Below are 119,373 nucleotides of genomic sequence, written 5' to 3' on the forward strand. Positions count from 1 at the left end.
TGCTTTCAGCCTTTCTTGTTAATCTCCAGATTTCTAAAGAACCGCTTCTTGATTTCCTAGTTTTAGATGTCATCTTTGACTTCTATGATGGAAGATGAGATTTATCTTTCTTAAGCTCAACATTCAGAAAACTAAGATCATGGCATCCGGTCCCATCACTTTGTGGCAAATAGATGGGGAAACAGTGGAAACAGTGGCTGGCTTTACTTTTCTGGGCTCCAAAATCACTGCAGATGGTGACTGCAGCCATGAAATTAAAGACGCTTACTCCTTGGAAGGAAAGTTATAACCAACCTAGACAGTATATTAAAAAGCAGAGACATTACTTTGCCAACAAAGGTCCGTCTAGTCAAGGCTATGGTTTTTCCATAGTAGTCATGTATGGATGTGAGAGTTGGACTATAAAGAAAGCTGAGTGCCGAAGAATTGATGCTTTTGAACTGTGGTGTTGGAGAAGACTCTTGAGAGTCCCTTGGACTGCAAGGAGATCCAGCCAGTCCATCCTAAAGGAGATCAGTCCTGAGTGTTCATTGGAAGGACTGACGTTGAAGCTGAAACTCCAATACTTTGTCCACCTGATGCGAAGAGCTGACTCATTTGAAAAGACTCTGATGCTGGGAAAGATTGAGAGCAGGAGGAGAAGGGGACGACAGAGGATGAGATGGTTGGATGGCATCACCGACTCAATGGACATGGGTTTGGGTGGACTCCGGAAGTTGGTGATGGACAGGGAGGCCTGGCGTGCTGCAGTTCATGGGGTCACAAAGAGTTGGACACAACTGAGCGACTGAATTGAACTGAACTGAATCTACCCCAAGCTCTCCCCTCTCAAACATACACACGTTCTCCTCCTTGCCAGCATGTTTGTCTCTCTGTTGTTATTCAGTCAGTAACTCGTGTCCCACTCTTTGCTGCCCCACAGACTGCAGCACACCACACTTCCCTGTCCTCCACTGTCTCCTGGAGTTTGCTCAAGCTCATGTCCACTGAGTCGGTGATGCCATCCAACCATCTCATCCTCTGTCATCCCCTTCTCTTCCTGCCCTCAATCTTTCCCAGCATTGGGATCTTTTCCAGTGAGTCAGCTTTTTGCATCAGGTGGCCAAAGTATTGGAGTCTCAGCTTCAGCATCAGTCCTTCCAATGAATATTCAAGGTTAATTTCCTTTAGGATGGACTGGTTTGATCTCCTTACTGTCCACAAGACTGTCAAGAGTCTTCTCCAGCACCACAGTTTGCAAGCATCAGTTCTTTGGCGCTCAGCCTTCTTTATGGTCCAACTCTCACATCCGTACATGATTACAGAAAAAAAAAAAACCATAGCTTTGACTATACTAACCTTTGTCAGGGAAGTAATGTCTCTGCTTTTTAATGCACTGTCTCGGTTTGCCATAGTTTTCCTTCTAAGGAGCAGGCGTCCTGGTTTCATGGCTGCACTCACCGTCCACAGTGGTTTGGGAGCCCTAGAAAATAAAATCTGCTACTGTTTCCACTTTTCCCCATCTATTTGCCATGAATTGATGGGACCAGATGCCATGATCTTAGTTTTTTGAATGTTGAGTTTTAAGTCAACTTTTTCACTTTCTTCTTTCACCCTCAAGAGGCTTTTTAGTTCCTTTTCACTTTCTGGGCCATAACGGTGGTATCATCTGCATATCTGAGGTTATTGATATTTCTCTTGGCAATCTTGATTCAGGCTTGTGCTTCATCCAGCCTGGCATTTCGCATGATCTACTCTGCATATAAGTTAAATAAGCAGGGTGACAATACACAGCCTTGACATACTCCTTTCCCAATTTTGAACCAGCCCATTGTTCCATTCCTGGTTCTAACTGTTCTTGACCTGCATACATGTTTCTCAAGAGGCAGGTCAGGTGGTCTGGTAGTCCCATCTCTTTAAGAATTTTCCGCAGTTTGTTGTCATCCACACAATCTAAGACTTTAGCAAAGTCAATGAAGCAGAAGGAGATGTTTTTCTGGAATCCTCTTGCTTTTTCTATGATCCAATAGATGATTTGTCTCTCCATTTTTTGTTAAATCAACATTCTGGATATTTACTTGCCTCTTTGCCTGTACTATTTCTGCCATCTCTACACAGATGGAATGCCTTATTTGCCATCATGATTTTCCACTGTACATTTCTTCTGACCAAGACACTCATTTCATAGCGAAAGAGTGGCAGTGGGCTTGGGCCCCTCACCATGTACTCCATCATCTGGAAACTGGGAACCTAACTGGTAAGTGGAAGGACCTTCAAAAGACTCGGGTAAGGCTGCTTGAGAGAGAATATCCTGAAAGGTTGAGGTTCTGCCTTAACAGGAGGCAGAATGTGCTTCCGCTCCGCCATCAATGTAAGGTGTTTCCCTACCCCTGTCCCCAGTAACTGGGCCAGGAAACACTGAGCGGAAGTTGCTTTTCCCACCACTGCACCTAATAACCACCTGCAGAATTTCTGCTTCTTGTCCCCATGACTTTGAACTCTGCTATTTGGAAATCTTTGTTCCCAAGGGAGAAACTAAGGAGGAAGAAGCCCACTTCCTTAGGGATCAGAGACTCAGCTATGAGAGAGGCCGTCAGCAGCCAGCCAGCACCCTCGGCCCAGAAGTCTCAGTGACAGCCGTGCAGAGCCCCCTGCTTTGAGCTCCGGAGATGCCAGCCCTGGCTGTGCAGCAACCCGTCCGAAGAGATCTGAATCCCAGCCCTGGGCTCACCTCCTCCAGAAAGATCCCTTCCCCTCCCCCTCTACCCCGAGGCGGGTAGATGTTTCCCCAGGGACCATCTCTGTGTTTCCTCAGAATTTCTGCTCTGTCCTCCAGGACCTGTTTAACCAATTCTCTCTGTATTTCTCATTCCGACATAAAGAAGCGTGGTTTCTGTTTCATGGCTGGGTCCCAACTGATACAGCCACGAGTAAGTCAACACGGTAAACCCCACTTTTAATGCTCGGGGGTTAAAAAGGAGACAAATTATGCTCCAAGTCTTATAAAAGTGTTTCTTTTCTTTGCCAAATACATAAGTACTTTGTGATGAACCTTACGAAATGTGAGTCGAATCTAGATGAAGAAAATTACAAAATGTAGTTTTGTAGTGAGCAACAGAAAATAGGGCCTGAACCAATGAAAGCCCATATTATCATAGGAAGAAAGTATCAATATTATCGAGGTAGCAGTAATAACCCATAGTAAGTAAGTGTTAGTTGCTGAGTCGTGCCCGACTCTTTGCGACCCCATGGGCTGCAGCCCACCAGGCTCCTCTATCCATGGGATTTTCCAGGCAAGGATACTGGAGTGGGTGGCCATTGCCTTCTCCAGGGGATCTTCCTAACCCAGAGATGAAACCTGGGTCTCCTGCACTGCAGGCAGATTCTTTACCAACTGAGCTAAGAGGGAAGCCCCATATAAATCTACAATTTTAATGAAATTCCAGTCAACATCCTATTGGGCCATTTTTTTTTTTTAAAGCACAACAAAGTAAGTCTAAAGTTTACCTGGAAGAATAAACCATCAGCGCTCAATAAAATATGCTGAAAAGGGGAAGCCTGACTGCCCGTTATTAAAATGTTTTACAAAAACTCAGCCAATAAAATAGCGTGGTTTGGTTCTATATCCAGTAATGGTGAAATGGCTTTCATTGAATTAAACACTCCTTCAGGTAATAATTAAATACTCTGAACAAAGTATTTTAAAAATTATTTCATTAAAGAGTAAAAAATAATGAAGTCAGAGTTGTATATCCAGGAAAAAATATATCCTTTAAACACAGGAAATAGAGAGTTCAAATAAATAAAAACTGGGAGAACTCATTTCAACAGAGTTGCTTGCTCTACTAGAAATACCAAAAGAAGTTCTTCAGGCTAAAGGGATATTATACTTAAAGGAAATACGTTTACAGGAAGGAATGGATTCCTCAAATGGTAAACATGTAAGTATTTATTGAAGAAAAAAACATATTTTATTCTCTTTATTTAAAAGGCATAAAACCACCATTAACAAGTGGATTTTAAAAATCAAATACTTTAAAAATAAAAACAATGAAAATTGCAAGATATATACACTGAAAACTATAAATCATTGTTGAGATAAATAAGATATAAAAATGGATAGACACTCCATATTCATTGATTGGAAGACTCAATACCATTTCTCTCTTAACACCAGTATCTCTTCTAACTGAGATTGAGGACCATTTCAACCAAAATCCCAGAAAGATGTTGAAAATCTGATTCTAAAATACACAGGGGAATGCAGAGAAACCAGAATAGCCAACATGGTCTCAAAGAAGAACAAAATTGGAGGATCCACGGCACCCCACTCCAGTACTCTTGCCTGGAAAATCCCATGGACGAAGGAGCCTGGTAGGCTGCAGTCCATGGGGTCGATGAGGGTTGGACACGACTGAGCGACTTCACTTTCACTTTCATGCATTGGAGAAGGAAATGGCACCCCACTCCAGTGTTCTTGCCTGGAGAATCCCAGGGATGGGGGAGTCTGGTAGGCTGCAGTCCATGGGGTTGCCAAGAGTCGGACACGACTGAGCGACTTCACTTTCACTTTTCACTTTCATGCATTGGAGAAGGAAATGGCAACCCACTCCAGTGTTCTTGCCTGGAGAATCCCAGGGATGGAGGAGCCTGGTTGTCTGCCGTCTCTGAGGTCGCACAGAGTTGGACACGACTGAAGTGACTTAGCAGCAGCAGCAGCAGCATACAACTAGATATTACAACTTAAATACAAAGCTACAATGATTAAGAAGTCTGTATGATTTGGCACAGGATAAACAAATAGAAGAACAAAGCAGGATAGAGTCAGCACCAGAGCCACATTTATATGGTCAATTGATTTTTGACAATGGGCCACTACATTTCAGGGGATAAAGTCTGCCTTTAAAATAAATGTTTTAATGTTCCTAAACCATTTGGCTATCCATATGGGTAAAAATGAACCTTGATACTTACCTCATATTGTACAAAATTAATTTGAAACGGATCATGGATCTAAGTGTGCAAGACAAAACAACAAGGCTTTTAGATGAAAACATGGAAGAATATCTTTATGATCTTGGGATGGCAAATTCTTAACAAGAATGTAACACATGACCCATAAAATAGACTTCACCGAAACTGAGAACTCTGTTCATTAAAAGACACCAGGAGAGTGAAAAAGCAAGTTGCCACATATTGGAAGAAGATATTCACAACAGAAATTTATCTGAAAAGTAAATAAAACAAAACCCCCCAAAATCAGTTAAACACTGGACACAAAACTTAAGCATTTTACAAGACAGGCTCTCCAAATGGCCAGGAAACACACGAGAAGGTGCTCAACATCATTATTCATCAGGAAAAAACCAATATAAAGCCACAAGGAGACACGACTACACATCTGAAATGGGTAAAAATAAAGCTTGACAATACTAAATGCTGCCAGTTATGTGGAACATTTGGGACTCTCTCATATATTGGTTTGGGGAAAGTAAATTGATATGATTAATTTAGAGAACTCTGAAAATTTTGCACAAAGTTAAACATATACTTACCCTATCATCACGCAATTTGAATCCTAGGTAACTATGCAAGAGATATTAGTTCACGTCCATCAAAAATAAAGGCACAAAAACGTTTATAGCAGCTTTGTTCAAAATAGCCAAGAATTGGACAGAACTTAAATGTCCATCAACAGTGAAATGGATCACTGGTATATTCATACACGTGAACGTTGCCCACCAATCAAACGGGCAAACGTCTGTGTTTTCAACAACATGGGCGAATCTCCGATGTAATGATAATCACAGGGAGTAGACATCAGAATCCACCTACTACAAAGTTCTAGTTGCTTGCAGTTCAAACTGGCAAAACTTACTTGTGATAGAAGCTGAGCAGCGGTTGTCTCTGGGGCAGTGAATGCACCAAGGGGCCTTTGGGGCTAGACGTGTCCTATTTCTTGGCTCGCGTGTTGGTTATATGGAGGGTACAATTTGTGAGCAAAAATAGGATTTATACAATTTTCTGTATGTGTGTTATACATCAGTGAAAAATTAAAAGACAGAATGCTACTAAGGAAAGTTAATTATAATGGGAGGGGGGAAATGAGCATGCTCATACTTTGTTGGTATAATTAAAAATCAGTGCAAAGTTTTGGAGGGAAATTTAAGGAAAATCTTAATATTACGTATACTATTAATATGTAGTCATGAATTCTTCTCTGAGAAAATTATCCCTAAACCAGATAAATATGCAAAGATGTCATCAAAACCATTACACCATTATTTACCATGTTGAAAACGAATTATTAACACCTAAATATTTCACAATATATTGAACACAATGCAGCTATTAAAAGTCCTGTTATAGACAAAAAATTACTGACTTGTGAAAATGTTCATGGTATATTGCTCAATGAGAAGAGCATGCTCAGAATAATACAGACAACGTGATGCTATTTGCAACAGTCAGAACGCTTTTCAGCTGCTAAACACCCACCTAAAATAAAAACACCTAAATAAAAAACACCTACCTAAAACTTGTTCCAACAATAAGGGCAATTTATTACCTCATGTTACAGGAGTCCAAAAACAAGGGTTGGCTAATTAAGCTGTTTAATAATGTTTCCAGGACCTGAGTTTCTTCCTGGGTGTTGGTTTTTATTCTCACTCTAGTCCCTTCTTGCTTGGCAAATGGTTACGGTAGCTTCCAGAATTTCCCCCTCACGGAGCCAAGTCTAGGTGGAAAGAGGACCATGACCTCCTGTGGATCTCTTAGAACAAGAGAAACACTTCCTGAAAGTCGTCCCTGCTGTATCTCTCTGGCCAAACTGTATCACACGTCCATGCCTAAACCAATCATGGGAGAGGGACAGGAGAATGGGTTCTCATTACTCAAAGAAAATTCTAAACGTTATTTTTAAAATAATACTTTAAAAATGAAAATGACCTTGAGAATCATTTAACTACTTCCCTAGAACTTTGTAGATTGGAAAGATATGTTTCTAAAAATTAGAATGATGGTTTAAGAAGCTACAGTCATTTCCTATTTTTATTTCCATTTTGTTCCATGATCTTCTCACAATCTGCCCCTGGGCTATTCAAAATCTGGTTTCAAAGTGATGCTTTAATGGGAAGAGCTTCTAAGTACATTGAGGTCAATCTCTTACAGGAAACCCAGAAACAGAACAACTTACCAAGCTTGTTCAACTTACCAAGGTCATCCAGTCAACTATGGAGAAGCTCCTAAACACAGCAGTGAATGCTTTGGAAATCCCCTGATGGATACACAGCTCCAGTTCCTGAAGTGATCCAGGAGGCAGCAAAGGCTGAGCAGGACAGAGACACCAAAGGCTCAGCCATCTTACTGGGGAGAAAGGAGTAATAGCCTGTCTAGGAATGGGCCACCCAATCCCCCAAACCACCCCCAATTAAAGGTAAATTTCTCTCTGTAGTGTTATCTCTCTGCTGTACCTTTGACCTAGCCTTCTTCACTGGCTCCAGTCCCATGGGCTGGAAACATGCCCAGATTTCTCCCATCCTTAAACCAAAAACAAAACCTTTAAGCCTGCCCTTTCTCTCCACTGCATTTTATCTAAATAGCTCAGAAGATTAATCTACATGTCTTTTTTTTTTTTTCTAATGTCTCACATTCAATTTTTTCAACTCATTCTTATCTGCTGTCTTCCCTGGCATACCACTGAAATTTCTCTCGCCAAGGACAGTGACCTCCTATCATGAAATCTGAGGATCTCCTTGAGTTCTTATCTTCCTACAGGTCTTTGTTGCATTTAACTCTATTGGTTACTTTCTCTTTCTGAATGCTCTACTCTTTTGGTTCGCAGGATATCTTATTCTATGTGGTCCTCATAACTTTCTGTCCACAGCTTTTTTTTTTTTTTTTCCGGGAAAGGAGATGGATAAAGATACATTCCTGGGGACATTGTTGGAACACCTGGATCCTGCCGTGCTTGAAGCCCACACTAGATTTTTTTTTTTTTTCAGTTACACTAGCCAACGTGTTTTTGTTTCCCTCATACTAGTTTTAGTTGGGTTTTTGAGGCTGACCAATGGAGCTGAACACAGCAGTGAAATCTCCACCTTCAATAACTCCTTTCCTTCGGCTCCTGGTATTGGCAGCACTAACTATAGTACTAACTACACACACATTCTCAAAGCGCACATAGCTGAGGCCAGAAGTATAATTAATGAGGAGCCATCTAAGAACTGGCAACTTCACAGGTGCTCCACACAAACTGGTCTCAGCACACACCCCAATTCTAAGGTCTCATTTGGTGCAGGTAGCATGGTAATTCAAATGGTCTTTGCCTCCTGAACACTCCCACAACCACCAAAACTAAGATGGGAACCCTATATCTGCAATACTTTGCAAAAGTTCAATACATTATTGGCTTTGATATTTCTCAAATCATCTTTGACTTCCTAGAGTAAAATATGTCAAGTTAAGTAATTCCTTTGATATATTATTGCATTCTTCCCTGGTGGCTCAGACAGTAAAGCATCTGCCTACAATGTAGGAGACCCAGATTCAATCCCTGGGTCGGGAAGATCTTCTGAAAAAGGAAATGGCAACCCACTCCAGTATTCTTGCCTGGAAAATCCCATGGATGGAGGAGCCTGGTAGGCTACAGTCCATGGAATTGCAAAGTGTTGGATGCGACTGAGCGACTTCACTTTCACTATTGTTGCATTCAAATTGCTCACATTGAACGGACTTGTGTTTGCCAATGGGTCATGGGTGGCCGAGGGAAGGACTAGGAGTCTGGGGTTAGCAGATGCAAACTATTATATATAGGATGGATAAACAACAAGGTCCTGCTGGATAGCATAGGGGACTATGGGCTATATCAACATTCTGTGATGAAGCATTTGGAAAAGAATATGAAAAAGAATATGTATCTATCTGAATCACTTTTCTGTACCACAGAAATTAACACAACATTGTAGATCAACTATATTTCAATGACATTTTTACAAATTGCTAGTGTTATTGACTTTGGTATGAGTGGGTTTTCTTAGTTTTGGAATCAAGTTTATGTTAATAACTTTGTTTCCATTTGCTTCCTTTTTGTAACAGCTGGAGATTATTTATCAATGCAATATGCTCATGAATCTTAAAGAACATAGGAGTAGATTGTTTAAAGTTTTCTTCTGTTTCCTGTATTAACTCTACTTTAGCATGGGCCATTTGGTCTGACTATTCAGTTTAGACTATTGATTCTCTTCACACATCAAAGGAGTTTTCACTATCCGTTCCCGTTTAAAACAAAGCACTGGATTGATCACCATCAGTAGCTGATGTGAGCTTCCTCAACAATCGTGTAGGCAAGTCATCGTCTGATCTCTATATGTGGCCAGAGGTATAAGGAGACATAGATGAGCTGTGCCCCAACTGTATGGCACAAAGGCTGGCAGAGTTTCCCTCCAGGGAGCCTGAGCTAGGAAGCACACTGGCACCATGAAGGGAAACACAACAGCTATTAATGTAATTATGGCTATATAATTACATAAGAGGATGATGTAGAAAAAAATAGGTACTAATTCTGACATATCCAAAAAAAAGGCATTGATACAATTCAATGCTCATTCCTCATATAAACTCCTACTAAAATAGGAATAGGAGGACATTTCCAAAGGATAAGAAAGAGATTATCAGAAACCTGTAGGCTTCCCAGATGGTGCTAGTAGTAAAGAACCCGCCTGCCAATACAGGAGACACAGGAGACTTGGGTTCGATCCCTGGGTTGGAAAGATCCCCTGGAGGAGGAAATGGCAACCCACTCCAGTATTCTTGCCTGGAGGATCCCACGGACAGAGGAAAAGCCTGGAGGGCTACAGTCTATAGGGTTGCAAAGAGTCTGACACCACTGAAGCGACTTAGCACACAGCACTCAGAGAGAACATAAAAGCAGGTGAAAATCTGGCATCAGTAACAAAACACTGTCTCCATCCTAATCATCATTGTTTGACGCTAATGTGATAATATAAAAAAACTGACTAAAATTCACAAGTATTTAAAAGGATGAATCAAAATCATTATTTGCATGAGATTTTGTTTATCAAAAAAATGTAAGAACATCAACTCAAAACTGTTATAAATAATATGTGATAGCTAGTCAGAATATGCATTTATACAAGTCAGTGGCTTTCCAATATAACAGCAAGGACAAATTAGAAAGTAAAAGCAAATGTGATTTTACCCACAAGAGCAGCAAATGCTATAAAATATCTGGGAATAAGCCCAGCAAGCAGTATGTTAGGCTCATAAGAAGCAAACTATAAAACCTGCCTGAAAATTGTAAAAGAAGACTTGAATACAAAGGAGAAATGGGCCACATCCCTGAAGGAAAACTCGATATTGTAGAAATGTCAATTCTCCTCCAATTATTCTACCAACTGAATGGCATTTCATCAAAATCCTGATGGCTTCCTCCCCCAAACCCATCATCCGGCTCTAAACTTGGGAAAGGCATCAGATAAACTATGATAGAGAGGCATTCTACGGAATGCCTGACCAATACTCTTCAAAATCGAGGCCATCAAAAAGAAGGAAAGCCTGAGCAACCGTCAGAGTCAAGAGCAGCCCAAGGAGATGCAGTCTCCTGGGTGGGATCCTGGCACAGAAGAATGACTGTTCCAGAAGAATGAGGCAAAAAGTAATGACATCTCAATAAACGATGAACTTCAGTTAATAATAGACTTCCCTGGTGGCTCAGACAGTAAAGCGTCTGTCTACAATGCGGGAGACTCGGGTTCTATCCCTGGGTTGGGAAGATCCTTTGAAGAAGGAAATGGCAATCCACGCCAGTACTATTGCCTGGAAAATCCCATGGATAGAGGAGCCTGGTAGACTACAGTCCATGGGGTCGCAAAGAGTCGGACACGACTGAGCGACTTCACATTCACATTCAGTTAATAATAATGTATGAACATCAGTTCAGGAATTGCAACCAGTGTGCCACACGGATGAAAGATGCCAACAGGAGAAAAGGACTGAGGAATACATGGAAACGCTCTCTGATTTTTTTTGTAAATCTAAAACTATTTTAAAAAAAAATGTTCTAAAAATAAAAAATCCCAATGAGATATTTTTGAGGGGGTGGGGGGTGGAAAAAAGGAGAAACTTTCAACTTTGAAGTTTACTTGAAATGATACCTGGATGACGAAAGACAAATTTTCTATTTACGATTAATGGGTGCCTACCAATTAAGGTGAAGTGCAGAGTTTCCACCTCCTCTCGTCTTGAAGATCAGCCCAAACCAAAAGTAGAGGAAAAAAAAAAAAAAAAGGCAACACTAAATCCACCTTGCGTGAGAAGAGGATGCATCGGAAACCTAAGATCTCTAGGTGAGCAGATGGGAGGCAGCTGGAGGAAGAGACACAGAACCAGAGGAGCAAGAACCAAGTCTGAGTGTCTGGTGGAGGCCACGGGAAAGGAGGAAGCCAATTTGTTTGCCACCACTGAACAGCTCGGGAATAGAAAGGACCTAAGAAAGTTGTGGTGAAGCCTGTGGCTGAAAATAAAGGGATATTTTTTCAAAACCTTGTACAAGATGCAGTGAGACCCCAAGATTACCGGTCCCAAGCACACCCATGGCAGCCAAGGGGCTATCCTTCTCCTGTTCCTGAAGACCACTAGAGATTCCTTTTCTAAAGAAATGGACACAGAAAGTCTAACTTGGTTTCAGCAGGCACTGAGGAAGGTGGAAAGGCGCTGAATTGAAAGCAGATGAGTAAGGAGACATCAGAGACCTCCAGCTTCCTCCTCGTTCAGGTCCCAAACTAGAGGTCCCTCTGCTCTGGCATCACTTTGAAGTCAGCCCAGGACTGGCTGCTGTTGCTGCTAAGTCGCTTCAGTCGTGTCCGACTCTGTGCGACCCCATAGATGGCAGCCCACCAGGCTCCCCCGCCCCTGGGATTCTTCAGGCAAGAACACTGGAGTGGGTTGCCATTTCCTTCTCCAATGCATGAAAGTGAAAAGTGAAAGTGAAGTCGCTCAGTCGTGTCCGACTCTTTGCGTCCCCATGGACTGCAGCCTACCAGGCTCCTCCATCCACAGGATTTTCCAGGCAAGAGAACCGGAGTGGGGTGCCATTGCCTGGACTTGCCCCCAACTCCCACCCATGTCCCCTGCACACACGTCCCCTGGTAGCAGGGTGGAGGAACATTCTTTATAAATGCAGTGAAGACTTGTACCACCAGGGGCATCAGCCAACTTCAGCTTCCAGTAAGCCCTGTGCACAAATCCCACCCTCCCGACACCTCCCAGAGGACACTCGGAGCTTCACTCTCAAATACGAAAGACAGCCAAGGATTGCTGGACATCTGAAGACAATCCTACTGTGAAAGAGAATACAATAAATAGGAGAGAAAGAAGTTGAAGAAAGCAGCTAATTCACAGAATAGGAGGGGGAAGAGGATATTTCTAAAGAAAAAACATTGCCTCCATTAAAAAGAAAAGAAGCTATAAGAAACAAAGAACAGATCTTGTTTCTTGATGGAAATTCAGCCTATGAAAGCTGAATACATACATATATATACACATATGTATATATACTGGCCTCTCCCCACACAGCGTGCAGGATCTTAGTTCCCAGATCAGGATCTAACCCACGCCCCCTGCAGTGGAAGCTGGGAGTCTTAACCACTGGGCTGCCAGGGAAGTCCCCAGGCTGAAATTTTTTAAGAAAAAGGTTAAGTATTGAAAGACAAGGTCATGGAAATCTCCCAGAAAGTACAGACAAACAAACAAAAAAACCCTGTGGTATATCAATGGGGTGAAATGCTACTCAATACTGAAAATGGACAAACTGCTGGCTCAAGCAACAACATAAATGAATCTCAAAACATCCTGAAGAAAGAGTTGTAAAAACAAATAAATAATGTGGTAAAAACCAAGAATATGTGACAGAGACTCCAGGCAGCGCATAAAACCTACAGTATTCAGTATCTGACTCTTTTCAGAAAGATTTCTGATCCACCATGTAAGAAAAAAAGTGTAGGAAAAAACAAAAGGCTCTGATAGATAATCTAAAAGGTTTGAGGGTGTTGAAAATTGCAATGAAAGGCATTCTACAACATTAGAATAAAATCTTAAATGTTAAAAAACTAAGCAAATGCAAAAAAAATGGGTCTATTATGAACTCTAGGAAAAACAAAAAGCTGTAAAATCAAGGCAGTTTAATACCAGTGTGTTGTTGGCTTAGCAATTCGCAACACTGACACGCTCATTACAATGAAGACCCTGCTCAGGGACACAGATCACCATGAAGATGTTACCAGACTGAGCCCAGGGTGGGGTTGGGTGGGGCATCATCGAATCGGGAGTGTGAATGAGTGGGAGACTCGTCTTCCATGTCAGAAAATCGACAGATGATGTTTGAAATTACTTACTCAACAGCTAGCAATAAAAACATATGATTTAGAACGTGAAGGCAAATATCATCTAGGAGTTAAAATCTCTGCCTCTGGGAATTAGATCAAGTTAGTTAAAGTGGAGGCTGTGTCCTGTCTAATACTAGAATATAGTATAAAGCTATAGTAATGTGAACAGTTTGGTACTGTGCAAATAATCAATGATATATAATAGAGAAGAAATAGGCTTGTTATGATACGGAAATTTAACATGGGATACAGATGGCACTGTAAAACAATGAGAAATAGATGAATGACCCAATAATTGGTGTTAGGACAACTACTTATTCACTAAAGAAAAAAAGTTCGATCTCCATCTTAACACTCTGCACCAAAATAAATTCCAGATGGGCCAAATTTTTTTTTAATGTTAAAATTAGGAAAAAATCTAAGAGAATATTTTTACAATTTTCTGAAGGAGGAAGTCTTCCTGACAGCAGAAAACAAAACCCTTTAAATTTTCATATAGCAAAAAACATCATAAATACATTTACAAATGTTCCTGAACTGAGAAAACAGTGATAGAATTTCAAAGACTTTTGTTATCCTTAATATGTAAACTACACTTATGAATCAATAAAAAAGACACCAGATCCCAACCTTAGACAAAGAATGTGATCAAGCAATTCACAAATGAGACACCACGATTGATAAATACATGAAAATATGCTCATCTTGCTATCAATACCATGTGATTTAAAGAAACAATGAGACAGATCTCTCTCACATCAAATTACTGAAGATTAAGCAGATGGATGATGTTCAGTGTAAGGGTTTAGAGAAACAAGCAGGCTCTCACAAAGCCAATGAGAACTGACATTGGTACCACTTTTCTGGAGGGCAATGTGGCAAAATTTTTCAGGATGTGAAGCTGGGCACATGCTTTGTCCACTTCTGGAAATTATTTCAAAGGAATAATGAGAGAAGCACATAAGATATACGTCTAAGGCTGTCTGGAGGCTGAGCGCCGAAGAATTGTTGCTTTCCAATTATGGTGCTGGAGAAGACTCCTGAGAGTCCGCTGAACAGCAAGGAGATCAAACCAATCAATCCTTAAGGATATCAACCCTGAATATCCATTGGAAGGACTGATGCTGAAATTGAAGCTCCAATACTTTGGCCACGTGATGCGAAGAAGATCTTCTCACTGGAAAAGACCCTGATCCTGGGAAAGATTGGGGGCAGGAGAAGGGAGCAACAGAGGATGAGATGGATGGATGGCATCACTGATTCAATGGGCATGAGTTTGAGCAAGCTCCAGGAGATAGTGAAGGACACGGAAGCCTGGTATGCTGCAGTTTATGGGGTGGCAAAGAGTCAGACAGGAATTAGCTACTGAATAACAACAAAGACCTGTTCCACCAGTTTCCCTGGAGCACAGACTTGCCTCACTCTCCATCCTGGATTCCCTTCAGGGCATGCTGAAGGTCAAGAGCTGCGGCAGCACTGGGATCAATCTCTGCAGAGGCAGATGGCAAATGCCCTTGTTGTTCAGTCCCTCAAGAGTCTTCGCCAGCACCGCAATTTGAAGGCATCAATTTTTCAGGGCTCAGCTTTCTTTATGGTCCAGTTCTCTAATCTGTACATGACTACTGGAAAAACAGTAGCTTTGACTATACGGACCTCTGTTGGCAAAGTGACATCTCTTCCTTTCCTTCCGAGGAGCAAGCATCTTTTAATTTTGTGGCTGCAAAATCTGGAGCCCAAGAAAACACAATCTGTCGCTGCTTCCACTTTCCCCCTCCTATTTGCCATGAAGTGATGGGACTGATCTTAGTGTTTTGAATGCTGAGTTTTCAGCCAGCTTTTTCACTCTCCTCTTTCACCATCAAGAGACTCTTTAGTTCCTCTTCACTTTCTGCCATTAGAGTGGCATCATCTGAATATCTGAGGTTGCTGATATTTCTCCTGGAAATCTTGATTCCAGGTTGTGATTTATCCAGCCCAGTGTTTCACATGATGTACTCTGCATATAAGTTAAATAAACAGGGTGACAATATGCAGCCTTGACGTACTCCTTTCCCAATTTTGAACCAGTCAGTTCTTCCAGGTAAGGTTCTAACTGTTGCTTCTTGACCAGCATACAGGTTTCTTAGGAGACAGGTAAGGTGGTCTGGTATTCCCAGCTCTTTAAGAATTTTAAATGCCCTTGACAAGCAGCAATTTGTAGTTGACGGTAGAATACTGTAGAAGGAATAGTAGGCACTCTGAGGTTAGGTTATAAAAGACGATGACTTTCTTCTGCCTCTCTCTGTCTGATCATTCACTCCAAGGAAGACCAGCTGCCGTATCAGGAGCAGTGATACTGAGATGCCCAAATCAAGAATCTAAGCTCTCTTTTCAACAACCACAGGAATAGGGTGATCAACTTGCCCTGGTTTACCTGGAGCCAACCAGCTTTTAAAGCTGAAAATCCCATATCCTGGGAATCCTCATTCCCGGGCAAACTTGCATCATGGGTTATCCTACATGTGAGGGAGTTTGGAAGTGGACTCACCAGCCACCAGGCAAGCCTTCAGCCCAGCTGACAACCTGGCAGACTGCAACCTCACGAGCGATTCTGAGCCAGAACCACCTAGTTAAGCTGCTCCCAGGATTCCTGGTTCTCAGAGACCGTGAGGTAGGGAAGATCCCCTGGAGAAGGGAATGGCTCTCCACTCCAGTATTCTTGCCTGTAGAATTCCATGGACAGAGCTACAGCCCGTGGGGTTGCAAAGAGTGGGACATGAATTAACAACTGAACAACAACAACAACACTGATTTAAGCAACAGGGAACCTATTGAAAGGGGTTCAGGTAGCTCATGACCCTCTGAAAAGTTGAAGAACCAAGCGCAGGGTGCGCAGAGACAGTCACAGCCAAGACCATGCCACAGAGCCAGTGCGGACGCTGCCCAATACTGCCGACAGGTACCACCAGCCCCTGCAGCTCTTCCGTATCCAGCTACAGGCACTCCTGCCCTCCAGAACTGACTCTAGTGCCCCCCGACTCACCAGAAAGGAGTCCATGGTCCATGTCTCTGCATGTCACTAGAGTCCCGTCCAAAGGTGGGGGATCGGCTGAGGCTCCATCATGTGTCTGTACCTTACCTTTGAGCTAGTATAACAAAATACCACTGGCAACTTAGAAACCACAGAAAATTATGTCTCACAGTTCTGGAGGCTGGAAGTCCAGGATCAGATTGGGTCTAGTGAGAACCCACTTCCTGCTTCTTGAATGGCTGTCTTCTGTTTGTGTTCTGTGGTGGGAAGGTCAGGGGAGCTCTCTGGAATCTCTTTCCTAAGGGCGCGAATCTCATTTATAAGGACCCCACCATCATGAGCTATGCACCTCCTGAAAGGGAATTTTTGATGTTTTCAGATTCTCTAGTGGACATGGGGGCAGGTACACCCTGGGTCTCTCCAGGGCTCAGAAGGGTGGGAATTTCCCCAGTCACTGGAAGGGAAGTCAGGCACTAGGCAGCCAGATAAAAGACAGGTCCACATCAACCTCATAAGCAGGAGGGAGGACTTAAATAACATGGTTATGAACATACCTACCTACTCATCTGGCACTTGGGCAATGTTAGTAGCCACACGGCAGCCAAGGTGATGGTGTGAAAACATAAGTGAGGTCCTGCGTTTCCCCAGCTGTACAGCATCGCTGGCGGCTGCTGCTACTGCTAAGTCGCTTCAGTCGTGTCCGACTCTGTGCGACCCCATAGACGGCAGCCCACCAGGCTTCCCTGTCCCTGGGATTCTCCAGGCAAGAACACTGGAGTGGGTTGCCATTTCCTTCTCCAATGCATGAAAGTGAAGTCGCTCAGTCGCTCAGTCGTGTCCGACCCTCAGCGACCCCATGGACTGCAGCCTTCCAGGCTCCTTCATCCATGGAATTTTCCAGGCAAGAGTACTGGAGTGGGGTGCCATCACCTTCTCCGATCGCTGGCTGCTACTGATGTTCAAATAATCCAAACCATGGAAAAGCACGGCCTAGATCCAATCCCTTCTCCTGCTCGTCTCCTTCCGTCTCCCCTTCTACACTGTGCTCTGCACACTAGCCTTGGGCCACCCCATACAACAAGCTTGGCTAGCTTCTGCTTCAGGGCCTTTGCCCAGGCTGTGTCCTCTGCTGAGGTGACTCAACTACTCAACCGTGCATGGGGCTGACTCCTTCCCATTGATCAAGACTCCCACGAGATGCCACATCTCTGAGACCTTCCCTGTCCAAGGTTCTAAAGCTGCTCTTTCACCTTCAGCCTGCATCCGAATCATCTTACCTTGCCGCGCATGCAGTAGACAGCCCATTGAGGGCAGTGGCTTCTGTAGAAAAGAGGAGTCTATTTCCTGCCAAAACTCAGCAGGAGGTACGAATGAGGGATATCTTGGCTGGCGGGGTCGGTAGGGTGGGGGGCAGGGGTAGGGGATAGAGGTTTGTGCTTCCTGGGCAGTTGACAGGAGAGAGGCAAGCTGTTTGTCAGCAGAACCAAAAAATAGCCATGATGATCTGACCCAGGGCATTTGATCTTAGTCATCATCAGCAGCTGAGTGAGGAATCCCTTGGTTATAAGCCAGTCCCTCCTCCCTTCCAAGAGAGGAATCCCTCAGCTGTTGGGCGAGTGGACAAGACAGACCAGAAGAGAACCATGCCTGGCTTAACACAAGGCCCATGGCATCCAGCTCCCTTCAGCAACTCTTCCAAATGTGGGTTTATTTTAAATATTTATTTCTTGCCATTAAAGAGGGGGGCGGAATCTTTAATAAAAGGCAGAGAAAACAAAGCTGAGTTAGTAGGATTAGAAGTGGGAAAGGAGGAATGAGGAGGGAGCAACTGCCAAAGTTGTTGGGAATGGGGGTGGAATCTGGCCCTGAGCTTCCTGGCAACCTGTGTAAAAAGGGAAACCTGATCAGTTATGCAGCTCTTCTTGTTAGCAAGGGAGATGCTTGCCAGTTCCTCGAGGGAAATGCAGTTGATCTTTGGTCTGTTTTTTACAGGCACTAAATCCTGAATGAAATTTCTCCCTCAAGGCTTTCAGAAGGGTCATTGATTGGTGCAATTAACACTCGTCCTTGCTTCACAGCAAATGTGGAAGTGAATCTCCAGTGATCCAGGGGCATTTAAGTTGCAGCTCGTTCGTTGCATCAGTGTTTCACTTGGGTATCAGTAGTAGATGAGAAAGGTCTCAGATCGGCTTTTCTTTCCGAAGAGTTGAGCTTCATTCATTTAGAACATGTCAGTGTCCTCACAGGGACCTGGAAGTGACTGGGATTGCTGGTAAATTTTTTGTAGGGGGCAATCATGAAGAGCCTGACCTCCCATTGCAAAGTTCTGGTCAGCTCCTATTGTGTGAAATGCACAAGGGAGAAACCAGGGAAATATTTTACCAACTGTTAGGCTAAAAAGTTGTCTTATGGAGAAGGATGACAAACCAGAAATGTCCAAGGGTGGAGAGCACGGAGCAATGGAGTCAGATCTGGGTGTGAATCTGATCGTACTTCTAATTAGCTGTGTGGCCTCGGGAAAGTTTCTTAACCTCTCTGAGCATGGCGTCCCTGTCTGCAAAAACAGCAATGATGCCGATTGGCTCAGATTACTGACAGAGTCAAATGGTAAGGTCCCTGAAAGTGCGTGTCATGTGCCCTATTCATGTCAACCCTCTTTGTACCGCCCGACCCCCAACTAGTTCTCAGGGGATCTGAGTGGAGTTCTTCTTCATCCTTACTTCCGTGTTTCAGGCCCAACTCAGCCCGCAGAGGGAAGAAGCACTTGTCTACAGTGATTACCTTCTGGCCCTGGGGTAATCACTTTAAGTAATTATCACTTTCTGCCCACTGACCCCGGGCATTTGTGCCAGCCCTTGCCTGCCTTGGGCTCCCAGAAACACTCCCAGTCTTGTTTCAGATTCCTTCCCAAGCCGTGGTGTTGATCATGTGGCTATAGGGCAGCTTCTTGAGGGAACAAGGTAGGACCCCTGGTGCAAATTCTCTGTGTCGCACAGAAAGAAGCTGGAGCTCAGACAGAAGAGTCACGCGCCCCAGGTTCCATGGCAGGGCGTGGCAGGCTGGACCTCAGACCTGGCTCTCTGAACCATGCAGACTCTCTGTGCCCACCAAGCATGATGACTGACGACTCCTGGCCTGCAATGCCCAAGGACCCAGCCTCACTCCAGAGTTGGAGCCTGGAGGCCGACTGTTCCTGGCAAAGAGAAGCCAGGCTGAGCCAGATGGATGGGGAGATTTAAATAGAAAACCATCACCACATGGAAAAATTTCCTCTTTGCCTCACTCCTCAGCTCATTCTCTCAAAGACCATTTTGCTTTTTGCAGGCTGTGACCACCTTCTCTCTTTAAGCTCTTGGCTTTCTGGCCTCATCTGGGCTCCTCTGCCCCACCCACTCTTGAGTCATCATAGCTGGCCGCGTGTTACACACCCTGTCGCTTTGAGACCTGCAGGTCTCTGCCCGCGCTGTTCGCCTTCCTGGAGCGCCATCCTACCGCTGGTGGAAATTCCAACCCCCCTGTCAGGGCCCACCTCTGACACCCTTTCCTTGGTGAATCCTTCTCAAAAGGAATACATGGCTTCCTCCTTGGTGTCCTTTCCTCTCCCTGCCCAAGCACCCGGCCTCCAGTATAAAGTTGTGCATTAATTATTGAATTAATCTGAGTTAACTACCAATTCCTCCATCTCCTGGCCAGACCACGACCTCCTAAAAGGACCAGGTCTAACTAATCTTGGTACTCCCCAGTACCCAACACTCCGCCTGGCACTGAGCAGAAAGACACTCAGGAAACTTTCTACAGGTATATTGAAAGTCATATAATTCTGATGCTAATTATGGTTACTTGAGCATCTACTGTGAGCAGTCTGGTGCTAGGCTCTTTAAACAGTTTCATGGCTCCTCACATGGAGCTGGCAATGTGGGTTGTTATTCCTGTGTCCCACTTTGCAGATACGAAACTGAGGCTCAGAGAAGGGAAGTCCTTTACTCAAGATCACACAGGAAGTAGATGAGGGATTTCAAAAAGGTGTGTTTGTGATGCCAGAGTCAAGGGAAACAAAAGACGAGGTACATACAGAGCTTCTCCCCTCAACCCCCAACTTCCAGACTCCAAGAGCTAGGAGCATGTCCTGGGGTCTGACCATGGATGCCATCTGGGACTCAGGCTCTGACAGGGAACTCCATCCCCGAGAGGACATCTCCCCGGGGCGGTACCCACTGGAGACCGCCTGTACCAAGACTTTTAGGGCTTCCACGGATGTCTGACGGTCGGGAAGCCCCTCCCTAAGCAGCGCCCCGCCCCGGCGCGATCTTGAGGGCAAATTCCTACGACAACTTTCTACTAGAGGTTACACCTCGGTTTTAGAGCCAGAGCAGCACAGCCTCCCCTGACAGGAGAGATCTCGCACTTGGGCCCCTTGCCTTGCAGACAACGCCAGAAGAACGCGGTTATTTTGGGAGTAGTTGTCTTGGTTACGCCATCCCGCGGTGTTCTCTACTCCATCCTAACCCGTCAAGTTTCTAAGCGTGGAGTAAAGCCTTTCAAGCTTTTAAACACCGTCTTTATGAAAATTCCGCCCGATCTTTTCCTTGCTCCCTTGTTGCTCTGCGATGTTGAATCCCATTTCACGGATGAAGAAATTGAGGACCCAAGCAAGCGTTTTCGGTTTAAACATCTTTCCCAAGACAGCCTGGGACCAGCAAGTCCGGTTCTCAGGATCTCAATCCCGGTAACAAATTCCGATTTGAACACGTGCGGCTCGCGTCGTTAAAACCACAGCCCCACGTAAATAGTTAAACGTTTCAAATGAAACCCCCCAGCCCTCTTCCCCCAGCTTTTAGCGGCATGCACCTGGCTTTACAACTTCAGTTTGTAATTCCGAATGGCTGGGCATTCAAAGGGTTAAACCGGATTAGGAGGGGGCCAGTTGCGGGCATTGGAGCCAAGAAAGGGTTAAAAATATCAACACATTTACTCCCCCGTTTGGTTCACAAGGGGCAGCAACAGAATTGGGGGAGCCAGGGAGCCCCCTCAAGGAATGGCTTTTTTAAAATTCTAGAACTTTTAATTCCGACCAAAAACAAAAAAAGTGTCCCAGTTCCAAAGTTCTTTTAACCTTTTCTTTTTTTCATTATTATTTTTTTTCTCGATTTCTCCGCGGGCTGGTTTATAAAAGTCGCCCTGTCCTTTTGGGTTCGAGGAACCAGGTTCCCCCCACCCCCGCTCCCCTCCAGGCAGGGCGCGGGGCGGGGGCGCCGAGGGGACCCCGGGAGTTTTCTCCCGGGGCCGGGTTGGGACGCGCGGCTGCTGAGTCCCGGCTCCGGGCCCCTGAATTGGGGGGTCCGCGTCTGCCCCAAACGCCGCTTTCTTCCGTTTTCCATGTCATTTCCTGTACTAATAAGATGGTGGTCAAAGCAGGGGAGGAGAGCAGCAGCGAGTCGCCGCCGCCGCCGCCGCGCCGAGGCTGGCGCTGAAACTTTGCCGGGGCCCAGCGCGCCCGCAGCGCGGCCGCTCCCGCCGCGGGGGCCGCCAGCCGGGGCCGCGCCGCCTCCGCCGAGCCGCCCGCCCGGGCCCGCCCGCGCCGCCCGGGCCCCGCGGCTGCCGCGGCGCTCCCGGGAAGGTGAGTCAGCCCCGGTAGCCACTGTGGCCATTGAAAATGGCTTCGGAAAGCGCTCGGCAATTTGCCAGCGCGCGCCCGGGCGCGCGCGGGGGGCGGCCGGGGCAGGGGCTGCGAGCGGCCGCGGGGGCGGCGGGCGGCCGGGGGTGCAGCGCCCGCGGCGCGGGGGGGTCCGGGCGGCGCAGGAGCGGGGTGGTGGCGGTGGGGGTGCGGCTCGCCCCGGCCCGAGGTGGGTTAACCCTTCGGCAGGTAGCTGCCGCCGCCGCCGCCGCCGCCGCTGCGGGACTCGGGGGCCGCCCCTCCGCCTCCTTCCTCCCCGCCCGCGCCCCGCTCGCTCGCTCGCTCGCCTGCCTTGTTACAATGTAGCCTTTGCTCTGCGCCGGCGTGCCGCCCGCTGACGGACGTGGCCGCCGACCAATGGCAGCGGCCGCCCGGGCCCCGGGCATTCGGCCTGAGAACGCGGAGACGCGGGCGGGGCGGGGCGCCGCAGGCTGGACGGCTCGGCGCGGCCGCTGCCGCTGCTGCTGGCCTAGTTCTCGGGGGGCGGCGGGGGTGGGTGGCGCTCTGGGCTCGGCCACGGGGGTTGCGGCGGACGTGGGAGGTACGAGTCCTGCCGGGGTGCGGTGGGGGGCCCTCTTTCCAACGCAGTGCACGATTTCCCGGTAAACGTGGTCGCGCCGGGGGCCATTTCTTTTAACACGTTTCGCATCCCAGGTGCGGTGTAGACTCTTCGGGAAATCTCTCCGGAGTGTAGCCTCCATTCCCACCCCCCACCCCCGCCTTCCCCAAGGTAGTCTGCTCTGCAGGCACTCGGCGGCCGATGACCTTTCTCCGGTCAAGGCCAGCACGCCCCAGGCAAGTGGCTGCAAGGAGAATACAGAATGTCTTGAGCGCTGGTCGGTGCTGGTGGAAAAGTTGCTCGTGTCTTGTACGGGGTGGTGTTGGGCGATAGGGGTTTAGACCACCCCCGGGATGGGCTGGGACTTAAGGGAGAAAAATGTTAAGCCTCTCTTCTTTCTCAGATGCTTGTTTCATGTGGAGTAAGGCTGTTGTATATAATTTGGAGTGGCTGAAAGGAAACACACCCAGCTCTTTGTCCGCGGGGACAGGGGGAAGAATGAGACAGGGCTCTTGATGCCAGTAAACCTATAAACTGGGGGTTCTGTCTGTGCTTAGCCAAAGAATTTTCCATGAAGCATGATGCCTGTGGCAGCCAAGCTGTCCTTCGCCCTCATTTCCCCTTGAGAGGAAGGAAGGGGTTGGGGCTCTGAGGTCCATGGGGCAGATGTAACTCTCCTTCCCTGGGGAGTGGGGCCTGATTTTTGCTCACTGACTTTCTCAGAGGTGGGTGAGCAGAGTTCTGTGTAGGCATGTGGCTGTAAACCTTCCTCTCTGGAATAGAGCCCAGGCCAGTTGCTTGAGTTTAATGAAAAAGGGCTTCTCCATTGGAGTCCTCTTTCCTCATACTGACCTGGGACTTTGGACTTGGCATGATTACCTTTGACCTCTCTGGATCTTGCTCCTCCATCCCTAAAGTAGGGCCAACAAAGCCTGTCTGGGCAGGCAGTTGTGAGATGGAATGAGACAGCACAGAGACAGTGCCTAGCCCATAGCCCACAGTGAGTTAAGAAGTATTTTTCTTACTGGGATTATTGCAGAACACTCTCCAGGGAATATCAGAATTGCCCAACAAGCTCCACCCAGGTCCATTCAGTCCCAGATTTGCTGGGGCCTCCAGGGGCAACTGAGGCAGAATCTATGCTGCCTACCCTAATGACGTGCTCAGAGGTGAGGGGCTCCCCTCACTGGTCCCAGGAGTCCTTCATCAGCCCTCACAGCTATCACTTACATACTACTCTGACCTGAGTTACAGTTCTGTCCTCTTGACCCTTTGCATTGATGTGTTTCAAAAATTTGTTGTCTTTGGTGTCAAGTAAGACTTCCGAATGTTTCCTCACCTGGACTTAAATGGGAGAGGGGTTTCCCCTGGTTCTAAGTTCTTGGCAAGTGTGAAGGAAGCGAAGACCACTGGACAAGTAGGCAGGAGTCATTCCTGTTCATTCAGCTGCCTCCTCGGCTTGTTCTGGGCTATCTCATAGCTATGACCCACACACAGAGTCCGAGGCTGTTCCATCATTTTCTTCCCTAAACCACCTCCAGGGCTCTCATCTTGTCCAAGGCTACCACCATCTTGCTTGTCCCTAAGGCAGAAACCTTGGTGTCTCCATTCCCACACTGCAATCCACTGTATCTCCAGATCTGGGGAACTTCAGCCTATTAAATTGAGTCTATCCACATCCTCTCTGTCTTCTCTTCCCGAGCGTCTTGGTCAAGCACAACTGTCTATTCCCAAGACAAGAGCACGAGCCTCCTAACTCCACCTGTGACCTCCCCTCCATGTCAGTCTTAGGGTGGCAGAGTGATCTGTTCCCAAGAAGATCACAGCAGACTCCCCATTTCCCCATAAAGCATTGAAAAGTCTTCACAGTACTTGTGGGATAAAGAACCAAGTTGTTCCCATGGTTTAGAAGCCTCTGAGTGATGTGGGCCCTATCCTTTCCTTGGCCTCGTCTTCCCTCTTCCCTGCATCTCTCTGATCTCTCCTGCACATGTCGGTCCCTCCTTCTGGAATACTGAAACAGTTGTGATCTAATGAATGAGTTAAGGTTGGGGGACAGCAAGATGGAGTGAGTGTCTGGTGGTGCTTAATGCTACACCGTAAATATTTCCTCCAGGGAGGCACATGTAGGACTGACTGTAGCTCCCCTTGTGCTGGCTAGGGCTGTGTGACTGGCCGGTGAGCTGTGAACTACAGTGGCCCATGCCACTTCTGGTCTGGAGCATCTGGTTGCTGGTGTGAGACCCTCCTGAGTGCTCTTTTCCTGTGGTGTGGCAACTGGCAGGAGGTAGGGTTGGTGGCTGCTTCTGCTGGCCTGGCTCCCTGTGTTGCTCCCTGAGTGGAACCCCCTTGGTGCCTCATGATGGACGTGCAGCATGAGTGATGGTTAAGCTTTTGTTGTTTCAAACTACTTAGATTTGGGGGTTGCTACTGCAGCATAACCTAGCCTGTCCTGACTGATACGGAGACTTGGGGAGCATTCTAGGCAGAGATAAGTGCACACACACAGGCTTGGAAAAGCTCATCCTCAGTGGCCGGGGTGATCTTTTTGACAAATAAATCTGAGTCCGTCAACCCCTGCCCGAACAGCCTTCTGGAGTCCTTCAGTTGCCCTTCAGACACCGTGGGGACACCGTCTTGAATCCCTCCATTGATCATGTTCAGCCTAACGTAGTCCTTTACTCATGTGTCCTCTGCCCTGGCGATGCGTTCCGTTTCACCTGTGTAGGTCTCCTCATCCTTCGTGTTTCAGCTTCAGCATTACCTGTTCAGGGAAGCCCTCCCTGGCTAGGTCAAGCCCTCCATGGCAATCTCTCACGGCCCATGTGCCTTTCCTTTATAGCGCTCATCTTAGTGGTGTTTTTACATTTATTGGTGTATTTACAGATTGCAGGCTTCCCTGGTGGCTCAGGGGTAAAGAACCCACCTGACAATGCAGGAGACTCGGATTCAGCCCCAGGGTCAGGAAGATCCCCTGGAGAAGGAAATGCAACCCACTCCAGTGTTCTTGCCTAGGAAATCCCATGGACAGAGGAGCTTGGCGGGCTACAGTCCATGGGGTCACAAAACACACAATTTAGCGACTGAACAACGACAACACTGAGTGCAGCCTTACTCTTTCATCAGACCATAAGCTCTGCGCGGGTAGGGCCTGGTTTCGTGTGCACACACTGCTGTGTCTCCATTGTCTGTGCACAAGAGTTGCTCAGTAAATATCTTCTGATGAATCTCTGAGCGTTGGCTGCAGGCCCATGGTGTGCTGGGAGCTAAGGACAGGATTCATTATAAATGTTGCTTCCCTGGGGTGTGGGCAGGTAGGTCCAGCAGGAAGGAGGTGTCAGGTGTGGTAGGCAAAGTGATTGGCCCTTAGAGTATGGATACCAAGCTTCCCATATTTACAGATGTTCATACCCCCAGAAGGACTGTGTTTCTGGGATGTATGAGAGAAAGTTCCAGGAGGGCCAAGAGGGTGAGATTCAGTGGATCGTTGAGGTCTCTGATCTGGAGAGTATATGATTTAGTGAAGGAAATGTACAATAAGAGATCCAGGGCTGATGAAAATGAAGGTCATGGTGGTGAAGGCATCTAATGTTTACTGAATGCTCACTGTGTCCTAGATATGGTCCTAAGCATGTCACATACCATATGCAGAAAAGAGAGATAGGTATTATTATTTCCATTTCACAGATAGGTAAACTGAGGCCCCAGGAGGTGATGGAAAGGATCCAGGGCTACCCAATGATGTAGCCAGGATTGGAACCCTGGATCTGATGCCATCTCCCTAGGATGCCCTCTTAGAGTGAGGGAGAGAACTCCAGACCCATCAAGGAGAAGCTGCTTTGGAAAAGTCACATGGGGCTATAAGGCTTCCCGGAGGTAACCCACCTAACATCGCGTTTGAGCAAAAAGGTTCTTGGCTCAGAGGTACTTGGTAGCCTTGGTGCCAGAGCTCGTCTAGAACCATCTGGTGCCTCCTCCATCCCTGTTCGGGCCTAGGAGTCCTTAGAGGCCCCAGAACCCTGTATTCTTAGAGTGGGCCTGGGAGGGACTTCCCTACAGCTGGTCCTGGGCCGCACCGGAAAAATAAGCTGTGCAGAAAGAAAAAAAAAACAATGAAGAAAAAAGAAAAATGTGCTGTTATTTTTAAAAAGCCTGTTTCATATTGCAGATTTATATCTGCGTTGAAAAGGCCAGCATTCACGGAGGCGTTCATTCGTGGTGGCATGCTCAGGGCAAAGGCTCTGTAAGGGGGGAGGCCCGGGGCATCCGTCAGTTCTTCCTTCGTTCATCAGGTGGTCGGTGCACACAACCGCACTGTGCTGTGCTTAGGAGTGCAATGCGAAAGCCAGTCCTTATCCCTCCAGAACTCACTGATCCGTCTGGGGAGGTGGGCAGTTAACCAAGCAGTTTCAGGTTGCAGCAGAAGGGGACAAGAGAGTGGGCCATGGACTCTCAGTCAAGGAAAGCTTCCCTGAGGAGGAGGCCTTTCAGCTGGGTTTTGAAGGATGAATAGGAGTTGGAGAGAAAGGAAGGCATTCCAGCATGGAGTGTGACTTGTATAAAGGCCTGTGCACACAGAAGGGCTTGGGGAGGCTCTGGTAGTTCGTTTGGCTGAAGGGTGCAGGAAAGGGAGGAGGTGAAGGGAGATGAAACTGGAAAGAAAGAATAGTGATGATAATAGTAAGGTGACTACCACACCAGCTCTGATCCCGCCTCAGGTCCTTTGCACTGCCTGTTCCCACCGCTGTGACACTCTTACCCATTGGTAGAGTGGGTACTCTCCATGGTAGGCTCCCTCACCTCCATTGGGATTTGCTCAAATGTCACCTCTCGTGGGCACTTTCTTGTTTAAAATCGCAACCCCTGTCCCCTTATCCCGCTGTTTCCCTGCCTTTTTTTTTTTTTTCTTTTTCTCCACAGTGCACAGCATGTATAAACATGCCTTGTGCTTTACTTACTTATGTTGGTTTTGTCTGCCTCCCTTAATTATACTATAAGTTCCCAGAGAGGGGGGAGTTTTGTCAGTTTTGTTCAGGGCTGCATGAGCAGCGCATGGCACATAGTAAGGCCTTGTATTTGTGGAATGAATGAATGAATTGAACACTTACTATTAATGTAGGCAAAGTCCTTCATAACGTGTTTTCTATTTCATCTTCCCAGCAGACCCTGAGATTGGGGCTATTATTTCCCTTTAGGAGCCCGAGGCTCAGAGAGGTGGACTAACTTGCCCAATGTTTCCCATTTGGTTGGCAGCACCGTTGGGATTTGAACCCAGGTCTCCTGGCTCCTGAGCCATCCCACCTAACACGGAGACTCTATCCCAGCCAGACTGTAAAAAGGTTATGACCGCTCTGCAGAGGAGTTTATACTCTGTCTGTGGGGCCTCTGGGAGCCACAGAAGGTTTTATGAGGATCGAGCTGACATGGAGAGCAGGCTCAGGTCCCAGTCGTCAGCAGCAGCAACAGCTTGGGTGTGAGGCTGGAGGCAGGGAGGCCAGTTGGGAGGCTGTTACAGCGTCATGGTAGGAGAGGGTGAGGATGAGGGCATGGTGGAGGCCATTCCAAAAGGGAGGGTGGGGGCGGGGGGGAGAGGACTTGCCCTTCCGCACTGAGACCCAGTGCAGTTAGGTTGGAGCACAGTTCTGGGGGCTGAAGGCTTCCTGGAGTGTGTCTGACTTCACTTCTGAGTAGCCATGGCACCCCCAGATAAGATGCGTCAAAGTCCCTTAGACTGGCCTCTTGGCAGCAGGGTGGGATGGAGAGGGAGTGTGTGGGCGGGGCGCCCTGGAGGGGGCGTGGCCTCAGGTCCAGCCCTGCCCCCGCTCTCGGCAGCTGGGAAACACCGGTAAGAGGCTGCCCCTTTTGCGTCTGCCTGTCTCCTCATCTGGACCGTCGGGGTGATAATGGTGCTGGCCTCACAGAGCTCCCCAGGAAGCAGCACCGAGCACCGGTGCGGCACAGGGCCAGCTCTGGGGGGCCAGCTCCATGGATGTGAGAGCGGGACCACAGGGGCGGCATCTCCCAGGGCACTGACATAATCTTGTGCCACTTGCCAGGGACAGCACTGCCAGGAGACGGGAGGATGCATGCTCACAGGGGTCTCTACTTAAAGGTGACCTGACCATACCTTCAGACACACTGCCCCAACGGGCTTGTGTTCAAAGCCAAATACGCTTGGGCTTCAGTCTCCCTTGCTGTAAACAGAGATGGTAATGTCGGTCCTGTATTATCTGCTGTGGAGAAAAACTCCTTCCTCTGTGTTTTTTCAGGACCACATTTTAAGAGGACCATGTATTGAGCATCAGGGCACTTGACATCGGCCCCAGGTTCAGAGAGGGTATGTGACTAGCTTCAGATCACACAGCCGTCATCTGATCTTTCCAATCGCCTGAAGAAACCCACCTTAACAAAGGAGGCTTCTTTGTGTTATGTGACAGTTCCCTGCAGGGCCCCTGGGTGCTTTCAACCCAGGATTTGATTATAAGCTCTTGGCTTCCCTGGTGGCTCAGATGGTGAAGAATCTGCCTGTAATGTGGGAGACCTGGGTTTGAATTCTGAGTTGGGAAGATCCCCTGGAGAAGGGAAAGGCTACCCACTCCAGTATTCTGGCCTGGAGAATCCCATGGACGGAGGAGCCTGGTAGGCTACAGTCCACTGGGTCGCAAAGAGTCGGACACGACTGAGCGACTTCACCTTCACCTTCACCTGGGGTCACAAGGAGTTGGACTCAACTGAGCGACTTTCAGTTTCACAATCTCCCTGCAGGGCCCCTGGGTGCTTTCAACCCAGAGTTTGATTATAAGCCCTTGGTTTCGGGACCCTCTCCCCACCCAGGAACCTCACGAATCAGATCTTACTGGTGTATCTGAACCAACTAAGAGCGTTCAGTGAAACGACTCTGGGTGAGGGGAGCAGAGGTGAAGAACAGAGGGCCGCTCACTGTCTTGCTCCCCAGTACCAGCCCCAGATCAGGGTGGATGCTGAGGGATGGGAGCCCTGTTTGCAAAGTGAGGCACCCCTGGGCCTCTGGAGCCTTCGGCGCCTTCTAGGGCTTTCCCTGCCACCCCTCTCCCGCGTCCCTCAACCTGACCCATAAGGGCAACTCAGACCTCTCCCCAACTTCACACTTCTCCCACATCCTTTATCGTTAGCCTCTGAGGTGAGCAGAACCACTCTCATAACGCCCAGTTTATAGTCGAGAAAACAGGCTCAGAGACAGGAAGTGGCTTGCTGGAGGTCCTGCAACTTAGGGAGCGACCAAGCTAACATTCTAACTCCAAATCTAGCATCTCTTCCTCTGCACCCCAGGCCTCCATGTCCTGGAATCAGAGCACAAGGGGAGCCTCAGAGCGTTTGGCCCAGTCCTTCCCAAAGGGCAGGCTGTCCCGCCCCTGCTTACATATCTGTGGTGGCTGGAGCTCGTCCTATTCTGGGGGGACTGACGCAGCAGACCCCAGGCGATGTGCATGAAGGAACGGGGGTGGTCAGTGATGTGCTGACCAGTAGACTGCTTCTTCCAGGCAGGGTTGGGGGCGAGAGGGATCAGCAAGCAGGCTATCAGCTTGTCTTGGGCTGGGCTGCTGTGGACGTCACTGAGCAAGTATATATGGAACCACCCCCACGATGTCAGCTTCCCCAGAGCAGCTTCTCTCACTATCTCGTACTTTCCCCAAGGAAAAGTGCTGAGGGCCAGGGAGGGATCCTGCTGCCCGATGCCCAGGGGATGGACATGGTTGGCTTGGGAGGCTCCGGGACAGCTGCGGGGCGTGGGGAATGGCCCACCCGACCCACAGCCTCAGCAGGAAGTGAGCCTCTCGTAGGGGCAGCCGACTGGGACCTGGCCGGGCTGGACTCGGCATTGTCGTGGCCCAAGGTACAGGGCGGGCGGGCTCTGGGTGGGTGAGGGAGGAGTTAAAGGCTGGGACCCCACTCAGCCACACAACCCAGCACTTCACTGCTCCAACCCCAGCAAATGGGACTTTTCCTGGGGTGGGTCAAGGCCCTTCCTCAGACCAGCTGTGTCCCAGAGGAAAAGTGAGAGGAGGCTGATATCTGGGGAGGAGGTGAAGAGATTCAGAGGCTGAAGGTGTCATGAGTCAGAAGCCCCTTAGCCCGGGTGGGGGTGGGCAGGGCGATGGGATCTACAGAGGGGACCAGCCAACTCAGCAGCTGAGCAGAATTTACCCCCAGGAGGAGATGCGGCAAAGGGAGGATGAGCAGAAAGGGAAGATCCAGGTCAGAATTTTGGACAGGGCGATCCCAGGTCTTTTATAAACATTGTGCGGGTATGCGTGCAAAGCCACTTCAGTCATGTTCGGACTCTTTGCAACCCCACAGACTGTAGCCCGCCAGGCTCCTCTGTCCATGGGATTTCCCAGGCAAGAATACTGGAATAAGTTGCCATGCCTTTGTCCAGGGAATCTTCCCAACCCAGGGATCGAACCCACATCTCCTGCGGCTCCTGCATTGTAGGGAGATTCTTTACCACTGAGCCACTGGGGAGGCCCTTTATAAACATCAGTAACAGCCAAACCTGAATGAAGCTTATCAGTGTATATGGGCCCTACCTGAAGCAGGGTGCTGCCCAAATCATCTTATTAGCCTCAGTTTACAGAGCAAATATTGGGGCCCAGAGACGTGAGGTGACTTACCCAAAGTCACACAGCTATTAAAGGCTGAACCGGGATTTGCACCCAGGTTAGGTCTGATTCCAGAGGCCGAGCTCTTCATCGCTGTGAGGGGCTGCCTCACTGTTACCGCAGTGGGAACTGTCGTCAGGAGCCTGTGCTGGGAGGGACAGTGGACTGGAGGGCTTGCAGATTCCAGAAGTGTGCCCTGTGATGCCAGGCAGTAAGAGAAAGAACAACATGGACCAGTAGTGACATCAGGCCAGTTACCCTCTCTGTGCTTCTACAGGCTCACCTGAGAATGGGGGTGCCTGGCACAGGTCCTGCCCCTGTTCCTGGGTGGCTGGGACCTTCCCATGCAGCATTTGGGTCGGCACTTGTCTAGGGAGCACCCCTTTGGGCTCTGGAAGTCCAAACATAAACATAATTTGGATGGGCCCTGCACTGGAAACACCAGGGGCAGAGTCCCCCAGGGCCAGGGAGAGGGTGGTCCACAGACTACTGCCCATCCGTGAGTTTCCTGTGACTGGTCCGTAGCACGGTAGGTGCAGACCTTAGAGTAAGTGTTGAGAAACTCATCTGCAGCTTGACACTGCCGCATCATTTCTTATTGTAATTTACAAAAGCATCAGTTGGCAACAGATTGGAAAACTTAAAAAAAAAAGCCTCTTTACCATAAATAGCTTGAGCAGCTCTGGCCCAGATCCTAACTGTGATTGAAGGTAGGAAGTGCCCTGCTGCTCAGAGACAAGGTGGGAAAAGGAGCAAGTAATTCTGCCTTGGTGGCGGGGGAGGGAGAGCGGCGTTAGGCTTCCCAGAAGTGCTGTTGAGCTGGACCTTGAAGGAGGAGTAGGTGTTTGCCAGGTGGGGGAAGAGGGAAGGACGTTGTTGGTGCTGGGAACAGTATGTGCAAAGGCAGGCGGTGTGAGGTTCTGAGGGTTCCGGGCATGGCAGGTGATCAGGGTGTTTGGAGAAGAAGTGGTGGATGGGCCCTGGAGAAGCAGGTCAGGGCCAGCCCAGGAAAGCCTTGACTGCTCGGATAAGGAGTTGAGACCTCAAGACTGGCCCAGGGTCAGAGGTCGTGAGGCGGAGGATAAGATCATGGCTACATGGACACTTTAAGGCCCGAAGGTGCCATCCGTGCGGAAGTTCCCTTTGGTCTTCAGCCTTGAGGGAGGCTGCCTTGTGGTCCCCAGAGGGGTGAGTAGCTGGTAAGCAGACTCCAGAGTTTGGCTGGTACCTAGTTGCTCCGGGAATCAGTCCTGGCTGGATAGGCAGGCCATTCTCCGGTGTGAGGGGCGGGCCTTCCCAGGCCGTCCTGGTCAGTGGGTGGGCATCTGGTGTGGTTGAATGACTGTGGCGGAACCCTTTTGTGCCCCCCGCCCCTGCCCTAAGCTGCCAGTGCTGCGAGCTCACGGGGTGTGTTGGCTGCCTGTAGGAGTCCAGGGCCATGATTGGGAGGGGGAAGGCCTGAGGCCCGGGGCTGAGTTTTGGGGCTTGGCCAGGCCCCAGGAGCCTGGTACGTGAGGAGCCTGGGGTTCGCTTAAGAGGTGAGCCGTGGACGAAAGCCTGAAGCTGCTTCCTGCATGAACCCTTTCTGATGGGCCAGAGCTGAGCTGAGGCCTGCTTTTGAGGCCTGAGGGCTAGACGCTTGATGGAGGTGGCAAGGCAGGGTTGCTGTCCCCACGAGGCCAGCTCCCAGGAGCAGACGGCGCGGTGGCGAGGTGGCAGAGTTCCTGCTGTGGCCCAGCCTCCTGTTCCGAGAGGAGGTAACTGCCCTGTCCCGGGGCCCCTGGGAACAGACCACGGTGCTCCTGGGCCTGCATGTGGCCACAGATCCTCCCCATCAGGGAGCTGCGGGGAGGACCTCCCCCATCTGCCCCACCTACACTCTCCTCCTCGGGGCCCTGTGCAGGGTGGCCCAGGCTCTGGCTCCCTCCCTGCAGCTCCCTGTTGGTGTCGGGGCCCCACGCAGCAGGCCTGTCTGGCTGCCATTCAGCAGGGAGTCCAGCAGGCGTTTGCAGGAGTCACTGGGGTGCTTTGGTTTTGACCATGGCCTTGGTGGTGCTGGAAGGGATTTCTCTGGTGGCTCAGATGGCAAAAGTATCTGCCTGCAGTGCAGGAGACCTGGGTTCGATCCCTGGGCCTGGAAGATCCCCTGGAGAAGGAAATGGCAACCCACCCCAGTACTCTTGCCTGGGAAATCCCATGGATGGAGGAACCTGGTGGGCTACAGTCCATGGGGTCACAAAGAGTCAGAAATGACTGAGCAACTTCACTTTCACTCTGGTGGTGCTTGGAGGCTTGCCTCTCCCGAGGCAGGAGAGGGCGACTGTGCGGCAGCTGGACTCCCTGCCTCCTGCCCTCCAGGCTTCATCCTGCTGCCCCAACCTCTCCCAGAGCTGGCGCTTCTCTCTGTGAGCAGTGGGTAGCACCGTCTTGCTTCTTGGCCGCCCCTCTCCTCATAGGCGTACCTCCGAGCCTGTTCTTCATGGGCTGTGTGGCCTTCGTTCCCAGGTGCGGTCCTTCAAGGCCGGCCCTCTGCTCCGGCCTCCTCTGGCAGGGACTGAGCCTTGCTGTTTCTCCCTCTGGCCTCCCTGTAGCTCTGTCACCTGCCCCAGCTCCAGTTCCCTGGGCTGGTGAGGCCAGGACTTGCTGGCCCGTCTCCCAGGGTTCCCTTCCTCAGTTTCAGGTGGAAACCAGGACTCCCCCCGGCACTTCTCGGTGGCTCCCTGCTTGCCGCCCCCCCCCGAGCACCCTGGCTCTCGGTCAAGGACCCTGGCCCAGAAAGGCTCCCTTGCCCTTTTGGATGGACTCGCGCCTGTCTTGCAGCAAGTGTGGCTGCTTTGGGGCCTCAGGTGTGGCTGCCTCCTTTTCTCGTCCATGGTATGGATGAGGCCTTGTGTTTTGTGGGGAGTCTGTATGGTTCACAAAGGAGCTACGTTGATGATGTCTCATTTCATCTTCACGATAGGCTTGGAGGTGGATACTGTGAGCCCATTTTGTGGATGAGAGGGTTGAGGCTCCACAGGGTTCAGTGATTTTGTCATGGTCTTGTAGGAAGTCAGGGGCAGAGCTGGAACTTGGACCTGTACCTCGCGGCTCTTTTCCTTTTTCAAAACTATGTGTTTATTTACTTGGCTGTGCCAGGTCTTGGCTGGGCATGTGGGATCTTTAGCTGTGGCATGTGGGATCTAGTTCCCTGACCAGGGATCAAACCCCGGGCCCCCTGCATTCGAAGCGTGGAGTCTTAGCCTCTGGACCACCAGGGGAGTGGATCCTGGCTCTTTTCTTGGCCCGGTAGCTGTCCTGCAGGTGAGAGCGGCATTGATCTTGGCTTGTTAGTGTCAGGAGCTAGGTGCCTGACCAGGACTAGGGGTCTGCAGGCTGGGGCTCAGGCTGTTGGATTGGGTAGAGCTCTTCATGTGGCCTGGGCCGTTGTCTGGGCTCAGTTTACAGTCAGGTGCGTTCAGCCTGTAAGTCACTTTCTCCTTCCTTCCTGAATTCCTGCCCCCCAGGACCCGATCCTGGGAGTCTAAGCCTGATGCCAGACATGCTGGCTGGGGACTGAGGGTTGTTGGGACAGAGGGGCCAGGACTGGGCATTACTGGGGCAAGGGGAACGGTGGGGGGGCGCTGGGTGGCAGGAGGTGGACTCGGAAGCTGGCCTGTGGGCCTCTGACACACTGGTGTCACTGTGAGGGTCCACAACTCCTGGCCTCTCCCTCCTCCAGGGTCTGAGATTCTGTGCTGCTTTAAAAACATTCACAGCGCGGGGACAGTAAGGGCTTTTCTCCTACTCCTCTGATGCGTCTGTGAGGTTCAGAAGGGCTGGACCCCTCCGTCCTTGTGGTAAATCCTTCCACCCCAATGCATGGGCTTGCACGTGTCCAGGGACCAGTAGCTCACTGTTCCCAAGACATCTCCTTGTATTTTTATTACGTTGTTTTATTAAATTTCAATTATATAAAGAATATACAGATAAATTTTTACTATAAAAAATCAAGTATTATTTTAAAGGTGAAACATGATTTTCCTTGATAACCATAGCATTCCAACCTCCTCCGCAGGGCTTATCATGACTGTTATTACTTAGGTATATATCCTTCTAGGTCTTGGTCTGTACGTTGCACAGAGCCTATGGGACTATGTGCCATTATAGCGTGTGTACATACATGTACATACATATATACATATGTACATTTCAACAAGTGGTTTCACCTGCAAATTGCTTTTCTCACTTAACTTTGGATCTAGTCATAGTTTTATGTAGTGAGCTTACCATAATTTTTTTCTTTTATCTTTTTTTAAAAAACTGATACACAATAGTGTATCATTGTAAATCATTGTAAATCAATGAGCAGTAAATTGTTGGAAAAGACCCTGATGCTGGGAAAGATTGAAGGCAGGAGGAGAAGGGGATGACAAAGGATGAGATATTTGGGTGGCATCACCGACCCGATGGACTTGAGTTTGAATAAGCTCCGGGAGTCGGTGATGGACAGGGAGGCCTGGCGTGCTACAGTCCACGGGGTCGCAAAGAGTGGGACACGACTGAGCGACTGAACTGAACTGAACACAGTCGTGTATCAGTGGAGAGGATTATCATTTATCTAGCCATTCTCTTACTGCTGTACATTTAGCTTAATTCTAATTTTATTCTTGTGCTACTGCTGGGTTATGGGAGCCAGTTGCATTTTTTAAAAATTGCTGTGCAATATTTAAAGTCTGTCCACTGAGGCTTTGCCCAGAACCAAATGTCTCCCTGGGGATCTCGAGCTATTCCTGCGTCTCTTCTTTAGCCAGAGAGAAAATCTGCTCCGTAGCCCTCTGCTGGTCCCCAGAGAGCGGGAAACAACAGCCACAGCCCCTGGAGTCTCTTCTCTTTCACACTTGGGTTTTTCTAGCCTTACTCAAAAGGTGTGTTTTCCAGTGTCTCCTCCTGTCTCTGGTGGCTGTTGTGATAAGTAAACTTTGGAATCCAAATGCCTTGGTTCAGATCCTGGTGTTTCTGGGAAATTGACTTAACCCCTTTGTGCCTAGTTTCATCCTTTGTGAAACAGAGATCACAGCGGCGTGTGTAGCACTTCCATGAGGCCCGAGTAAACTAACATGTATAACGTGCACAATGCTGGTAACAGTCCCAAGAATGCTATTATCCTGGGGTCTCTTGTCTGCGTTAGCTCCAGACCCACCTCTGAGGGCAGAGGGCCCGTGTTCCCCGTGGGCCGCCTGGCATGGCTCCAGCCTTTGCAACAGCTTCAGCCCACTGTCCACTGATTTCCCAGAGGAGGCTGCTGCCTGGGAAGGCGGCGGACGATCAGATTTCTGCCTGGCTCGGCCCTGTCGGTTCTGGATCGAGGCCTACGGGGAGGGAAGGAGGTCAGCCTGACCCTGTGCTTGGTGATGGTGGCCAGGAACCTGGTAATGTAACCCCATACCTCAGGCAGATTTGCTGACTCTCAATGGGGCCTGTTGTGGCCAGGGATTTGATCTCCCTTGGCCTGCAGGGTGAGCAGGAGAAGAAAGCCGCCTGGGGCCAAGCTCTCCCCTGAGAGCCCTGGGGCCCCTCTGGACCACACTGGCTGGTCCAGGCCTGGGTTTACCTTTCAGCTCTTGGGGTAAATCTCTGCAGCTCATCATCTAGTTAGTGCTGGAAAGGATGGCCCCTTTGCTCTTTTTCTCATACTTCCATCCCTCTTCCCCTCCTTTTAGGTTCGAAACCACCTTTATGCCACCATCTAACCAGCTCTGCACAGCCGTCCTCTGAAGTAGGCAGCCTGGTCAAGGCCACTTCACAGATGTGCAGACAGAGGCCCAGAGATGTCAAGTGATTTTCTCAAGGCTGCACAGTTAGGCGCTGGCAGGGTTAAGGGAATATACCCAGGCCAACTGGCTCCTTGTTCAGTTCTTTTTCATGAGGCCACCCAGTGTGATAGTTTTGGCAGAAGGTGCCCAGTGGGGCAGCCCTGCCTGTCCTCTTGCCCTCTGGTCCGTGGCGTGTGTGGTCAGTGAGCACAGAGGGTTGGAATTATTTCCTGAGAGGCGAGAAGCACCAACACTGGCCCAGGGCCCGGCCCTTTCCCAGCACCAGCCGCAAGCGCTCTCAGCAGCCAGAGATGGCAGGACAGAGAGTGGCTGCTTCAGCTGAGGCCATGTGCCCCTGCAGGGGAAGCAGTTTTCTCTCTGGGCCTGTCCTGTGGTGTGGGCAGGGGTCTGCAGCCACCCTGGCGACCCTGGGTGCTTCTCCAGGGAGGTGGGAGAGGAGCCATCATGGGACTCGTTTTAAGACTGGAGGAAGCGAGGCTCGGAAAGGCCCAGAGGGCTGGTCTGAGCTGACGGCTGGCAGAGGGGGAACTGGAACCCACTCCCTGCTCCTCCCCGTAGACCTTCGGCAGCTGTGCTGCCGGCTACACCAAGGACACTGAGCAGCCCAGCTCTGAGTTAAGAGTGTGGATGCTGGTGTCAGAAGAGGAACATGGGCTGGGTCCTGGCCCAACAGGAACTGTTCATATTTACTGAGCACTTACTATGTGGCAGCTGCTATGCTGTCTTGACTCATAATATCTCACTCAATCCTCGGAATAACCTCAGGAGGTAGACACCATTATTATCTCCATTTAGTGGGGAACCAGCACAGAGAGCTGGCTTCCCGTGGTCGTATGCAGGGGCGGGGGGGGGGGGGGGGGGAAGGGGGTGGGAGGTGAAGCTGAGACTGCAGTCCCAGCAGAGGGGCTCAGAGTTGCCCAGTGCACCACGACAAGCCTCTCACAGCCAGGAGAGCGACACCCGCCTGTCTTATCCTGGTAGCTGAGCCATGGCGGGCTTCAGTATGCATTTGTTGGGAATAATTGTGTGAATGGATGTGAGCCTTTGGACAAGTGACTCGGCCTCTCTGAGTGGCAGGAAAGTAAGGGGCAGCCACCTTTTCTCCAGTGTGGATGGGAAGAGTAGCGCGTGGAGGTGTTTCAAAGTGCTGAGGTCAGGGCCGGCCCACAGCGGCTGCGGTCCCTCTGGGCAGACGATGCCTCCAAGTGGCTCTGAACCGACCTGGGAGTCGGGGTGCGGCTCTGAGCCGTCTCACTGGGGGGGACGGAGGCAAGTTCCGTCTGCATGGGTGGCTGTGGGGTGTCACCCATGGCTGGCGTTGGGCTTCCTCTGGGCAGAGCCAGGGGCCAGAGGGGCGGATCGTGAGCCCTGTGAGTGGGTGCGTGCGGACCCCTGCATTCCTGTGGGTCACTCACAGCCGGCTGGGTAGCTCCCTCCCTCGTTTTTCTTGTCATTTCCCCGTGCCTGTCTTTCATCCAGGCTCCAGGAGGCGAGGTGACTCACCCAGGTTCCCACAGGTGTGGAGCATGATTCCAGGCCTCACCCACCGCCTTGTGAGGGCCCCCTCCAGCTCCTCACTGTGGGTTTCAAAAGTGGGGCAGGTGCCTGGGGCAGGGCCAGATCAAGGGCCCCTGGAGGTCTCCTGTGTGGCAGGAGCCCCCATTCAGGTGCTTCTTTGGTGGGCAGCTCCGACAGTAGGCTCTCTGCAGGGAGACTCAGGAGGTGCCGGGATCCGTCCCAGGATCTGCCGTAGATCTGCTGGGTGGCCTTGAGTAAGCCCCTACCCCTCTCTGGGCCTGGGCATGCAGCCCTGTGAAGTGGGACCATAGGGCTCACGGCTCTTCTGCCCTTCTCTTTTGCTGCTGCCAAGTCGCTTCAGTCATGTCTGACTCTGTGCGACCCCATCCCTGGGATTCTCCAGGCAAGAACACTGGAGTGGGGTGCCATTTCCTTCTCCAACATGAAAGTGAAAAGTGCAAGTGAAGGCGCTCAGTCGTGTCCGACCCTTAGCGACACCATGGACTGCAGCCCACCAGGCTCCTCCGTCCGTGGGATTTTCCAGGCAAGAGTGCTGGAGTGGGGTGCCATTGCCTTCTCTGGGCCTTCTCTTTTTGGGGTATGGTTTATGCCTTAGGACCCAGACTGGCATTTTCTCAACCCCTTTTGAGGACACTAGGCTACTGGGGACTCTCAGCCTTGCCAGTTGGGGGACAACTGGACTTGGAATCAAGGACCAGGTTCTGGTCCCAGACAGTCCTGGGACGGTGAGATAACATGGCAGGGCGAGGTGGGGCTTGCCAGGGAACTCCACCGGCTGCATTCCCCAGGGTGGGCCCTGGGAAACTGGGGTTCGGCAGACAGCATACATGGGAGGCAAGCACTGATTTTGGAGGCTGCGAGATCTGGGTTTGGATACAAGCTTTCCCACTCACCTCTGGCTACCCACTTGGCTGAGCTTCAGTTTCCTCACTGGTGAAACAGGAGGTGACTTGGTCCCCCTAAGTTGAGGTCAGGATGAAATGCAGGCATGTCTCCCCAGCTACTCACTGACACTTACCTGGTTCCCCAGTTGCATGCATGGATCTGTTAAAGGGTTGGAAAATTGGGGGGAGGGGTCAGAGAAAGTTCTGGAAGCCTCTGGAGGCTGAGTCCAGAAATAGAAGACCCCAGAGGCAGAGGCTGCTGATGGCCAGACTGGCCTCCGCCAGCCCCCAGGAGGCCACAGTGAGCTGGCAGCGGGGGCCTCCCCTCCCTCCCGAGGCTGCTGGCTGCATAAATTACTCGGCAGCCTCTGGGCTAATTTTACCTTCTTGGTTTTCATGAATCATTTCCCATCCGGGGGCGTGTGCGAGGAATGGAAACGGCTCTGCCAGCTGGGTGCCTGGGCGCCAGCCGCAGCGAGGCGCCTGTGCGGAGCCCTGCCTGCGTGCTCAGAGGCAGGGACCGGACACCCTGGGATCCCCCAAAGGGCCCCCGGGGGCCGGCCCCTTCCAGCTGTGTCCCTGTGCCTTTGGGTTATGATTTTGCAGGTCCTGGAGCTGGAACTTAGGCTGAATCTAAATGAATTTGTACTGTGATGGACATTTGGGTCTATTTTGACCTCTAGTGGTGGAGTGATTCAGAGAGACCCGTGTGACCTGCTGGGGTGCTTCTTTGTGGTCCAGCTCTGGGAGTTTGCAGGAATGCTGAATTTTCATAGTCACAGAATACCAGAGCTGGTCGGCTCTGGCTGAAAGTCCAGCCTAACCACCTTGGGTAAACTGAGGCTCAGAGAGAGGAAGGAATTTAGCTCAGGACGGTGACTCGTGGAAGAAGTCAGGCTAATGGTTATTTACTGACCGCTCACCATTTTGCTCACAACACCCCTCTCTGACTATTATCATCTCCATTTTATGGAGGTGAAATAAACTCCCCAGATGGCCCAGCTGCATGTGGTAGAGCCGTAGTTTGTGGAGCCCGAGTTTTTCCTGACTTCTACACCCAGCTGCCTCTTGGAGCTGGTTTATAAGCTCACTGTGCGTGCTCCTGGAAGCCCCCAGCTCACCCTCTCAGTTTTCTTCTTCCCTTCACCAAATGTGTATTGAGCCCCTGCTGAGAACCGTTCTGGGCCATTCTTGGGTGCAGCCAGGCTGGACAGAGGCTGGCGCCGGTGAGGCCCCTCCCCAGCACCCCATCTCACCCGAGGCTGAGTTCCCAGAGGACAGCGTCTACACAGCACTTTGGTCTCTGCCACACAGGCCACACACTCAGCGGCCTGGCCCAGGCAGGAGGGACACGGGTCCGCCGGAGGTGTGGAAAGTAAGTGCCCCGCCCATTTGGCCACCACCACCCAGCCCTGGCAAAATGTTGCCACGTGGGACCCCCTGCCTGGCATTGCGAACGCTTCTGATTTTCCAGAGAAGCTGAACATCCATGTTTTTACACGAAATCTTCTGTTTCTTTAAAGTTGGCAACCAAAGCAAAAATAAAAATTGGAAAAAAGTCAGCCATCCGTTTGTAAGCTGTGGATCCATACTTCTGCTGCCTCTCTCCAAGCCTGTGTCTGGTTAGAGCAAGATACTGTTCTAACCATTCCGCAGGGACCACCTCTCCAAGGAGGTCCCTTCACTCCCGGCCCTGGAAGACCCTACCCCACCTGCAACTGCAGTTTATCGCCCTCAGCACTAGACTGCCACCCTGGAGTAGGGGAAAGGGGCGTAGGCTTTGACCTGGAGAGCGTCTGGACAGTTGCTTTGCATCTTTGTTCAAGCTACTTAACCTCTCTGAGCCTCCCTTTTTTAAATTTGAAAACCAAGTACAGTAAAATTGAACTCAGAAGATTGTTGAGAGGACTAAATACAATCAGACAGAATCAGGGGAAAGTGGAATTGATGGGCCTAGCAAAGTGAGTTCATGAGTGTCTGCAGCTTCAGGCACAGTTGGATCCAGGGCTCCCACGGCGTCATCAGGACTCGGCCTGTCTCTCCAACTCTGCTTTCCTCTGTCCTGGCTCCAATCGTAGGCAGGCTGCTGGACTCGGGGACACAGTGGCTGGCTGCCAGCGAATCTGTACTTCGGTTCTGTTCTTTTAGCACCTCCTCTTCCCAGCAGGTTCCTCCAAAGCCCCCAGACTGCAGCTCTTGATTAATGGGGCTCTTTTCCCTTCCCTGCACCGTTTACTCTGCTGGGCAGATACATCTGCTGTGGATCAGTCCTCGGGCCAGTCAGTCAGAGTGAAGCATTTCGAAAAGGGGGCTCTCCTTTTCTAGAAGGACACCTGGGGACTCGGCGCCAGAATGGGGAATGGATGCCAGCAGGGAAGCCTACAGACATTCTTCCCGGGCTGCAAGCCTCATGAAGGCAGGGACCTAGTTCACTCCAGGTTCCCAGCACCTAGGACAGTGCCTGGCGCTCCACAGCACGCAAAGGTCAAGAATGAATGAATGGATCTCCTCCACAGTGCATGTAGGACCCTGGGCACAGAGCCTGGCATCAGCCACATCCATACCCCTCCTGCTCCTTCCTGGAAACCAGGATGAAGATCTTGCATTCTTGGTCCTTGCCATGTTTACCCCTGTGGAGTATAAGTGCCTCCTCAGTGTGGAGCTTGTCAGCCCAGCCCAGGAAGCCCCAGAACACTGTTTGGTGCAACTTGGCATACAGTCATTATAATAACTAGTCATCGCAGCACCCTGCCTGCTCTGAAATCAGCTCACTCTCTATTTACTTCTTTATTGCCTGTGTCCAGATCATTTATGCTTTTTACCGTTTCAAGCTTGAGCTGCTGCTAGAACCTCAGTTTCCTCAAGGGTAAGACAGGGATAGAATCCACCCTGCAGGGTTGCGGAGAGGATTAAGTGAGATAAGAAAAAAGTGGAGCTCCTGGCCCAAGTCCTGGCACAACAGAGGTGCTCAAGAAGAGCCAGGTTCCCTTTGAATCCCCTCAAATCCAGGTCCTAGTGTAGGAATAAACCCACACGTGTAAGCCGTTTCATGGGAATGTGGGAAGATAGTTAATTCTTCATAAGTGGTCACTAACGGTGCACTCATACACATAAGACGCACCTGTACCCATATTCGGTTAGGAAAGAACCCTAATCTCTTGGCATAGAGGCTACATGTGGCCAAGACTCCGTGGATCAGCCAGACAATTTATTACCCCCAGCACAAGAATCAGCGGGCTCATCAGCATAGTGGCACCAGTTACTCTGCCCCCAGGTCTCACAGGGCGATATGATGGACCCAGGTGGGCACTGTAGGTTACGTGCACTGGAAGGACTCAGGGCTGAGGACTTGGCACCTTTTGTAGCCGGCAGTAATCAAGCCAGCTCCCCTGTCTGGGGAGCGAGCAGCTGTATGGCAGTCATGCTATGTTGCCATGACTGGCGAAGCTACGTGTGTGACTAGCTGCGGACACGGCTTAGGGTGGGAGGGTGGTGCAGGCTTACAGTAGGCCAGACTCAGCGGGGGTGCTCAGGGCCACGGTGGACCGCCCCTTCCATCATACACGCACATGCACACATGCACACGCACACACATGCTACCCCTTCCATCACAGACACACACACACGCACACACACCACCTCTTCCATCACACACACACATACACACGCCACCCCTTCCATCACAGACACACATACACACACACACACACACACACACACATGCTACCCCTTCCATCACACACACACACACACGCACACACACATGCTACCCCTTCCATCACACACACACACACACACACACGTGCTACCCCTTCCATCACAGACACACTCACATACACACGCCGCCCCTTCCATCATGCACACGCACACACACACACACACACACATACATGCTACCCCTTCCAACACACACACACACACACATGCTACCCCTTCCATCACACACACACACACACGCCGCCCCTTCCATCATGCACACGCACACACACACACACACACACGCTACCCCTTCCATCACAGACACACACACACGCACACACACCACCTCTTCCATCACACACACACATACACACGCCACCCCTTCCATCACAGACACACACACACACACACACACATGCTACCCCTTCCATCACACACACACACACACACATGCTACCCCTTCCATCACACACACACACACACACATGCTACCCCTTCCATCACAGACACACTCACATACACACGCCGCCCCTTCCATCATGCACACGCACACACACACACACACACATGCTACCCCTTCCAACACACACACACACACACATGCTACCCCTTCCATCACAGACACACTCACATACACACGCCGCCCCTTCCATCACACACACACACACACACACACACACACACATGCTACCCCTTCCATCACAGACACACTCACATACACACGCCGCCCCTTCCATCATGCACACGCACACACACACACACACCCCACCCCTTCCATCACAGACACACACACACACACACATGCTACCCCTTCAATTACAGACACACTCACACACACACACCACCCCTTCCATCACAGACACACACACACACACACAGGCCGCCCCTTCCATCACACACACACACACACACACCACCCCTTCCATCACACACACACACACGCACACACACGCCACCCCTTCCATCACACACACACACACACACACACGCCACCCCTTCCATCACACACACACACACACACACACGCACACACACATGCCACCCCTTCCATCACACACAAACACACACGCTGCCCCTTCCATCACACACACACACACACACACACGCACACAAACATGCCACCCCTTCCATCACACACACACACACACACACACAGGCCACTCCTTCCATCACACACACACGCACCCCTTCCATTACAGACACACATACACACACACACGCCACCCCTTCCATCATGCACGCACACACACGCACACATGCTACCCCTTCCATCACAGACACACACACACCACCCCTTCCTTCACACACACACACACGCTGCCCCTTCCGTCACACACACACACACACACACACACACACGCTGCCCCTTCCATCACACACACACACACACACACACACACACGCCACCCCTTCCATCACACACACACACATGCCACCCCTTCCATCATACACACATACACACACACACACACACACACCACCCCTTCCATCACACACACACACGCCACCCCTTCCATCACACATGCACACGTGCACAGACACACGCCACCCCTTCCATCACACACACACACACACACACGCACGCCCACACACACACACACACACACGCCGCCCCTTCCATCACACACATGCACACGCACACACACACACACACACACACGCCTTACTTGTCCCAGGATGGAAGGGTGGCCTGGCTACCTGGTTCCATGTTAGAGGTATTCGTGCGTGCTCAGGGATGATATACACCGTGGCTTCCAGCCTCTGGCAATGTAGACTAGTGCTTCTCAGACTCCACTGGGCATACAGGTCACTTGTGGAGCCTCCTGTTTTAAAGCAGACTCTGATTTGGGAGGTCTGGGGGTGGAGCCCCGGCCTCTGCAGTTCAAACAAGCGCCAGGTAATGGCCCTACTGCCAGTCTGTGGACAACACCTGGAGGAGGGATTTAGGTGACTTGTGAGGTGTCTCGTAATTCTGAAATTCTGGGCAGAATTGGGTAAAAAAACTGGGTAAGTAAACAGCCAGAGAATGGCAGGGCGAGATGGAATAGGGAGGAGGGAGCAGGAGGGGCGGCGGGAGGAGTAAAGGCTGGGGTCAGGCCCCGATGGCCCTGCAGCCCCTCCCTCCACACGTCTCTCCCCCCACCGGTCTCGTGGTGCAGACAGTGGTACCCTTTCCTTGTGGCCAGAACACCACACCATGTTTCATCAGGGTCCCACCTGGTGGTATAGAGGCTTCCGCTCTGGGGATCGGTGGGAGGCGTGTAGAGGCGAGGATGCCAAGGACACCACCATGGAGAGGGGCAAGGAGAACAGAGCTGGGGGAGGGGCTGCCAAGCGCAGGCTGGGTGGTGGTGGGTTTGCATCTCCCAGAGTTCTCCTCTGGGAGGTCTTGAGCAAGTCACTGCCTCTGGGCCTCCATTTCCTCGTCTAGAAAGGAGGGCTCTGGGCCGGGTTTCCCTGGTGGCTCAGATGGTCAAGAATCTGCCTGCAGTGCAGGAGACCTGGGTGCGATCCCCAAGTGGGGAAGGTCCCCTGGAGAAGGGAATGGCGACCCACTCCAGTATTCTGGCCTGGAGAATTCCATGGACAGAGGAGCCTGGTGGGCTACAATCCATAGAATCGAGAAGAGTTGAACAGGACCGAGTGACTAACACTTTTGAAGCCTGGGTGCATCCTTTCAGCTCTGACGATCTGTAGGAGGCAGTGAGACGTGATAGCCAGCGCTGGCTCTTAAGAACCACAGGTGGGACCTGGGGGCAGATTGCTTACAGACTCTCTGCCTTCTGCATTAGCATCATAGAAGTAAGGAGCTGGGGACACCAGAGGACGTGTTGGGTCTCCAGCATCTGTCTGCCACCCAGCCAGCGATCAATGTAGAACATTAGATGAATGTACATATCCAGGCCTTTGCCCATCAAGACCTTGCCTTCCTCCCACTGTGGCCCCTGGTAGCTCAGCCCAGAGACCCTATGCTGCTTGCAGCCTGACCCTGCCCTCCACAGGTACACCCTCTTCTCCCCCAGCCTTATTTGGCTGTGGTCGACTTGGTGATTGGAATCCTGGGGCCAACTGGGTCTCAGGGAATGGACTTCAGTGTCCCCTTTCATGGGGACAGAGGGGGTCGGAAGGAGTCCCCCACCCCTGTCCACCCTCTGTCTATCAGCAGATACCACCTCCTGTTCTGCATCACTTGCTGCCATGCTGGAAGTCGGGGGAGGTAGGGTAGCCTGGGACTAATTTTTTAGGCTATAAATACTGATATGTATTCTAAAACGTTTTACTATGCAGAAAAGATAGAAGAATATAATAAACTTCCATGCGTCTGTCAGCCAGCCTCAACAGTTAGTAACTCTTTAGGCATTACTGGCGCTTCTCTGGTGGCTCAGCAGTAAAGAATCCACTTGCGATGCGGGAGACCTGGGTTCAGTCCCTGGGTCAGGAAGATCCCCTGGTGGAGGGTATGACAACCCACTCTAGTATTCTTGCCTAAAAACATCCCATGGACAGAAGAGCCTGGTGGGTCACAGTCCACTGCATGGGGTCACAGAGTCGGACAGGACCGAGTGACTAGGCACCCACACGTGCATTACTGGCTGTTTTTTTAAGTTAGAAATGCATGGGTCTGGGGTACAACTCAGAAGTCAGTCCCGTTCCCCACTTGAGCCCTCAGTCTCAGGAGCAGCAGCTGTCATAGCCTAGAGCTATTCTGTGCATGCTTGAGCACAGATAAGTGCATATGCTCTCCTAATTTTATTAAAACGGGGCATGTTTATTTTATAAAACACACATTAACGTAGCTTTCTCATTTTGTATCAGACCCCATTCTGGGTAGATAACAAATATTAACTCATTTAATCCTCGTAGTGCTATTAATATCCCCAGGCACAGACAGGTTAAGGAACTCCTATGATATCACGTTCATTTAGACTGAAGGCAGGAGGAGAAGGGGACAACAGAGGATGAGATGGTTGGATGGTATCACCAACTCAATGGACGTGAGTTTGGGTAAACTCCAGGAATTGGTGATGGATAGGGAAGCCTGGCATGCTGCAGTCCATGGGGTCACAAAGAATCAGACACGACTAAGCGACTGAACTGAACTGATGACATCACACAGGGGTTGACCTCACTGGGAGTTAAACCTTGGCAGCTTGGTCTCAACCACCATTTTTTTTTTTTACTGCCTCTCAAATTATATATATAGTCTTCTTTACCTCGGGATTTTGTTTTCACCACGAATTATGTAATCCATCCAACAAATGTGTGCTTAACTTTGCACCAGGCATTCTTCTAGTGGCAGGGGATATAACAATGAACAAACCAGATACACATCTCTGACCTTCTGGATTTTACATTCTAGTCAGGGAGACAGCCAGCCAGTAATAGAGATAAGTACTGCATATATTTGATGGTGAATAGTGCTCTGGAGGAAAATGAAGCAAGGAAGGAGGGGTAGAAAGCGTAAGGGAGCCGCAATTTTATACAAGCGACCGGAGGATGTGATACTGAGCAAAGGGCTGAGGGCATGAAGGGCTGAGAGCCCTGCAGGTCCCTGGGGGGAAGAGCATGCCAGGCAGAGGAAACAGCCTGTGCAAAAGCTTGAGATGAAGCGTGCCTTGCTGCAGGCTGTGCAAGGCAGCCCTTGGGGCTGTGGAGAGAGTGAAGTGGCATTGGGAGGAGGTGAGGTCTGGAGTGAATGGGGGGGTGGGTACAGATTGGGTCTGGTTGGCACGCCCCTGAGGAGCTTTGCTGTTTGCTCCATGTGTGATGGGGCTCCAAGGAGGGTTTTGAGCTGGGGACCATTTGATCTGACTTAGGTGGTCACAGGTTCATCCCGGCTGTGGGGTGGAGAATGGACAGTAGGGCTGGAGTGGAGGCAGGGGGTGGAGTTTGTTCCATTGCTTCCTCCTTTGAAAAAACTGCCTGTAACGTGGATACGCTCTCATTTACTTAACCAGCCTCCAGATGGACACGTTGGTTGGTCCTTGCCATTCCAGGCAGTGCTGCAATGAATACCCTTACCCACGTGTCTTGGAGAAATTCTGAGAAGTGGAATTCTGAGAAGACCAAAGGTCATGGGTATTTTTTGAAAGGTCCCCAGTGCCAAATTGCCTTCCCTAGAGGTCCCAGTTTACGTTCCCAGCAGCAGTGCATGAGAGCGAGCTCAGGTTAGAGCGTCCAGTCAGGTCTTGGGCTGAGGGTGCTAAGTCGCTTCAGTCATGTCTGACGCTGTGCGACCTCGTGGACTGTAGCCTGTCAGGCTCCTCTGTCCAGGGGATTTCCCAGGCAGGAACACTGGGGTGGGTTGCCATGCTCTCCTCCAGGAGATCTTTCTGACCCAGGGGCAGAATGACGTCTCTTACGTCTCCTGCTTTGGCAGCAGGTTCTCTACCTTAGAGCCACGTGGGAGACTGAGGGAGAGGGTGCCTGGGGGTGCAGGGCTGCCGCTCCGCCTCCTGCCCCTCTGTGGTCCAAGCGCCGTGGAGGAGCACGCACAGAGGCAGAACCAGAGCTCGGGTCCCAGCCTGACTGGACCTGCGAGTGGGGTGGAGCCTGTACCTTTGGTGGGACAGGGTACCAGTGAGCATGGCCAGGGCTGCAGGTAACAGAGACCCCATCCTAGTCAGGCTTGAGGGAAAACATGTGACGGGAAGTGCAGAAGTAGGGGAGAGTCTAGGACCATTTGATTTAATGCCTTAACCAGGTCGATTAAAGTCTCCACTCGGGGATGCTTTCCAATACTGAACAAACCACGCTCTGTCCTCTGATTCTTTGACACCAAGTGAAACGAACGATCCAGAATGAACACAGAATCCCACAGGTTGGGATTTGCTCATGATTGTCCCCACTCCAAATGCCACTTGCAATTCCTGGGCCACGCATGCAATACTTACAACCAACATAAATCAGAGATTTCCACAACCGCCTCCCCAGGTGCTGTGACTCCCAAGAACAATTTTCAGAACTCAAGGAAGGTGCTTTACTTACTATTTTTGATTTATTGTAAAGTATACAACTCAGGAAGAGCCAAATGGAAGAGCAAGGCATGGGGAGAGGGGTGTGGAGCCTCCATGCCCTCTCCAGGCATGCCACCCTCCCAGCACCTGGGTGTGGTCACCAACCAGGAGGCTCTCTGAATCCTAAGGATTTTTATAGGGGACTTCCTTGGAGGTCTAGTGGTTAAGATTTCACCTTCCAGTGCAGGGGTTGTAGGTTCAATCACCAGTCAGGGAGCTAGGATCCCACATGCCTCATGGCCAAAAAAAATCAAAACATAGAAATAATATTGTAACAAATTCAATGAAGAGTTTAAAAATGGTCCACATAAAAACATCTTTAAAAAAGAGAATTTTTATAGAGTTCGATCTTTACCTCCTCTTACCCTTCTCCCCGATCCCTACATCAGTGGATGGGACTGAAAGTTATGACTGGAATTTCTTGGTCTTTCTGGTGATCAGCCCCATCTTAAGTCCATCAAGGAACCCCATCCTATGTTACCTCGTTAGCATCGACTCAGGTGTGATAGCAAGGGGCTCCTTGTGGCTAACAAGACACTCTTAGTGGGAAATGCCAAGGGTTTTAGGAGCTCAGGTCTTTAAGACAAAGACCAAATATATTTATTATTATACCACACCTCTCCGCTACTTTGCTGTGCTAGCTTCATCCTAAGGGGGATTCCTGCTGGGGTCTTCTGCAGGACACGCCTGCCATTTGCAATAATGGCTTCGTGCTTTCTCCAGAGGGTAGGAGAGTCGTTCCCATGAGGGAAGTGCAGCGTCTGAGCAAAATCCGGTTTCATTAGTGGGAGGAGAGGGGGATCCAGGTAAGCCACCAACAGTAAGAAGCCAGCTCATTAAATAGGTGCCATCCTTCACCAGCTTCTCTGCTTGACTCATGAACCTTGACACTGTTTCTTCCAACTCCTTATCAAAGTCTTAGCTTGAATGAGTCAGCATAGCACCTCCAAAAGATTATTCAGGAGGAACCACCTTGGGAGTGCGTGTTCCACAGCCCCCGACCAGCTGCACCACGGGTGCTCAGCGAAAACTGATGTGTAGATAAAGGCCTGAAACCAGATCTGTTGCGACTGGGACAGGAGCCTCAACTGGCTGGACCTCTGTTCCTCCAGCCGCAAAATCAGGGGCTAGATGGGGTTAGAGGTCTCCCCTTGGGAACTCCTTGCCCTGAGAGCCCCTGCAGAGTTTTTTCTTTGTTTTTATTAACATATAGAAAAGTAAAAGTGTGACAGTGTATTTTCACAAACTTAGAAAATGGGATCAATACTCAGACGGGACCAGTCCTCAGATCTAGAAATAGGGCGTGACAAGCATCCTAGAACTGGCTTTCCTGGCCCTTTCTGATTGTTTGCAAGGATAACCTTTAACCACCATAGTTTTGACTATTTTTAAATTTTATATAAATCGAGCATGTGCTCTCTGGGGTCACGTTTCTTTTCTAAGCATCGTGACTCACCTACTCTACAGTGTGCAGTTGGGGTCCAATTCCATTTCTGCATAGTATTCTATCCACCAAGCTGTTTTTTGAACATAGAGAAGTGTAATGAACATCGCATGGCTCTGTGTGATCAGCAGGACAAGTGAATGAGCCATGTCAGATTTCTTTGCTGTTGCTTAGAATGATAGCAATGAACCTATGTGTTCACCCAAGTTCTCACATAACCTATAAAAAAAATTAGGAAAAGGAATTAATTATTACAGAGTCCATGCACTATGTTTCATGGACAAAACCTTTCAAATGGGAATATAGAACTTAAAACAGAGGTGCTTTGTGGTAAAAACATCGGGGCCTTTATCGCTCAGTTGGGCGATTGATTGATTCATTGATTCATCCATCCAATGTGTATCACGTGGCACATATAAGACACTTATATGCCTACCTTTCATCTAGATTCCTCCTTCCTCCCAAACAGTTGTTTGTGCATGCATGAATGCTAAGTCACTTCAGTCGTGTCTGACTCTTTGCAACACCACGGACCATAGCCCGCCAGGCTCCTCTGTCCATGGGGTTCTATAGGCAAGAGTCCTGGAGGGGGTTACCATGCCCTCCTCCAGGGGATCTTCCCAACCCAGGGACTGAACCTGTGTCTCTTAGGTGTCCAGCATTGCAGGCAGGCTCTTTACCACTAGCACCGCTGGAAGCCCTAAATACTTGGTTAGGTCTCAGCATCTAATGACAAGTGGGTAAAGATAGAAGAACATTAGTTATCATCTTCTCTGGCAGTTTCTCAACTAAATGAGTACAAAGAGTTCTTTCACAATTTTTTTAAGTGACCTAAGCAAAAAAGAATGAAAACTCTTTAACGTAAGATCCGAAACTAACCACTAGTGATATCCCAAAATATATCCTCCCAGACCTGTGTTGCAAATCCATATAGCTGAATACACATTTTAAATGCAATTGTTTTGTACCTATCTTTTTGCAACTTTCATTTAAAAATAGACTTTATTTTTTAGAGTAGTTTTATGTTCACTGGAAAATCGAGCGGAAAATGGAGAGTTTTCCTGTGCTCCCTGCCCCCCGCCCCCTTCCCCACTGTGGACAGCAGCATCAGTCTTAGGACTAGCCCAGACTCCAAGAGTTGGAAGTGTTTTTGGACCCATCAGCCCTCAGCTGTGTGGCTGGTCCAGGGGCCACCCCAGCAGGCATTCAACTGTTGGTTATACAGTTAAACCCAGAGGCATGTGCATTTGTTACAACTGCTGAACCTACACTGACATCATTATCATCCAGAGCCCACAGTTTACATTAAGGTTCACTGGGGTTCTGCATTCTATGGGTTTGGACAAATGGATAATGACATGTATCCACCATTATAGTATCATCCAGGGTGGTTTCACTGCCTTAAAAATCCTCTGTGCTCTACTTATTCACCCCTCCCAGCCTCCAACCCCTGGCAACCACGGATCTTTTTGCTGTCTCCATAGTTTTGCCTTTTCCAGAATGCCATAAGTTGGAATCATACAAGATGTAGCTTTTTCCAATTCGCTTCTTTCACTTCATAACTTTCATTTTTCTTTTCACAGTATATTGAGCATGTGTTTCCATGTCAATAAATATTCTTCTGAAGCGTTGTTAGTTGCTGTCTAATATTTCCTTGTATGTTGTGTATTAACTTCTGTGTTTGAGGTTTAAGTTATTTCCTCCTTTTTTTTTTTTTTTTACTACTAAAAATAATGTTGCAGAGGGCAGCCTTGTGGGTAAATCTTTGCACACAGCTTAATTATGTCCTTTAGGTAAATTATTAGATTTGAGCTTGCTCCTACAAAGGTTTTGCTCATTTCAAGGCACTGCCAAATTGCCCTGCAGAAATGTGACATCAGTTCCTATTTCAACTGCTAGAGTATGTGGGGTATTTCCCCACATACTTGCCAACTCTGATGGTATTGAGATTTTTAATCTTTGCCAGTTTAATAAAGGAGAGATGATATTTATTTGTTTTAATTTATATTTATTTGAGTATTAAAGTTTTGTAGTTTTCCATAAAGCATACTGGCCATTTGTCTTTTTTTTTTTTCTTTCTTTCACAACTTTTACATTTTTTTCTCTTGGAATAATCATCTTTATAGCATAGGTTTATTAAAAGTGTTTTTCTATTAAGGGTATTGACTGCTTGTAAAGGCCCTCTTTTAGTGTCAAAAAATGTCACCAACATCACCACCTAATGTGCTATGGCTGTCTTTTTTGTTTGTTTGTTTAGTCGTTAAGTCATGTTCAACTCTTTGGGACTCCATGGACTGTAGCCCACCAGTATCCTCTGCCCATGGGATTCTCCAGGCAAGAATACTGGAGTGGGTTGCCATTTCCTTCTCCAGGGGATCTTCCTGACCCAGGGATCGAACCTGCGGCTCCGGCCGCATCTTCTGCATTGCAGGCAGATTCTTTACTGCTGACCCACTGGGGAAGCCCCAGACCTGATGTGTGCTACGCTTTTAAAATAATAAATAAAATGGATAAGAAGAATATGTATAGAGTACTTATTTCTATGCCAGGCACTGTGCTATGTAAAACAGTCCTGTGAGATAGGATCTGATATCTGTCCCATTGGACAGATGGGGAAACAGAGGCAGAAGTGGGTAGTGAATTTTCTCAAGGTTACACGGCTTGTGAATGGCTGTGCTGGTATCAACTGAGTAACAACACATGTGGTGGCAGAGCTTCTGTGAGTCAATAACACTTTACAATAAATTTACCTTTTGTTCATCACAAAAGTATCTACATATTAATACATTTGCAAATTCATCTGATGTATAAGTGCTAGGTGTATAATTTATTTTTTCTATAGGCAGTGCTTGCTGGACATATACATCCAACAACTCCCTATACTAATTTCATGCTTTTTCCTGCTTACCCGCCATGGTCTACTGTTAAGAACCATGTCAGACCTTTTATTTTTCAGGAGGAAACTGAGACTCAGGGCCAGGCAGAACCTCACTCAGGGACCCCTAAAAAGTTTATGGCACAGTCAGGACTGAGACCCAGGGCTTGGGACCCAGCCTATGTCACCGTGTGACTCGGGTAGCCCCCTCACTGCACGTCCTTTTGTCATCAGAGGAGACAGTGCAGGATGCTGCAGGGGCGCGAGGCCCGCCAGATGCTCATGGTGCCAGCCTCAAGGGTACCCCAGTGGGTACAGACTCTGAGTCCCTCTGGCCACACTTGTTGCTGGGCATTCCAGGTCCTTGGCATCCTGCCAAGGGTGAAAACAGAGCTGCAGGCTCCTGAGCTGCATTCTGCCCCCTCCTCTTGGGTCTGCATCTCATTGCTGGGTTTGCAACATGCCTAATCTCTGCGTGTGCAGACTCCGAGGAGCCAGCTGAGAGGGAGCATTGCCAGCAGCTTGGGAGTCCTCCACAAGGCCTGCCGACCACCCCTCCCCCAGGTCCCTCCCCAGGCAAGCAGAGCCAGAACAATCCGCAGAAACTGTTGCCGGAGCTTCACCTGGCTCCTTACAGTGCCTGCTGACGTGGACCCAGTGAAGGACATACGCCTGTGCGTTCCCTGTCTTCCCAAGGAAGTCCATTCAGTCCTGTCATGACCCATCTTCTCCCTCCCTGCCTCCATGGCCTTTGTTACAGGCACAGAGGATTGTAATACATGTCAGTCACATAAGTGAGGCTTGATTCTGATTCTCCAGGCAGCTGGACCCTCCAAGAATGAGGAAAACTTAATTGTGTAGTTAGTAAATAGGTATCAGTAGTGAGTATTATAACCCATTGTGTTTCCCTTTTGGCCTTTGCTGCCAGGAGGCTCAGAACTGAATGGAAAACTAGATCACCAACCATCTTACAACAGATTCTGGGTATAACTAGCATCACTCCTTCTCCACGAGGTCTCTGGTTGTTCAGTTGTCCTGTCGAGTATAGGTTTATGTTATAAATCATCACAATTTTTTTTTAAAAGAATGGGATGAAGGTGGGATATAAATGAAAAATAAGACCTGAAAGGAAGTGGTCCATAGACATCTCACTCTGAGATTCAAATGAATGCTTTTCTCATAAGAGGATGGTCTCCCCAGGGCCATTTCAGACTTACAGAAGTGTCTGTGGGCCATTTCCCTCCATCTCTCCCTTGGTCTCTCTCTCTTTCCATCTTTTTTTCTCTGATTTCCTCTCCTCTCCCTCTTCCCCTCCAGCCTTCATTCTCTTACTGTTGCCTACTTCTCCCTCCTCTCCTTTCCCCCTTTGTCTCTATAACCTCCCTCCCCTGTCTCCTCCCTCTTCCTGCTCACTCCCTTGCCTCTGGCAGCCAGTTTACTGTTAACATCTCTTATAAACCCTCAGCACTTGGCTCTTTCCAGGGCCTTGACCCTGTCTTTGTCTCATTGATTTCTCTGGGCAATTTTGATTATTTCCATTTTGCTAAGGAAGACACTAAGGCCTAGCGTTGAAGTCCTGTGCCTGTGGTTGCACAGCTTGTGCTTCTCTGCTGCTGCTGCTGCTGCTGCTGAGTCGCTTCAGTCGTGTCCAACTCTGTGCGACCCCAGAGACAGCAGCCCACCAGGCTCCTCCGTCCCTGGGTTTCTCCAGGCAAGAACACTGGAGTGGGTTGCCATTTCCTTCTCCAATGCGTGAAAGTGAAAAGTGAAAGTGAAGTCGCTCAGTCGTGTCCGACTCTTCGCGACCCCATGGACCGTAGCCCACCAGGCTCCTCTTTACACTTATTATCAAATCCAAGCTCCAGGCCTCAGGAATCTAATTCCCTCACACTCTCACTTTCCCTCACTGCCTCTACATACCAGCCTCACCCACCGTGTCTAGTAGAGGTCATGAGAAAGTGCCCCAAGAAGAGGGTTCAAAACAATAACCCACCCACCCTGATAGGCTGAGATTCTCAATGGGGACAGAAGGACATATTAGTGGAGGTGGGGTGAGTTATGACATGGGTCATTTGTCCATCAATTCCCTTGACAAATATTTATTGAGAATACCCTATGAGACCAGGTAAGGAAAGCAAGTGTAAAATTTAAGGAGGCACTCACTCTCAAGTACTAATCCTGCAAGTGCATGACCCTGAGAATGAGAGCTTCCTTAACGTTTATGCCCTAGTATCCTGCTTGTCTTTCACTTATTTCTGCCGGGATGTCAGGCGCTGTTACAAGTGCTGACCATTCAGCGGTGAGCAAAAAGGCCTGCACTCTGCCCTTGGCGAGATTCTAATCTATTATGGGAAACAGATATTAATCAAACAATCATGTTAAAAAGAAACTGTTCTAAGGATGCAGGGCCATGAGGAAAGGGACACAGGGCTAGAGAGGATATTATGGGGGGTGGCAGTGACAGCTGAAGGATGGGTAGGAGTTTTCCAGGTGAAATGCAGATGGAATACAAAGCAAGTTCACAGGCTCCCTGGCAAGGTGGAGCATGGGTACAGGTGGAGGATGGTGTGCAGGTGTAGCCGGGGGTGGGCAGAGGGGCTAGAACAGGAGAACTCAATGCAAAATGGTCCCCAGCAGTCAGTTCCTAACAGAGTGCTGTAGTTTGCAAATGACTGATTTAAATCCAATCCAATGGAGAGAATTCAAAGCCACTCCTTCATGACATCACTCATACCCACCTGCCCAATGAGCTTTCTTCAGTTGATGTGCAGTTGATGTGCAGAGATAGTGACCAGATCCCTCCAATTTCATCTCTGTCCGTTTAACACAGAGATGTCTGTGATAGAACCTAATACTTGCCACATTTTCCCGATGAAGAAATGGGAGCACAGAGAAGTTAGAAAACCCACTGTCTTAGCTCGAGCTGTCATGACAAAATGTCATAAACTGGGTGTCTTAAACAGCAAACATTTACTTCTCACGGTTCAGGAGGCTGGAAAGTCCAAGATCTAGGTGCTGGCTCATTTGGTTCCTGGTGAAGGCTCTCTTCTTGGCTTGGAGGCAGTTACCTCCCCACTGCCCTTACCTGGTGCAGAGAGAGAGCAGGAGGGAGCAGAGAGAGCCCTTCTTAAAGGGCACCAATCCTATTAGATTGGGGCCCCATCCATATGATCTCATTTAAACTTTATCACCTCCTTCCAGGCCCTGTCTCCAAATACAGGCATACTGAAGAACACTGAGTCCTAACACCTGCCCAGGGTCCCACAGCCAGTCACAGGGGTTTGAACACAGGCAGTGAATGCTGGGGGCCCAGACTCCTAAACTGAGCCAGTTGGTCTCAGAATGTGTTGTGTGTGAATGTTGTCCATCCAGTTGAGAAGTGAGCCTCAGAGCAGGGGTATTCAGGGATCCCTTAAAATTCCACTGGGTTCACCCTGCAGTTGGACCTATTGGGCTGAGTCCAGAACCCACCCGGGGTTGGTGATTCCAGTGATCCTTCTGGAAGAATGGGCTGAGGTTGTGGCATAGAATTGAACCAGTCCAGACAAGACGTTTACCTCTGGAGGTCCTCCTGTTTCCAGTTTACTCAGAGGAGGCCCCAGGCTCCAGTGAGGACGTCACCACGAATGGCTTGTGTGACCTTGGGGGAGTCACTTGACAAACTTCCAGCCCCAGGTTCCTGCCTCGGTGACCACCCCCCACCCCCGCAACCCCTGCCACCATCACTGGCGGCTGGGGGCCATCTGGTTGGCCAGCCAAGATCCTGGCGTGAAGCCCTTCGCAGATGCGGGTCGCCACTCGAGGCCGCGCAGGTGGGGAAGGGGCGGGCTTGTGGTGCGTGGCTGGCAACTTGAGTGTCGGCGGCGTCGCTCTGGCCGCGCCGTACGCCGTGCCGAGCGGGCTGCGGAGCCTGGGGGCGGGGGGGACCCGGGCGGGCCACGGGGCGCAGGCTCCGCGGCGCTCTCGTCCTCCCCAGACGCCCCGCCCGGCGCCCCCCGGCCCGCGTGGGGGCCGAGCCCCGCGGGAGGGGCTGGAGTCCCCCCCCGGCGGGCGGCCCCCTGCCGGGCGCCCGCTCCCCGCGCGCCCCCCTCCCGGCCGCCAGCCAGCTACGTGCCCCCGGGGCCGGCAAGAAGCCACATGCCCCCGCAAGGAATGCCGGGCCCGGCGGGCGGGCGGGGGGCGGCGCCGGGCAGGGCCGGGCCGGCCCGGGAGCGCCCCGCCGCGAAGGCTGGTGAGAGGCGGCGGAGGGCGAGCCTGCGCCCTTCCCGGTCCCCAGCGCCGCCCCTGCGCCCGGCCGGTGCGCCGCGCGGGCCGGACCGCGGCGTCTCACACTTTCCCCGCCGGACCCGCGGCCGGGACGACCCGCGAGCTCCGGGCGCGAGGGGGCCCGGGGGCCCGGGGACGGTGGGGGAGGCTGGGGCGGGGCGATTCGGCCGGACCCGGGCCGCCCGCGCCCCCCTCCCCGCGGCCCCCCCCCAACACGTCCCCGCCGGCTCGGCGAAGGGGGCAGGCCGGCACGTCTCCGCACACCCCTCCCCGCTGCCGGCGGCTTTGGGGCCCCGGTGGGGAGCAGGGGGCTGATTAGCAGAGGAGCAGGGGTGTGGCCGCGGGGCCCCGGGTAGTGAGTCACACACGCTGCTCGCCCAGTCCCGGGGCCGCGCGCGCTCGCAGCCCGAGCTGAGCGCTGTCCTGACCCGAAGAGTGTCCCGGGGCTTGGCATGAGGACCCTAGGGTGCCAAGGGAGGGGCTGAAGCCCAGCGCGGTGGTGGAGGAGGGCGGTAAGCTTGCGGGCTAGGGAGACTCCCCTAGAGAGAGCTGGGTGGGGCTTGGAGTCAGGGCCGCCCACGCGGGGACCCCCCCCCCCTCCAACAACCAGGCCCCGCCTGTACCTGCTCTGAGCTGGCGAAGCATGCCTGGCTGCATTCCCTGGCAGCCCTGGGTGAGGGGCTCTGCAGCCCGGCGCTCAGGAGCCATTTCATCTGTCTGCCCCCCTTGGCCCCTGCTGGACTTGAGCGGATCCCGCCCCTGTTCCCCCACGCTGCAAAGTTTTGTGCGGAAGCTCCTATGGGTCCCTCATACCCTTTGCCCTCTGGGCTTGGGGTCCAGGCTGTTCTTCGCAGTCCTGCCTCCTGGCCTGAGCTCCTCCCGGCCCCTGACCCCATGGGGCTGGTGGCTCCAGTCGTCCCCAGGACCAGCCCGGGGTAGAAATGGCATTTCCTCTTGGCCCGGCTACAGCTGTTTTTGTTGTCTGTGTTCTCAAGCGCTTCCTCTAGGGATGGCAGGGAGGGTAACCAGACTCCATGGGACCCCCGCTTGCCCTCTCGCCACTCACCCCTCTTCCCCTGTCTCTTTGATCCTCTTCCTGCGCTGGTCCCGCCTTCGCCCCCCAGGACAGAATGACTGAGAACATGAAGGAGTGCTTGGCCCAGACCAAGGCGGCGGTGGGGGAGATGGTGACCGTGGTGAAGACGGAGGTCTGCTCTCCGCTCCGGGACCAGGAGTATGGCCAACCCTGGTGAGGCCCCAGTGTGGGGACCGGCGAGGGAGAAGGGGGGCATCGCCCGGCTGGGTTGATTGGAGACCTTGGGAAGAGAGCTCTCTCTTGCCCTCCTCTGAGCAACTCCTAGGACCAGGGGTGGGCACGGGCTCTAGAAAAACCCAAGCAGTGACCCAAGGAGGCCTGAACCCAGGTCTCAGGACCCCTATCTTTCCATCAGACAAGCAGGCTGCCTGGGGTTCCTCCACCTGCCCCATCCTCGTGGCCTTCGGGCCAAGTTCTCGGCTTCTCTGCCCACCAGCCTCTCACTCTGATGGCTTTGTGCTTTCTCTACTGGCCCCTGTCCTGACCAGCTCTAGGAGATCAGACCCCTCGGTCATGGAAGTGGAGCCCAGGAAACTGAAGGGAAAACGTGACCTCATCATGCCCAAAAGCTTCCAGCAAGTCGACTTCTGGTGTAAGTGGAGCTTGGGGCTGTTCCTGACCACGCCGACCATCACCCCCACCCCCACCCCATCTCTGCTTAGGGGATTTGCAGAGGCACCTCTGATGATAGGCACTCACCTATTGTGTACACCAGACACAGGTCCAGGCCTCAGTGAATCCTCACCCTTAGCCACTGAGGTGTCTATTATTCGGTCCCGTTCTCCAGGGGAGGACACTGGTAGGTTTGCTGAGGGTTAAGGACCTCCTGGCTCAGCTCCCCCGGCTCACAGATGCACACCCATCTGACTCCAGTCGTGACCTTTCTTCTCTTCTTTCAAATTTGAAACAAAGGGGGGCTAGTGGCTTCCTTGGCATTGGCAGGTGTGTCCCTTGAGTCCCCAGGGAGAGGAGTGGGGTATCGCTACTGAAGACGCAGGGACCTGTGGCTGCGGGGGTGGAGCCAGGGCCGGGACTCATGAGTCTCACGCTGAGTGCTTGCCTCTGGTCTACACTGTGCTCTGGGTGGGTTTCTCATCAGCCCCTCAGCCACCTCCATGGGGCTCTCTCCCCCGGCAACAACTGAAGCTCTCTTTCCTCTTTCCGTCCCTGCAGTCTGTGAGTCCTGCCAGGAGTACTTTGTGGATGAGTGCCCGAACCATGGTCCCCCAGTGTTTGTGTCTGACACGCCGGTGCCCGTGGGCATCCCAGACCGGGCCGCCCTCACCATCCCCCAGGGCATGGAAGTGGTCAAGGAAGCCAGTGGGGAGAATGACGTGCGTTGCATAAATGAGGTCATCCCCAAGGGCCGCATCTTCGGCCCCTATGAGGGACAGATCTCCACCCAGGACAAATCAGCTGGCTTCTTCTCGTGGCTGGTGAGTGTCTCCTGGGCCGTGCCTCGGTAAAGGGTGCCGGGAACGTGGAAGGAAACCAGCAGGGGGAGCCATCTGCTGGCCCAGCCTGGTCCCAGAGCTTTTCTGCCATCACTGCTGGACAAGTGGATGATGGATCTTACTGTCCCTTTGCCCCTGTGACCCTTGGTGGCTGAGGGCTATTCAGAGGAGCCGCCTCTGTCAGTAGTCTGCAGAATCATCAATGGAGCGATTTCTCCCTGAATCCTCCTGTGTGTGTCTGGAGGACCATTGTATGACATTTACAAAGGGTTTACCCAAGCCCTCCTCTAGAGTGGATGACCTGGGGCTGGGAGCTGTGGGGATGCAGAGCATGACATTCAGCTAAAAAAGCAGTGAAGTCCAGAGCTAGAGGTAAAGCCTCCAACAAGACAGGCACAGTCTCTGCCCTCAGTGAGTGGACCGTCTGGTGGGGAGAGCGGGCAGTGAACCAATACATTCACATATGACAGTTGCGGCTTAAGAGAGAATACAAGACACTCTAGGAAGACAGCAGCATTCACAGTGCTCTGGAATTTGGGGCCTGGAGCCCGAGTTCATTATGTCAGCCAAGTTTGCTAGTTACTATCTAATGTGACCTTGGACCAATCATTGAACCTCTCTGGGACAGGATGATCATAGCTGATGGTGAAGATGAAATGCGTCGATGCTGCAAAGTTCTTAGAGTCATGCTCGCCTCTAGCAAGCGCGCAGTGAATATCAGCTATTGCTGTTATTGTTCTTGGCCTACTTGAGGGGTTTGGGCAAGATTTCCTCTAGTCTGAGACTTAAAGAATGAGTAGCAGTTAGTCAAAAAGGGTTGAAAAATTGCTCCCTGTAGACAGAAGAGCTGAGAGAGAGGGACCCCAGGAAGTCTGGTAGGACAGCAGCAGTGAGGCAGAGAGGCAAGAATCGGCTGGGCAGGGAGATGGGGCCAGACCTCTCTGTGTTCCATAGGCCTTGAAAGTGCACCCTTCATCCTGCGGGCCATCGGAACATTTCAGACAGAAGTGTGACCTGGAAGGTTGCAGAATAGAGAAGTGGAATTCTGGGTAAAAGGCTGGAGTGGAGATTCACATAAGGAAAGATAGCAGCTTAAATTCAGGTGCTGGAGGTGGGGACATTTGAGAGAGATCTAAAGGGGAAAATTCCTAAGATTTGTTGATGGACAGGATGTGAAGATGAAGAAGAGGGATTTTCAGATTTGAAATGGAAGGATGATCAAAGATGAATTTCAGGCATCAAACTTGGACAGAGAGGAGGGGGACATGGGACAAGTAGGAAAATCATTCCTTGACCATTTATGAGGGTCTTCTTTGTTGGGCTGACTCTGGGGACACAGTGGTGGACCAGATCAGACATCAGTGCCGCCCTCGTAGAGTTTACTGTGGGAAGATGGAATGAACTAAAGAATAAGATAAGTAAATGTAAAATGACAACTCTGAAAGGTAATGAAGAGACAGGGAGGCTAGGAGAACAGTGATCAACAAAGGGATTTGATGTGGCCAGAAGTCAGGAAAGGCTTCCTAATAGCTGAGCTGTGATTGAAGGAAGAGAACTCCTACCAAGTGACGGTCGTGAGGACTGTCAGGATGGATGGGACAGCATGAGCAACAGTCCTGTGGCAGGAGAGAGCATGGCGCATGTGCCCACCTGGGAGGCCACTGTGCACCCACCTTGGAGTGCCACAAACCCAGGCATCTGGAAGAGACAGACATGGCCATACAGATCCCAGCAGGCCGGGTTGGGACTTTCGTTCTCTATTTTAAGAACAATGAGAACTTTCGTTAATGTTTTAAAAAGGTGAGTTTGACTGCAGGCTGGAGAACTGATGGGGTAGGGGCATTGGTCAAGAATGGACATCCAGGGGACTTCCCTGGTGGTCCAGCGGTTAAGATTCTGCCTTCCAATGCAGGGAGGCCTGAGTTCAATCCCTGGTCAGGGAATTAAGATCCCACATATTGAGCATTGTGGCCAATAAATAAATAAAGAATGAGCGTCTGCACCCCAGTCAGAGGGATGTGGTCATTCTCTAAGTCAGTGATGGTGGAGGCTTGGGCTTGGGTGGGGCAGAGACATAGAGACAAGTGAACTGCTCTGTGAATATTTCAAAGGTAAGGGAGATCTGACTTGGAAAGAGACTGGCCTAAGTAAGGGAGAGGGAAGTAAGAACAACTCCTGCGGTGTTCTTCTGCCTCCAGGTCAGGAATGGTGTCTTTCTGTGAGAAATGGGGAACGCCAGAAAGAGACTAGGTTGAGGGGAAGATCCTGATTTTGGTTTTGGGGCTTGTTGAGCTTGGAGTGATGGCAAGATATCCAAGTGGTGATATCAACTAGGAAGTTAGATTATGGGTTGGGATCTTGGAAAAGAGGTCTGGAAATAACACTTCATGAGTCACCTGTGCCTAAGCGGTCAGTGGGGCCAGAGGGCTGGAGGGCAGTGCCCAGGGAGAACGGGCTGAGTGGGAGGTGGACAAGCCTACGGACTAAGCTTTGAAGAACTTCAGCAGTGAGCGGTCCACAAGGGGAGCTTGATCCTGCACGGGAGACACAGCAAGAGCTGCCTGAGAGGTGAGATGGCCAGAATGTCCAGCAATGTCCAACTGGACTGAGAAGCCAAGAGAGGGAAGGGCTCAAAAGTACCCACTGGACTTAGTGCCGAGGAAGTCACTGGTGATTTTAGCAGGAGCTGATACTATAAGACCATGGCTGCCAACCTGGGGCAACTTATACTTCCTTCCCCCTTTCTGGGATATTTGTAAATGTCTGGAGACATTTTTTTGGCCATCACAACTTGGGATCTAGAAGGAAGAGGCCAGTGAAAGTCACTCAGTTGTGTCCGACTCTTTGCAACCCCATGGACTGTAGCCCACTGGGCTCCTCTGTTCATGGGATTCTCCAGACAAGAATACTGAAGTGGATTGCCATTTCCTTCTCCAAGGGATCTTCCTGACCCAGGAATCAAACCTGGGTCTCCTGCATTGCAGGCAGATTCTTTACTGTCTGAGCTACCAGGGAAGCCAGGGATGCTGCTAAACCTTTGATAATACACAGGGCAGCCTCCTACAACAAAGAGTGGTGTGGCCTCACTTGTCAATAGATGGGAGTTGAGAAATCCTGAAGAAGAGTAATGAAATAAGAACCTCATTAGAATGGAGGTGACTGGTTTCGTCATCTTTCACAAGTTTGATGGGCAGTAATAAGTGGAGGAGAGACATAGGAAGGGTGATGGCTAAGGGAAGACGGGGGTTAAAGAGGTATTTGTATTTTTTAAAGTGGGACGCCCTTTATTCAGACACACGCATCTGAGTTGGCGTCTAAGTCTCAGACACAGGTTAACTTTACTTAGGTTTCCTTGATCATATTTTAATGAATTTATTTTTGACTGTGCTGTTCACTGTGTGAGTGAATGAACCACAATCATCGCTGCATGTGGGCTTTCCCTAGGTGTGGCGCGCGAGGGCCGTTCTCTAGTTGTGACCCGCAGGCTTCTCACGGCGGTGGCTTGTGGACACAGCCTCTAAGTGTGGAACCATGGCTTCAGCGGTTGTGGTGCACGGGCTTAGTTGCTAGTGGCAAGTGGGATCTTCCTGGGCCAGGGATCGAACCCACATTCCCTGCATTGGTAGATGGGTTCTTATCCATTGGATCACCATGGAAGTCCCTAAGGGAGTTTGTTAATGAGACTTTAACTTCCTTAAGAAACCCAGTGTAAATAGGCATGATGGGTTACCTTTTATGTTGCCTGAGAAGGTTCACATGGAGACATTTGATGTGGAAAGGCGGTAGGTCAATGTTTTTTCTGTCCCTGGAGGACTGTCTTAGAGATTTGGAGCTGATGAAGGAGGTTAGCTATAGTTGATCAAATGATGATTCTCCAAAGATGGCCAGGTCCTTCCCCTGGAACCCGTGGGTAAAAGGGACTGCACATGTGATCAAGTTAAGGGTTTTGAGATGGAGAAATTATCCTGGGTTACATGGGTGGTACCAGTGCAGCTGCAACCATCTTTATAAGAGGAGGGCAGGAGAGGCAGAGTCAGAAAGAAAACACTGGAAGATGCTGTCCTGCTGGTCGTGAAGATACGGAAGGAGCCAGGAGCCAACGCATGCAGGCGCCTCCAGAAACTAGGAAAGGCCAGGAGACAGATTCTTCCCTCATGCCTTTTGAAAAACACTCAGCCCTGCCAACTCCTGATTTTAGGATTGCTTACTTCCAGAAAAGCAAGACAACACATTTGTGTTGTTTTAAGCCATTGTGTTTGTGGCCATTTGTTATAGCAGTAGTGGGACTCCCATCCAGTGAACGTATGTGTTTGGGAGGGGATGGCTGCTAAAGTGTGTGGAGAGGTGGAGAGAAGTATCTTGAGACAGGAGAAGGTGAGTTCAGGCTGGGGTGGGAGGAGAGCTGGAGGTGCCCACAAGATGCCCAGGTGGAGCTGTCCCGAGGCACATCGGTGTGTGTGGGTCTGCAGCCAAGGCAGGGAAGCCAAGCGTATAAACTTATGCAGCCGAAGCCCTGGGAAGGGGTGGGCAGAGGGATCAGTGCTGCAGTGGGCGAGAAGCTTGAGGCTCGAGAGCCCATTGGCTCGTGGGGCACACAGGTCCTGGTATTCTTGGCAGGGACGGTTGCACAGGTGGAAGCCACCTTGCTGTGGATTGAGGTGTGAGCAGGAGGTGAGGAGGGGAAGCCAGCAAGGGTGATTGGCTTGTTTTCAAAGTCTGGCTGCTTATTGATCAATTATTATATGCCAGGTGTTTACCACATTCTTCCTCAAAATAGTCCTGCAGGTGGAGGTGGCTGCCCTTCTTGATGGAGGGTACTGGAACTGAAGAGGTTCAGTAAGCGACCCCCAGCTCCTGTGGGTAGAACCTGGCCGACCTTGGGTTCCTTCAAAGATAGGATGTGTGATGCCTGGGGCTTTAAGGAGTTCCTTCGTGGGAAGACATGTGTGGTTGTGTGATTAAATTCAATTATTCAATTTAGCGTCATAGAGCAACGCCCATGTACTAGGTACTGCGCAGGAGGTTCTAGAGGTAACAGAAATGCACGAAGTTTGCTCTCTGTTCTTATAGAGTCTGTGGTCCAGCCATGGGCAGCAGGGGCCAAGGTAGATGAGAGGGGAGGAGGCCTCTTCCGAACCCAGAGTGTTGCTGGTAGTGTGGTGCTGCAGTAGACAGTAGGGGCGGGGAGAAGAGGAGTTGGTTTTGGCTGGACAGATTGGGGATGGGTTTTGAAGGATGGGTAGGAGTTCAGTAGAGGAGGCCGATGCCTTCTCAGCTTGTGGGACAGTCTCAAGGAAGAAAATCTCATACCCAGGGAAGGGCTAGGGGAGATCCCTTTCTTTCCCACCAGTCTGCTCCTGGGACGGCCCAGCCAGGCAAGTTTGGGATCTCTAAAGCAGGCATCTTCCCCAGGTTCATGGCCTGGCATGGGCCTGGGGTCTGGAGAAAAGGAGAATAGGAAGATCTGAGTTTGCAGCTGGTCCTAGACCAGCTCTACCTGTCACGGGTGGGCGTGGCCCGCAGTTAGGGGTGTGGCCAGAGGCAGCTATGTTGCTTCCTTGGAGGTTCCTTCCAAGGGCCTCTGAGCTGTGCCACTGGCATGGGTGTAGGGATGGTGTGACTGGAGGTCACCATACCACATGGAGACTTTGACTTTTGTGATCCAGGGACAGGAGAGATGTTGAAGGCCTGGAGAGAACAGAAGTATAAAATGGCTTGAGCAGTGCCTGTGTGGGTGTGTGTGTTCTCAACTGGGGCCTCAGCTGGGGCAAAGCAGGAATGAGGAACAGCCTGCTCAGATGATGGGTTGGCTGAATGGTGCGAGAAAAGGACAAATGGCCTGAACCACGGCCCCAGTTTTGGACCAGGATCTAGAAGCCGCACTTCCTGAATAAGCTGCATTCATGTGTCAGACCCTGTCCCAAAGCCATACTTGATCTTGTCTGTTCTTGACCTTCTGCCTGCCTTCCAAAGCCCTGGCTTCCATCCAGCAGAACACATTTCCTTCCATAACACAGTATGGAGAGTCTCAGTGGAAGCAATGGTGGTGCTCTAAGGATAAGCATAGCCGTTTATGTTTATTGAGCGCCTACTGTGTATCTGGCTCTGTGCTCAACCCTTCACAGCATGATCTTATTTTATCCTAGCGATGCCCCTGTGAAGCAGGTATTAGTCTATCCATTACTCCGCTGAGAAACCTGAGGCCTGCAGAGGAGGAGTCATTCTGCACGTAGCTGAACAGCTACTGAGTAACTGAGCTGAGATTCGAACCAGAGCAGTCTGACTCTAGAACCCACTCTCTCATTCAGCCCCCGGGTCCTCTCCTCCTCCCGTACTTGTCTGGCCTATTCCTGCCTCCTGGCCTCAGTTGACTTTCTTCCACTCATCCTTCCAGCCCAGTACAAGGTTCCTCTCCATCTCCCCTCAGCGTGGAGGCAAGCTGGTCCCATTGCCTACAGCGTGATGCAGGGGTGGGGCCCAGATTGAGATGAACCAAATGGCCATCTCCTCTCTCTCTCTATCTCTCCTTCAAGGCCTGACCTCCTCGGAAGGAGTTTTATTTATTGCATTTTGGCTGCGCTGGGTCTCCGTTGCTGCTTCAGGCCCTCTCCAGTTGCCGGGAGCAGGGGCTACTCTTTGTTGCAGTGTGCGGGCTTCTCCTGGTGGCTTCGCTTGTCGTGTAGCATGGACTCTAGGTTCCCAGGCTTCAGTAGTTGCAGCCCGCGGGCTCAGCGTTTCAGCGTGTGGGCTCCTAGGGCGTGTGGGCTTCAGTAGCTGTGGTACATAGGCTCAGTAGTGGTGGCACATGGGCCCAGGTGCTCTGCAGTATGTGGCATCCGCCCGGACTAGGGATCAAACCTGTGTCCCCTGCACTGGGGGTGGGCCCCCATCCACAGCACCACCAGGAAGTCCCTCCGAAGGAGTTTTGCATTCACTTCTGGGTGTTTAGGAAAGAAATGCCTCTTCCTCCACTTTCTCATCTCCCTGGAAACATGCAGACTCCATAAATCACCGCCAGGCTTGCCAGGGTGCCCTCAGACACTACAGGCCGGAGACGATGCTGCAGGCACGAGGTGCCTGGGGAGTACCAGGCAGCCATGTGGTTTGGGAAAGAGGCAGAAGAAAGAGGAGTCCAGCACAGGGTTTAAATTAAATGTTTCACTGAGGCCCAGTCTGGTTCCAGAAGGGATTTAGGGCAGCCTAGCAGGATATATAAAATATAACATGATAGCATATTAAAACTGGGAGAGAGAGAAGAAAGAAAAACAAGGGTGGAGATCCTAAATGGAGCCAGGAATGAGGCTAAAAATGCATACCATAATGACCTGTGTGTGCACTTTTAGCTATAGAGGTTCCGAATTTGGCGGCCACTGGGAAGAGGGAAGCTGACTCGGCTACCAATGCTTTCTGGCCATAGCGTAAGAAGTCACAGGTAGCTCCCAAGGAGGTCTGCTTCTCTGGGTGGATCCTGGGCAGAAGACTTCCCAGGGCCCCTTTAAAGAGGACACCATGCGGTGGGATCGCTCCGCTACTGTCAGCTAGCCTCTCCGCCTGCCAGACTCCTGCTGTTCTGGGGAGAGGCAGACGTGAAATGGGATTTCGGGGTTTTCCATTTCAGCTTCCATCATAAAGTGGAGATTTATTTTAAAACTTAAGATTGGGTGTGCAAAGGCTTGTGACACGCCCTCCAGAACAGAGTCTGAAAACCCCCGGGTTGATGGGAGAGATGAAGTGTGAGCAGATGGTTGCAACAGCGCAAGACGTCAGGGGAGGCAGGCAGGTCTGACTGGGCTTGGGGGTGGGCAGGGCTCAGAGAAGGGCAGAGAAGAGTAACGGGCTGGTCCAGGAAGGGAAGAAGGCACATTTGAAGCAGGTCGGGCTTCTGTGTGTGTTTGAGAATCTGAGCAACTGAGTTTCATGCTTATTCACTCATTTCTATTAACTCTTTATTCTGAAATTGCAAACTCTGCAAAAGCATAAGAACTGTGTGATCAGGAGCCACACACCCTGCATCTAGCTTCACCTGTTCCTAACATTTTATAACAATTGTTTCAGTCTCTCTCTGTATCTCTTGGCTTCTCTGGCGGCTCAGATGGTAAAGGGTCTGCCTGCAGTGCAGGAGACCCAGGTTTGGTCCCTGGGTCTGAAGCTCCCCTGGGGAAGGGAATGGTAACCCGCTCCAGGATTCTGGCCGGGACAGAGGAGCCTGGTGGGCTGTAGTCTATGGGACTGCAAAGAGTCGGACACAGCTGAATGACTAGGCCACTCAGCACAGAATAGCTACCTACAGGCACGTGCACACACACGCACGCACACACACACACACACACACACTCTTTTCTTTTTTCCTGAGCGATTTGAGACATAGTTCCCGGTATCAGGCTTCGTGGCCATGCAGCATCTGTCACCCTTATCCAGCCCTGCAGTTGTACTGTGAAAGCATTCATAGACAGTACGTGAATGAGCAAGTGTCGCTGGGTTCCAATAAAGCTTTATTTATAAACACTGATGTGAATTTTGTATAATTTCAAATGAAATTTGAATTTATATAAGTTCTGAAAATCATACGAATGAAATTATATGGAAAAAGTTTCAGTTATAAAAAACAAGCAGAACCGTGCTTAACTCGCAGGCTGTGAAAGCAGGTGAGGGGTTGGACTTGACCTACCAGCAGCAGTTTGTTGATCCCTGTCCTGTGTAATCAGAATATAGTTGTTATACTCAGGATACAGTACTGTCTCAACTGTAGTCCTTATTCAGATTTTCCCAATTGCCCTGAGTGACGGCCTTGATAGTCTTCCTGCCATTCAGGACCCACTCAAGCATCACACATCCCATTTGGTCGTCACGTCTCATTAGCCTGCTTTATTCTAGAACAGTTTCCCAGGGTTGCATTTCTCGTCCACAGTATTGCCACTTTGGAAGAGCTCAGGACAGTTCTTTGCAGACCCTTCCGCAGTTTAGATTTGCCCGTTGTTTCCTCCCGATCGACTCAGGTGATAGACTTGCGCACTGGCTATGTTGCGTCTCTCTCACTGCAGATAGCAAGAGCCTGTGATGTCCGTTTGTCTTCTCTTTAACTCAGCGCTTTCAGCAACTGTTGATGATTCTTGCCTGAATCACTTATTTTTCATGGCTTGAAAGGATTTTTAATCATCCCTTCTACACTGATGACTGAATAGTCTTCTGTTTAAAAGAAGTGCTCAACTTTCTCCCCCACCCCATCCCTTAAGGTTAGTTTTACTACCAGTATGGACTCATGGATTTTTTTTTTTTTTTCCCTTCACTGTGCTATAGTCCATTCCTCTCATTATACATTTTGAGCTTTAAATTGCCCTAGAGTTGGCCAGCAAGAACCCATTCAGACTGGCTTCTTGTCCTTCTTTGAGTCTTTCCTTACTTTCTCGTGCAAAGTTTTGTTTTGTTTTTTTTTGCCCCAACACAGGGCATGCAGGATCTTTACTTCCCTTACCAGGAGTTGAACTTTGCCCCCTGCAGCAGAAGCAGAGCATTGTAACCATTGGACTGCCAGCAGAGTCCCAGAGATGTTCTAGCCATCTCTCTTAGGAGTTCTAATGTGTTTTAGTGAGAAATAGTATCTAGAAATCAAATCTCTGGCAGTAGATGTCCACGTTGCTCCTGGGGTGTCCCGGCTTCTAAGCCTGAGCTAGGTTTTGAGGGATGAGTTGAAGTGAGTGGCCAATGGGGTCAGGAACCGAGGGAACACGGAATCACAAGCAGTGGACATAGCATGTGCAAAGGTCCAAGGGCATGTGTGTGATGTTGAGGTGGGGAATGGTAAGAGGGCACAGGGTACCCTGTAGTAGGTTGATAGAGGTACAAGGTGTGCTGAGAGGGAAAAGTGGAAGATGATGCTAGAAAAAAGGTGCGTTTCTCACGTTCTAAGATGTTATGGATCTTAAAACACTCCTGAATGACAGTGTCAGCTTTTCTAGGAATGAAAATATGGACCTCAACCCTAAGGTTCCTCTTAATGTCAGAAGCATTAAATGGCATGACTTGTATAACTTTTGTAAATGCTGGTAGTTTTGTTATTAAATCATGAACCGGACCAAAGATATCCCTACTCCCCACAAAAAATATAATACTCTAGTTAACTAGTTTTGGCTGGAACTGAGTCTGTAATTCTTAAAATCTACTATATGGAACAAAAATAAAGCATGAAAAACTATTCTGAATTTTCAATATAAACCAACTGCTAACTTGGCCTTCAACTTTCCTTGCCTCCTCAGCCCTTCTATGCAATTGTTTCTCACTTGTGTTATATTGAGGCCACTTTTTAAAAGAAATCTATGTATATTACTATATATATATATTCCTGTAGTTACCAAACTCTACATTACATACCCACCTTCATCGATTTTTAATAACCCCCCCACCCTCTGGCTCTGGCAACCATCAATCTATTTACTACATCTAAGAGTTCGGGGTTTGTTTGTTTTTTGTTTTAGAGTCCACATGTAAGTGAGATCATATAATACTTGTCTTGATCTCACTTGTTTGTCTTAGCACAGTGCCCTCAAGGCTTATCCATGCTATTGCAAATGGCAGGATTTCCTCGTTTTTATGGCTGGAAACGATTCCCTTGTAGATCTACCCACATGTTCTTTATCCATTCATCGGTTGGTGGGCATTTGGTTTGTTTTCATTTCTTGGCTGTTTTGAATAATGCTGCAGTGAACTTGGGGGTACACATACCTTTTTGTGTAAAGTTTCCTTTGGTTAAATACCCAGAAGTGAAATTCGTCGATCATATGGCAGGTCTATTTTTAAATTTTTAAGGAGCTTCCGTACTGGTTTCCATAGTGGCTGCACCAATTTACATTCCTGAAACAGCGCTCAAGGGTTCCCTTTGGTCCACATCCTCGTCAACGCTTGGTATGTCTTGTCTTTTTGATGAAAACCATTCTGACAGGTGTGCAGTGATATCTCATTGTGGTTTTAATTTGCATTTCCACGATGATTGGTGATGCTGAACATTTGTTCAAGGATATGTTGGTCAGGGGTCTGACTTTTATCGTTTCAGTTCAGTTCAGTTGCTCAGTCGTGTCTGACTTTTGCGTTTATCATTTACGGAGTCCCAATTATTTATGATTACATTAATTTTACTCTAAAGTTACTCTAAAAGGTTTGGACATAGAAACTAAAGAAACACAACATTTCTTACAGCTTTGAAAACAACTATTAAACCAAGACAAACTTACAAATATAAAAAGAACCAGCGTAATTCAAATGAACAAAATCAGTGTCCTGTGTTGGATTATGCATTACTGAAACTAAATCGCTGTTTATAGGGTGAATACAATAGTGACGACTTCGACACGGATTCTTCTGAATTTGGCGTGCCTCTCTGCTTTTGTGTGCCATGTGACACTTTTATTTTCTTCGTATGTTTGTCTCTATTTAAAACACGGGAGATCTTTGTTTAATAAACTGCCACAGTGTTTCCTAGTCTTTGCCAGAATGCATTATTTACATGCGAAAGTTTGTTCTTTTTTCATTAGCTCATGGCAAGTAGTAATAATTGTATAGTCAGTCAGCTGTTACAGTGTAACAAGCTACCTCCAAATGCAGTGCAATAGAATGAGGGTCTGTAAATGTTTGTGTAAATGGCCAGGTAGTAAGTCTTTTAGGCTTTGTGGCCCAAGCAGTGTCTATCACACTGCTCAACTCTGCGATCCATCACAGTGTCAGAGCAGCCAGAGGTGTGTGTATTCTAAGACTTTGTTTATGGAGGCTGAAATTTGAATTCCATGTAATTTTCACATGATAAAATAGTCTTCCTTTGAGTTATTTTCAACCATCTAGAAATGTACAAACCATTCTCAGATGGTGGGCTGTACAGAACAGGTGGCAGGCTGGATTTAGCCTGCAGGCGCCGGCGTATAGAGCAGCAATCGTTTATCCTCACTTGAGTATCTGCTGGTTGATTGCAGCTCCTCACTGATTCTGGTGTGTCCGCTGGTTGCCCGTGGTTGGGCTGGTTTAGCTGCGCTCCGCTGTGCTGCTCAGCCTCCAGGCGCAGGGTGAGCTTGGCTCCTCACCGAGGGCCAGGTCTGCTCCAAGTGTGTCTGTTCTGGGCCCAGACCCCAGGGGCTCCCTGGGGAAGCTCTTCTTCTGTGGAGGCAGAGGCCCTGGAGGCAGGGCCTCACAAGCCCGTGTCAAGCCCGTGTTTGCTTCATGCTTGTTACCATCCCATTGGCCAAATAAGTCAGATGACCGAACCCAAAGTCAAGGAGTGAAGAATTAGAGGACCCCTGTAAGACAGAGTGTAGTGCAGAGTCTCACGGCCAGGGTAGGGGAGGGCGAGAGCTGGACCAATTCAGCCTCCCACAGGTGCCAACTTGGAGAAGGAAGTGGCAGCCCACGCCAGTGTTCTTGCCTGGAGAATCCTGTGGACGGAGGAGCCTGGTGGGCTGCTGTCCATGGGGTCACACAGAGTCAGGCCCGATTGAAGCAACTTAGCAGCAGCAGCAGCAACAGCAGCAGGTGCCAACTCAGTCACAAGCCCAGAGCTGCTGCTGTTCAATTGCTCAGGCGTGCCTCACTCCTCGCCACCCCGTGGACTGACTGCAGCCCGCCGGGCTCCTCTGTCCATGGGGTTCTCCAGGCAAGAATACTGGAGTGGGTAGCCATTTCCTTCTCCAGGGGATCTTCCCGACCCAGGGATCGAACCTGCATCTCCTGCATTGACCGGCAGATTCTTTACTGTCTGAACCACAAGGGAAGCCTGTGTCTGTTGGTTCAGTCATATCCCACTCTTCATGACCCCATGGACTGACTGCAGCCCACCAGGCTCCTCTGTCCATGGGATTCCCCAGGCCAGAACACTGACGTGGCTTGCCATTTCCTTCTCCAGGGGATCTTCCTGACCCAGGGATCGAACCTGCATCTCCTGTATTGACAGGCAGGTTCTTTACCACTGACCCCTTGGGAAGCTTTCAGATCTGTAGCGTGAGGTACACAGTTTGTTTCCAGCTAGTTTCTCTCAGCGACATGCCCATTCTTTTTTTAAAAAAATGTTGATTGATTGATTTGTTTTGGTTGCACTGGGTCTTTGTTGCTGCGTGCTGGCTTTCTCTAGTTGAGGAGAGCGGGGACTGCTCTCCGGTTGAGGTGTATGGACTTTCCATTGCGGTTTCTCTCGTTGTGGAGCGCGGTCTCGAGGCTGCATGGGCTTCAGTAGTTGCAGCTTGAGGGCTCTAGAGCGCAGGCTCAGTAATTGTGGTGCAGAGGCTTAACTGCTACAAGGCATGTGGAATCCACCACAACCAGGGATCGAACCTATGTCCCCTGCATTGACAGGCAGGCTGCCATCCATTGTACCAGCAGGGGAGTCCACCATGCCCATTCTTATTTGCATTTTTACTGCCCCCGAGATGGGCAGATTCTCCTGGCTCTCTCCCTAACCCTTGCCCTGAGACCTTCGTGTCAGGCACAATGAGGAGACCAGTCTCCTCACACTGGTCCTCAAGTCCTGGCCCAAGGACCCATTTCACCAGTTTCTCCAACAGCCAGATTTATTACCGCAGGGAGTGAGGCCAAGTGTGTGCAGGGTAGGGGGTGGTCGTTTCTGCGGCTGGATCCAGGGCCGGTTCCCTTTCCAGGCAGAGCAGAGGGGCTTGGAAAGGGAAGAGGTGTCTGCAGTGGTGACAGGGCTCTGGAATCTCCTCCTGCTTGAGGGAAGTGTGTCTTTGGGCTAGTCACCGTTCTCTCTGAGCTCTGTTTCTCTGGTCCATCGAGTGGAGACCCCCAGTCCAAGGGAACATCCCCCATGAATTGTGAGTGTTCGTGCTTGTTGCATGCCTGGTGCACAGCAGGTGATGAGCACACTGCAGCCTGATCGTCTCCAGTTAGCTTCACGTGGGTCTCGGGACTGACTGGGGGTGGTGAGTGAGATTACAGATGTGGAGTTTGTGGTTGTATGTAAGCATACCTCATTTTCCAGGTCCCCAGGGCCTTTTTGAAATTTGATAATTAGAATAATAAAAGCAACATGTAAAGTTTTTCCTCAGAATTGATGGGGATTGGTGCCAGGGACCTCCATGGATACCCAAATCCATGGATGCTCAAGTCCTTTATATAAAATGCTGCAGTGTTTGCAAATGACCTACACTTCCCTTCCTGTATACTTTAAACAGTGTATTTATGTATTTGGCTGTGCCAGGTCTTTTGCGGCATGTGGGAATCTCTTTAGTTGCAGCCTGTGGGATCTAGTTCCCTGACCAGGGATCGAACCAGGTACATAGATAGGGCCAACTGTACTAATTCCATTGTTGGTTAAATGGTGGTGGGGAGGTGTGCGGATGGGTTAGATGGTGGTTCTTGAGCCTCCTTAGTCACCGAGGAGGTAATTCTCATATACCAATATTCATAAAATGCTGTACACGTTTTAGGGAATTCATTGACACCAAGTTAGGAACCCATGGCTTGAATAATCTCAGAGGCCCCTTTAAAGTTCTTCATTCTGTGTTTCTGGGCATAGCAGAGGCCAGAGTTCAAGTTCATGTCTAGGTTAGCCTCTTTGCCTGCTGTTAAGTCGCTTCAGTCCTGTCCAACTCTTTGAGACCCTACGTGCTGTAGCCCGCCAGGCTCCTCTCTCCATGGGATTCTCCAGGCAAGAACACCAGAGTGGGTTGCCATGCCCTCTTCCAGGAGATCTTTCCGACCCAGGCACTGAACCCGCATCTCCTGTGGCTCCTGCATTGGCAGGCGGGTTCTTTACCACTAGCGCCACCTGGGAAGGTCACCCTCTTTATCTCTCTGCATTTCAGTTTGCCAGCCTGGGAAGTGACTAAAGGCAGAGGTGATGCTGTCAACCTCCTGGGCCTCTGGGAGGAGCATCTGTGTGAAAGAGCTTTGTCAAATGTCGATGGCTTCACAAATCATTTTTGTAACTGCTTTGCCCTGAGAAGAGCTGCAGAGCTGAAAATCAGAATTCTTTATGGAATCAATGGGTTCCTGGAAAGTTGCAAGCAAATCAGGTTTTTAAAAATCCAATCTCTGCAGCATCTGGTTATGGCACCATTTAGAGGAACCCAGCAGTGAATCGTCGATGGTGGCAGGCGTTCTGCAGCAAAGCAGATTGTTCCTCCCTATTAAACTGCCCATCTTTCTGTAGCAGATTTGCTCAAACCAGCAGCAAAGCCGGGAGTCCAGAGAGGACCCCAGGACGTTCCTGATTAATTCTCATGAGGTCATCTGGGGAAGCCTGGGCTGACATCTGTCATGCCGCCGAGTGCTTAAGAGCATGGGCTGTACCTACAGAGTCTGAACTCCAGCTGCTCCACACATTTCCTTTGTGGCCTCAGGCAAGCTGCCTACTGGCTCTGAAGCTCAGTTTCCTAGTCTGTAAAATGGGAATAATAGTTGTTACCTTCATTGAGTTGTGAGAATTCATGAAAGGGTACCAGAGTACTTGGCGCAGTGAAGTTGCTCCATCAGTGGCAGTGGATAATGTTTTAAGGCTGATGTCTTTGTTGTTACCGTGGTCAGAAATAACATTCTAGTCTACATGGACCCATGCCTATTGCAGGGAGGCAAACCTCATGTTTTTTATATTATTTTCTGAGGGTATGCCCATGTAGAATCATAAAATTCTTAAACAGAATTTTATAGGTCATTTAGGACAGACTTCCACTCAGTGGGAAAATTCTTTTTTCAGCTCCCTTGAGAGTGGGTTGTCCTGCTGCTGCTGCTGCTTCTGCTTCAGTTGTGTCCGACTCTGTGCAACCCCATAGATGGCAGCCTAAACACCCCCAGTGACAAGAAACTCACCTCCTCACAAGGCTGCTTGTGCTACTGCAGGACTATTCTGCATGCTAGAACATGTATGTTAGGACTGTTCTGCATGCACACTTCTCATGCCGAGTTCAGGCCTCCGTCCCTCAAGTGAGGGATGCCTACGTGAGGGTCCTTCCTACATTTAAAGACGTGTCTGCTTACTCTGGCCTCTTCTTCTCCAGGCTAAGGGACCCTCTTCCAATGCTGGCCGCCTTCTGTGGTCAGACCCAGGTTGTCAGAGTCCTTCTCACATCACAGTGTTCAGAGCCTGGGCTGGTCTAAGAAGTGCAGAATTCAGAGTGGCCAAGGGGTTGGCCTTGAGGGATAAGGCAAGGGAGGACGCTGGTAACCAGTCTCCTGGGGCCCAGTCCTGAGCATTTGGCCCTGGCTGGCCCTTCCTGGACCATCTCAGTCCCAGGACTTGAGGTCTACAGCCTGCTCTCTACTTGGATGATGGGGGCTCATCAGTAGCATATGATGTGCTCTGAACCCCCTCTGTGATCCTGCTCGCCCCCTGCTTCCTCCACTAGAACTTCCTCACCCTCTTCTTCTCCAAAACTTCAGCTAAGAGTCCACACCTCCCAAGAAAGTCCTCAATGACCACCAGTTACAGGGCTCCAGCTCTGTGCTCCCATATTCCACAGAATTCCCCACCATAGTTCTGACCGCAGGACAGCACAGTGGCCTCTTTCCATGTCCGCTGGACTGTGAGTTTTGTGAGAGCAAAGACACTGCATTCCCAGATCACCATTTTATCCCCAGAGCCTGTCTGTGTAGCTGCTCCCTGGGTGATGTTTGCTAAATGAATGAATCCTTGATTGGAGAAAAACCTGACTGATGGAAAAGAAAGATATATCAAGAAGCATCCCTCAGCAAACCTGGGATCTGAACCTAGCAACAGAGATCTTAGGGAGCTCCAGAGTCCCTCACAGCTCCCACCCAGGACTCTCAGCCCAGCTGAGGCTGCAAAACGTCTGATTATAACTGTGTGTTGTAATACATGTAGCTATACAACAATAATGCATATAGTTTTACAACTATATGTTGTAATACATGGAGTTTTACGCAAACCTCCCACCACCCGGAGTGAATCATAACTGACATTTGGTCCCCTTAATAAACATAATCATGACTGTTTATGGAGTGCCTTTCACATCAGTCATTATGGCAGGGCTGCAAGGTTGGTTTCCCCATTTTACAGATGAGGATGCTGAAGGCTGGCCAGTGAAGTCACCTGCTCAAGGCCGCTTAGCTTGTCAGTGGTGATGCTGAAGTTCCAGCCGACGCCTCAGGCCCCATGACTCTCGCTTCCCACTAGGTATTCTTGCAGCTGGCTTCGGGACCTACAGACGCTTCCGTTCCCCCCACCCCACCCCGGAGAGAAAGGAGCAGTCACAAAGTGCTAATGACGGATGATTAATATTATGATAACGTACGTGGTTCCGTGAGATTCCTGGGGAAGGTCTCTGAAGACTGGGGTGTCAGCTGGGGAGACTGGCAGGGGAGGGGAGGCCTGGCCTGCATGTTTTCTCTTTTTGCCCATGAATTTTAAACCATGGAGACGGTAAAGTCTCAAAAATAGAGAAAGCAAAAGCTGCATCCTCCTCCCCTCTATCCTCCCCTCTAGAGGTAACCAGATATGAGTTGGAAGTGCGTCTCCCAGGCTTTCTGTGCATAGGTGAACACACAGTGATGTGCTGACAGATAGTTAACAGCCTGCTGGTGATGGTCGGGGTGGGGAATACGTGTGCCGGTTTCCTTGGTGTCAAGGCTCCCACCATGTCTGGTTTCAGACGGCCAACATGAAGGCACTAAATGAGCAGATGGGAAGAGCTGTCATTAATTAATGACCATTAATCTATAGTATTTCTACTCTACAGATGCCAACATCCTCAAGAACATCAACAGTGTGAAATGTAAAGTAATTAGGAAGCTTTGGGCATTTGTTACCTATTCAAAATTAGAATATACTGAATTGTAAGTTCATATAATTAAATTTTTAATAATGACCGTGTTTCACAGCTGGTTCACGAGACTGGAAAATTTCACAGTCAGGTCTCGGTAACCAGGACAAGCCAGTTCTAGCCACTCTTTTCCTTTTCACTTGAGTATGAACCCTATGTAAATTTTTTTTTCCTTTAGCTTGCTTGTTATTTAAAAGGCTCTTCATCGGATCATTCACTCAGCTAGGACTCTACCACAAGCCATGGCCTGTGTTAGGGACCAGGGCCAGGCTACCATCATGAGCAGATAGCCATGCGCTTGGTTTTCATCAGCTTTTGGTGTGATGAAGGAGGCAGTCAGTTATCACATGGACAAGTAGACAAACCCTGCAGTTAGGTCTCTCAAAGGAAGCAGCAGGATGATGTTTAGAGATAATGCTGAGAGGGGCAGGTGTGTGGAGGTCAGGGTGTGCAAGAGGAGAACCTCCTTGAGGTTCAGATCAGGAAAAGCTTTTTCCAAGGAGCTGACAGAAACCAAGACCCAAAAGATAAGATGGGACCAGCCACGCAAAACCTGTTGGAAAAGAGTTGCCATAGGGTACCACATTCACTTGGGTGCCATTTCTGTAAACTTTACAAACATGCACAGCAATTCTGTGTGTCATTTTTTAGAAAAAGTCCTGGAATAGTAAGAATCAAGAAGGCTCCCTTCCAGCTTCAGGATGGTAGTTACCCTTGGAAAGAGGGTGGGAAAGAGAGTGAGTTAGAGGCAGAGATGGTCTTCAATGACATCTGTGTATTTTCCTGATGCTAGGGGAGACGGAGGTCCAGGACAGAATTGGCTGCTGGTCATTTTTGCTGGCTCTTGCTGATGGATACAGAGTGATCAGTTGCATTGCTCTTTATAATTTCTCAACACCTGAACTATTTCATGATTATTATTTTTTAAAGAGTGGCTACAGAAGAGTGTATAGGGGAGAGAGAGGCCTGAGAGAGTTGGGAGGTAGGCAGGGACCAGATGGTAAAGCGTTGAAGATGATGACCTTCAGTATGAATTTTGCTTTAAGTACAGTGAGTGCCTTCTTGAGCTGGTGGGTGGCATGTTCTAAAGTTTACATTAATAGGTTTCTCTGGCTGCCGTGAGGAGAATCAGTGGAGTTAAGAATGGCACTGGGAGGTTAGTTGGGATCTCTTGTCATTGTCTTGAGGAGAGTTATGATGGCTGGAAGCAGTGGAGACAGGAGTAGTTTTGAAATCAGGTTCAGATGACATGCTGAGGGACTAGATACCGGGGATCAAGAGAGGGAGGCATGGCCCCTTTGTTCATAGTACCACTATTTACAATAGCCAGGCCACGGAAGCAACCTAAATGTCCCCTGAGAGATGAAGAAGTAAAGTAAATATGTATGTAGTGCATACATGTTGACAGAATGGAATATTACTCAGCCACAAAAAAGAATGAAATAATGCTTTGTGGCAACATGGATAGACCTAGAGATTACCATGCTAAGTGAAGTCAGTCAGAAAGAGAAAGACAAATATCATGTGATACCACTTACACGAGGAAGCTAAAACATGACACAAATGGGCATATCTACGAAATACAGACAGACTCATAGAGAACAGGCTTGTGATTTCCAAGGAGGAGGGGCTGGAGGAGGGAAGGACTGGGAGTTTTGGATTCGCAGCTGCAAACTATTATGTATAGGATGGATAAAAGCAACAAGGTCCTACTGTATATAGCACAGAGAACTATATTCAATATCCTGTGATAGACCATAATAGAAAAGAATATGAAAACAGATATATATATCTCTGTGTGTGTATGTATATGACTCTCTGCTGCACAGAGGAAATTACATACAAATTGCAAATCAACTATACTTCAATACATTAAAAAAAATAGGGAGGCATGAAGGATGACTCTTTTTTAACAGCTTTGGGAGATAGAGTTCACATACTATACACTTCATTCATTTAAAGTGTACAGGGGTTTGGTGGGGATGGCTTTCTTTCTGAAATCTGAGTGGGTGGTGGCTTCAAATGCTGTGAAGGAGAAAAAGAGAGGAATAGGCTTAGAGGTGGGGTCTGAGGTGAGTTTGAACTGCTAGTAAGACATCAGGTCATGTGGGAAATTAAATATTCATGCCTGGGGCTTGAGATGAAAATCTGTGAGTAGTGAACAAATTGAAAGTGTGGGAATAGATGTAAATATCCAAAGAAAGAGTATAGTTAGAGAAGGTGTGTGTGGAGGAGGCGGTGGGGCTTCCAATCCAGATGGACGGAGAGTTCATGCTTTGAGCTCCCTCCCCCCAGATGAAGGAGAAGAAAAGAGAGGGAGAAAGAGAGAAGCACAAAGTGACTGCCGCGCTGAAAACAAAGGCCCATAGAGCTCTCATCTAGTGCAGGCAGAGACAGCCGTCAGTTTTAGCTCCTGAGGGGCGCTACGAAATAGAAGTATCTTGTGTGAGGTGGAGAGGGGTGCCAGGTGACTGCTTAAAATGAGAAAAAGCAAGCAATAGGCAGACAGACTCTTATTCAAGATGAGCCTCTGGACCAAACCTCCAAAACTAACGAAGAAAATTAATGTTACAAAGATAGCCTTCAAAAACAATGACAATTGAATTCACTCTAATTAAAATATAAAAATAGGGTTTTTTTGAAAATGAATTTAAAACAACTGTTTAGGAACCGTCAGGAATAGGTTTGACTGTGAGATTCAAAACAACAGTGGCTCATGCAAAATAGGAATTGTGTTCTTCTATGAATAAATTCTGAGCCTGAATTAAGTCCTCAGGAACCTAGCTTGATCCAGCTAGTCACTGTCTCAATGCTTGGATTATTATAGCCTCATAGTCCAAGGTGATAGCTAGAGCTCCAGCCATTATATCTGCATTCCAGGCCACAGGATGGTAAAAGGGTGTATATCAGCTGTCTTTTAAAGAAGTTTTCAGGAAGATGACGCATGACACTTCCGCCTCCACTCTGTTGGCCAGAACTTGGCCAGAGGAGAAGTCAAGAAATGTATTCTGTTATTACAGATAGCTAGGTGCTCAGTTATAATCCAGGGATTCTGTTACTATGGATGAAAGGGATAATATATCATTAACACTCACAGCTTCGGGATCTTCAAAGAAAGAATAAGGATAACATCCATTAAGAAGAATAAGACTGGCATTTTTTGTTTGAATTTAAAACCTCTGTCTTAGAAAGATGGTGTTAAGAGAGTGAATAAACAAGTCACAGACTAGAAGAAAGTATTTGTAAGCCATATTCTGATAAAGGAATTATATCCAAAATGCATTTAAAAAAAAAACATGCACGTGTGCTAAGTTGCTTATTGTGTCTCTTTGTGACTCTGGACTTCCAGGCTTCTCTGTCCATGGGATTCTCTAGGCGATAATAATGGAGTGGGTTGCCATGCCTTCCTCCAGGGACTCTTCCCAACCCAGAGATCCAACCCACGTGTCTTATGTGTCCTGCATTGGCAAGTGGGTTTTTTAACACTAGTGCCACCTGGGAAGTCCATTTCAAACTCTCAGAACTCAACAGTAAGAAAAAAAAATCCACTATTTTAAAAATGGGCAAAAGATTTGAATAAACACTTTACCAAACAAGGTATGCAACTGACAAATGAATGCACAGAAAGATACTTAAGTGTCATTAGTCATCAGAAAAATGCAAATTAAAGCCACATTGAATACTGCTTCATACGTGTCAAAATGGCTAAAACCAAAAAGCCAGTTTATCCAAGTATTGGCAAGGATCTGGATCAACTGGAAATCCCACATACGACTGATGGGAATATACAATGGTGTAACCACTTTGGAAAACAGTTTAGCAGTTTCTTAAAAGTTGAACATATTCTTACCACGTGTCCCAGCAATTCCACTTTTAAGTATTTGCCCGACAGAAATAAGCGTATGTATTTATACAAACACAGGTGTAGAGAGGGGACGTCTGAACAAAGTGGGGAAGGGGAGAGAGGGACGAACGGAGAGATTAGGACTGACATACATACACGACCATGCGTAAAACAGCCGGCTGCTGGCAGGCTGCTGTAAAGCTCAGGGAGGGCATCTCGGTGCTCTGCGATGGCCTAGGGGGGTGGGTGGGGGACGGGAGGAGGGTGCAAGAGGGAGAGAATATATGTATACATATAGCTGACTCACTTCCTTGTGCAGCAGAAACTAACAAAATATTGTAAAGCAATTATACTCCAATAAAAGAAAAAGATTTGCTAGTGATGTCTTTTAGCAGCATTATTTGTAATAGCCAAAACTAGCCACAACCCAAATGTCCAGCAATAGGTAGACTAAAAAAAAAGTGACCTATCCAAGCAATGGAATACTACTCACCAATACAAAGAAATGAGCTCTGACACACACACACAGGAGGAACGCATCTCAAAATAATTGTGTGGAGTAAAAGAAGGCAGACATGCCTTCCAGTTGATTCTGTTTGTATAAAGGTACAGACCACATCTATGGGGCTGCACAGAGTCGGACACGACTGAAGCGACTTAGCAGCAACAGCAGCAGGAGGGACCGTGCAGAGTAATTTGTAGTGACAGAAAGCAGCTCCCTGGTTGCCTGTGCAGCTGAGAATGGGAGATACGGAGAGAGGCAAGAGCGAGGGATCCCAGAGACCACAGAGCAATTCTTAGGGGTGATGGATACGTTTATTATCTTGACTATGATATATACATTTGTCAAAACTTATCACATGACATACTATGTGTTAATTATATTTCATTAAAGCTGCTAGAAACAGAAAGAAGGAGCACAGCATTATGAAACAAAAAGAGGCAGAATAAGAAAAGATGAGTGTGAAAAAGAACTAATTGAAATTTCTGGGAATGAAAAATATTAATTGCATTAAAAGTCTTTTAAAAAGGAAAGAAAGAAAGGGAAAACGTCAATAGTCATAAACTCTGGAATGAACATGGTCAAAGAGGGAGTGAATGAGTTGGAAGAGCATTCCAAGAAATTCTCTGAGAACCACCCAGGAAGACGTAGAGGGAAAATTCTGAAAGAGTAGTTGTAAGACCTGGAGAATAGACTGGGTTCTGACCGTATGTGTTTAATGGAAATTCTGCAGGAAGAAACTAAAGAAAATGACTGAGAAGCCGTACTCAAAAGCATAATAGCTCAGAATTTTCCAGAGTTGAAAAGGAGGTATAAATCCTAATCAAGTAATATGCTTGACAAGTAATGAGAATTTTAAAAGGTAAATCTCCACTGTAAAACCACATAGTGAAACTGCAGAAAATCAAGCATAAAAAGGAAGTCTTAGAATTTACTGTAGACGGATTACCCACAAAAGAACAACATAGACTAATAGTGAGTTGCTTAAGAGCCTATGGCAGCCTTTTTGGCAGTCTTTATTTTCTGAAAGAAAATAAACTTCATCTGTCTAGAATTCCATATCCAGCTGAACTGCGATTCAAAAATGGTGATGAAATACAGTTTTTGGAAGATGAAGGGGTCCACCCCGAACCCAGAGGTTCTTGAATGTTTAGAGACTGGGGAGAGGAAGGACCCGCTGGAATCACGTATGCCCGGTCATCTGGTGTCAGCCTCTGTCTCCTGCAGAAACCATAGAGAGGAACGCCTGAATTCAGCTGCTGTTGCAATGTGATGTTCTTGGCAATGCCACTTGCTGGCATGTGCTGGGTATTCCTTCAGGGCAGAGGAGGGAGATGGGATCCCTGCCCAGCTCCGGTCAGTCCTGCAGCAATGGGGGCTTAGAAGGGAGGCCACATGGAGGGTTCTGGGTGGTGGCCTTGGGCCCTGGTCTGGGGAGGAGGCTGGGGACGCAAGAGCCCACCCCTCAAAGATGCCCATTTCGAGACTGTCTTTCTGTCTTCCAGATTGTGGACAAAAACAACCGCTACAAGTCCATAGATGGGTCAGATGAGACTAAAGCCAACTGGATGAGGTGAGTCCCGCTCTCTGCTGATTTCCCAGGAGCCTTGTCCGAACTCTGGAAAGGAGGCCAAGGGAGAATGTTGGCCCTTTAGAGTCTCCAGTGGTGGAAGTCCCTGAAGGCCCCAGGACTGCTCTTGGCAGGAACATGTCTAGCTCCAGGGGACCAATCCTCTGATTCCCCCAGGCTTCCATCAGGGGTTCTGGAGGAGGCCTGTGGCCAGACCAGCTGTTTATGGGGACACACATGTCAGTGTTTCTGGAGGCCCCAGGCCCCAGCCTGCTGGCATTCTCGCATGGAGGTGGGGGATGTCCCTGGACTGTGACACCTCTCGCAGGCAAACTCTGGCTGGATGGGGTGCAGGAAACATTGAAGTGCGACTCCCAGCCATTGTGTAAAAGGCCCCCAGGGAAAAGGGCACAGTCTCTAACTCAGTTTTTGATTGTTAGAGTGATTTTGTCTGTTGTTGGGGACAGAAGTTTGCACCGGAAGGATCCTTCACTGCCAGCCAGAGCAAGCAGGAGACTGGCCCAGGGTCACCCAGCGGCAGCTGCGCCGAGCTGTCCTTTGGGTTCTGTGCTGCTGGCTTGGGTGGTGTGCCTGAGAGTTGGGGGGAGCCCTGCCCGATGGCATCACCGGGCAGTATGGGAGGTCAGTCTTGCCTCATTGCCTCCTTGGTGGCCTGTCTCTGGGATTCAGGAGCCGTGAAGGGGTTAGTAGCTGGGTTGCGAGCTGGATCTCAGAGGGCTGAACCCGAGGCAGTACCGCACCATGGATCGGGCCCTCTGTCAGTGTGTGTGCAGTTCTGTGCCCCGTGGGGCTGGAGGCTGGAGGGTAGAGGAGAGATCATGCTTGGATAGAGGGCAGTTAGGGCCTCCCTAACGGGAGTCTGCTGGATTTAAACCCTGAGACTTGCCAAGCAAATGCAGAGAAACTGGTTTGAGGTGGGGAGGCTGTGGTGAGTTGTCTGGTCCCCTTCCACTGGGCCCCACTGCCCACGGGTCTCCCACCTGAGGCCAGCTGGCAGCCGGGTGGCTGTGGATACTCTCCGGGACACTTAAGGATTCGCCCCCTGATTTGTCGGAGCCGCTGTCCTTATTGCGATTGAACAGGTGCAGAAGCGGAAGCGCTGAGAACAGGCAGGCCCCAGTCTTATGCCGTGGGGACCTCCCCACTTTCACACAGTCAGGTCAGCCGTGCCCTGAAAGTGGCTCCAAGAAGGTGGGTGGACATCTCTGGCTGCCCTCTTCTCCCCGATCACTGGGTGCAGGTCAGCTGAGCACCTGCAACTCAGCCCTTATTCCTGAGCACCTGCGGTAAGTCAGAGCCTGTACCGGGCATCCTAGATGGATGGGCCCAGCCCAGCGCCCCTGGCCTTCCCAGGACTCACACCTTCTGCTGTGGAAACTGCTTTTTCTAATGAGGCTGTTCCAAGGAAGTGAGGACGATGTGCTGTGGGGGCTCAGATGAAAGCGAGGGTGGGGAGGGCCTTTGAGCTGGACCTTCAAGGGAGGCATTTGAGGGCACTTGTGAGCAAAGATTGAGAAGTGGGGAGTGGCGACCAGGTGTCCAGCGGGCGACCAGATGGCCTGCATGGCCCAGACCCCTGGCCTGTGGCTCTGGCCTGGCTTTAGGCAAGCAAAGGGGCGTGTGTTTGAGTGCGGTCTGGGTCAGGCCTTTCTGCAGTGAAGTTTGGCCAGGAGAGCTGATTCAGTTCCGCTCTTCCGTGTATCTCTGATCCTTCGGTTTGGGGACAAGGCTTTGCCATCACTGCAGAGAAGGGGATTCACCACCTGTGCTGACTGAGTGATCATCTGGCCCTCCTGCGATTCTGACTTCATCGGGCTGGGACTGAGCCCAGGGCATCGGCAGTTTGTAAAGCTCTCCGGAGTGGTTCTGATGCGCTGCTGGGGTTGAGAACCCCTGCTCTGCTCTGATCTTCATGCTCCAGGGGTAAAGTGAGGCCCAGAGCAGAGCAGGGTCAAGATGATGTGGTCAGCGGCAGATCAGAACTGGAGCCCATCTCTGAGCGTCTAGGTCAGCATTCTCTCTGTGCACGAGGGTTCTGCTACTGCTGCCTCGCTGGCCTGGTGTCTGTCTGTTCCTGCTCCAGGACCCATTCTGATCCAAGATGGTGCCAGGGTGGCCACAGCTGGTGGGCCCTCATCTTATTAGAGACTCAGGGGGTAGGCTGGGGTTGGGTCTATGGTTTATGGCCGGGGAGATAGGCCTCGGGTGGTTCCTGGGTTGAGGGGAAAGACAATTCATCCTGGGACCCTCTTCTTCCCCCTTAATGTACGGCTTCCATTTGTACAGCTCCTTCTAATGTGAGGACACGTTCACTAGCTTAGGGGCTTGCAGAAGATTGAATGGAGTTGGTTAATTTTCTCAAAACCTAAGCTTAGGCCGGGAATAGAATGGACACCCACTTGCTGACTCTATGGCAGTCCCATGCTGGGTGCTCTGCATTCATGAGATCGGTGGTCCACAACCCTGCAGAGGCTCTTTTAGTCTCCTGGAAGCAGTGTGTTGCGATGTTTTTGGTTTTCACAACTCTTCGGGTGAATGCTGCTGGTTTCTATCGAGCAGAAGCCAAGAATGCTGGTAAATATCCTACATTGTCCAGAATGCCCTCTCCCCCACCAACAAAGAATTTCTGATCCTAAATGCCAGTAGTGGTGAGATTAAGAAGCCCTGAACAGACTCTTCTTGGCGGCCCTTGGAGGTGGCACCAGGAGGAGGTGGGGGGGACGAGGTTTGCATAGGAGACTCAGCTTCTAATCAAAAGTCTGTCTGAGTGCAAGGCCCAGGCCCCAGTCGCTGTCTTGGCCAGATGACAAAGCCTCCACCTTCTTCCTCGGCCGCCTGGGCTCTGGTATTCTGGGTGGGTGGAGTGGGGAGACAAGGGCTGAAGGATCTTTGCGCCCTGTCCCTTGCTGTGGCTTTGGCAGCAGGCAGAGGGAATGAATCAGCCTCCGGGTCTCCCATCATACTCTAGGATGCTCTCTTGGGTGGATCTTTGGGACCATGGGCATGGGATAAAGGGTGGACAGAACCACACTGTGGGAAAGAATGAGTCGCAGAGCCAGAGGAGGTGCCAAGCCAAGGGGTAAGGGCTGTGCTGTGCCTGTGGCCGAGGACCCTCTGTGCAGATGGAAGCCAAGGTCCTTCCTGGTCTCCATCAAAGTGGACCTTGTCTCCCCATGGATGCTCAGGGTCTCCTCACGTCCTACCCATGAGCTGCCGAAAAGGAGCTTCTGCCAGCGCTGCAGTGGAGTGGTGGTCGGGACTGGGAGGAGCCTGCCCACACCCAAAGGTGGGGACCTGGGAGACTAGGAAGGGGAAGAGACCCACCAGGGTGCAGAACAAGCTTTCTGTGACCACGCCTTAATCGTGGGCGTCACCAGCAAGGCCACACCCCTCGGAAGCCCACTGTAAATAATCTCCCTGTTGCAAGAATCTTCCTGCAAGCGCCTGGGCTCCATAGGCCTGTGCAAACATCTCTGAGTTCAGGCTGTGGCCTCGTCCTAACCCCAGTAAGGATCCTTCATGCCTGTTGAGGGCTTTAAAGCTCTTTACATCAGCGTGCTTATCCCTTCTCGGTCGGTAACAACCCCTGGTTCCAGGATGGGGAGAAGGGGGCCAGGGGAGGCTGCCGAGCTGCCTGGCCTGGCTCCTCGCAGGTAGTCAGAGGCCAGGCGGGACCCGAAACGGAAGGCGTCCGGCTCCGTCCGCGCTCCTGTCGCGCGCGCCGCGGCTCCTGCTGCCCTGCAAGCGGCAGTGCGAGGGGCCTGGCGCCAGGAGCAGGGTGTGGTGGTGGCGAGCGGGCGAGGGCGCCCGGGCGCCTCCTGGCTCCTCGGCTGGGGGCCGGCACTTAGGAAGGAGGAGGCCTGCCGCGTTGACGGTCATTTACCCCATTGTGCTTTGTGGGATATTCAACCCAAGGAACGTGGCGCCCCTGGCCGAGCGTAAGAGGAAGCCCAAGTTCTCCAAGGAGGAGCTGGACATTCTGGTCACCGAGGTGACCCACCACGAAGCGGTTCTCTTTGGGAGGGAGACCATGCGGCTGTCCCATGCCGACAGGGACAAGATTTGGGAAGGCATAGCTCGGAAAATCACCTCCGTCAGCCAGGTTCCGCGCTCCGTCAAGGACATTAAGCACAGATGGGATGACATGAAACGGAGGACCAAGGACAAGCTGGCCTTCATGCAGCAGTCCCTGTCGGGCCCCGGGGCCGGGGGCCGAGCCCCCACCATCGTGCTCACTGCCCACGAGAGGGCAATCGAGTCGGCGCTGCTCACGGCCCGGTCCGGGCACGGCTTCCCCAGGGCGGAACTTGACGGCACGGACAGCCCTTCCACCAGCTGTGAGTACCGCCCGCCTGCTCCCCTCCCCGCGCCCCCCCCTTGCCTGCCTCCCGCTCACTCCTGGAGATGCCCCCCCGCACCTGCCTTCTCTCTCTCTCTCTGCTGTTCCTTTCTGCCTCGCCCAGCCCTTCCATCCTTCCTTCCTTCCTTCTCCCACTTCCGTCCTCTCCCCGCCTCTTTCCCTTCATTCATTCTAGAATATGTCCTGAACACGATGCTGGGAGCTGGGAAGACAGAGTTGATTCTAAAACCTCCCCCAGCGCTGCTCTTGGGAAGTTCCTCAGACTCATGAGAATAAGAACCCTTTCATTAAACAGTTGCACGAGGAAATGCGTAAAGAAGGATCAGTAGATGAATGCAGGAAGTCCTGAGAGCAGAGCTGACTTGGTGGGCTTACGACCTGTCTTCCCCCAAGGGCTGGGAGCTGGGCTGACTGCTCTTGCGCTCTCGCTTTCCTGAAACTCAGACTAAGTTTTTGAAGCAAGCACCCGCATTTTCCTGTTGGGTTCAGCCGTGCAGATTAGAGAGCAGGCGGTGGTGGTCTGAAAGCAGGAGTGGACTGGCTGGGAAAGCACCCCGCCGCCCGCCCCCCCGCCCCCCCCATCCCGGGGAGAGACAGTTGAATGGAGACGAAGGGTGGGGAAGAGTTAACCCGGAGGGTGTGCGTGGGGCGCAGCGCAGGGGAGGGGAGGAGGGCCTCGCAGGCAGAACAGCATGTACGAGGCCCCGCATCAGGAAGGCGCTTGGCACGTTCCAGGAACAGAGAGGAGCCAGGGAAGCCCCGTGCAGCAGGCGAGGGGGGAGGGGCGTCGGAGGAAGCCGGCCAAGTCCCGGCCCGAAAGCTCAGGCCTGTCTGTGCGCCTGTTCCCAGGGTCTTTGTTTCTGTGATATTTCCGTGGGGCCTCTGCGGTGCCTTGCTGGCTTCTTTTTTCTGTGTCCTCTCCCTCTTTGTGCCTGCCCCAAAGCTCTTTCTAAGACTCCTGTCTCTGCGCTCTGGTTCCTCTCCCCATGGCCCCCTCCACCTCTTCTTCTCCCTCAGCAAGTATCTTCCTCTTTCTCCCTCTGCTCCTTATGGCTCAGGATGAACGGTGATGCCAGGGGCTGGGTGGGTGTGGAAGCTCCCGGCCTAGACCGGGCGGCCATCCTTTGGGGCTGTAGTTCTTGGTACTCACCAGAAGGGGGAGCACTCGAGTCCCCCCCCCCCTCGCCCCGACTCCTTGCTGGGGCTGCCACCCACTTTTAGCTCTGCTTCTACGCACGTCTGCCCCCACCTGCGGGCCCAGCTGGAGGCCGTCCGGCTTCCCAGTGACCAGCAGGGCAGGAGGGCTCCAGGGATGCCAGCCGGGCCAGCCCAGGGGAAGATGGTTCACAGAGACCCAGCCTTCCCTTCCCAGGCCCCCTACTGCAGGGAACGTGCTAATTTCCTGTCTGGCCTGGGGAGGGCTCCTGACAGGGGGCTACTCAGAGTTAGCTATTAAGAACTAAGGACGAAGGAGGACACCCTCTAGTCTGACCTCTGTGTGGTCCAGATGAAGCTAAGCTTCCCCTGAAACTAAGCTTCAGACGCAGAGGCAGTCTCAGGAGTAGATTCAGAGTAGGGATTCGAACCTGGGTCTGCCAGGTCCCCGAGAATCCCAGCTCCCAAGTTTCAGGACGATGCTACCAAATTATGAGAAAAAGAAGGGGGCTATCTAGGTGAAGTCTGTTTCTTAAATTCTGTCTTGCTCATCCTTCTGTCTCTCCGAGACTGAAGGTAATGAGATTACCAAACGTGACGTGAGCTGGGCAGGGGGCCCAGGACCCCTCCACTGCAGGCGGGACGGGCCCTCCTTTTCCCAGCTGCTGCGGCACTTGGCCAGAGGCTGGGTGGGACGAGGCCCTGAAAGGGAGGGAAGCGACATCACCACAGTACATCCCGCTCCTTCCAGCACCCCTCTCCCCACAAAGTGGGAGTCCACCAAGTGGGGGTCTACAAGGCACTCGGCTCTCTATGCTGGCCCAAGGGGACGCCAGGACTCGTGGGAGGCATGCAGCCCAGGGCAACCAGAATCTGTGTTCCTGTCACCTTCCCTGGGGTGGTTCTGAATTCAGCCCCCCGCCTCGCATACAGGCAGAGACATGTGCCTGTTTGAAGGGTCAGCCTGTGTGTTTTTCACTCTTGCTACGGGAATTAGCTCAGCACAACCTTGGTCATGAGAGAGCCGCCGAGATCTGAGTGTGCAGGGCTGGGCCCCTCCCTGTGACGGGCCGCGCGGAGCGGTCTGTCTGATGCTCCCTGTGTGCCATCGGGTGTTCCTGGGTAGATGGGCTGTGTCTGCTCCGGGAGCCCGCCTGGGGGCACCGAGGGGGCAGCAGGGCTTATTGCCCAGATAGATCTGCTCCTCCCTGTCTGGGCTGGTCTATCCCTTGCCTCCTTTCTCCAGTCTGTGAGCTTCCCCCACCATCACTAAAAGTGGCAGATTCCAGCAAGGCCACAAGGTGGCCCCAAGCAACTCAGAAACGGCCACGTGGAGGCTGGAACTCGGGGTGGTGGCCAAGAGCCTCATAGTACTTTTCTGGCAGTGTAGAGCTTTCTTCTTTCCTCTTGTGTAGTCTTCTTAACAGCCCTGCGAGATGGGCAAGAGGTCGGGGAGGTAGGTAGAGCAGTTGTTATCTTTGCTTTGAGAAACTGAGCTGCAGAGAGAGGAAGTGAGCCCATGGGTTGACATGCCGTCTCTGGGACCACGTTCCCTCTAGAGTGTCGCTGTGCCTGTGATAGGAAGGGAGCCTGGGGACCGCGGGGGGTTCATGCTCACCTGTCTCCCTGGGGTGCTTGGCCCAAACACCCTGGGGGCCTAGGGAGCAGATACTTTTCCACGGGTGGATGGGGAGCAAGCAGAGGCCAAACTAGGCAGAGGGGTAGCAGGGCGGGGGAAACTGGTAACTTTGCCGGCGGGGGGCTGTGTCCAAGCCCAGAGGTGCCGTCTTTCTCCGGGTTGTAATCATTCGCCCTTCTTTGTTTTTTTATCCCCCAAGATGATGAAGACGAGGAGACCCCCGGGCCCTCGAGGCAGCCACTGCGGGTGCCCCTGCGGCCTTCACCGGAAGAAGAGGCCTGCCTGGCCAGGCCCACCCTGCTCCGTTCCTCCTCCTCGTCTGACCAGTCCGAGACGGTGGGCCCCAAGCCGGAGGCCCTGCCCCGGCCCTCGCCCCAGGCTGCCTGCAGGACCCCTCGGCCGCACCCCGGCCCGCCCAGCGCGGGCTTGGACTGGCAGCTCCTCCATGCCCACGCCCAGCAGACTGAGGTGTTCCGGCAGTTCTGCCAGGAGCTGGTGGCCGCGCACCGGGACCTAGCAAGCAGCATGCAGGCCATCGGCCAGGCCATGGCCGAGCTGAGCGGCCGCGTCAGCCAGGCGTGCCAGACGCTGATGGAGATCCGGGATGGGGTCCAGGCATCTCAGCGGGGGCCTGCCGGGGCCGCCCCCGTGGGCCCCAGCCCCCCAGCCGAGGCTCACCCGGCGGAGCCCCGAGAGGCGCCCCCAGTACCAGCTCCAGCACGGACTACCAGGTCTCGGAAGAGAAAGCACAATTTCTAAGCCGGCCAGTTTGCACTGGGAGGAAGAAAGCTGGAGGAGGGGCGTCTGGCCTTGAGACGGGGGGGCCAGTCTCTCGTGTCCACCATCGATGACCTTGTAGGGTGCTGGGGGGACTGTCATCTCCTCACTGAATACAGGTTGGCTGCCCTGGGCTCAGCCCAACTCCCTCATCTTTGGCAGGTGCTCAAGATGCAGGAAAAACTGCCTGCTCAATGCTTGCTTGTCCTGGAAGGTCAGCCTCCTCTTGGTCTGCATCCCGCGGCAGCAGGCCTTGCAGGGAAGGGGGCTGCAAGAGCATCTCAATGGAATTCTGCTCTCCATCCTCAGGGCTGCTGTACCAGCCTCCCAGGCCCTGATTCTGCTGCTTTCGGGGGGCTGGGGCGGGGGGCAGCGAGGCCTGCGGATGCGCCGGCAGAACTCAGCCCCTCCAGGAGGGGTCTGCCCTCCCCTCCCCCAGGGCTCTGAGCCCCTGCCTTGGCCTTCTGCTTGCCCTCTGTGCGTGTGCGCGCGCACGCACGCGTGTGCTCAGCTGCCGTGCTTGCCTTTTGTGGGGCGGGGAGGAGAGCCAGGTGACGTCAGAGGAAGGGGAAGACACGACCTGGTGATTGTCGAGCACTTTGCGCTTCTCCGAGCGTGTGAGCTCGGTGGGTCCTCAGGACAGAGGGGGAGAGGCAGCCAAGTCAGGTGTTATGGTCATCATTACCACCATCCTCATCTGCATTTCATAGATGACAAATGAAACAGCATCATCTACTCGGGGGTGAGGGCAGAACCGGAAGTCGGACCTGTGGATTTTTCCAGCTCCCCTGCCAGAGGCCAGATCTAGACTTGGGAGGGGTGTTACTCCTTTCCTGCCCCTGCCAAGCCCTCTGGGTTTTGAGTGGGAGGCAACAGCAGCATTTAGGATGTGAGTCCACCCCACCCCCACCTACCCCTCCCTCCACCCCCCCCCCCCCACCCCCCCAACCCCGACACTAAGGCTGACAGCCAGTGGCTGGGAAGAAGTAGGGTCCAAATCTCAGGATCTAGAAGGCAACCCCTCCCCTGGCTTCTAAAAGAACCCAGAACCCAGCAGGGCTCCTGTCCCGTTCCAGGTTCCAGCATGCCATGCCTCTGCTTGCTTGGGCTGCCTACGCATTAGCTACACACATCTCAAAGCTTCGTGTTTGGTTTTGGAGTGTGGGGAAAGAGCCGGGTTCTTCGAGTTAGGGAGGGAGTTGGGGGTCGGGGGGTGGCAGTTGCAAGCTTAGCTCTGACATGGGTGCAGCTCAGCTCTGTGTCCTCTTTGCTCCCTGGCCTGAGGCTGCCATATATCCCCAGCTGTCCATCCTTCCACACCAGCCCCCTAGAGCCAGAGTGGGGCCTGGGAGGATCACTGTACCCAGTGCCCGCCACGGCTGTTCCTGGAGTGCTGCTTCTAAACCCAGCCCGAGCTTTGCCCCGTGTTGGGAGAATGGAGGGCAACTGCAGTGTCCTGGGCTCCTTCTCCCATTCTGTGGTTCTTTGGGGGTTCCCGATCCCCAGAAGTGAACACTCCCCTGTCTGACAGCCCGATGGCTTGACTATATTGCCTGGCATTGCCCCACCCTCTGATGCTGGAATCAAAGATTGCCTTCCCAAGTATTTTTGTTAAGATGGCAATAAAAAGAATTGATCTCACACTTGGAACACACTTGGTCTCCAGCATCTTTCTTTGGTGTATATTCTCTTTCTTCGCTTCCTGTGAAAACCTGAAGGCCCCCAAAGCAAGGGTTAGATGACCGAGGGAAAACATGTTGGTGAGAGGGGCTTGAGTGCCCCTGGCATTTTCCAGGTCCCATCAGCTCTCAGACAGACGCCCTGTGTTCAGCACCCTTAAAAGAAAGGAAAGGAATTGATGGGCTGAGGGAGGCAAAGCATCCACATAAGAAGTCGTTTCACTGTGTTTAATTTCTCTGCTCATCAAAAGTGAGATGTTGCTCGATGAATTTTACCTTTTGTCCCCTAAAAGTATGTTAGGGGTCCTGGGGGGAAAAGCCCCACTATTTCTGGCAGGAGACTCTGGAAGGGTCAGGGGCTGTCCATTTGGCAGGGTACCTCAGGGCCCCCTCTGAGACACTCACTTTTTTTGCTCACCTGCCCATTGATCTGGGTGTCTGACTAGTATAGGTAAAGCCCTGCTCACCCAGCTCTGAGATTTCTCATGAAGTAACTTCCTCTGGCTCCCCTGGGGAGTTTCTTCAGCAGGAAAGGGACCCCCTGACCTATGCATTGCCCTGGCTTATTTCCAGTCACAGGGAGAGAGTCTCCCAGGCAGGAAATGCCCAGGTCCTGACCAGGGATCCATCCACTTTCTGGAAGATTCCAGCCTGTCTTTGATCTCTTGGAATCTAGGTCCTCCTCTACCATTGTTGACCAAAAAGCAGGGTCGTGGAAATGAAGATTATCCCATCTCCAGGAGATGCAAAGATGCTGTGAAACCAGGCCTGGGGGTCTTTCCCACCAAGGTCAAAGTGCTAAGTGGTGACTGGCTGGCCTCTCCCTCTGGCCCTGGGGAGAGAAGAGGGCATGTAGGAAGCAGAAGGGACACAGAGATGCAAGGACTTGTCAACTTCAGATGGAAACGTTTTCTGCTTCCTTTTCTTGGCTTCAGTGGGAATGTGGGGCTAGCAAGTTAAACAGGAAGGTGAAACTGGCGCCAGTGGATGGAAGTGAATGAACAGCCAGTTTCAGCCTTTAGATGGGGACATCGCTTCTAAGAGTCTGAGGCGGCCAGCCGTGCCGAGGGAGGGCCGGCTGGGTGGTGTTCTCTTAAAGTCCAGGTGAGGATCTAGGGGGTGAATGACTGACCCAAAGACCTTCCCAGCCCGGAGACCTCAATGCCTAGCAGAATACGGAGCCCAGCCTCTCCTCGGTCATTCCTTTCCTGTCTCTGCCTCGGGGACTGGGCTGCTTCCTTTCCATCAGAGACAGAGCCACTGGGTTGGGGTGTCTGAACCTGGCCTTCAGATGCCCTGTAGGTTGTTTTCTCTCTTGAGTTGAAACTGATAGTTCATTTCCTGAGCCAGTTAGAAACTCTGGTGCACTTGATAAGACACAGTGGGTGAGGTCTGGAAAGTGTTGTCTTAGAGCTTATCTAGCCAATACCCAAAGTCAGCAAAGAGTTGAGAGTAAAAACAATCCATTATCATCATGAAAGCTTCAGTCCAGAACCACCCCACCACCATCACCACCACCACCACCCACCCCTTTGATTGCTTCAAAGGGCTTGAAAAACTGTCAAATAAGCACTAGTGTTCACAGATCAGTCTGTGCTGTGCATTTTCTATCATCCTTCTGACATACTCTCTGCTTCCGGCCAACGAGGTAGTGCCCTGGAAACAACAAATAGAAAGATTTTCACTCCCTGGAAGCCTTCTGTTCCAGGAAGGGCCCTTGCTCACCTGCAGCCGTGTGATGGGACAGGCGTGCTTCTTCACACGAGGGTTGTTGGCTGGGGACAGAGGGATTCTAGGAGTGGATCCAGCCATTTGGGTGTTACTGCAAAATACTTGAAAGTGGGAGACCTGGCTAGAAATAGTTGATGTTGCGACTTGGTTGGCTCCATTTAGCTTTACTTCAAAAATGGTATAACATAAACATCTTTTCAGGGGAATGGATTGTTTATGATTCACTGAGAGCTCCCATGTGTATCTTATTTCAAATGCCAACTTTCAGAACAACCAAATACAACAGGATGCTGAACCAGTTTTGATCTTTGAAGATACTTTGTGATCTATACCAAGTTTTGGAGTTCTCTTCCTAAATATTTTAATAATTTATTTAATTGAAATATAGTTGATTTACAGTGTTGTGTTGATTTCTTCTGTGCAGCAAAGTAATTCAGTTATACCTACATATATATGTGTATGAGTGAAGTCGCTCAGTCATGTCCGACTCTTTGCAACCCCATGGACTGTAGCCTATCAGGCTTCTCTGTCCATGGGATTTTCCAGGCAAGAGTGCTGGAGTGGATTGCCATTTCCTTCTCCAGGGGATCTTCCCAACCCAGGAATCGAACCCGGGTCTCCCCATATGTGTATATATAGCTATATATATTCTTTTTCATTTTCTTTGCCATTATGGTTTATCCCAGGATATCGATTATAGTTCCCTGTGCTAAGCAATGGGCTTCCCTAGTGGCTCAGCTGGTAAAGAATCTGCCTGCAATGCAGGAGACCTGGGTTTGATCCCTAGGTTGGGAAGATCCCCTGGAGAAGGGAAAGGCTCAGTAGGACCTTTCTTCCTAAGTATTGATTCTTGTTGGGTTAGCAAAGTGTGAGGAGGTAGAAAGGGAAATGGACTTCCGTCTTTCTAAACCTTCTGACGTCTTCACCAGGTTGCTCTTTGGAATAAATCTCTGATCGTTCTGTGTTCCTCATCTACTTTTTTCTCTTCAAGTTGAATGTCAGAGAAAATAATTCTATCTTTTAGAGCTGGAGAGCTGTTTAGAAACTGGAAAAAGGAAAGATTGTATGCTGTTTCCCTTGGGCTCTGTGATTCAAGTGAATCTTGTTAGAACAAAACATGAGTGAATGGCTCGCCTTCCACGTCAGGGAGTAGAAAAGTTTGATTTGCCTCAGTTCTGCTCCGTGCTGACCACTAGGCTGATTAATTTTGGATGTCAAATCCCAGGCTCTTGCTAAAATGGGGACTGGAAAAAGAGTTTGCACATTCAGAAGAAATCTCACGTGTGAAGGAAAAACAGACTCCTGCAGTTGGGGAGTTGAGATTATATGTGAGGAGCACTATGCCTGGGTGCCAAGATGTGGATTCCCAAAGCTGCTGGCCACCAGGACTGTCCCCACTGCCAGCCTGTACTGGGCTTGGCATTTGTCCTGGAATTGGCTTTTTTAGGGGGTGGGGAAGAGGGATTGACAGTAATAATTGCTTATTGAGGAAGACTTGGAAAGTTCAGAAAATTATAAAGTAGAACCATCTATAAAGGCTAATCACTGCTAAAACATTGGTGTATTTCAAGTGGTTTACCAGGCTTGTTTTTAAAGCACAATTAGAACCATAATACACCAGTCCTATTGTTTCCACTTTGCATTATATCGGGATCGTTTTTCCACGTCATAAAAGACTCTTTGAAAAGATTTTTCTGTAGATGAGTGACATTCCAGCATACAAATAAACCACGGTTTATTAAACCGTTTCTCTGGTTTTAGACATTTAGATGCTTTTGCACTATTATAAGCAGTAAAACAAATCTGTTGTGTGCAGAGTTTGCATTCTTGATCCACATCTTAACATTTTGGATATTTTTTTTCTTAATTTTACAAAAACTGTGGGAAAATCCACATAACATAAAATTTACCATTTTCAGTGTAAAGTTCAGTAGTATTAAGTACATTCACAGTGTTGGACAAACAGCACCAGCATCCATCTCCAGAACCCTTTTCATCTTCCCCAGCTGAACTCTGTACCCATCGAACACTGACTCCCTGCTCCCCCTCCCCCAGCCCCTGGCAACCACCATTCTACTTTCTGACTCTGAATTTGGCGACTCACAGAAGTGGAATCATGCTATGTGTTGTTTTGTGGCCGGCTTATTTCACTTCGTATGTGTCCTCAAGAATGGTTCCTGTTGTAGCATGGATCAGAATTTCCTTCCTTTTTATGGCTATTATTCCATTGGGGGTGTATAGCACATCTTGTTTATCCATTCATCCATCAGTGGACACTTGGGTTACTTCCACATTTTGACTCTTGGGCGTAATGCTGCTGTGAACGTGAATGAACAAATACTTGTTGAAGTCCGTGTTGCCAGCTTGTTTCCCAAAGGGTTGTGCCAGTTTATTCTCCACCATCAGAATGGGAAACCCTAGTCTTGCCACCTTTACCAGTACAGACCTGATCACTTAAAAAATTATTTGTGCCAACGATACAGCTTGCTACTTTGTGCCTCTTTTCTTATCAGTGATGCTGAATACTTTCATTTATTCATCATCCATTTGGATTTTTTTTCTGTGAACTATGGTTTCCCTCAGACTGTTACAAGTACAATTCTCTGGGCTGGGCCAGTCGGACAGACTTTGATTTCTTCCCTAGCTTTTGAGACAAATCATAGCATAAGGAAAAGAAGGTGGTTTTTTTGTTTTTGTTTTTGTTTTTTTTGGCGGGGGGCGATGATTGCTTTACAATGCTGTGTTAGTCTCTGCTGAACAATGAAGTGGATCAGCTGTGTGTATACATACATCTCCTCCCTCCTGGACCTCCCTTTTTTGAGTGCAAATTTCCTAGGCACTTGGATAGTACAGAACCCTAAAATGCCAAATAATGTCCTCTTGTCCTTTTGATCTGTACATCATCACCTCCCTGCAAATGTTGCATCATCTCACCTTTTGGAGGTGAGTGAGGTGGCAGGTTGGATATTGGAGATGTCATTTCAGGGAGAATGGGTGAGAGCTGCAAATTCTAAGGGTTCGACAGGACTTTGAAAGTTTTCTGGGCATTGCTAAGTTGGTGCTTTACATGCCCACAAAGGAGCCGTGAGTTCTAGTGGGAAAAGCGTAGACCTCAATGCTCTATTTCCCATTTATTAGCAGTGTGACCTTAAGCAAGTGACTTAGCCTCTCCGAGTCTCAGTTTCCTTACCTGAAAATGACTTAGATTAAGTGGTTGCAGCTCACCTTTCCTTGCCTCTTATTTACCTACCTCCCCTATCTCCCTTGGGCATCCTTTTATTTTTTCCTTTTAAGACTTTGACCTTTAGGATTCATTCATTGATCTCGTGGGCACCCTTGTCACATCGGTTCCTCCTGCTAGGCTTTGTGACGTACCGGAAACAATTCAGGGACCTCACCCTTACCACCATCAGAGGCCTGTGGGTATCTGGGAGGCCCTGCAGTTAAAAGTTAGTGAAGAGGGGGATTCCCTGGCAGTCCAGTGGTTAAAGCTTTGCCTTCCAACGCAAGGGGTGCAGGTTTGATTCCCACTAGGGGAGCTAAGTTCCCACATGCCTTGTGGCCAAAAAACATGTAAAACAGAGGCAGTTTTGTAACAAATTCAATAAAGACTTAAAAAAAAAAGTTAGTGAAAAATAGCTTTCCAGTCACCTGTCTATCTGGGGTTGAATCTTACGTTTACCAGAACCTGGGAGGTGGGCAGGGCAGGCGTCATTTCCAGTCTCGGCAAACAGATTCTTGGAGGTACAGAGGCTTGCTTGAAGTCACACCAGACAGCGAGACAAGGGACTGGCTCCAGCTGGGGTACCTGTCCTCCCAAGGGCAGCTGCCCTGTAGAGTTTGGCAGGTGCCCACATGCGCGTGGACATCCAGCCACCGGCACCTGCCCAGCACCGTGCCTGGTACCAGCAGGCACTCGCCCAAGAGTGGCCCGCGCCTTCTCACCTGTCCCCCTCGCCCCCAGGTACGTGGTCATCTCCCGGGAGGAGAGGGAGCAGAACCTGCTGGCCTTCCAGCACAGCGAGCGCATCTACTTCCGGGCCTGCCGGGACATCCGGCCGGGGGAGCGGCTGCGCGTCTGGTACAGCGAGGACTACATGAAGCGCCTGCACAGCATGTCCCAGGAGACCATCCACCGCAACCTGGCCCGAGGTGAGTGTCCACACGTGGGGGTGGGCCGCGCCCGCCACCGAGCCCCAGCGAGGCCAGAGATGCTTCTGTAGGTGCTTCTAGGCAATCCGATGGGAAACGCTGTGCACGGGGGAGACCCGGAGGAACTCAGGGAGACTGATGGGCTAGACTGGAGCAGCTGCTCTGGGGTGGACCCGCGGCACCTCAGTGTGTCCTCCTCCCCCAGACAGGGTCAGGAGCCCTATTATAGATGTTTCAGAGCATGAGGGAGTGAGAACATCTCCAGTGCCAATAATAGAATCAAGATTGATTCTGTTTCCCCAACTCAGATTGACGGAAGGATGTTGTAAACTGCCCCTGGCTCGATCATAGCAGCAATAACAGGTGGTATTTACTAAGTACTTCATATGTGCTAAACATGTTTTCTACAGGGTCCTGTGTAATCATTTCCATTAGCACCTGCTCTGTGAATGTGTGGTGAGAATTAGATGGATAATATACATGCTAATGGTAGCATGTGGATTATTCTCTCCATCTTACAAGTATAGACACTGCGCAGCGGATAAATACAATGACTCACTCATCAGATAAGTACAGTGGTCAGCAGGGGCAGAGTTAGGCTCCTAATCCATGTCTGTCTCAGTCCAGGATCCGAGCTCTAACCTACAGTGTTGTCTGGCCTCCTGGACAAAACCAGTTTCTTCCTCCTTCCTCCTCATCTCATTCCTAGCTGTTCTAATGATACACTATGAAAGAACAATTTCTCTTAGAAGAAGAAGGTTGGAGAGAGGTGGGAAGGTGAGTTTATACATGGATCATAGCCTGGTGGGTGGGTGTCCATCCAGGCTCCATTTAAACGAATCATTTGAAAGTGGTTTAAAATATCCCCCAGCTCCTAGTCCTTTGCCTCTTTTAGTCTGTCCTCAGCCATGCCAGCACAAATGGGCGAGCCCAGGTAATTTTTCCAACAGGACCTTCCTTGAACTAAAACCACATATCCAAAGACCCAGAGTCCATCTGGTCCTGGGAACCAAACCCTACACCCAAGCCTCACTATATCATGTTTCTGACCAACCTACTTATTCTAAATAAAGCTTCATTTGGACTATGAAGAGAAATGATGAAAAAGGAGTGAGAAGGACCCATTGGAATGACGCTATCTTCAAAATCAAAACAGAGCAAATTGTGGACACTGAGAACACAGCTGCTACCTGACTTGGTAAAAGGTATCTGGTGATTGGATGGGCAGTGAGAGGAGACCCAATAGATACACTCATCTCTTGTCCTCTTTGGAGCTGGGTGTTGGGCACATATTTGCCAATTACACTTGGGAAGGCATGTTTTCATGACGTGATTGCAATGGTTTCCATTTGATCTCCGGAGATGCCATGTTTGAAAGTGTCTGGTACACATTAGGTGCTCAATAAATCTTTGTTGAATGGATAAAAGAAGAAATGAATGAAGACTGTCAGGAAATCTCCAAAAGAATCTTGTAATCAGAAGAAGAGAAAACCAAGCTGTATCTGAGGACACAGGTTCCATCCCTTGGCCAGGATCTTCTTGAATTCTTCTGGATCTGTAATGTCTTTTTTCCCCAGTGTCTTCTCCAAAACACCTTGAGCTACATCATCCTCAGAGAGCCCTGAGACCCCAGGGGAGTGCTCAGAGAAGGGCATGAGCTTTCAGGAGTGGCTCAAAGGAGTGTGGCAGACAGACTTGAAATCTGTCTGCCAAGATGTGTGCAGATACAGGAGGATGGAGTGTCGATTCCTGGCCAGACTGAGAAGTAGGAAATAGGGAGGAAACTGACGCCACAATGGACAGGGTCCAAGCAGAGGGTGGACTTGGCCCTGAAGCCCTTGGGAGCAGCCATGGGCTCAGTGTCCTTTAGATGTGTCCATGTAGCCTGTAGTTCTGGCAGCCTCTGATACGGTTAGCGGTGTCTGAGATCTGTGTGCCTGTCCTGCTCTGGAGGGGGGGAATCCCCCACGCTCAACCACTTAAGGTCTTACATGGAAGGAGACTTCTTTGTAATTGGAGGTTGGAGCGCTGCTAAAGTCCAGAGCTTGAATTATTAGTCCTTATTAAGTAGGAACTCTCATTGGGGGCTCAAGTGGTAAAGAATCCTCCTGCCAAAGCTGGAGATGCAAGAGATGCGGGTTCGATCCCTGGGTTGGGAAGATCCCCTGGGGACAGAAATGGCAACCCACTCCAGTATTCTTGCCTGGGAAATCCTATGGACAGAGGAGACTGGCAGGCTACAGTCCATAGGGTCACAAAGAGTTGGACACAACTGAGCGACTGAGCAGCTTTAAGTAGGGATATTAGTTGGAGCCCAGAACTGCTTCCTAAAGAGCATAAATTATTCCTTTGTGGTTATCTTTTAAGAACAGGATGCATCTATACATGTATTCAAAGACTTCATTTGCTATTTGTCCACTTTGGGTCATTGATTTACTTTGTGGTGTTTCCCCCATGTTTTGTGGAGGCTTTAGAATCAATTTCATAATGTTTAAAGGTCTCCTTTGACCCACAGATTATTTTTTCTGGGTGCCTTGATCCCAAAGAAATCTCCTGCTCATCCTAGAAAATTTGAATAACCTCGTCCTTGAGCAGGCAGCATCCACACATCTATAGCAATTTGTGCAACTGTATTAGCCATTTTGAAGAATCAGGCTAACATAATACATTGTTGGGGAGTTCACCAAGGTCTCTGACATCATTTACATGATAGAAAGAAATAGAAGAGGAAACGTCAGAGTTGTCAGGTAAGGAAACACAGCGGCTGTATTTTGAGCGTGTGTTGTGGCCACGCCTCCTGCTTTATCATTGCTAGAGGCTGTGTTCTTGGAGCCCACAGCAGCCATCGGTGTCCCTGACTTCCCTTTCTTCCTGCCTTGGTCATCAGTGAGACCCACAGAGGTTCAGGCCATGCTTCCTCACATCATCCTGTCTTCCGGTTACTGGAAGACTTAGGAAGGACAGTTGCTATAAGATGCACTTTGCCCTCAGGGATAGTCAGGGGGGAGGAAGAAGTGGGACTCAGTGCTTTGTGTACCTTTTACCAAGTTGGGCTTCCCTGGTGGTTCAGACAGTAAAGAATCTGCCTGTAAGGCATGAGACACGGGTTTGATCCCTGGATCAGGAAGATCCCTGGAGAAGGAAATGACAACCCACTCCAGTATTCTTGCCTGGAGAATTCCATGGACAAAGGAGCCTGGCAGACTGCAGTTCGTGGGATCCCAAAGAGTCAGACATGACTGCGCGACTATCAAGTGGAAGTAGCCATCTTCCAATTGCTAAGACTGGAGGGGAAGCCTGGAGGCATGAGAGCTCCTGCACTTAGCTGAGCTACGTTGCCACCCACTCAGCTTATCACGTGGGATGTCGTCTTTTAGGATGACAGGATGGCGAGTTCCTTAACTTCCAACTCCCCATGCCTACAGCATTTGCTCAACTTATAAACATACCTGGGTTTGATCTCTGGGTTGGGAAGATCCCCTAGAGAAGGGAACGGCTTACTCACTCCAGTATTCTTGCCTGGAGAATCCCTTGGAGTCTATAGTCCATGGGGTCGCAAAGAGTCAGACACAACTGAGGGACTTTCAGTTTCACTTGTGGATACTTAAGGCTATGTTGAAACTGCTTCTTTAAAAGGAGTTCTCACCACTTTTTGGGGTCCTTTGACTCCAGACCCCGTGATCCATTTCTGTTTCTTTCTACCATGTAAATGATGTCAAAGACCTTGGTGAACTCCCCAACCGTATGTTAGGTTAGCCCGATTCTTCACTGAGTAATCTGCCCCGCTTTTGCCACGCCGGCTGCACCAGGCCAGGCCCAGAGGGATGCGTCAAGCGACTTCCTGACAGGAGCACTTTGTTTTCTGTTGGTTTCTCCTCTTCGGGGCTTTTCCCCACTTCCTCACACCCTGGTTTTCCTTCCTAGGAGAGAAGAGGTTGCAGAAGGAGAAGTCTGAGCAGGCTCTGGATAACCCAGAAGACCTGAGGGGTCCCCTTCAGCTCCCCGTGTTGAGACAGGGCAAAAGTCCCTACAAGCGTGGCTTTGACGAGGGGGACATGCACCCCCAGGCCAAGAAGAAGAAAATTGACCTCATTTTCAAGGATGTGTTGGAGGCCTCACTGGAATCCGCAAAGGTAGAAGCCCACCAGCTCGCACTGAGCACTTCCCTGGTCATCAGGAAGGTCCCCAAGCAGCAGAATGATGCCCACGGCCAGTGTGCCATGATGATGTCGCACGGCGTGCAGAATGCCAGTCGGACCCAGGGGGACGGGGACTGGAAGATCCCCCAAGGGGCTTCCAAGGAGGCAGGCCCCCTGGAGGACGAAGAGGAGGAGCCTTCGTCGTTCAAGGCCGACAGTCCCGCCGAGGCCTCTCTTGCATCCGACCCTCCTGAGCTGCCCACCACCTCCTTTTGCCCTAACTGTATTCGCCTAAAGAAGAAGGTCCGGGAACTCCAGGCCGAACTAGACATGCTTAAGTCTGGCACGCTTCCTGAGCCCCCCACCTTGCCAGCGCAGGTCCTGGAGCTCCCCGAGTTCTCAGACCCCGCAGGTAAGTTGGTGTGGATGAAATTGTTGTCCGAGGGAGGAACGTGCGGTGGACAGTGTGGAGGGGGGCCAGGAGCTCCCTGGGGGTACCCCCTTCAGGGAGAGGCCTGGGAACTCAGAGGTGGGCACCGGTCGCAGTCCACGCCCTCAGCTGCCTCCGACAGGCCGCCTTGCAGCTCCTGTGGGGGCGTCATGTCTTGCCCTTGTATCCTCCATGTCAATAAAGGAAATTCCGCTGCAGGAGGGGGTGTGTGCTGTGTTCTTGACCCGTTGCCTTTCTCCGGTGTCTTACCCCAAAGCCCAGTTTCTAAACTCAGTCTTTCTCTTCTCTCCCAGTCCCAGGCAGGGTGTCCTGTGGGGGAGAGCTCCCGGCCTTCCTGATGGGAATGCAGGACAATGATCTCCCTTTGCCCATTTCTCTTGGCTGCCTGGATCTTTTAGGGTTGCTCAACCACAGGGAAAGTTTCACTACACAGCTGAATTAGAGATTTACACAGCACTTCCTTTTTAACCACACCCCTTAGCTCAGAATGAGGGGGTGCAGCTCTTCCAAGCCTGTGTCTTAACTGCATTCTGATCCCCAGCTCACTTGGGGCCCCAGCCGCCTTCATTTGAGGGCACCTTCGTGGTGTGACAAACGAGTCCCACGTCCTCGCGGTCCCGCTGTGAAACCTGGGACGTGCTCTATTCCTCCACGGGCTCGGCTCTCCTAGTTTTCCTCTTCGGTGGATACAGAATATTTAAGTTCCTTGAGCTCACGCTTGTGGAGGGTGAGGGCAGGCAGCCTGGAGCGTGGCGGTGGCCACCGGCACTAATCCACAGAGGATGAGACATGCGTGGATGACAAGGATGCTTATAAATGAATTCCAGGCTGGAATTCAGTCTGTTTCACAGAATATGACAGCTGCCTTCTGGACCTATTTCCTTCATTTTGGAAACATCTATGTGTGTGTTTGTTTGTTTGTTTTTTCTTCCCAGCAGATGTAACGGGTTCCTTTCCCATTTGTCTTCCAGCCTCAGAGAGCATGGTCTCCGGCCCGGCCATCATGGAGGACGACGACCAGGAGGTCGATTCCGCAGACGAGTCCGTCTCCAACGATATTATGACGGCCACCGACGAGCCCTCCAAGATGTCCTCGGCCGCCGGGCGCCGGATCCGGCGCTTCAAGCAGGAGTGGCTGAAGAAGTTCTGGTTCCTGCGGTACTCCCCGACCCTCAACGAGATGTGGTGCCACGTCTGCCGCCAGTACACGGTGCAGTCCTCGCGCACCTCCGCCTTCATCATCGGCTCCAAGCAGTTCAAGATCCACACCATCAAGCTGCACAGCCAGAGCAACCTGCATAAAAAGTGCCTGCAGCTCTACAAGCTCCGCATGCACCCCGAGAAGACGGAGGAGATGTGTCGAAACATGACCCTGCTCTTCAACACCGCCTACCACCTGGCCCTGGAGGGCCGGCCGTACCTGGACTTCCGGCCGCTGGCCGAGCTGCTGCGGAAGTGCGAGCTCAAGGTGGTGGACCAGTACATGAACGAGGGAGACTGCCAGATCCTCATCCATCACATCGCCCGGGCGCTGCGCGAAGACCTGGTGGAGCGCATCCGCCAGTCGCCATGCCTCAGCATCATCTTGGACGGGCAGAGCGATGACCTGCTGGCCGACACGGTGGCGGTCTACGTCCAGTACACCAGCAGCGACGGGCCCCCGGCCACGGAGTTCCTGTCCCTGCAGGAGCTGGGGTTCTCCAGCACAGAGAGCTATCTGCAGGCGCTGGACCGGGCCTTTTCCGCCTTGGGCATCCGCTTGCAGGACGAGAAGCCCACCGTGGGCTTGGGCATAGACGGGGCCAACGTCACAGCCAGCCTACGGGCCAGCATGTTCATGACGATCCGCAAGACGCTGCCCTGGCTGCTGTGCCTGCCCTTCATGGTGCACCGGCCCCATCTAGAGATCTTGGACGCCATCAGCGGGAAGGAGCTCCCCTGCCTGGAGGAGCTGGAGAACAACCTGAAGCAGCTGCTCAGTTTCTACCGCTATTCGCCACGCCTCATGTGCGAGCTGCGGTCCACGGCGTCCACGCTGTGCGAGGAGACCGAGTTCCTGGGGGACATCCGGGCCGTGCGGTGGATCATTGGTGAGCAGAACGTCCTCAATGCCCTCATCAAGGACTACCTGGAGGTGGTCGCCCACCTCAAGGACGTCAGCAGCCAGACCCAGCGGGCGGACGCCTCAGCCATCGCCCTGGCTCTGCTGCAGTTCCTCATGGACTACCAGTCCATCAAGCTCATCTACTTCCTTCTGGATGTGATCGCCGTGCTCTCGCGCCTGGCCTACGTCTTCCAGGGCGAATACCTCCTGGTGTCCCAGGTGGACGACAAGATCGAGGAGGCCATCCAGGAGATCAGCCGGCTGGCCGACTCCCCCGGGGAATACCTGCAGGAGTTCGAGGAGAATTTCCGGGAGAGCTTCAACGGGATCGCCATGAAGAACCTCAGGGTGGCTGAAGCCAAGTTCCAGTCCATCCGGGAGAAGATCTGCCAGAAGACCCAAGTGATCCTAGCTCAGAGGTTCGATTCCCGCAGCCGGATCTTTGTGAAGGCCTGCCAGGTGTTCGACCTGGCCGCCTGGCCCCGGAACAGCGACGAGCTCCTGAGCTATGGCAAGGAGGACATGGTTCAGATCTTTGACCACCTGGAGGCCATCCCTACCTTCTCCCGGGATGTCTGCAGGGAAGGGCTGGACCCCCGGGGGAGTCTGCTGATGGAGTGGCGGGAACTCAAGGCTGATTACTATACCAAAAACGGCTTCAAAGACCTGATAGGCCACATTTCCAAGTACAAGCAGCGGTTTCCGCTCTTGAACAAGATCATCCAGGTCCTCAAAGTCCTCCCCACCTCCACTGCTTGCTGCGAGAAAGGCCGAAATGCCCTGCAGCGAGTTCGAAAAAACCACCGCTCCCGCCTGACTCTGGAGCAACTCAGCGACCTGTTGACCATTGCTGTCAACGGCCCTCCCATCGCCAACTTCGATGCCAAGCGAGCCCTGGACAGCTGGTTTGAGGAGAAGTCTGGCAACAGCTACGCACTGTCCGCCGAGGTCCTCAGCAGGATGTCTGCCCTGGAGCAGAAGCCGGTGCTGCAGACCGCGGACCACGGGTCAGAGTTTTATCCGGATATTTAGGAAGCTGGCGTTGCAGAGTTCACTAAGCTGTTGAATATTTTTTTAATCTATACTCTTAAGCTTTGATATATTATATAAATATATATTATATTATATATATCTATAAAAACCCACACTGAAAAAAATTTTAAAAACCAAGGTGACACGTCCACCAGAAGCTACTGGGAGTTTTCAGATTGGAATAATGTCGGAAACTGACTCTTGTCTACAAAATTTGGCAGCTGTAACACACGTGGAAACTTATTTTCACTCACAGAAGCATGTGCTGGGGCTACACAGGCTCCCACCTGACTGTCAACCAACTCGCATAAGCTAAAATGACGGGTCAGTCATCGCCTTTAGGTAGCTCATTTTGTTTATGTTCTTGTTTGGGAGTTGAGGGGTTTGGGTTTGGGTGTATGTTCTTGCCTTTTTTTTTTCTTGTTTGGTTTTACGAGGGGGATCTCTTGGCCTCTTGGCTGACATGCTGGTCCGGCAGAATCAGACCTCTGATCTTTGGATAGGGTGAGCTGGGTATCCGGATCAGGGTTTTTGACTTTTTCCCCCTCCCACCTGGTTTGAGAGGTTTTCGTTCATTCCCTGATGAGCGTTCCTTCACTGTCTGTGAATCAGAAGTGTCGGTCAGACTGTGACACCTGCCAGTCCCCACCTGTGTCACCTCTCCCATCCCTGGGCTGTTGAGTCCCTCCTTCCAGTCCCCTGGATCCTAAATATTTTACCTGTTATACTGAAGGCAAAACTGCCTCACAATGGAGCTTGAAATCCTGGGGAAAAGGGAGGACGTGAGCCCTTTGCATTCCTGTTTTTTACCTGGTGTGGGAGACCATAACAGAATTCCATTCAGATCCAGGGAATGTGGGGGAAATGCAGAGCCAAGAAGTCCAGACCCCAGTACAGCAACGATTTTTGGCTAAACACACGTAAAATGAAAAGTATGTATTCAATTTTCATGAATTATTTATACTGTCTTTATAATCGTATAATGTGTTTGGGGGTATATTATTTTTTCCTTTAATAATCGAGAAATGCCTGCTAGAGTTCAGTGGCAGGAGATGTCAATGCAAGTTGTGCCCTGGGTTATGCATAACTCTGATGAGAGTCTCTAGAGATTGGATTCTTCTTTTGCAATAAGGCTGATGACAAGCCCTGCAGCCTGGCAGGAAGGTAGTGGAAAAGTGGGGAATGCGTCTATGCCTGCAAACGCTTCCTTTTTTGAACAGGGTAGAGATGTCCTCAAAGAAAGGAATAAACAAGAAGTCAGACGGGACTCTCGAGGCATCAGCCTACACACACACACACACACACACACACACATACACAGCTGAGATATAAGCTTTAGAAATAGCCACTTGCCTACTCCCTGAGGCAAGTAGTGGTTTCATCTAGAGGAGTCTTGATCAATGCTCTTTTGTTCATTTAATTACCAGTATACCTCGCAGGGGAGTTTTTTTTAAACAAATGTGCGTGAGCTGTTAAAAACTTCTGTCCGTGTTCCCACATCTGATGTGTGCATATCTGATCTGCAGAGGTCCTACGTTGTGGATGCAGGTTATATTTGGGGGAAGGGAGGAAGACCTGCATTGTCTATAGTCTGTCTATAGGAGCCACCCCTCTCATCTGGCAGAGGGTGGGCAAAGAATGGGATGATCTGGCCACAGGAAAGGCCTCGGTGTCCCCAACCTGCTCGGCTCAGACATTAGAAGACTGTGGTGGTTTCCTCCCTTCTTGGTTTATCTTGTCTCTGAGGCCTCGTGCCACCGATGAGAGCCGGAGTGGAACTGTCAGCGACACTGAACACGTCACCCCTTCTTCCTTGTCCCGCCAGACCTTCACCCCCCACAGACCCCCTCCCCCCACCCCCATGGTCTTGGTGCTATGATAACTTTAGAATCATTGCTGCTAGTCAATAGCTTTTCATTATATAAATATATTATATATATTATATATTATTTTTGAAATTTTTTTTGTTTTCAACAGTGATGTAGCATGTTAAAACAAAACAAAACAAAACCAACTGGTTTTCTCCGACTGTCCCACTGCCAGGCCTCATATGCTGCCTTCTTCAACAAATCAATGCACCCCTGCCTGGTGACATTCACCCCTCATCCCCGCTCCCCAGTCTCACACGCTTTCCCACCCTCCTCTGAACTAGGAGAGAGTTAGCAGGAACCTGCAAGGAAAGACCCAAAGCCCTTTCTCCAGCTTTGAAATTCCCAACCTCATGCACGTCACTTTAAGCCGATGTCTTCTCCTGCCATCCCCCTTGTCCGATCAGGGTCAGTATCTGTGGTCAAGTGCAAAGCACAAGGGTCCACCTTTCTCTCCTCGACTTCCTCTCCACCATGCACCCAATCCACCAGGTCTGTGGGAGAGCTCCCTCTGGACATCACACAGACCGAGATGGGTCGAGGGGGAGCAGAGATGACTGGCAGGGTGGGCCTCCATAGAGGTCAGAAACAGTAGTCGAGGTCCTTTCTTCTAGCCAACAGATGCCTTATGCCTCCCCCTGCGCACCCCTGCGCCTCCCCACCCACAACATCAGCAGACAGGGAGTCATCCCCTAGACCACCACTCATCTGAAAACCAGGAGGAAAGACTCGCTGATGACTGCCTGAGTACTATGGCAGGGCCACAACCGTTTGCTCTCAGGAGGCCATGGCCAAAGTTAGCTCCAGTTTTTATCCAGAGGGGAAAGAATCCTTTGGGCCAATGCCAGTGTCTACCGTATCATTTCAGAGGAGCGGGAGCCGGCCACCCAGGCTCCAAACCTCGGAGAGGATGGGCTCTCTGGAGGTTCTCGAAGTTTGGGAAGGCATCTCGAAAACTCCAGGTGCTCATGGCAGTCTGAAGGCCACTTTGCCTGGGGACAGGGAGCAATTTGGGTGACACACCACTACAATTGACACAGAGTCTTTACCCTCAGAATTTCCAGTGTTTCTATCCTGTGAATGCTGTGTGCAATTACCCGTGGTTTTCACCCCAGGCGTTTCCACTCTCTGCCTCTGAGAAGGACTCCTAGGGTGTGGGGACTCTTGGGGTCTGCCCACCTGCTTGGGCAGTCTAACCTCTCACCGATGAGTATAAAAAGCTGTGGCCAGGTGATCCTTGCATGTTGATAGACAAGAGACAGAGCCCTTAAATTCAACCCCTGGCTTAGGAGTGACAACCACTGACTTAGAAAAAAAAAAATGTTCGTGTCTCTGGAGTCAAGCTTGTCGTCATTGAGTTAACCAATTAGTGATTTTCTTCGGTTCATGGAGTGGGTGGGAAATGAGATCAGGTTTGTGGCCGATGGTGCCAAGCAGATACATCGCAGAGCTTGGGAGCCGGAAACCCTTGTAATTAAAAATGGTCTGCTTTTTCTCAATGGAGGGAAAAAACAAAAAGACCCTTTGCCATCTTGTCTGTGAAATATGAGGCAGCCCAGCCCTGTCTGCAACTCTTGCCACTTGCCAATTTTCAAGTTTCACCTGCCTGGTTGGGTATTACAATCTGGGCATCCACAACACCAGCTATTTTTTTGTTTGTTTCTTTCTTTCTCCTTGGATGGCCGCTGGGCACATCTAGTGCTGGGCAGACCCTCATTTCCTCATCCTCACTGAAGGATGAGCGGAGGCTCTATCTCCTGGATCCCTGGTTAGTTGCATTCAGCACTGAGCCCTGAATCTAGAGCGGTTGGAGGTCTCCACCCTGGCTCCCCCCTAGTGTTTCCCTGTTGAGTTGTCTTGCTGAGGCCCCTCTCCTTGACTTGCTTATGTTGCCCCTTTGACTTGGAGAACGGACCTTGTAATTATTTAAGGTGGCGTTTAAATATTTTCCATTTGTTTTGAAGTGTTGCCAAGAAGGAAAAAATAGGCAAAAGTGTGTCGAGTGCTGAAAATGATTGCAGAGGCTGAAGTGGACCAGACTTGGCCCAGCCTGGGCTGTGGAGTGGGTGCTATTTTGACTATTTACCTGGAGCCTTGTGGGGTCCAGAAAGTGGCTTGGGGGTTGAAACAGAACTTCTTGATTCCGTCCCCTCTGTTTTCTCACCTGTAGGCACAGGAATTCTGTATCTAGAGCTCGTTGTGGCTTCCGGTCTGATTTCCAAGTAGAATTCATGTTCTTTCATTTCATCTTCTGGTCCCTACACCCAGTTTGGACAGAAGGCTCTGGCCCTCATCCCCTCTCGCCCTTTCAAGCAGCAGGCCAGCCTGGGACAGCCAAAGCAGGGAGGCCAGGCCTCCTTAGATGAGAAAGGCATGTTCACAAGGCAGGTGAGCTTGGGACAGCCCCATTTCCGCCGCCAGCCTCCCCGGGGGAGGTGGGGCTGGCTCATGGCTTCTGGGCTGGCTTCCTCCTCCAGTCTTGAGGAGGGAAGATTATGTCCAGAGATCCGCAGGGGCCCTTCTCCTGCTTGGAGGAAGGCCTCTCTGCTCTCTGTGGACAAGGTGCTTTAGCTGAGTGTCTGGAGCTGTAATATTTTAAGAAACCTTTGAGGTGATCTTTGTGTGTTAGCCAGAGGGAGAAAAAGTGCCCTTTCGGGAGGAAAAATGGTACGGCCCTCCTCTTTCATCTGGCCCTCCCCACCCCCACCCCATCCCTTCAAGTGGTATCGCCCTGGAAATACCTATGCAATCCAGTCTCCCTAGGAGCGTGCATGGAAGCAGGGGTATGTGCAGTGTATAACACAAATGCTACACTTATATATTGTACATATGGACATATGCAGTGCGTATACACACAGAGTAAGAGATGAAATCACGTCTATATATCTATAAATAATATCCTATATATTTATACATTTCTATGTTTTAAATAGATATAAAAAATAGAGTCTATAGAGAGCTGGGAGAGCAGCGGGAAAGCCTGTCGCTGTGTTGTGAGAAGACGGAGGACATGGAGCCTTTGCAGGGGCACCCGGGGCAGCGGAGCAGGCGGGGTTTGCTGGGAATGGGGCCTCTTACCCGGAGTGTTGGAGAGGAGAGTAGCCAGGCCCCGGCCCTCTCCCGTGCACTTTTCTCTCCTTTTCCGCACGCAGGCTTAGTCTGAGGTCGAAAGGAGATCCTCACCCCCTGGGCTCCCTCCAGAAATGTCCCCTTTGCCCCCCAACAAGCCTCCGCTTGGGTGGTCCCTGCTGCCCAGCAGTAGGATGTGGCCTCTGACCCCCTGGGAGAGGGACCCTGCACAATTTCCCCCGATACCCACTCCCCAACAAGAACGAGCAGCGCTGGTAGCGATAGGAAAGCTGCCAATGGGGCCGAGACGGGTCCAGGAGAGATGCCGCCGCCCCCACCTCCCCACTTTAGATGCTTTTTGCTGCCCCCCACCCCCGCCCTGGAGGCCAAACCTCTGAAGTACAGCCGTCCTGGCCTCCCTCACCCGCTCTTTCATTGCCTGCCAGGGCAGCATCACCAGTCAGCGCTGCCCACCATCCAGAGGCTTTCCGGCTAGGGCGGGGGGTCGGGGGGGCGGGGTGTCAACTAATGGGAAAGGGTGAGAGAGACATATCCGCACACTCATAAATTCAGTGGCAACTCAAGTTCAGAAGCGGGGCTTTGGCCCAGCCCATTTGCACAGCTGCTGCTGCTGGCTGCACTCAGGACAGCGCCCCCCATCCTCTCCTGTGCCCAGTGACCCCCTGGCCCCACCTGCGCCGCCGTTAACAGGCAGGTCTAGTTCACGTACACTGTTCTGATTCTGTGACTCGAGGCAGAGGCTGAGCCAGACGCCCCAAGCTCATCCAAGCTCATCCACTTCCGCCGGGGAGGGCGCCTCCCTCGGCTTGGCCCAGCCCCTGCTCCTGGATGGCCGGGACTTCTGGGGGCCCGAGGGGGCACTGGTGCCACCGGCTGCGTGACGAAGGGCCTATGCAGCCCTGACGGGATCAGAAATCCGTTTCACTTCCAGGTTTCTCTCACGATTGTTTCTTTCCCCGACCGGGGAGGTAGAGGAGGAGGGGCCGAAGGGGCCACAGAGGATGGGAGATAGAGGGCGGCCACACCCTCTGCCCTCTAGGCCAGCCTCTGCCTTTTGGGCTCGTCTCCGAGCCTCCTCTGACCTCCGTCCTACACTTCCATACCATTTACCAAGGTACCTCAGTCTCCAGCAGAGCCCCCCATACCTGCAGTCTGGGGCGGGGGGTATCTGTTCTGCCAATGCCCACCTCTTCCCACTCCACGTCCACCCTGGTCTCCTTGAGCCACCGCTAGCTGCCAACCGGGTCTCCGAACACCCTCCAGTGCCTGGCTCAAGAGAGGCCAGGCCCGGCCCGAGCCTTCCTCCCGCTGCGGGGGGTCAGACCCGTGGCCAGGGGATGGGCATCCTCGGGTAGCAATCCCACAATGCACTGTACCTCAGAGAGAGAGCATCCTCGGGGCATCAAGGGCGCCGGGCCCTCCGTCCAGAGGAGGACGGCCGGTCACTACACTGCTCCCCAAAAGACAAGGGCCAGGCTGCCCTCGGGGCACCCTTAGTTTCTTCACTTTTGTCTCTCTGGAAGAGCCAGCAGTCTGATTCCGTCTTTTTCAGCCCCGTCGTCTCTCTCCTCCTCTCCACCCCCACGCTGCTGAACCATTTCATTTCAATCACAGAGGAAAATAAAGTGGGGGTGGGGGGAAATACCTAGGAGTCTATTATCACATACATATTAATATGTTAATACTTTCTTTCTTAAAAAAAAAAACCCTCGATGTTATTATTTTGCAGACTACGCTTTATAGTACCTGTGTGACGGGGCCTAGGACACTGGATACAAATAGAGCTATGTTGGTTTATCATAATATGTACGCAGAAACTTTCCTTTTGTCATATTATCCTTGTAATGTAAGAAGATTGTTAATAAAAGCATTTAAATTTACTCACCGAGGTCGGATCTCTGCCTTCTTGTCTTTCTCCCACCCCGTGCCCAGGGTGATTCAGAATGAGTCCCATGCTCGGGTGTCAGGTGAGATTGCCTGCCTGCTCCCTGGTCGGAAGCAACTGGAAGAGGCCTTCTAGGTCCTATTCCTGCTGTTGTTAATTTTCCACTATTCAAGGCCACTTCCAGCTGGTAACCTACACACCTCACCCACCCGTCTGGCCCAAAAGAGGTGTCACCAAAACCATTTAAAATAAATCTCTCGCCCCCACACACATTTACCCCACAAAATTCTCAGAGCTATTGCAGATGAGACAGGCAGGCAGGCAGGCAAAGTCGCTTCAGTCGTGTCTGATTCTGTGTGACCCTAGGGACTGCTGCAGTCTGCCAAACTCCTCTGTCCATGGGATTCTCCAGGCAAGAATACTGGAATGGGTTGCCATGCCCTCCTGCAGGGGATCTTGGATGAGCAGTGTTCTAATTCTCCATCCAACTACCTGCATGATTCTCCACTGGCAAACTTCTTCCCCAGGGAGGGTCCTTCCCAACAGTTTGCTAATGGCACTGGTACGGGGGTGAGTGATAAGTGATGTTTGGCCCAAATTGTCTTAGAAAGATGGGCATACATTGGAGAAAAATGTAGAAAAGTGTTTGTAGTGTTTCCTCCCTGGTGCTGAGCCCTCCTCTCAGCTCCTTTCCACTCCAGCCCAGCTTCCGGTCACGGGCCGTCCCTCTCCTCTTTTCTGAACCTCTACCTGCTCAGTGCCTGCCATCGTCCCTCCAGCCCCTCGGTGACTCAGAGCTTCCTGTCGTGAAGGCCATTCCACAGTCTCTGCAGAATGTTCGCTTCTCTTCTTTTCCCAGGGCAGAAAGAGCAAACGGGTACAGATGTCCACGTCTAATCAGCCCAGGTGAACTGGGGTCGGCCCCGCCCCACTGCTGGCCATTGGATCTGACCTACACTTGCAGCTGGGAGGCAAGGGAAAGATAAATCTTCCATTGGCCCTGAGCTGGGTCTCCTCAAAGCAAGGCTTGGAGGATGTGGCAAGAGGGGAGGCCCAGTCCACTTCCGCTCCTCCCTCTTCACAGCTGCCCCCAGCTTCCCCCTCCAAGGTTCAAAAGACAAGTTGAGTTCACCCCGGAGAGAAGACTCAGGGAACTGGCCTGAAGACCCATTGCTATGTGAGTTTCTACAGTGACCCTTTGAAAACACAGACCCAGTTGTGGTGTCTTCCCAGTTAAGGACCCTCTATAGGTTTCCCATTGCTCCCATCCCAAAGTCCTGATCACAACCCTTCAGTCTGTGTGGTCCAGCCCCTGCCAGCCTCCCAGCCTCCTGGTTCCTTCTCTGCCCATGCTCCCTGGCCTCCTCTCTGTTGCCCCAAGCTCACAGAGCTCCATTCCATTGCAGGACTTCCCAGCTCAGTGTGCCCCCTGTCTGAGATGGTTTTCCCCAGGACGGTTGCCTGGCTGAGCTCTTTTCTTCTTTTAAGTGTCAGATAAAATGTCTCCTTTTCAGGGGGTCTTTCCTGATTACACCCTCTAAATAGCCACCCTTGAGGCATTATTCATCTTTCCTCCTGATGTTTTCATTCACAGATCTTATCTCCAGTTTTCAGCTATGTAACTGACATGTGTGTGTGCCTGTGTGTGTATTCTGTGTCTGGTCTTTCTCCTTTAGACCATGAAGTCCACAATAGAAAAGTAGAGACTTTTTAATACCACTGTGTGTGGTTGCTATCACATCCTCACATAATAGGCACCTAATCAGTGTTCAGAAGCTCCAATACTTTGGCCACCTGATGCGAAGAACTGACTCATTGGGAAAGACCCTGATGCTGGGAAAGATTGAAGGCAGGAGGAGAAGGGGACGACAGAGGATGAGATGGTTGGACGGCATCACCGACTCAATGGACATGAGTATGAGCAAGCTCCGGGAGTTGGTGATTGACAGGGAAGCCTGGCGTGCGGCAGTTCATGGGGTCGTGAAGAGTTGGACACGACTGAGCGACTGAACTGAATTGAATCTGTGTTTATTGAAGGGATGAATGGATGAGTGTAACTTTCACTCGCCTGATGAAAGTGCAGTCCCAGCAATGCTGTGTTTGTCACAGTAGAGACCTCAGATGCCTCCGCTTTGCCTGTCTCTCTCTGTTTCCTCACTTGACTAGGGGACCCCTGCACCTGACCGCTGGCAACATCTGGCCCCAACCCAGCCCTTTCTCTACAGAGCTGAGGTGGCGCCTGAGGTGCTTACTTGAGTTCTCTTCCACCCCAACTTGCACTTGTCCTTTGGACAGTGTCTCATGGCCCTCAGGCAGGTGCTCCCAGGTCTTCTTAGGGAAGAGACTCTTTCCAGTCCCTTCCAGCATGACAACTGTCTGTGTTCGTGGTTTCAGATAGCCTTTTTAAACAACTGCCTATGCATCTGTTGCCTTTCCAGTAAAGACTCTGCTCACGGGCTATAAACCACAGCCTGGACTTTAGGGTTAGAGCAGTGTTGTTCAGCTCTAAGTCATGTCTGATTCTTTATGACCCCTTGGACTGCAGCATGCCAGGCTTCCCTGTCCTTTTCAGTCTCCCAGAGTTTGTTCAAATCCATGTCAGTGATGCTACCCAACAATCTTATCCTCTGTCGCCCCCTTCTCTTTTTGCCCTCAATCTGTCCCAGAATCAAGGTCTTTTGCAATGAGCTGGCTCTTCACATCAGATGGCCAAAAGATTGGAGCTTCAACTTCACCATCAGTCCTTCCAATGAATAGTCAGGGTTGATTTCCTTTAGGATTAATTGACTGCTTGGATCTCCTTGCAGTCCAAGGGACTCTCAAGAGTCATCAACACCATAATTCAAAAGCTTCAGTTCTTTAGCCCTCGGCCTTCGTTATGGTCCAACTGTCACATTCATACCTGACTACTGAAAAAACTATAGCTTTGACTATATGGAACTTTGTCGGCAAAGTGATGTCTCTGCTTTTTAATATGCTGTCTAGGATTGCCACAGTTTTGAGCGGTACCAGCTTCAAATCTCCCCCTTGGCCTCTTACAAGCTGCGAGACCTTGGACAAGTCACGTATCTGAGTCTGCATCTTCTGGGCTCAGCACAGAGCAGAGACTTAGAACATGATGAGCAGGATCATTATCGTCATTACTGTTACCTCTCACATCAGGGTGAAGTAGATGCTAAGAAGCCTAGGTTTCCCTTTTTTCACCTAGAATTCCAGGGCCTAGCCTGGCTGAGGGAGTGCCTGTTACTTTTCAATACAGAGCCACCAATACCTATCTCAGAGCTGGAGTGGCAACCTCTGCCTTGACCCTCCTTTCCTTCTCAGCCTGGAGAGAGGACTTCAGGGCACCATCTTCTGGTTGAGAGCTCAATTCACCTGACCCTTGAGGGCAGAGACCACAAAGAGAGTTGGTTTGCTTTTGGTGGGGAAAACCAGGTTTCTCCTGGCTTGTTCCTGGTTTGAATTCCTGCGTTTCTAAAACAGGATTCTGCCATCATCCACTTGTCCTGAGACACCAAGGAAGAACGTTGGGAAACTGGGACGGGAAGCCAGGCTCCAGCCACTCTGCCTTGAGAAAAGACTTCACCCGGTTGAGGATGAGCCACCACTACTAGACTGCTTTCTATAACAAAGTCTGACTTCCCATCCTAAGTCTGGCTTCTTCCCACCTCCTCCCAGGTAGGCACCTGCCTCCATCTCTGGCTTCAGGATGATGCTGAGGGCCCTGCCAGGGACTACCTGTGGTGGCTCCTCTTTAGGAGACGAGGGATGGGTGTAGGGGGCAGTTCTCCAAGGCTGGTACTGAGAAAAGCCCCACCCCCTAAATCCATCCACAGCCACATCCTATGGCTCTTCCTTTGCCAGGCATCCGCCCAGGATGGTAGAGAGAAAAGATGCTAGGGTTCTAAGCTCTTGAAATGGTGTTGCTTCCAGTTGACTCTAAAAAATAGAAACTCTCGTGTGGAAAAATCACCACCGGCTCCATTAGCAAGTAAGCACATGAGAAGATAATGACGCAGATCCTCAGGTAATGTCACATACTGTCTGGAAGAGCAAGTGGCTGTCAGGAAACCTGGCCCAGGGCAGGGAAGGCAGGTACCCATGCACGTGGGTTTAGTTCATTTTACACATGAGATTGGAGGCCAAGGATACACATGAGAAGTCTCAATTACCAAATCATAACACATTAAATTTTGAAGTGTGATCATTTTCTCCAAATTCATTTTATAGATGTGGGCATAAGCCCAGAGGCAAGCGACTTACCCAGAACCATGAAGGTGGCAGCGACAGAGACCAGCTGGGTTGCCCAGCTCCTAAATGCAGTGCTCTAGACGTGAGTTATTTCATAGGCTGGAGCGGAGTTTGTTATTTAATGTGGTTCAGTGGAAAGCCCAGCATAAAATCATCCCTAAACTCTTCTTGCCTCTTCCATTTTTATTTTTGGTAAATCCAGATTCTTAAATCTTAGTTTGGGGCTTCAGAGCCCATTTGGGTTCGATCCCTGGGTTGGGAAGATTCCCTGGAGAAAGAAATGGCAACCCACTCCAGTATTCTTGCCTGGAAAATTCCATGGACGGAGGAGACTGGGAGGCTATAATCCATGGGGCTGCCAAGAGTCAGACAGGACTGAGTGACTGAGCTCATCAGGGGCCATATTCACAGTTACCTGTGAAACACAGTCTATACAATATTTGGCTACATGGGATAAGAGCCACTTTTCCTTTTAATACAGAAATAAAAATCCCGGCTGTCATTAAAATATAACAAATATATATAATATAAAATAAGGAATTACATGTACAGACTTGGAAAGTGAAGCCTTTATGGCTCATTTAGCCTTTTTAAGGGAGAAGGCAGTGGCAACCCACTCCAGTACTCTTGCCTGGAAAATCCCATGGGCAGAGGAGCCTGGTAGGCTGCAGTCCACGGGGTCGCTAAGAGTCAGACACGACTGAGCGACTTCACTTTCACTTTTCACTTTCATGCACTGGAGAAGGAAATGGCAACCCACTCCAGTGTTCTTGCCTGGAGAATCCCAGGGAGGGGGAGCCTGGTGGGCTGCTGTCTATGGGGTCGCACAGAGTCGGACATGACTGAAGCCACTTAGCAGCAGCAGCAGCAGCATCCTTTTTAAGAGGGCTTCCAGGAGGTGCTAGTGGTAAAGAATATACCTGCCAATGCCGGAGATGCAAGAGACGTGGATACAATCCCTGGGCCAGGAAGATCCCCTGGAGTAGAAAATGGCAATCTGC

General features: G+C 50.5%; 1 protein-coding gene across 4 annotated transcripts; it reads left to right on the forward strand.

The window, feature by feature from the left end:
• Positions 1–21,884: 21,884 nt before the first annotated feature.
• PRDM11 (PR/SET domain 11) lies at positions 21,885–114,116 on the forward strand. 4 transcript variants are annotated; one of them, XM_042233404.2, is made up of 8 exons: positions 21,885–22,009; positions 58,929–59,053; positions 59,389–59,492; positions 60,074–60,336; positions 83,974–84,041; positions 99,365–99,552; positions 103,477–104,103; positions 105,114–114,116. In XM_042233404.2, exons 2-8 carry the CDS (start codon positions 58,935–58,937, stop codon positions 107,276–107,278), a joined length of 3,534 nt encoding a protein of 1,177 aa, XP_042089338.1. In that variant the 5' UTR covers positions 21,885–22,009; positions 58,929–58,934; the 3' UTR covers positions 107,279–114,116. The 4 variants fall into 4 exon arrangements, with proteins under 4 accessions (XP_042089338.1, XP_060255520.1, XP_027835453.1 ...); XM_027979652.3 differs by lacking the exon at positions 21,885–22,009 and adding an exon at positions 58,184–58,316; XM_060399537.1 differs by lacking the exons at positions 99,365–99,552; positions 103,477–104,103; positions 105,114–114,116 and adding exons at positions 87,975–88,396; positions 91,413–93,644 and having other exon boundaries at positions 21,906–22,009.
• Positions 114,117–119,373: the final 5,257 nt, after the last annotated feature.

Source organism: Ovis aries, chromosome 15 (genome assembly GCF_016772045.2).
Source record: "Ovis aries strain OAR_USU_Benz2616 breed Rambouillet chromosome 15, ARS-UI_Ramb_v3.0, whole genome shotgun sequence".
NCBI lineage: Eukaryota > Metazoa > Chordata > Mammalia > Artiodactyla > Bovidae > Ovis > Ovis aries.

What these genes read in the sequence shown, in the direction of transcription:
- PRDM11 (XM_042233404.2), top strand. Translation starts at nt 58,935, where the DNA reads ATGACTGAGAACATGAAGGAGTGCTTGGCCCAGACCAAGGCGGCGGTG. An exon ending in CCAGCAAGTCGACTTCTGGT is followed by an intron (nt 59,493 to 60,073) that starts GTAAGTGGAGCT and finishes CCGTCCCTGCAG; the next exon opens with TCTGTGAGTCCTGCCAGGAG. An exon ending in CTGGCTTCTTCTCGTGGCTG is followed by an intron (nt 60,337 to 83,973) that starts GTGAGTGTCTCC and finishes TCTGTCTTCCAG; the next exon opens with ATTGTGGACAAAAACAACCG.